Here is a 105,157-nt window from a genome sequence, read left to right as displayed (position 1 = left end):
CCCCCCCCCCCCCACCCCCGCTCAGGTTTCCGTTTTTACATTCTCGTGGACACCTTCAGTTGCTGCGGGCGCAAGCAAGAGACGCCGCAATTGATAGTTCATCGTCCTCTTCTGAACGTGGAACCACTCAAAAAGTCTATCCGCTTTCCTGCAAGCTCGTTTCTCACTGCGTGGTTGTCTCGGGCGTGTATGTACACCGCAGGCCAACGTCCGGGTGTAGCCAGCAAGAGGTGCTTCTGCTCTTGCAGGACATTTTCTACTTTCCAGTTGTCGAACAGGTACGTGTCTCGCCGCTGTTCTCCATTTCGTTTCCCTCGAGTCGGAACAGACGCGTAGATCTTCAAGTTACGCACCTTCCTGAGCTCCCGTGTTTTACGAGAGTGCCCGTTCCTCACCAGCGAATCGTACGCCCCGTCGTTGTGGTGGTGGTCGGGCGAGGTTTTCACGCGCCCCGCGGGGAAAAAATGCGTCTCTTTCTCTCTCGCTTCTGGATGGCAAACAATCAAACACGTCTGTGCGCACACGTATATTATCTCCAGCGTTTTCCTGGCGGGGAACTTGGGTTCTCTGGGTTGCCTGAAACCAGCGGGTTTCCTGTCTACCGGCCCCCGGTTGGAAGGAGGCAGAAGCATCTGTCTCGACACGTGCAGCAGAAAGCCACGCGTTTTCCGCCGGGATGGCGAGGCTCGATCGGAGCGGGGGACGGGACTGTCGTCTACTGTGTCACCCGTCTGCGTGGCGCTTTGTTTTCCTTTCGTCTGTGTAGATCCTGAGAGAAATCGAACTGCTTGAGGGACGGTCGCTGGACGAGTATGGGGACAAGGATTTCATCGCCATCGTCAATTCTCGAGGTAAGCAGAGTGCGTGCCCGACCTGCGTTCTGCCTTCTTTCCTGGGAACTGAAAAGGCGAATCGATGCTCAGGCTGTGCGCACGCGTGACAAAGCAACTGGTTCGCCTGTCAGAACCGTTGAGTGCGCCGGACAGTTTCGCGAGAGAGGAGCGAAACTTCGCAGGAGAGAATTTCCATTCGTGCGCAGAACAGCTGCGTCGGAGGGGGGGACCCAAGCGAGGGCGCCCTGAGCTGCGGCTTCGAAAGATGGCTTCCCTTTGCGTCATGACAAACGCGACCGGCACACAACGCACACCCCAGGAAACCGACACCACTGAATGAATCACCGGGGGACGAGGGTGACGCGTGGCACGCCGCCAGTTTCTGTCGGTGTCATGGCACGTACGTGTCTGCGCACCGAAACAGGACGCATGGCAGTTGTTCCCCGGCCGGAGGAAGGAGACTACCAAAGTGAACATCATGATATTCGTACAGCTTGTATACAAATGTTGGTTTTCAACCCCCCCACCCCCCCGCGCGTCCAGCGATGCATTTCCAGTGTAGCGGGAGCGCACCCGTCGACTAGAGGATTCCTTCGCCCTGGTTTCATCTGTGATCGCATGGGCACAAAGCAGCCGCTGTAGATTCAGAAGGCTGATGGCCAGCGGTGACGTCGATTCGGCTGGCGCGGTGCATGCGGTTTTTCCCCAGGGTACCATCTCCCTGAATCCTTGACGCGGGAGGCGCTCTCGAACTTCGCCTTCAGACGGGTGATCCTCTGTAAGTCTGAGTCGAAGATGTTCAAATCCTTCGCTTCATTCCTCGCTGAACAACCCGGAAAACAGCTTAATGCACAGACGGCATGCAACCGCGCAATGCATGCATTTGCCTACATATATATATATATATATATATATATGTATACGTATATGTTTGTATCGATATGTATATGTGCACATATACATATGTGTATGTACAGTTACGACCGCGACATCTATTGAACAAGTGAAGGGGGCAAAGATTCACAGGGAGAAGTGGAAGGCACACAAAGGGCGGCGCGCTCTTGAGAATGCTTCTCTTTGGGGATTGGTTCCAGCACTCTGTGGTGACTGTCCATTTCCTTGGACGTCTCCCGGCGCGTTGCCGATCGTCGAGTCTGTCACAGCGCCAATCCGCGGCTGCCCGCACCACAGTGCCGCTCACGGTCTGTTGCGTGCTTCTCTCGGTCCCTCTTTGCTCCCAGACAACCTTCTCGTCGACTTGCAGACCTGTCGACTCGTCGCGAAGAAGCGCCTCGCGGCAGGGTTGGCGTTTCCGAGCGCTGCGCTTTTCGGAGGTGTCTCTACACCCGAGGCAGCTGCGGCTGGCCAAGCCCAAGAGAGTCTGCAGGCCATCAAAACAATTTGCCGCGCCGTCGGCGTTTCTGCTGATTCCTGTTCCTCGCTTCACGAGGCCGTCAAGAAAGACGTCTTTTCACTAGCTGCCCGAAAGGTTCGCCTTTGAGTCCCTTCTTTCCGCGTTTCCATCTCCGTTTAGTGCGCCTTTGCGTTTCTTTCTTTCCGCGTTTCCATCTCCGTTTAGTGCGCCTTTGCGTTTCTTTCTTTCCGCGTTTCCATCCCCGTTTAGTGCGCCTTTGCGTTTCTTTCTTTCCGCGTTTCCATCTCCAGTACCCTGGCGCTCCGGAGGACTCGAGGCCCAGAGGACGACCGTAGGCAGGGGCGCTCGCGCAACTGGCGGAACCTTCTGGGCACCGTTCCTGCGTTCCCGCGCAATTCTGTTTCGTTAGCATGACGGCTTCCGCCTTTGTGCATGCATGCCATTTTGCCTCATGGGTTCGCAGATCACTGGGCGGCCTGCGCTCGCAAGCTCCGACGCGCTGGTCCCTCCGCTACCAGTCGACGTTCGCGGCGACAGTCCCCTTCTCACCGAACTGAAGTCGATTACAGACGTCCTCGACCAGGAGTACCGCTTGCGACGAAGAGTGATGCTGCGGCGCCTGGACGTGACAATCCAGGCGTTTCTCTGGTCCAAAAAGGCAGATGTGCGTGCCGAGGAACGCAGATACGCCGTGAAAAGAGTGCACCGGAGGCACGCGGAAGGAGAGAACACCTGCACAGATCAACTTAGCCCTGCTCAGGCGCCTCTCGTTTTGCCTCGCCTCTGCAGAGCCTCGTGGGACACTGGGAGAGGAAAAGACAAACGAGACATGTGTTCAAAAGCAGTCTAACATGAAAGTCTCTCCGACGAACGTCCACGCGAATTATCTGAGAGGTGTATCTAGATCCACAGCTGCGCCCATCCCTATATATATATATATATATATATATATATGCATACATATATATATATATATGCATACATATATATATATATACATAATACATATACATGCATATACATGCATATACATGCATACATACATACATACATGCCTACATATTTACTTGCACAATATAGATGTTATATATATATATATATATATATATATGGATGCGTGTAGGTCGCCGAATTGGATACGGGCGTTGTGCGAGGCGTCGTGTGGTTGTTGGCTGGAGGGAGAGATCGCGGGAGCGCGGCTCAGCGAGTTTTGTTCGCTCTCACGGCACACCCAACCTCGCGTGCTTCTCTTTTGTGCAGGAAAATGAAGCCGCAATCGCGGCGCTGTTACAAGGCATGATGGCGTGGCGGGAGGATCTTCTGAACAAACACGTGAACGTGTACGACGTCTTCGCAGTGGATCGGTGAGTGCTGTTTCTCCAGCCCAGGTGACGCCGCAGCGTACTCTGAGCACCGCGCATGCAGAGGCAGAAGACACGATTCACACACAGAGAGGAGTGACCAAGCGAGGCGCCTCTGCACACGCCTGAAGGGGAGCTCTCAAACGCCAGTCTGCTCGGTTGGGAGCTTCTCCAGCTGGGCTCGACGAGTCAGCCGACTTAATATACGCACCTCTTTGTTCCCGTGTGGCGTTGTGCGCTGTCTCGTACGCCGACCAACTCCATGCACATATCCGCAAAGGTTTGCCTATCCCCCCCCCTCGCCCGCGGCCAAGGACACACCTATATATATATATATATATATTTGTGCGTGTATACCTAGTTTTTCATCTGTGTAGTGTGGTGTATGTGTGTGTATTGGACTATCTCTGCGTGCAAGCGGGTTCGTGTGACGGCGTGGGGAAGTGTTTTGTGCAGCGCGTCCACTGCAGGTGCGGCCAAGAAGCCGGAAACTTCCTGGTCTGGGTGGTGTGTACGCGAGGGCTTCGAAGCTTGGTTCACCGTTTGTCAAGAGCGTGGCTGTGTCTGCGTTCAGTTCTCTGTTGACCTCACGGATGGCGCTTCCGATTTCGCGTTCTGAGCCATCGAAACCCGTTTTGTCCATCAAGACCTCGATTATTGGTCCGGTCCCCGATCGCGGCGGCATCCCCGAAGGCTACAGCATGAAGCAGATCCAGAACGACGTGCGACGCGCCAACGAATCGATGAGACAAAAAGACGGCGACCGCCGCGCGGACCACAGGTATTTCGAGGACTGTGTGCGTCTCCCTTTTCACTTCTCCGTCCTTTCCTTTTCTGAGAACGGTGCATTTCTCCCTCGAGAGAAACGTGGATGTCCATGCCCTTCTCGTGCTCGAAGACACACACATGCGGCTGCTCTCTGCTTTCGAAACGGAAACGTTTCCTATATGCATATGTTCATGTATGTATATGCAGATATATATATATGTAAATATGTATATATATGTATACATATATATATGTATATATATGTATTGTATTTGTACATGTGTATATTTCTGTGTAGGCCCACAGCTTGGACCGTCTGTGTCGTCCACGTGTGCGGCCTTTTCCTCTCGTGTGCAGGAGCTTTGAGGGCCGCGGGCGCGGGCGCGGCTGGGGGAGACACGGCGGGGACGGCCCCGCTCGGAGCGCGCCGCAGTCCTTTTCCAACGCCGCGCCTGCGGGGCCAAGCCACGCGGAGCCTTCTTTTGCCTCGCGCGGCGCGGCAGGGAGCTCGGAGCGCAGCGGCGATGTGTCTGCGAAGCGGAGCGAACAGAGACACTCGTTCCGGCCGGTGCGAAGTCAGCCCGCGGGGGGCGTCGCCCGCGGCGGCCGAGGAGACAGAGGCCGAGGAGGCGGTTTCGGAGGACGGTAGGCAAAAGGAAACTCGGGAGAGCGCGAAGTGATTCGAGAGGTTGGATCCGGACGCGTGACTCGCGGGGGTGGCGAGGCGGGCGCTTTTTCGGTGCAGAGGCCTCGCTGCCCTTTTTGTCTTCTATGGTGTGTTTTGGAGCGTGTTTTTTCTCTCTGGGTGTCTTTTAGGGCAGCCGACAGGCCAGCTACCTGGAAGTCTGCGCTGTGACTGTGTCACGACAGTCGTTCGGACCTTTTGGCGCCAAAAAGACGCCCTCGCGGCTCCAGCGACGACGCACGCCAAACCCCGACTTGAGCCTCTCTCGAGCAAGCACGCACAGAGGCCACGTTTCAACCAAAGGGACAGAGAGAAACAGAGAGAAGACATACAGATACACCTGCGCAGGCGTATATATACATATATGCGTACACGTCTCTGTGTGTGAATAGATGCATTCAGTATATATATATATATATATATATGCATGCGCATGCGTGTGTATGGGCATATGTGTGCATATTTTTGTGCACAGGTGCCTGTGCGTGGATATGTTTCGCGTGAAGGACCGGTCTTTCTCGACTGGGGAAACGCAACTGGAAAATGATTGCGGGCAGTCCAGCGCGAGTTTTTGCGGGGGGCGAGGACGGGAAAGCTCTCTTTGTCGGCAGTTTCCCGTTTTTCGTTTCTCAGAACGCCCCGGTGCACGAATGTGGCACACATCGACAGGGAAAATGGTGTCATCGGGGTATGTGTTATGGGTGTTGTTCTCGCAACCTTCACGGGATCTGCCGCTTCTCAAGTGACTCTGTAACCCCTTCTTTTGCGCGGCAGAATCGTCTTCCCTTCTCGTCGCGGCGAGAGTCCTGACGAGGCCTCGCAAGATTCGAGCTCTTTCTGTCGCGTGGGGCACTATGACAGAGGCGCAGACCGCTGGCCTCAGTCTTCTTTTTCTGCCGTGCGAGAAATATGGGTGTCGAAGAGAGAGAACGAGAAAGCATGTAGACAAGAATCTCTAGACACACTGGGAAATCCGAATGGTGTTGCCAAGAAGACCCGCGGGAAATCAAAGAGGCGAAACCCGAAGCGAAGCATAGAGTCGGCGAGCGACGGTTTCTGAACTGTCTGTTCTTCCGAGAAATGTAGAGACACTCGAGGAGTGCGACGCGCCGTAGGGCCTGTGTCGCGTGTCTCTGGTACCGAAGACGGGACAGGCATTCTGTGGAATGCACACAGAGAGCCCGGCTTCTGCCGATCGGCCTCCAGGGACGAAGCTTTTCTTCTCGACAGCCACATGCAACGTTTTCTTTCTCCTTTTCTCCGCTCTACTCACTCTCAGCCACGCGACACGAGCTGCATGCGCATGCAGTTGCCCGATTTGCGCGCTCGGAGCCCGGATGGGGCGTGAGGCCGTCGCTCCCAAACTCCGCGCGAGCCGAGGCTGCAGGGCGGTCGCGCCTCGCTGAAAATTGTCTCTTTTCGTGTCTTGGACGAAAGCGAATTCTGCGAACAGGGCGAGCCCTCGAGAACAGCTCCAGACAAGATCTAGTTCCGTTGAAACCGGATATACGCAGTTAGAACCCTGTCCTTCTCCTGTCAGTTTTGCGAGTCGCCTAGCAGGGGCGACAACCGACGGCGTCGAGGCGCGTCGAGGTTGGAGCCGGACCTGCGAGAAGAGGACAGAAGCGAAGCAAGAAATATCCTGCAAGACTTATTTAGTGGAAAAAGTCTCCGTCTCGCTGTTGAGACTTGTGTGTCTTCACATCCCGCGAGGAAAAAGGTTTTCTGTGAACACGGCGGGCGGTTGGCGACAGAGCTCGTGGCGTCGCGTGGCTCCGATACACCGCGAAAGTGCACGCGTTTCCGTTGCTTTCTTCTCTCCCGTCTTTCCCCGCGCGTGATTCATCGGATTCCTGATTAACGCCGCAACGCAGCTCGACCGCAAGTGCTGCGGTGTGTACCTACACCCGAAGCGACATGGCTTGACTCGACCAAGCGTCGAGGAAAAAACTGGTAAATTGTACACGGCAAATGCACATGATCTGAAGTGAGAGGCGCAGATGCAGAGCTCCCCACGTAGATATGATTCGGGAAATCGAGGACGCCCTCCGGATGAATGTCCAGCACTAGACATACGGGGGTAAATCCCAGCATAGGCACCTTCGCAGTCTACGGTGCTTGAAAGCGACGCTAGACTGCGAGTTTTTCTTTCTGTCTCTGGGCTCTTAACGTCCACACAAGTCGCCGACAAAAGGACACACGAGATGTGAGCAAGGGAGACGCAACCCCGCCTCTGTGCGCCAACCTCCCACTGGGAAGACCTGAACACCCGCTGGCCTTTTTGATGCTGCCTGGGTATACCATTCGCGTACATTCCTTTATATCTGGAACAGCGAAGTGTGATTACGTAGTGGAACGTGGACAGCGTCTGTTGTGCGTCAACGCTGGATACTGAAACTACCACTGTGGAGGTTCACTGCCCGACTCTCTCTCTCTGTTTCCTTCTGTCCTTCCCTGTTTCCTTCCTTCCTTCTCTGTTTCCTTCTTTCCTTCCTTCTCTGTTTCCTTCTCTCCTTCTCTCTTTCTTTCTCTAAGAAGCGAACGGGCCAAGGCTCTCACCGGGTTCCCACCAAATTTCGCCGCAAGGTCCGCAGGGGAACCCAGCCAGGCCGCGCGCCCCGCGCGTCCGTCGCGCCTGGGTGTCTCCTGTCCCCACGGCCCTAGAGCCCCAGGCGGATCGCCGCCCGCCGAAGAGGCGACAAGGCGCGCGGACGACGGCGGCGAGGCAGGCGAGAGCTCGGAAAGCCGCCGACGTCACGGGGCGGAAGAGAGGACCGCACATCGCGCGCAAAGCAGCGCAGCAAGACGGCGGGAAGCAGTAGATGCACATGTTGATCAGAACCCCTCGATTGAACGGCGAGCCTTTCGATTCAGGTACGTCCTTGCGAAAAAAGACGGCACACAAAGAGAACAAAGGAGAGATGAAAGGGAAATGACGAGGCGAGGCGAGAGAAACAGGAAGCAAGGGAAGAGATGAAAGCGTGAAGAGAGAGAAGGGAGAGAGAACAGACGGAGAGGAGAGACGAGAAAACAAGTGACTGTGAGCGAGGCGGAGACGCGAGGAGACCCCCACACTCGCAGCGGCCTTCCAGAGTTCAGAGGACGAAAAGAAAAGGCACAAAGGCACCACCAGTCACACGCGCCGTCGACCAAACGGCGGGAAGCCGCAGGGGGAGGGGGGCGACGCGCGAATTCGCAAAATCGGAATGCGAGAAAGAAGGAAGGCCGAAAAGAGCGCAATTTGAGCACACGCCGAGAGGGCTCAGAATCCAAGCAACCTCAGAGGAGAAACCGAAATGCGTGTGCATCTGTGGAAACAAACCCCGCGTGGCCGTAGCACCGGTCGCCCAGCCCAGACGGGTGCTCTTACTGGCATTAAAATGCCTCGATGCACACATCTCTACCTATATGTGGGTAGAGAAGTACATCTCGAATTAGATGTTTACAACACCAATAGATTAAAAAATAAGGAGACTTAGAGTAATCGATGTATGTAAAAACAACTGCATGTTTACATACGTGTGGAAGCATAGCCCAACGCATATATATATATATATATATATATATATATATATATATGTACGTATAAATTTGCACATGCATGTATAGCTATTAGTCTCTATGTGCTTGAAGATAGAGATGCACGCGTATCCGTGTATCGATAGACGCTCTTGTTTGTATCTGGATATATTTGCCTCTGTGTATGGACTGGTTATGTGTTTCTCCATATATCCTCTCTCTGTATGGATGCGCTCTTCACCTAGCGTAGAGCTTTCCCCGCTTTTTGTGTGAAGAGTGCATGCGGAAAACGCATGGCCTGGACGAGAGAGCCTCGACAGAGTGCAGAGCGCCTGCCAGGCTGCAGACTCACAAAAACTCCCGCGTGCATGTACCCCGGCTGGGTCGCGAAGCACAACATCGGCTGTCCCTGAGTCTGCGGTCCTGACGCTTTAAAAGTTCTGTCTCACCTTCAGGTACGATATTTTGTGCCACGCCATCGACTCCCAAGTCGTCAAGTTGGAAAGCATCAGGTAGGTGTGGTAGCAGAAGAGACAGGTGACCATGCAGGCGAGGAAGAGGCAAAACATGAGAGTGAAGAAGAGCGCGACAAAGTGGAAAGGGCTGAAGAAAGCGACAAACACCGGAGAAAAGCTGCCTTGTAAAACACGAAAGCGTCTGTGTCGACAACGGCTCCACAGACCGGAAGCTTTTTACGCAAGCATGCATGCAACGATGCATGCAGGTAGAAGAGACGGGTTTTTCGCGCCTACTTTTGAATCTCGCCCTCGGTTTGCCATACGAGCGCGCGAATGTAGAGGACGGCGACGACCAGGAGTTCGATCGCTTGCAGCAGAAGAAACCAGTAAAAGTAGACGCGGTTCTCTTCCGCGACGCACGTCCCTGGAAAACGCGAAACAACAAACACTTTGCAGGCAGACCTCCACGTTTACTCGAGAGACACTGGCCACAGGCAGCGACTCACCTACACACCGAGGCGCGCGCGGCCACAGAGATGCTCCTCCATTTCGTGAATGTTGAGAGAGATCGTTGTTTTGCATGCATGTCGACACACGACAATCGCCCACCAAAAAGTCGCATGCACCGACCGACTTACAGACATATACATATATATGTATATATATACATATATATATCCATATAAATATACATATATATATATATATATATTTTTCATCATGCGTGTGCATCGACAGATATGTATCTCTCTTGGGGCGGGTGTCTGCTCGGTGGCGCGCGGCGTTTCCATGGGAGGCGAAGGACGTTTTCCTCGCACTTTGGGTAAAAACTGCGATGGAATCCGACACGGAGACTCCGCCTGCCGCTTCTACAAGCTTCCTCGAAAAAGCCTCTCGCTGCCGGCTCAGAATTAACATGATCCTAGCCAAGAAACCAAACCAGATACTTGAGGGTAGGTGAAGAACCTGCGTCAACAAGGAATGGCTTCAGACTATCTCCGGAGCCCTCACAGCGACCAGGCTGCTGGGGATCGAACCCTCGAAAAAAGAGGGGAAGTTCTATTGCGCGCAGTGCAGCGCGTCCTCTTCTGAGGTTTGCGACGTCGAAAAAAGACACTGGAGAGAGACGGAGCGGAGCGGAAAGAGACTACAAAGAAGAGCGAGAGCGAAAAGGGAAGAAAAGAGGAGAGGAAAGAGAAAAGGGAAGCATTTTGTCTCCTACCGATCCATGGACAGTGATGGTCGTGGGTTCGAGTACACCGGCCGCACTGGCTGCAATGTTTCGTTCTCAGCGGCTGCAAACGCGAAAGCACAGAAAACTGACGCGAAGGAGCGATCGGCCCCCGACAGAGATGCATCCTTTACGAAGGGGATAGAAACGCTTTGAAAGAGGACGGGTCGAAACGGCGTGGGGAGAGAAGAAAACCGAAACAGGACGCACAGCGGCCCGTCGCTTCCGAGGCGACGGCGACAAAACGTGAAAGGTTTTCGGGGTCTGTGCTCGTTTCTCTCGCTGCAATCCCCACTGCCACCGTCGACTCCGACAGGCAAGACGCCATCCAGAGAATCCCCCCTCGTGTGCCTTTCCTGCGACTCTGCCTTCAAGCTGAATCAAGACCGGATGTCACGAGAAGCGGCGCACTCGCGGCGCCTCGCACAGACTCCTTGATCTCCCGAGAGAACGCCTCACGCCTCTCCCCTTCCCTTCGCGAACTCTCTGTGCATTCAACCCCGCCTTTCTCGCTTCAGACCCTCTCTGGAACCTGTGGCCACACCATACACTGTTTCTCCAACAACACCTACCGATCGAGGGGCCCACCATCTCCATATATATATATATATATATATATATATATGTTTTTGCATACATATTCATACACATATATATATATATATATACATATACTTATATTTGCATATGCATGTATATATGTGCATCTGTCTTTGCATTCTTTGAACAAATACGCACACGTGCACTCGTGTATAGAGATGTATACAGATTTTTATGTGGATGTCGAAGGCTGACTTGCGGGGGTGTCTGTGTACCTGGTACATGAAGCAGATCTGACAGAAGCGGAGTTTGACGGAGGCCTGGTAGAGTTGTTTTTTGTAGACGTAAAAGATGGGTCTCCCTTCCTGTCGAGGCCGCTTTCCGTCCCTCCGGTCTCGCCTTTTTCCTCGCCAAGTTCCTTCTCGGAGGCGCTGCATCGCTTCGCCTCGCCGACTCGCCGTCTCTCCCCGCTCGCTCGAAGCTGAGACAGCTGGGCCTGCCTCGCGGGGCGTCAGGACCCGAGACGCCGCGCGGATCTTCTCCACCTCCGACTCCTCGTTTCCACTGACGTCGCCCTCTTCTTTTCCACGCGAGCGCGGCGCGCGCGACACACTGCTCTGGTCTCCGGTGTCTAGACACCTCCCACGGCGTGCTGTGCGCGCCGCATCGAACGGCTTCTCGCCAGTTTCCTTTCCAAGCGCTTCTCTCACCAGCCGCGCATCGGCGTGAGTGCTGCGCCTCTCGTCCCGTGACGCGTCGCTCTCTCCTCGCCAAGGCACCGTCTCCGGCGCGGCTCCTTCCACAGGCTCACCGTTCTTCGCTCCATTCTGGGCGTTCGCATGCTGGCCTTTTCTCTCCGGTTCCCAGCCTTGCGTCTCTCTCGTCTCTGTCTTCGTCGTCAGCTCTGCGTTCTCGCTCCGCTCCTCGGGTTCCCCACCGCGCATCTCCCCGTGGTCTACAAAACCGCCGCTGCCTGCGCTCTTCTCGTCGAGCGCGAGGTTGAAGTGCTCCTCGGATGTGTTCCGGCCCTGGAGACAGACCGCTCGGTCTCTCTTCTCGTCGCTTGAAGACGTGTCCAGCGGCGAGGCACACGCCGAGACGGCGAGCCTCGTTCGCCCTTTTTCTCGCCGCGTTGCAGGAACGAAGTCACGATCTGAAAGTTGTCGCCCCAGGAGCAAAGCCGGCCTTCCTCGCCGCCGCCGACTCGCCCGCCCTCCGCTCTTCTCGCGCTCCTCCGAGGAGTCCCGCGGCATCCTTCCACTTTCTCTTCGTTCCTTTCCTTCGCGTCTTCCGTCTACCGCATCCTCGCTCTCGGCATACACGCCCCTCGGGAGCGGCAGAAAGCCGACGGAAGCGGGGTTGCCAGGGATCCTGCTGTCAAAGTGAAAGACTTGGTTGCAGGAGGCGTAGACGTCCGAGAAAGGCAAAGGACAGCCTCGCCCAATCGCAGCAGGCGCCGGCGAAAAAACCGCAGTCTGCCCCCACGCCGACCGCCCCTCTCTCTTCCTTCGTGAAGACGTTGGAGCTGAAAAGCGAGAAGGAGACTCTAGAGAAGACCGAGAGGATCGAGAAGATCGAGAAGACCGAGAGGATCGAGAAGATCGAGAAGACCGAGAGGATCGAGAAGATCGAGAAGACCGAGAGGGAGCTCTCTTCTTTGCCACGTGTCTTGTTTTCCTGTCGTTCGGAGGGGGAGTGAGGAATTGCGGAGACGAGAGGAAACCTGCTTGCGCATGTGGATTGGTGGCCCACACGGGTTTCACGGGGGAAGGCTTCGGCTGCGGATCGAAATCCTCGAGAGCGTACAGGCCGTCTTCCCAGTTTCTCGGGCCTCCTTCCTGTTCCCCCGCCTGCTGCCTCGCGCGCTCTGCTCCGGGCGATCTCGACATTCTGTCCCGCCCCTCTACTGGCCCCGCACATGCAGCGCCGACTCCCTCCGCATAAACCTTTCCTTCTCGGTCCCCACAGCCTAGTCTGGACGAAAAAGTAGGGGGAAAAGAAGATGGGGGAACACAAGAAGGGGGAAAAGAAGAAGGGGGAACAGAAGAAGAGGGAAAAGAAGAAGGGATAACAGAAGAAGGGGGAGGAGAGTCCGGAGAGGAAGGCTCGTTGTTAGGGTTGCACTGCGAGTTTGTTTGTGCAACTTGCACATGGAGTGGATTTCCCGTGTTGCCGTTGAGCGAGAAAGCGTCTCCTTTATCGAGGTCTCCTTCGCTGGAATCCGACTGGAGGAAAGCCGCTTCGACGTCCGGCAGGGACTGAAACGTCGGTATCACCCGAGGAGACAACTCTTCGTCGCGCGGCGGTGCGCGGGGAGCGTCTCCGTGTCGAGGGTTCGGCAGCGTACCCCAGCGAGGCGCCATCGACCCCGGGTCTCCGGCGTCCCGTTCGGCAAGTTGAAAGGAAGACACGCGCATCTCCCGGAGGTAGGCCGGAAGCTCCAAACCCCCTGCAGAGCTGCCGAGACGCGTCGGGCTGTCCACGTCAATCTCGCAGTCTGCTCGCGGTTCTTCGCTGCAACATAGATCTTCAAAGTCTTCCGAACTCTCTTCTTCGGAGCCCCAGGACGAACTGTCTCCGCGCTCCCTCCCCTCGTGCGCCTCCGCAGTCGCTTCGTCCGATGCCTCCCAGTCCGACGAGCCGGTCGTCCGGATGCGCCTCCACTTCTCTCGCCGCGTGTCGAAGAGCGGCATGACGCGCTCTTTTCTTCCGGATCGCGTTTTCTTCTCTCTACGGCCCAGTCGGTGGCCAGCGCCGAGGCCTCCGCCTCTCGCATCTGCGCCCGCGCGTCTTCCCAGCTCACAGCGTGCAGCGCCTCGGCTGTCTCTGCAGACTTCCCGTGCGCGGCCCGCATGCAGAGCGGCTGCGCGGTTTGGATGCAGGGGGAGCGTCTCTCTGGAGGCATCGCTCTTGTCAGAGTCGCTTAGGAAGCTGCTCTCGGACGAGGAGGCGCGGGAGTGGGACGAAAAGGTCGACAGCTCGCGCTCTCTCGCCCGCTGCGCCGAACTGTCTCTGCCTCGACAGTCGTCGAACCCGTCCGCGAAGGCAGGCGAACTCGCGACTGTGCCGCTCCCATGCATGCAGGCCTTCCCAGCAGAGTGCGGGCATCGCGTGGCGCCTCGCGGGCGCACCAGCACCGCGTGTTCTTCGCGCGCGAGCAGCGACGAGGGACAGTACTTCAGATAGCCCCTGGAGACACGCAGAGACACAGAGGCGCAGCCGAGGGTGGCGGAACGTGGACACGCGGAATTTCAAGAGCGAGGAACGAACTGACTCGGAAAGAACACATCCCAAACAGCGAACCGGAAGATGCACGGAGACAAAAGCAGAAGGAGATGCAAATGGCTGCTGATCGAGAAAGGAAAAGACGTAGTCTCGCTTGCATTCGCTCTGCTATTAATGTGCATATCTCCAGGGAGAGAAATTGCAATACCTAGAGAGAGATACAGAGACGTGCAAAATCTGTGTAGCTTCGGGTGTCTCCCTCAGTATGTTTTTGCATCTAGATGTGGGTGCGTGTGGACGCGTGACGCGCTGCTCGATGCGGGGGGACGTGGTGACGACGGCGAACCAAACTGAGCTACTGTTGGAGTCGCGCGTGTCCAGGCGGCTCACGGATCTCCGACGGCGGTGAGCAGGTAGGCGAGAACGGTGAGGAGGACGAGGGACCAGAGGCCGAAGGTTTCAGGAGACGGATTGGCGAAGACGGAGAGACGCGGGCTGCTCGAGACGAGGAGGCCGAGGAGAACACACCGTAGGACCATCACTGCAACGGGGGCGCAGTAGCGCCCAGAGGGAGCCTCATGTCTCGGGGCGTCGCGACTGCGGCACGTCCTGGAAGAGCGCGGGCGAGGCTGAAGGCCTCTCCAGTCTGACGCGCTCTCGTCCCTGCTGTCCGAGTGCGAAGTCTCGGGCGTAGACACACTGGACGCGTCCGAGGCGGCTGGTTCGCTCGGCTCGTCCTCGCGCGTGGGCGAGGCCGCACGGGCGTAGTCCCCCTCGTCTTCGGCGCCGGCGTCGAGACCTGCCTCAGAGAAAGGCGAAGGCGAGGAACGCAAGGCTGCGACGCGCCCGACTCTCGACACCGAACAGACAGAAACGAGCTCGCACGAGGGGGAAGCGGCGTCCGGAAGCGGCCGACGCGCAGTGGCCATCGTCTAGAGCAGGGACAGAGGGAGAAGAACCAGGGAAGAAAGGAAGCGAGAAAGGAAGGGAAAAAAAGAGAAACGCTCGTCCGCCGATAAGGTGTGGACGCGCAGATAGGTTTGACAGGACAGGGCAAAAGAGGGAGAGAAGAAAACAGAGCCGATCGAGAGAAAGAGAGAGCGAGAGGTCAAAGTACACGTGGAAAGAAAGAAGACGAAACTGCGAAGACGCTGTCCGCCACAGAATGAGACATACGGCGAAAGGTCGACGGAAATCTCGGGAAAAAAAAGGCTCCCCAGCCACTTCAGTATCGAACACGGTGAAGAGGGACAGAAGGACCTGGGGACGTTAGCCGCGAATCGTACGCGCAAAACATGCGTATATGTGTATATATGAGCAAGGAAACGGTGAGAGAAAGCGCGAAGGAAGGTGCGAACACTCGGCACCGGGAGAAGCAGGCATGAAGTGGAGACGGTCGAAACTTAAAGGAGACGGGAGGGAGCCGTATGAAGCAAGTCGCAGAAGCCCGTGCATCACGGCGAGAAGGTAGAAAGGAGCGCAAAGAAGCAAAACGGGCCGTTTCATTCCGCAGGCACAGAGGAGAGAGGTGGAATGAGACGACGGGACAATGAAGAGGGCAGTTCTGTATCAATCTTTTTCACCTCCCTACCATCGTTGCGGCTCTATACACAAGGCAGACACTGTCTTTCGCCGCAGCGGGAATCGCCTGCTCTCGAAGCACCCCAGACGCAGCTGTCTCCCTTGGAGTCCACGACGTAGAGGAAGTGGACACAGAGAAGAAACGAAGAGGAGGAAGAGGAGGAGAGGAACCGGGGAATGGAGGAGAGAGGTGAACTGGAAAAAGGGAGTTTGATACAATACAGGCTGGTCTCCGGCGGTGCCTCGTGCACATACACCTCATGAGGATGCCACGAGGTTCCTCGTGGGAAAGCGAGCGTTTTGCACCACAACTGAAATCTCCTCTTTCCCCCTCTTTCTTCGTGTTCACGAAAAAAAAAACGGACCCACCACGGAATGGTTGTGTTAGGATAGCGGCTCTTCTATTCCATGTCTCGGCGGAGCTAGAAGAAGCTACACCGCGGAAGCTAGGTAAAATGGGAGAAACATCTCGTGAAGTTCGGATTCGCAAGGAAATTGCTCTTTTCTCAGACCGTTTATTTTGTTCGCCGACAAACAGGCACGGTTCTCGGTTTCCTTCGCAGTGCGCGAGCATGGAGGTCAGCATCGACGCTCGCGTTCTCGCTGTTTCGCCTCTAGAAAAAGTCTCTCAGGGAGAAGGAGCCTGTTTCTGCCGTCTTCTTCGGCTGAAGCAAGACCCGAGAGAAAGAGCTCTCCCTCGACAGTTCACTGGCCACAATGGCGCCGGCAAAAAGGTCGTTTCAGCAGATTCCTTCGCTGGACACAGCGAGCCTCCCAATGCACAGAGAAAAGTCAAGCGCTGTGGAAAAACCGCATGCGAAGTCCACGCGACGCGCTGGATGTGGCGAAAAGGGAAGTTGTCTTGCTGCGAAAGATGCATTTCCAACTGGAAAACGCAATCTGGATTTGACTCCCGACGCGTGCACCGGTACGCCCCAACAAGCATCATCTGCAGGGGGAAGGCACTGATACTTGTCGTGGGAAATTGTTTCCGGTGTACATACACTCGGAGCTCCGACGCATGTGTTCTAGCCGTGCCTCGAAGCGGTCGGTTCAGAGCAAGAACTCACGAAGCACCAAATAGATTTCTGCCCAGAGAAGATTTATGTGATGGTTTAAGGGCAATGCTGCATTCCAGATCGCTAGAAAGCCTCAGACACGTGACGCGGCCACGAGAGCACCCTTCGCGGTCGCTGCACAGACGCAGTTCTGAGTTACTGGCCGGAGAGGGTTACTGCTGTTTCTCATGCCGGTGACTGGATGGACTGACCCCTTTCTTCAGACGTAGATTCGTGTGGAGAGCGAAACTTAGCCTGTCCCGTGCTCTTCATATGCGCATCTCTAGGCAGGTACATGCGTTGGACGCTGCCGCTGGGATGTCTCCCAGTACACGCTTTGGGTTCACCGCGATCGCTCCACTCGACTAGATGGAGTGTGCCTGCGGAGGTCCGGCTGCATCTGTTGTTCCCCGTCAAATGGTAACCCTGTAGCTGGAAATCGCGCGAACTGGGGAGGCACCCCTCTGCTTCTCTCCAAAACTCACCGTTGAAGAAATTCTGGGAGGCAGGCGGATTTGCTGAGAGGTGCGCCCGCTCTTCAGGTCGCTTTCGTCGTGCCTCCTAGAACGCCGAGTCGCGCGCCAGGGAGGCGTTTCTGGTTATCCGACGTTTCGCACATGGCAAACCCTTTAGAGGAGGCAAAATCAGTAGTGTATGTGTACGAGAACGCTTACCCTGTACTTTCCCCCTTGTGGCGGGGTCTTCCACCGCAAGCCGTACGCTGCTTCGGCACGCGAAAACGGGATGCTCCTGCAGGCGTGCATCTTAAGGATCGATTACCCCGCGAAGTCGAGGACTCCCCTCTCTTCCTGCACAGAGTCGCGTACCGGTTTTTCTCCTCCCTGTCCACAGGCAGATTTCGCTAGAAATGCTGAGTGGCAGCTGCTCCGTTTGGTCTTGCCGAAGCTTTGGCACGATCGCGTGCATCCTGCCGGGCGCCTGCCTCGGCAACAGCGCGACAACGAAAGCGCAAAAAAATGTCAGATTTCTACATTTTCTCCGCCTGTCACGGACACGCAAAATGCTGTAGATTTTCCACAGCAGCGGCGCATGCCGTTTCCGTCAAGAACTGTGGCAGGTATGGTATCGGACCCAAAGAGAGGACGTGACTGAAGACTGCTAGCTTTTCGGTCGTGCACGAGACGGTACAGAGTCAGAAGAACGAGGCGCCGAGGCGTGGTTGTTCTTCGCGGTTCTCCCGAAAGAACGCGTCCAACGTAGCGACGACCGGAAACACAGTTCCCCTCTTTGGTGCCGCTCATCTCTACGATTCCGTCTCGTGTGCTAGGCGGTGATCGCAACGAATACATCTGAAAGTGATCCTTTTTGAATGACGGCTCTGCGAGAAAAGCTGGTAGTTCGCTGAAATTGGACGCGTGCGTTACGGTTCCACCCGACTTCTTCAGAGGCTTCCTGACAGACCCTCCCTCGCCTTTCCCCGGTGTGGTTTCACACAGATGTGCGGCTCTGCAGGCAACCGTGGAGGTGAGCCGACCGCGTTGGGATCTCGCGACAAAGAGATACTGACGGAACGGCTGAAGGAGTCCTTACGAAGACCAAACACAGAGTCCACCCGAAAAACGTTTTCGCAAAACTCGCCTTCACTGAGGCGCTGCGGAGAGCGAGAAAGCGCCTCTGAAAAATACGCTTCCCCGGGAGTCACACCAGCCTTGCCACTCTGCTGCTGTCCTCACTGCATGCAGAAACACGGCGACAGCCTCCCTCCTGTCGCCTTCACGACGGAGGCGGCGTGACGAAGTTTCGGACGAGCGGAGCGAGACACATCCCTCTGGTGGCGTACAGACGAAAGTTGAAGCGTTCGTGGAGCCGGTCCCAGCATCTGCAGCGAGAGGCAGGAAAGAAAAACGCCTGCATGGACGCGGCACCGCGGGGCGCGCGCCCGCGTCCTGGAGACAGGAGATCCGCCGACAAGGTGTTCTCCTCCCGGTGGAGTGCATGAAACACGGAAAAAAGACAGACGTGCACGCCACCGTGAAGAGCCACTAGACTGATGGACCGAACCGTCGGCCGAGAGAGGCCACGCGTCCCTCTATTCAGTCTTTTCAACAATGTGACGATGTGTGATAGGCGTGTACGTACACCGTGACCCCTGGCCCAACACGCGGTCAGTCCAACGAACACACTTTCCACGTCCACACACACACACACACACACACGCCAAGTCACGGAGACAAAGACTGTCGATGGCAAAAAAAGTGAGGGCACTTGCCGACTCGAGAGAGGGTGCCGCCACTGCCTTCTTCCTGGCATGCCGCGTCGGGACTCCGCCACATTCCACGTTTTGCGACAGACTACTTGAAGCTCTCGTGTTTCGCAGAAACCACAGCACTCACTATGCTCCACGTTCCGAAGCAGGCGCCCCTCCACACATCCCAAAGCGCGGGTTGACGGCAGTTCAAAATCGCTCGACACGTAGATATGCACATGATCTTAGAGGGACGAGGAAGGGGACTAAGCTCAGGTGTGCGAAGGAGATTGAAGCCTTATATATATATAAATAAAAATATATATGAATATATATGAATATATATATATATATATGGATGTGAGTGCTCTGTTCGGTTTGGACCGTGTAGCGACTTTGAGTGCGAGATTCTATGCGGCATGGAGGCGTTCCATTGTTCTCGCTTTTCCTCCCCAGACGACGCGCGTTCGTTTTTGCTTTTTTCGAGACTTTCATCCGCTTCCTCGCGACTCTTACGGGGTCTTTCCTTCGGAAACGTGGATGGGTCTGAAGCCGCCTGTGCACTTGAGGCCACCGACCATGCACATGGCTGCTGCGAGGAGCACGAGGAGGACAACCTGCTCGCAGAGGTGCGCACAGAGAAGAGAGAAGGGAAGACCGCTCGGAGGGAAGAGCGGACTCTGTTTCCAGAACCTCTCACGCGGCACAGGCTTTTGAAAGAGCAGAATCTCTGCGGAGAGGCCGGCCGCCGCTCCACACCAGTGTCCGCGGCACGGACTAAAGAGTTCGTCGGCAGGGTGTGCGGGACACGACAGAGAGGCTTGCCTAAATGTTTCCCGCGGTACAGCGCAGCAAGCAGTTGGCGTGTCTGTACAGCCTAAACGCGCGGGGCCGATGCGTTCTCTGCGTCAGCTGACACTCGCAAACGAGGAACTTCCTGCCAACTTCAGCCTTCCGACTTACTTTCGCAGGCAGCGCGAAATCGTCCAGATGGCCGCCAGAGTGGCGAAGCGTGTGGCGTGCTGCACGGAAAAAAACAAACGTTCGGAACCGGCGCAAGTGGCCGAGGTGTACACGCAGGTCGACACGTGTCCTGCGAGAAAAAAAACGCGCTCGTGGCGCAGCACGGGTGAACTCGAGAAACAGGGATAAATCGGACCTGCGAAGCGGAAAAAAACACTTTCGTGGGAAACCAGAATTTGCTGTAGCGAGGTGAAGGCCTCACACGAACTCCCTCCCGCGTTCACAGGTAGGTGCGTGTGTAAATATGCATGAACGCGGGAGAGAAGCGCCGCCGAGCTGCCGTTCTGCGCAGTTCGTCTCAGCCTCAGGCTGGCGAACGCGGGCCCTGTCGCAAGGGGCGCATCTTATGCAAGGATATAGGCACTGCTGTCGCGATCGAGTTCACGATAGAAGGGAATCTGCGAGAGGACCGGACGGAGCGCGGCACGAGGAGAGGAGCTAGCGCAGATACGCCGTCCCAGCAACAGACGCTGCGCGGCAGTATCTGTCCGTGAGAAAAGAGATAGGCTTTCCGAAGATGAAAATCACCGGCAAACGAACCTTGGATGACGGAATACGCGGCTCCAACGAACAGGCTGGCGCCTACGAGGAGCAGTCCCCTGCCGAAGTTGCGCATTTTTGAGAGTCCTCCAAGGCGTGAGTTCTTTCGTAATGCAGCGGTACAGAACAAGCAAGAAAAAGTGCGACGGTCGCCGGTCTACATCAGAACCAGACGTGGAAAGAGCATCCGAGATATTTTGGACTGTCGCGCGCGAACTGATAAAGGCAGGATTGTGTAGTCGGTAAACACACGCCACGCTGAACGGAACAGGACGATGTGACGCGAGTTCAAGAGGGAATGCGAACTCAAAAGGTAGCCGAGTGCGAAAAAAGTTGAAAGATGTAGCGTGGTTCTGTTCGAAAAGGGAAATAGCGGTTTAGCCGTCCTTCATAAATACCGATTTCCATCGGGCACGCATAGCCGTGTACGGTCGCCCTAGACCGTGTGTGTCGCGGGGCTGTTGGACGCTCTGAACGCCACAAAGGCCCACCTAGGAATCGCGTTTTCTGTAGAAAACCGGTGCCCAGTTCTGGCTACGTCTTCCATCTTTTCCGCTGCTCCTCGCGGACCGGCGAACCCTCGATTTCGCGGCACACACTGCCGGCAGCCGGGTCGAGGGAAGGGACACTCTCCGAAGAGAAATCAAAAGGCAGGCACAGGGAGGGAAACCGAAAAACGCCTTTTGTAGCTGAGGCGGCAGCTTCGAAAAGAGATGGCAAAGGGACGGCGAAGACACCGGAAACGTTGTCTAGCAACTTTGTCGAACGAAACTGGGACATCGAGGAACTGCATGCGGTCAAGTGTTGCTGTTCACACGCATGCACCTGGCAGCCACGTTTCGCCGGCTCTGATTCGAGCCAAAGTTTGGAAGCGAGTGCCTCGCATCTTCAAGACTTGAACACGACGGTTGGAGTCGTTTGCTTCCTTCTAGATCTCGCAGCAACTGAGACAGACAAGCTAGGAAGAAGGCTTTCTTTCTCGTTAGTAGGTCTGGTCATGTACAAGATGTGTGCTGACATGCACCGGAATTCGTGGGATGCTGACACGGCCTGGGCATCTGTCTAGCGCACGCGTGTTGCAAATGGGAGGGAACGACAGGCTTTCAACGTTAGGAAAAGTTCTCGAAACGGCGACAAGCGCTCGCGAAAAAAGCGCTGATACGTCTCATTCATATGTGTGTAAGGCTGTGTGTAGGTGAGACAGATGCGCGGCAGGCATTCGGCCCCTTCGCCACCGGGACTTGCCTTGTTGCTGGGTTTAGACGCCGGTCGCGACAGCGAACTTCTCTGCCGGCGGGCGACAGGCTAGCCTAAATCCCTCCGCATGGTCGGAGATACCTCCGTTCCAAGCAAGGCAGGCGTGAGCACCTGAAGATTTGTCGAGCGCGTCCCGGCGAGGCTCGAAGCGTGTGTCGCGACCGGCTCCAGTAGCGTCGCTCTGGCGGCGCGGTGTACGGACAGTGGAAGCTACTGTGTTTCAAGTTTATCGACCAGCATTGGAGAGAATTGACCGATGTATGTTGCTTTGCTAGATAAGTTTCTCGAGGAGTGTTGACACGGCGAACTGCGCACGGGTTTTGCAGTCACGAGCAATCGCACGCACCGGAATAGACACTCGACGCACCTCTCGATCACCGCTCGCTCTCAGAGTGGCAAAGCACACTCCGAGCGACCGTTTCGAACGGTTCAGTTTCCAGTGCGCACTGAAGCAGCCCTTTCTCACCAGCATGAGCAATACGGGATACGGATGCCCCATGGCGCCACGCTTCCTGCTCCGTACGGAAAACAACCTGACGCGCTCGCCTGCTTAACCCAAACATACTCTGTATGTTGTACACCCCAGCCATCCTCTGTACGTTGTATATCCAAAACTGTGAAACCAGGACCACAACGTCATGCAGCACAAGTGAGCAGCGACATTCGACAATGCCACCCGGAGCTACCTGTCGAAATGAAACAGAAGATCGATTGCGAAAACTGCCTGTGATTGTCCCCATCCAACGCGCCTGTGGATCGTTCATGATGTACCTTTTTTCTGGGGACGTGCTGCATGTTTTCAACAAAGGGCCAGGCGCCACAACCGCCCTGTTCCACGGTACGAAACTCCATCGTTGGACGGAAATTGATTTGGCGGACGGGAAACCTCCGTTCTGGATCTCACTCTTGTAAGCAGAAAGCGGGCCGTCCTCATTCTCCACAAACCAGGTCGCCAGTTTCGGCGAATTTGACGCCTGCCGAGGGGCTACGTTCAGGCAAGGGCTTACGTCCGCATCCAAAGCGCACTCGAGCCAGCATCAAAATCGCCTGCCGACGGAGTCGAACCACCCGAGACTCTTTTGCGGAATGGCGCGAGGACTCCACGGGAGCGTGTGCATGTACTCGCAAACGCACGCAGTAATATATCCTGCATGTGCTCCTCGGCAGACGCAAAAAGCTAAGTGCATCGGGGTACGTGGGCGACAAACACGTGGGCCGGACGCTGCCCCACCTCAAACCCAGAAACACAAGCGCAACCCCAAACCGTCAAATCTTTTCATAACCGCCAGCCAAGCAGTGTCTGGGCACTGCTCTGTTCATTGACGGGGTGCCGAGAAAACAAGCACGACTTTTACGCAGCTGACGGCCACAAAACTCTAAAAGGAACCGAAGAAGCGGGGCGCCCACCGCGAGAGGCAGGAGCCGAGACGGGAACCGCGGAAAGCGACGTCACGCAGGCGATCCAAGTATTACATGGACGAGAGCGGAGAGACGTATCGAGAGAAAAACGAATAAAGCGAAGAGTGTAACGATTTTAAAACCTGAATTGACTGGCTCAGGCCGTGGACGATCGACAGATTGCCCCGGCTAGCCAGCGGAGGGCACAGCCTGAAATAAGCCGCAGCACGAACTTCTCGCCGCTCCAGCCTGGCCCTTACACGGACCAAGCAGGTTGGCCGAACATGCGCGGTCTATCCCGCCGCAGACGCACTCAGGACGGGAGCAACTGCCTCGCGGAAAAGGAGCCCCCGCTGCGCGGCGCCGAAGTCCTAGAAGACGCTTTTGCCTTTCCAACTCGGGCTGATCCAACGTCGCGCCTGTGGACGCACTCAGGATCCTCGGCCTCAGGCTCGTCAGACGTCTCCAGCTTCCAACCCCTCCGAAGGATCTGCCATGAACGTCAGGGGAATCTGATATTTCTTGTCCAGGGGGTACAGCTCGAAGCCGCCGCCGACGGGGGCGTGGTCACTGGCCATGAGAATATCTGCGCAGGACAACAGACGCAAAAATCGCACCACAGACAGCACGCAATGAGCCTGCAAACATCACAGAGAGGCGCGAGGAGGGGACATGAGCAAAGGCGGGAATCGCGGCTCCGTGCTGTCTCTGAACCTCGCGCTTGTGTAGCAGTTTTTGGGTGCTTCCGCCCTTCACGTTCCGTCGCAATGCACGTTTCTGCTCCTTTTCGCAGTTAGGCTCCACTGAAATGAGTGCCCAAGCCGAAACAAAGAAGGCGCTTTTCGGTTCCTGACGTCGTTTGGGATCGCTTTCTTCCCGGATATACACGGCGTGCGGGCGCACGCAGCAACCCCGTCGACACCCAACGTTGACTGCTCGACGGCCCGCGCATCTCACGAGACACGCATGTCTGAGGAACGTCGCTTCTTCCTTCCCCGTAAAAGCGATTGGCCGAAAGTGCATCGGCCTTCGAGACGTACTCGGCGATTCGGGCTGCGCAGCGAAATACTCTTCTTTGGGCGCGATGAGGTTGTACTGCAGCTCTTGCAGTGACCAGCGGAAGATGCGATCGCACCACTGCAGCCAAACATCCGACAGACCCCGACGGAAGAACTTCAGGCGTCCCGTGGCCCGAGCCCGAGAGTGCGTTTCCGCCCCTCGACGCAGAGCGGTCTGCACGCCCGCCTTTCTCACAGTTCCATTTGAAATGAGGAACATCCCCAGTCTTCCGCACATACCCTTCTTGATCGCCCACAACAAAGCTGGCAGACGTGTGTCATGCGTGCGACAACGGTTCCGGACGGAAACGCTTGACGTTTTTCTCGTGCGTGGCGTGTTCCGCTCACGGCCTGAATCCGCCAACCCGAGGCAAACCAGGACCGTCGTTGCATGCACACAAGGCGGCACAGCTCGCCCAACAGCACTTACAGACGGGGGGCGATCAACAGTCTTCGTTCCGAGCATCCCTTTCTTCTTCATCGTGACTTGGTATTCCTTGTCTACCCAGTCCGGCTGGGACATGTCCAAAGGCGGTCGGTTATCAGCTTTCTTGTAAGTCGGCAGGAAGGTGACGGGAGCCTCCATCCAACCCTGCGCAAGCAAAGACGCGTGGAGTTAGGACTCCTTTGCAGCTTTAGTTGGAAAAGTAAGTTCCTTTGTGTTAGCGCGACACGCCACGAGGCGAATTTCACAAGCGCAGACGGAGCCGAGGCTCCCGAACCGCACATCTGGCGGCTGTCTATACAGCAGCCCGTGCTTGCGCACACAGACAAATGCTAGCCTACCAGGCAGCAAATGTGCAACATGGCTAGACCCAACCGCAAAGATAAAAAGTTAACGTGATACAGGTCAGTCGACACGTTTCAGTCATTTGATATGAACAAGGACATCACCACATACATGTCAATCCCATATAACAGAGATTACACACTATATACATAGATCTATATATAAGCCTTCTGAGCGAAGTTCGGCCTGGTGGCTAAGGCTGTGTCGTTCTCTTGATCACGCAGTCTTTTTTCTCGCGAGACTATCCCTCCGCCTCCTTTATATGAGCCATGGAGTTGGAGGGGAGTGCGGAAAAGTTTCGCTTACGTGCATTTCCATGTCTTTTCCGGATTCGAGCGCCCCTTCGTCGTACGTTGCGAGTTCGCTCGTCTCGCCTGACCGCAGCAGCTCTACTGTAGACGAAAGACGCAGAACTCGAAAAAACGAAGCTGGAAAACACCTGTGCAGGCGACTGTCTGCCCAGCGAACTGTGCGCATGCAAGGGCGAGGTGAGAGCAGAGACAGGCAGTCTGGACTGCATGCCGCGAGCGCCCGCCACTCCCGAGGCCCACAGAAGCTCGGGCCAGATCCAGCGAGGAACGCCCGGCGGAAAAGTCTTGACCCGAACAAGCAACGGCTTCCCCACTCATGGTTTTTCCGAGCAGGAACTCGCAGCAAATGCAGCACGTGCTCTCGATGTTCGCATCCAGCCCTGCCAAGCAGACGCGTTACGTCTCGCGAGCAAGGCGCGAAATGGTTTTGTCCCCCCTGTCTGTGCGCCTGCAAACGCGTGTGTTTGGACAGGTTGCCATCTCGCTTTGCTGCACTTCCCTTCTCAGGACACAGCCTGCGACCCGTGGCAAGTCTGGGGCGAGGTCTCCGGCGTCACCCACGGCGTGCCCGCGTGGAAGGAAACTTACAGGCGCGCTTCGACGAGATCTGGGAGCGGAAATTGAAGTCGCCAGCCCACAAGATGTGGTGGAAAACACGGGTGAAGTCGACGTTCTTCTCGGAACTGTACATCGCCGCTATTTTTGCTCGAATGAACGCTCGCGCCTTCCCGCGCTCCTGCGTCACACACGGGGAGAGAGCACGATGCGCAGAGACACGCCGAGGCGATGAGCCCCCAGACCGCACAGGGCGGCCAGGCGCACAGCCCCTCTCTCTCGCGGGGGTTTTCTGGGCTCCTCCACGCCTGCGCTGCCTAGCGACCGGAGACTCACCTTGGTCGACGCAGGCAGATGGCACCCGACGAAACACACCAGCTGTTTGTGAACCTTCAGAGTGACCGTCACCGCGCCCTTGCTGCCGTTCAGGACAGCTGAGAGACACAAACAGAGCGGGGAAACGGCCTTGAAGAAGCCCAGGCGCGAAGTGTGTCGGTGTGCGGGAAAGCCGACGGCCCCGGCCAGCTAGCCAAACGACCGCGCACACGCGTCCGCGGTTTCTGTCGACGATCCCGTCTCGCCTTTGAAACCCGCGTCGTTTCAGGCTCTGGGGACGGGAACATCCACCACATACACCGTCGAAACGCGCTGCGCTCCACGTGCACGCATGTCTGCGTGGAGATATATGGATTCAGACACACAGCCACGATTCCTCGCCACGTACAGTTGCACAGAGAACCTCACACGTGCTGTATCTGCCGCATTTCCAGGTAGAAGCGTGGAGCGAATCGGAAATCCCACCCCCGCGCGCGGAGACCCGCGGTGTGTGCGTCACGAGTCTAAGCGAGGCAGCTGTGCTCAGGTCTTGGTCGGCTAGAGTAGGAACGATCGGGCTCCTGTTAAGGCCGAAGACGAGCAGCCTTCCCCCGGCGATCCCGTATGTCGTGGCGGCTTGGCGTTGCCACCACGAAGCAACTCACTGAAGGAAAAGGCTTTCGAGTCCACGGGCATGATGGGGCCCACTGGCCAGAGCTTGGACTCCCGAATCCAGCACGCGAGGGCTGTACAAAACCGGGGAAAGCGAAGAAGATGAGCAGGCGCAAGCGATAGGGAGACAGCAAATCGGAGACACGGAGATCTCAGCCTCGACAGCGCAGACGCGCACACAGCCCTGACCCTGACGCGCTGACACAGATATCTACATCTCCAGGAGTGCACAGGTGAAATGCAAAGGCCGAATTGACGCTCTTGCGGTCCATTCGCCCAAGAACAGTCCAGACTCACTGAGCCGTTCAACAATACAGGCACGTGCATGCGGTTGCTCTTGTATCACGACCTTCGTCCCGCTCCTCTGCCCACACAACGCGCCTAACGATGTACGCAATATACATATATATATATACATATATATATATATATATATGCATACATACCTCCATATACACAGATATATAGAGATATATATGACTCGGGGTGCGGTACAGGCAATTGGTGCCACTCTAGAAACCTAGGTGGGGGCGTTGAACCAGATTGAGTGCAGATACGCTAGGCCTAGCAGAGATGGGTACTGGGACTGCAGTGGGTTGTGGTTGATGTCTGTGACTCAAGCGCGTTCTGGGTTCGCAGAGATTCCTCGTGGCGCCCGTCTCAGTCCTTACAGGTGGACTTCATTTTCGTCCATGCGCCCTTGCCGAGGCCAGAGATCTTCCCTTCACCCATGTCGACGCGCAAGAAGGCCTCGCCGTTCTCGTTCTCGAGGTACTCCGAGATGGCCTGGAAAATGCTGTCATCTGAAGAAGCATGGCGACAAGAAGAGACACACGGAGAGAGGACGTGACAACCGCTCGGACTCCCGCGTCTTTGTTGCCTCTCGATCCCAACGAGCAGGAAAAAGCTTTCCATTCAAAAACGCCGCAAAAACGCGAGTGTCCTTCCGCGCTCGTCCACTTCCGTCTGCAGCCGCTTCGCAGCGGATGATGCAGCCCTGCACTACGTTCTCGAACCGAGGGGACAGCTGTCTTCCCGCCGTAAGTTTTGTTGCACGAGGCCGAATTGTGCGCCAAAAACACGTGTCAGATCCTCACACCGACGCAGCCCCTCCTGCTGCCTTGACCCTGCAGGCTATTCTGGAATTCCTGCGCCTGGGTACGCGACAAGAAACTCCTTCCGCGCCGGAGGGGAGAAAACGAAAAAGCCTGCGTTTTGTCTCGCTGTATAGGGACTTCCCTGGGACAAGCCCTCGTTTCGCAGATTCAGTCCACCGCGAAAGTCGTCGCTGAGCTGTCGCGTGTGCAGTGCTCCCGCGTCTCTGGGTGGGCCATGGCCAGCGACAAAAAGGAGACGAAACCGCCTTCTCCCGCCATGTCAGTGTTCACCGAGTCTTGCGAAAAAAGCGTCCGCTCACTTGTTACTTCTTGCAGTGTGACAACGTAGACGTCGTAGCCAGCCTTGATCCAGTCCCTTAGGGGGTGGCCTTCCATGTTGAATTTGAGAAGGTGTGAAGTGTTCTTTTTCTTTTCGCCTCCGTCTTCCTCCTCATCTTCCTCCTCGCCCACTGCCGTCATCACATCGTCGTTGTCGCTTTCTTCCCCGTTAATGTGAAGCGTCACGACGTCGTGGCCTTCGGAGGAAGTGTCGACGTCGTGAACCGTCGAGTGTCCAGAAAAGTAGCTTTCATCCTTGGAAATTCTGCGGGCGCCATCCTTCTTCAGTTTGCCGTCGAGGAGAGACTTGGCAGTCTTGCAGAAACGCTCTTCCGGCTTGGGGCCGTGCCGCTCGAACTCCTGGTACTCCGTGTTCCTGCAACCAGGACAGAGAACGCATCGCATGCAGTTCACAGCTGTGGCAGACAGAGGAAGGAACTAACGCGCCGCGTTCAGCGGATCTCGTGAGTCGGGCGAAAAGAGACACGAAAGAAGACTTGCAGGAATCTCGACGCCACATAGCTCGGCTGCGCGCTAAAGACCAGAGCTGCACACCCCGTAGGCCTTGAATCCTAAAAGGCGCTTGCATGTATTTAACGCCACAAAAATCAGAGAATGCGGTGCGACGGTTCATCTGATCTCGGTCAGAAAAAGTTCACGGCCAGCCGCGACAGAGCAGTGCGGCGATGGGACGACGGTTCGAAAGTTCCCGTTGTGCGGCCGGAAGACGAGAACACGAGGAGACAGGAGACAGTCGGGCTCGTGTTTGAACAAGTAAATCTCTGCGCACGAGGCGGAGTGTAGGCGCGTATACACGGGGCGCTGAAGGTTGCGTTACGAAATAAAAAAGCAGCAAGAGTGGTGTACGCCTGGAAAGCCAAGCGCACCCCTCTCCGTTCCTGGTTCACGCGTGTTTGCGTCAGATTGTGCAGAACAGAGCGGGCGACCGGTGACGGCGCTCGCGTCCCGCCCTCGGTCGTTTCGCCGCATTCGCAACGCTCCAAATCGCCCGGGACGCGCCCAGTCTCTCCCTGCGTACCAGGTGCCGACGAAAATCTTGATCGGCGTTGCATTTTTGTCGCGGTTGTCTTGGCCAGGTTTCGGCCGTACAAGTTCGATTATTTCCGGCTCTTTCTCGGTCTTTTTTGTCAATTCTTCATCTTCGTCACAGTCGCCGTTGGGTGTGTCAGGTCTGCTCTTTCGTTTTTGACTCCTCTCTGATTCTTCGTCTTCAATCATCTGACTGCCATACTGGCGGAGCGAAATCCTCTCGTAGCCGTACCCCCCGAACCCGCGCGGGGGATACTCCACCTCGCAACAGTTGAAGTACGTGAAGAGGGAGTACGGCTGTTCACAAATGACCACGCCGCAGCCTTCGGCGGAAAAACAGTCGACTGACGCTGCAATGATAGGCGTCACGACGCGACACTCCCACCTGGTCCCCACTGGTCCGCTGCGTCCTCGCGCCGAGACAGACAGGTGCTCGTTCGCGCCTGCCTCTGCTTTCTCGTTCTCTTCTGCCGAAGGCGCATCTGGGTCATCGTCCGGAAATAAGGCGTCGACAACTAAGTTCGCCAAGCCGCACTCCGGTAACTCCGCCGACTGCCGCTTGTGGTGGCTCCAGGCGTGCGGGCTGTCTAGGGTTGAACCCTCTCGAGTGCTCCCGTCTTCACAGGCCATTGTAGGAGAGGAGTGCGAAAGCAAAGTATCGGAAAAAGGGCATAGGCCACCGTGGCAACTGACGCGACCGTGTGCTGGCCGGGGGGCACATGAAAGGCACGAAGAGCGCGAGACGATTTCGCGCCGTGTCTCCCAGTCCGCGTTTCACCCGCGACTAAACGTGGCAAAGCGGTACGCCGGCGCCGGCGTTTATTCGGGAAAGGAGAGACGTGAAATACAGGAGAAGAGGGTCTCCAGAGAAGCCCTCGTCCTCAAAGGCTTTCCCGCGACAGACAGGACACGCCGGCAAAACGGGCTGCGGAGCTAGAGCTGCTCAAGGCGTTGCACGTCGTCGTCAGCACCGCTCCGCGGAATAACGCGAGAAGGGAGAGCACAAAGGATGCAGAAGGTGCTCATTTTACATTCTGCACAAATCGATTCGACAAGTCACCAAAGGCAGGCAGAGCACTCAAGAACACCGGAAGGCTCGGCAGCCGTCAAAGGCTGTCAACTGTCGTGACCGAGAGAACGGCACGGAACTCCCGGATTCTTCGGCTCCGATGGCGCCTGGTCGAGAGGTTCAGAACGCAGATATCTAGGCCACACGAAGAGCAGCAGTTGCGAAAGGGAATTTGCCGAGAGGTGAGCCAAGGACCCCTGGTTACTTTGGCTGCACACGCAGATCCTCCGCAGTCAAAGATGCGGATGTCCCACTCCCGAACGGCGAGCGAACTGCAACACACGCGCGAGTCCGTCTCTCCGGCGCGGCTCTTTGTTAATGAGCAATGTTTCGACGCGGTTCTCGACAACGAGGAGAAACAGCCGCAAATAAGCAGTCATTCGAGAAGACGAAATGCGGAAGGAAAACTTCAGAGACGAGGAACAATCGCAGAAAAGCTAGAAGCGGAGGCACTCCCCCCCTCTGTATCGACGTTGCCACGCCGCGCTGCATGAGCCGCTCGCTCGCTCACCGGGAGCGGTCCCTTTAGTTATTACACTTGTCCAAAAGGGATACTCTGACTCTTACCATCTGTTGTAACAGTTGAACAAAGCATGCCCTACTCCAGGGCGGAAGAAAAGAAACGTGTGATTCCGCAAGGGTTGTGCTCGGATACCTCGTTTTTTTCCGCAGAGAGCCAACAGCGGCACCACGCGCAGCTTAGCTCACCTAAAGAAATCTTGGCGGGGCGCTGCGGCCTTCTCTTTCGAACTGGGCAAGCTACCGTTTGGTAGTTTTAGCCCATATCTTCTGAAGCAGAAAAATCACTTCAAGTCGTTTTGCGGCAGTCGGTGCTGGATAAGTTGCCCAGAACGGGGAATCTGACGGGGGGGGGGATGAGCAGAGAAGGGGAGACAACAGCCACACTGCGAACGGTCGAAATCTGAGCGCACGTAAAACAGGGGCGCGTCCTAACGATGAGAGCAAAGCAGTTACTCTGTACGGCTTGGCACGATAGAAGGGAAACACACGGCAGCACGTAGTCCAACTAGTAGAAAAAACGAACGTGCGAAGTCAATTTGGACAGGACGGCTGGCAGACGGCGTGCACCGCCTTCACCCCAAATGGTCCATCTACGGGAATAACCAGATGCGCCTCAATCGAGTGGTAGAGAGGTTCCTCTCTACTGCCAGCCTCGTATTGGCCTCGGTACAGAGGCTCCAGGAGTGGCGGCTGACATCGGGGCCTAAGGAAACGGCGGATGTCTCGGGGGAAAGTCAGGCGTCAAGGCACAACATCATGCTGAGGGTCGTTGCATGTGCGGAGGGTCCGAAACCACCACGGACTCCGCGTCGTATCCTAACGCGGTATTTCCATAGTGGATATCCATCTCACACCGGCCGCCTTTCTTGTCTGGTTGCAGCATCGGGGCTGCCACGAACCAGCGTTCGGGTCAAGGGTCGGGTCAGATGCGACATGGCAGTCCGTGATTGCATCGACAGTCCTGGCGGCATGGTTCGTCGATCTTGTCCCTTCTTCTGCAGAGCGACGTGGAAAGCGCGAACGACGTCCTCTGTCACGTGGAACCCCTAACATGAGTCGGCCTTCGTTGGCGATTGCTCACGTTGCCTTCCTCTCTCTGTTATTCGGAGATCAATGCACACATAGTTGCTGAGATAGCTCCAAGAGATAATACAAAAAGGAAACGTGCAACAATATAGTATGTATCGTGCAGTGCAACTTCCCACCTGCAATGCCCATAACTTTGCTCCTTTTGTACCACCTAGAGTGAATGGAAGAACGAAACCAAGGGCACCCCATAGGTCTACCGTTCGTGCATTCAGCGATAAGCCAGTTTAGGGGACATCCACGCACTGCCGCAGGACAAGGAAAGACTGGCACCATGGATGCCGGTAATTTAGAGCCAGCATGTGGTGATTCGCTGGGTTCGGTAAACAAACTTCAACTTCAGTCCTGTGTGATGTTGTAGAGAGGGGAAATTCCCTGGTGTAACTGGGACATACTTGAAAACCGGTGTAGGTGGAGTTGCATCACGCGTGAAGGAAAACGCAACATGCAATCCCCGAATCATGTCAGTGGCCCTCTTCTTGACCCGTGCAATTGATACACGGCGACAGGACCGTATGACGAGAGCTCCACAGTTTGTACCGTAAGACACCGCAAGATACTGATCACCCGTACACTGCTGAACCCGGGGTCTGTGCAACGTCTTCCGCCTGCTACTATTCTCTCCCTCGTCTAGGAGAGCCGTAACTGGTAGAAAAACGAGTGTTGAAAAGTCCACAGCTGGTTGTTAATAGGTTACACGTCAATAATTTGTCAGTCAATGACCACTCCGAATCTGTTCCGGCCCTTCCTCGTTCGGGAGAGCCAGGCTCAGCATCTGCCTATGAAATCACATCAAATTCGTGCTGCACACACGTGGAACTCCTCCACGTCGTGTCATGTAAGATAAACACAACATGGGTCTTGGCTACGTATCGCCATCTCACTCAATTGCCTTGCGGCGTGTCGTCCCGCGCTGAACGGGAGGCGCCGTACGTACCCAGCCCAGGGGAGGTGTCCACAAGGCATTAACCTTCACTTTTATTACAAGCGATGCACCGGTGAGTGCCGGCCTAGAAGCCTCAGTAAGGCGCCTCTTCCCGCGAGACGTAAGCTTGTTGTTTCCCACTGGCGCTTCCTGAGGCTGGGGACAGCTGCGGCAGCCGAAGTCTCGTGTCAGCCGTTCGCGATGCTCGCCTCTTTTAATCTTTTCAGGAGAGAGATTCGCAGGTTGCTTTGAGCACAACTGCGAATTTGTCGAACTGAAACGGTTTGTTTCTGCTTGGTGGAGCGGAGGAGGATAACAAGTGTGAAGGGAGGGGGGGGGGGGTGGATTGGGCAGCGGACGGACCGAGTGCAGGGCGTTGGGGCCGTTCTATGACATGCGTCGGAAAGCTTACCAACGACAAATTGCAGCGCCGCTGCTTGTCCTTCGTCCATCACTTGTCAGCAACCGACAGACGAGAAGGGAAAAAAGCAAAGGACGTGGGAACTCCGAAGTTTTTCGTCTCAGATTTCACCGGTGGTTCAGGGGGTAACAGAGCATCCAGCGATGCTTCAGGGGACGCTCGACATCTGGAGACGAGTTCCTGCACAAAAGTTTGTTTGTTACAGGCCGCGGTGTCGCTCCTCATGAGAGTCAACTCTACAGAGACAGGAAGGTAGAATAGGAGACAACAGGGGAGCTGAAGATATTGGCCCAAACGGCATTCGCTGAAGACTGGATGACTGGAATCAGGAGCGTCGCGGTCCACGGTATGGCCACTGTAAAGTAGGAGTGTTCGTGTGTTCTAACTCACTTTGCCCCACTTCTTCCATACTAGATTTGGTTGTGTTGTCTCCTGAGCTGTTCCAAACCGTGTCGTCTCCTTTAAGGAGGTTCTGATGACGAACGGGGTGAAAAACAGATCAAACTCAAGAGGCCAAGCCCGGGACGCCGGTATTGGCAGCAGTTTTCGGAAACGCGCCGACACACCAGCGTCTCTCCTCCCGCTGCGTCAGCAACGCGGTGATTCCCAAACGGATGCACCCGCCTGAAGTTCCCATTTCGGCCCGCCCGCGAGCCACCATGCTGACGAGAAAGCGGGGCCGTTAAATTTCGTCGCGGGCACAGAAGGTACGCTTCCTTTACACATTGGTTTTTTCGCGTGGCGCTGCTTGTCATAAAAGTTGTGGCAGCATTTTCAGTGCCTCTCTACTAGGACATCCCCACAATTGGCTCGTAACTTGTCTAGTTTTCTAGTACCTTTCTGTCCTTGTCCTTTTTCGTTCGGCTTAACTGAAGATGATCACTGACATGAATCTGTCCGTTGTCACCCCACCGGAACTGCTGAATGGTGACCCCGGTGACCGGCCTGACAGCAAGATCTCGCCGAGGTGTAAGTGTGTTGGACTTTTCTCGCGTGAGAAAGTTTGTATTGCGGTTAACTTTCTGTGTGAGGTCTTGTCGAATGGAGCCGACGAGGCCTCCTCTATAGATACTATCCTATGACTCCTTCCCACGGTGATGCTCCAGCTTCTAGCCGTTTCACGCGTTGCGCTTTCCGGTGATTGTGATATACTTCGTGCCTTACTACCTTTTCTCCGGTGGGCTTTAACATTGCTTTGACAAAAGATGACGTTTGCACCGTGGCCATTCATTTTGTCTCACCGCATACATCAATTTAGGCGACTTTACACGTTATCCATTGCGTTGCTAGATTGTCCACGTGCTATCCGTTTCGTCGTTTGACCACGATATCCATTGCTGTAGCGCCGGAACCTGTTGAGTATCACCATTTCATTAATGTGTCTAAAACTATAGCGCGGCCATACTCGTCGTCGGTGTTCGTAATACTGCGAGTTCCTTTTCGGCTAGACAGTGACACACGCAACTCAAGGCCGTTCCGCCTTCCCGCAAGTATCTGTGACCTTTGCGCTAGGCAGTTATTCTAGAAAAGAATGAATGTGCATATTTCACAGAAGCCACAATCGGTATTTGATGCGCTATAGCGTGTCACTGTAGCACAGTCAAGTTACGTTGCTCTCGGCCACACGTCCGTCTAGTATTCCAGGTGGTGAAAAGTAGTTTGCAATACTGTGTGAGGTGATGCATTGGGCGTTTCTTCACAAAACAAACCTTGTTTTGCACGAATCCTGGCGATCGACGACCCTTGTCAGGTGTGGAGCAGGCTGTTGCAGCGTGGGGGTCGCAGTTAAGCCGGTTTTCGTGCGGCCCGCAGCTCATGAGGTTGTACATTGCTGGCCAGTATGCCGTCTCTCTCCCGATACATGCTGGGTTGCTTGTTTGCCTCGCTGCGCATACGCCACTAAAACCTGCTCCTGAATTGTTTGATTCCCGTGACTTCGATCGCAGGTCAATCCGAAGCGGAAGGGGTGGCGGATCCCGAGGAGATCGACGCTTTTGTTAAGCAGATCGAGACCGTGAATCGGTATCAGCCCGAGTTCCTCCAAGCTTTCCATGAAGTGTTTGACTCTGTTAAGCCAGTCCTGTGCGCAAATCCAAAATATCTGCGAGCTTTCAAGGTCATCGTCGAGCCTGAAAGATGCATCACTTTTCGGGTGCCATGGGTCGATGACCAAGGGAAACAGGTGCGGTTATAGATGAACAGCTTGCACCAACTCCCGTAATCACGGTAGCCGATTTGCAAACATTATGCACGGCTGTCGACTAGGGTGGTCAAAGGCATATGAAATTCTGAAGCACCCGAATGGGGAACAGTGACAACTGGTTTTTGGCGTTCGCGGAGAGGGTGCTCTACTGATGCCTAGGACAGTCCACATTGCAGTCGCGACTGGCCTGCTCGGCCCTATGCACTTTGTTTTTCCCGTAGCCGTAGTCTCCTCTTGTTCAACAGTCCGTTTCGAGGAGTGCGTCATCCAAGCGTCGCTAGAGAGGCGTCGTATCCTGCGCCGATATTGGTCTTCTTGTCTCTCTCAACGGCTTCTGCAGTCGTGGAAGTAGCTGTGCGTCCTCTCTGCTTCGTGTTCCACAAGCGCGTTATGCGCTCGCCAGTCCCGGTAAAACTCTTTCAACTGTGCAGTTCCTTCGCGGGGCACCACTAATAAAGTCCAGTGTGGAGCACGATTTCAGAACGATGACACATTGCATGTCGCGCCTGAATGCATTCTTTTTCCTCGCTGCAGCACGTATCACGGGGTTACCGGGTGCAATACAGCTCGGCCGCCGGGCCGTACAAGGGAGGTCTTCGCTTTCATCCATCGGTCACTTTGTCGGTGATGAAGTTTCTCGGTTTCGAGCAGATTTTCAAAAACAGTTTGACTGGTTTGTCTATCGGAGGGGCCAAAGGTGGTTCCGACTTCGACCCGAAAGGCCGCAGTGAGAACGAGGTCATGCGTTTCTGCCAGGTGAGCATCGAGGCTAGGGAACGCAGACGGCCGGTTTTTACTGCGAAAGCACAAATCATTTCGGACAGCCCGTCTCTCAGAGCGTACCACCCGCGTAGGTTTGCCCCATAAATTCGCTCTCCCGGCTGTTCTCAAAGCGAAAACTTATTTAGTGGCTGATGCTCGTGCGTGGTCCTTGGTTTTATCTCCTAGTTGCGCTGGAGGGAAGTAACCACAGTCGCAGAGGGAAGCCTTTGGGTGTGCCTCTCCGAAAAGAAGTAGGTTCTGAGGAGGCCAATTCTGTCGTGGAAATCCTGAACCACTCGACATAGTTTCGTTTTACCGACTGTGAGGTGTTTGCCGGTGATTAGTTTTAGTCCATTTGATTTTGAGGAAAATTAAGAGTCTTCGAATATAACACGCGAGAAAAAGGCGTCTTTCCCTGACATGCTGGGGGGACATATTTTCCAGGCTTTCATGACGGAACTAAGTAGGTACATCGGTCCGAACCGCGACGTGCCTGCCGGAGACATTGGAGTCGGCGCCAGAGAGATCGGCTATCTCTTCGGACAATACAAGCTATTACAAGCAGGGCAGTTTGAGGGTGCCCTGACTGGTAAAGATAAAAACTGGGGAGGCTCGGCCATGCGGCCTGAAGCTACCGGCTACGGTTGCGTGTACTTTGTCCTCGAGCTGCTCAAGGCGCAAAATGTAAGGCGGAATGAAGAAGCCCCACGTTGAAGGCATGCGAAAGGTGTAGCACTCCATAGAGTTGAGGTCTCACGTAAAACATAGTAGAGGCGATCAGTCCTGCCGGACGTGTTGTGGCAAAGCCCGTCACATGCGCCTAGAGAGGTCTCCAGTGTATATACATGCATGTGTGTTTGATGAACTCCCACGTACAAGATCGCATAGGGCTGTAGGATACGTTTCGAATCTTGCTAGCTTTCTCCCGTTGCTGTATTCATTCGGCCGTGTAAACAGCTCCATCCTTTTTTCTTTCCCCCCAAGCACAGTTTCTTCTGTGCGATATTGGTGTCGTTCCTCTTTTCAGCGCATCAACATACGAGTCAGTTATATATCTATGGGTCTATTCGGGGCACACCTTGTCTTCTACCGGTGTACTCTAAATCTGAATGCGTCTTATAACTTTGGTTTTGTCGATTTTTTTCGAGAAGCAGTGCAGTTTTGGATTTACTTTCATCCTGATGGTCGCATCAACGAAACGTTCATTATTTTTCACTTCTACCGTCTTCCACTCGGCAACGTCGGAAGCCAGATGTAGGGCGCCCATACGCTGCTAGCAGCTTAGCAACTGACCATAATATTCTCGTTCTTTCAGATGCTTTGCTGAAACGGAAATCAAGAGGCTGTTTCCTGTTTTTTCGAATGGCTATTTGTGTTCTACGGTGCAGACAGAAGGAATCAACGGCATGCGCTGCGTCATCAGCGGAAGTGGAAATGTGGCTCTGTACGCAGGGGAGAAGCTGGCGCTTCTCGGCGCGAAAGTAATGACATTCAGCGACAGTTCGGGATACATCGTCAACGAAGACGGGTTTTCTCTGGGACAGATCCAGCGACTGAAAGAAATGAAAGAAGCACGATCGAGCATGCGAGTGTCTGAATTTGCCGAGGTAAGGCTGTCTTGATTCACAGTTGTGGTGGTTGTATTCATGGATGAACAGTGTATGTGTTTGTTACTTGGCTGGTCCCCCGCACGAGACAGCCTTCAGTGTTTTAATGGATAAACACCGGGGATGTGCTGAGTACACCTCTGCAAGTTACACAACTGCATGTCGATGTCACACAACTCATGTACCAAAAGGGGGGACGAAATGGCAAGAAGCGCCGGAAACAATCAGTAACAGGAGTCCCATGCTCCTTTGTTCGACGGGACGCATTGTTTAGGGAGACTCTGTCACACGAGGCAAGTTGTTTTTTTGTTGCGGCCTCTGTTTTTGCGGTTCCCTCAGAGGTACTCGCCAGTCAAGTTTATCCCTGGAAAGCGGGCGTGGGAGGTACCCTGCGACATAGCCTTCCCGTGCGCCACGCAGAACGAAATTTCTGAGAAAGACGCCCAGCGTTTGATAGACAACGGGTGTCGGATCGTCGCAGAGGGCGCAAACATGCCAACTACAAGGGACGCGATCCGGCTATTCAAGCAGCACGGGGTGGTCCTCTGTCCTGGAAAGGCCGCCAACGCGGGTAAGTGAGAGAGGGACTCGACTTACGCCTAGACAGTGCAAACTTATGAGGCATAAACCGAGTGGGAGGTCGGGCCAGTGGCCGGTAGGTAGACGGCCTGTGTGCAGAAGAGGCACTCAAGCTCATTGCGTGATTCACATGGATCAGTCCCTGTACAATTATGGTATGGTACGGTCAATTTAATGGACTATTGTCCTCTGTATAGCGCAAATGAAAAGTGAGCACTATCCCTGATGTCGCGTGACATGCCCCAACTGGTTATACTTCCACAACGAAAAGGTGCGCAGGTGTTACGATTCATTTGTTGTGTGTGCTTCTTTTCGCCGTCACCGGCACTGAATGCACCCACACGAAATGGTTTTTCCTGGCAGTTACCCCCAGCTCCCCTCAGAAAAACCGTCTCTTTCAGAGCTTTGGATGTTACCGTATTCTGTTTTTGTAGGGGGTGTCGCTGTCAGCGGACTGGAAATGAGTCAGAATGCTATGCGCATAGAGTGGACAAGAGAAGTGGTCGACGAGAAGCTTCGGCAGATTATGGCGTCAATCTTCAGCAAATGTCGCAGCTACGCAGCCAAGTTCGGCGAGAATGAATTCGATTTAGTAACTGGAGCGAACATTGCCGGTTTTGTCAAGGTTGCGGACTGCGTGATCGATCAGGGATACATCTGAAAAACTTCCTGTTTTGTTGTCAGCACACACTAGGCTTTTTTTCGCGGCCGGTTTGCAGAGCTGTGCACTACCCTTGTCGTTTTGGCTGGTGGCCGTAAATGTGGTGTAGCCTGACCAGAGCAACTCATAGCTTGAAGCATTTCATTTTTCCAGGTGAAGTTGTGACGACTGCAAAGTGGAATGCAGCTGGGCTTCCCACGTTCCGTGCCTCGTCTACAGGAAGTGCTGCTTCATTTAATCTGCATGTGTTGTGATGGCAACGCCTCTTGTGTACTTTTCCTGGTTGCCCAACCTGGGAGCCTCGTAGGTTTGTTCTCGCTTCGTCTGCAGTTGCGATGAAATACAGTTATGTGAGTCCTGATCTTCGTCTCAGTGGTGGCGAAAGTGTCGCTACCGATGGGTCGACTCCAGGTACCGCCGTTGCGAGGGAAAGCGTGAGGGGCTGAGCGTGTATTAAAAGTGTCTCGTGTGCCTTGCCTGTGCCCTGTGCCTGCAACGATGCGGGAAACTCGCACAGCGCACATATTCGCTGGCCCAGGGGGATATCTCCAGTGACCAAATGAGGCACACGCTTTGAGCGTAACGAACCGTTCGGGACTGCTCGCAAAACAGTGCCTGAAGGAGCTGTCCTCCCGCATAAACGGAGACACCTTTCGGAGCACCGTCGTTATTTCCGTGTCTAGAGGGAACACGAGAGGATAAGATTCGATAGTGTCACCGAAACCTGTGAACCGATATCTGATCTATCGCTAGAGCAAATCTGGCGGGGTGGGTCGTGGTGCCTTCCCAGCCAGGCCTTGCTTTGAGGGAAATCAGCAACCCTTTATTTAGCGAATCAGCGACTGGCAATTAGAGGTACCAGCCGGGCCACATACACGGAAACATACAATGCCTTCGCAGGCCCTGTCTTTCGCTCAAAAACGTCGTATCAAGCCACTACCAATAGCATGTGTGCAAGGTAGACACTCTTCTACTGCTTTCGTTGATTTCTCCTTCAGTTACAAGCAAAGTGGAGGGAATTTCCACGGGTCTTGAGCCCCCGTGCGAAACATGACGGCTAGCTTATTGGTCGCGCCACGCCATTTTGACAGCATCCCTGGCAACTAAGTTAAATGGAAACGGAACCATCCTTACATCGAAGAACCGAATTTTGGTCTCACTTGGAAATTCGCAGATGTAGCATTTCTGCTTGGGTGCTCATGCTGCACCGTCCAAAAAAAGGCCACCGCACATTGTGCTTCTCTCTCTCATCCCCCATGTGTTCCCATCGATTGGGAAGAGCGTCGAGGCGGCTTAAGCTTAGGGACCGTCAATTGTTCCTGAGTTTCGGAGACACCGACGGTTCGGCGAGCCTCTGCCGTGTGGCATGTTGGTGTGGAGATATGTAATGCAGCGAGAGGCCAGGAATTCAATTGGACTACGGCTTACCACTGATTTTCCGGACGTAAGAGGCCTCGTTGGGCAGCGACAGAACGGAGACTTCCCTGCAGCCGTTTCGTAGTAGTGCCACTGCCCACGGCAGTCCTGCTACGGATACAGTTCCTGTGGTCTACGTAATCAGTACCTGCTTCTCGTGTCACTGTGCTAGATACCGAGGTGAATCTACGTAAAAGAAGTAAACGAGCATTCTTGCCCTACATCCTCCTAGGGACTGGCACTCAAAGCCATAACCAGAAAACCAGCGCCGGAGACTCGTCTGCTTCTATGAATAGTCTACCCCACACGATTGGCTGAAAGAGCAGGATTCATGGTCACTGCGTCACTGTACACCCCAACTCCTATACACAACCGAAAGATGTGGACAATATTATCCTTGTTTGTGGGAGTTTGTCATGCGACTTTGTCCGCATGGAAGATTGGTTACCACACCGGCGACACCAGGTATTGCCCTCGGCCACTGAGAAAGTTGACGTTTTCCCTTCTCTGAAGACACGCGGAGGACACACCGAGAAACTGCTCCCTTCCCTATAAAGGGTCGTTGAGTTCTTGGATGTTCACCGGCAGCGATTCGTGGGAACTGCATCGAACTTGCAAAGCCTACGGTTCCGGAGCTCGAGGGGGAACCGCTGCTGCAGGCAGTGTCTAGTGGGAACGATTTTCGACATTGCATTACAGGGTACGAGAGAATCTCTCCGTCTAAATGTGCTTTCAACTGACGCTATGCAAATACAAATGCCGAGACAAGCGAGCGTGGTACCCAAAATGAGACAGGAGAAACGCTGCACAAAACGACGAGAAGCACTCCCCCCATTGTCTGACGGAGGGTTCGCATGCTCCCGTGTCTTGGGAGGGGGAGGCTCTAGCTGACTAGGAAGACACTAGGCCTCCGAGATGCTCTCGAGCTGCTGCGTTTTCCTCTCTTCCTCACTTGCCCATTTCCTCTTCTTCTATGCGTGGTAAACTTAAAGGCACATTTGCTTTCCCTTTTCCTGCTGGACTGGACATGTCGTTCCCTTTCGACTCGATTAATGCAAACCGCAGTTCTTGGCACGGGTGATGGTCTGGGGGGTAGTATCGGTCGGCAGTCCAGGCGAGAGTCGCTGTGCCCCGTCGCATGGAAGGTCGAGACTCGCTGTTCTGCTCCATCTTGTTTTTTCTGGAGAAAGTTTTCTGATCTCACACTTTTCCACTGCCGCACGGATTTTCTCGGGCACACGCAACTGCAGCAGTTGTCCGGTTCTATTCTTGTCGCTTGCACGGCAGCTGTAAACCCAATTCCTGCGTGCTCATTTCCCAGTTCTCCGTGTGCTCTCTTCGCGTTTTCTGTCTTCTTACCAGCACGTAACAATACGCCTAAGTTTCGTTTTTTCTTATTCCGACTCAGGGAGACTTACGGACTCCTGTTTGTCTCGCCTCTCACTCTGCCGATCGGAAGGTCTGACCTCCGCGGCAGCACTCGCAGAAACAGCTGTTCAGTAACTAACCAAGCTGCCATCGAGAGAACTCAGCCCCAACACGTTTGATTCGTTTTTCCCCGCCGTTTGTACTCATGGCCGTCTTTCTTTTCTGCTGATCCCTTTTCGTTTCTCGTGCGTCCGTTTAGTTGGGTCTAAGCATGCCAAGTGCCTGTACAGGAGAGTTTCCGCAATATCCCCTCTAATACACCATGGCGGCGCGGAACCCGGCACGAGCGGGTTCGCGCAGTGCCGCCTGTCGCTCCACCCCTCCGTCGGCAACCCGTCCTTCTTCCTTTTCGTCTTTTCCGGAAAGTTCTTCTCGGGCGTCGCCGCGCAATCCCGTTCTACGCAACACTCCTCCGGGTTTAGCGGCGCTCGACGCTCACGGTCCCGGCTTTTTGGAGGGCGATGAGAGCGACGGGCTGCCGTCGCTCGAGGACTTTGCGCAACTTTTCCGGGATATCTCTTCTTCTTTTCCACGGGAAAAACTCTCGAGCTCGCGCATGGAGCGCGCCGAGGCGGAAAGAGTGTCGCCTGTGTCGCAGTCGAAATCGACGGAAGCGACACCGGAGAAAACACACAGCGTCCCGTCACTTCGGCTCGCCAAGCGACAGGAAGAACCGACCAGCGAAGCCCACACCCCACTCAACGCTTCTCTGCCAAAGATCGGGAAAAAAGAGGTTCTGGCCTGGGCCGAAGAAGTTACTGGACGCGAGAATTTGTCTTTCTCGACGCTCAAGGAAGGGGGGGTTTTGCTGGAACTCTTCGCACTAGTCTGGCCGCGTCTCTTGGAAAAACACCACGACATCTTTCGGGCCTCAAAACCGTCTTCCGCCGGATCGGCTCTCGCTTTTTTCCACCCCTTTCCCCGGGCATCCAGCGAGGAAGATCACAACTGGGCTTTGATTGAGAAAGTGCTAAAAGACGCAAACATTCCGCCGGCGTTCTTCGCGCGCGACCGAATTGCCAAGGAATGCCTCACAGGCTGCTACCAAGCCTTGGTCGTTTTATTTTTCCTTTACACGCTAGCCAAGGACCATGCATGCGAGTTCGTGATGGCCCATCCTGTGGACGAGTGCGTCACGCGCTTTATGTCCAGTGAGGAACCCCTAGCTTGTCTGATCGAGGCAGGGAGCGTGGTTCTTAGTTCGCCGTCTCCCCTCTCTTCTTCGGAGGGACACACGAAACAGTTGCACAATGATGGAAAGGGCGAACGCCGAAAACCCAGAAACTCTGCTCGTTCGCACCAATCCTCTGAAGAGGAAAGTCTCCTGTCTGAGGACGCAAGACTCGACCAACGAGAGAGAGACGAAGACGCGAGAGAAAAAGGAAGAAAGGGAAGAGACTCCCGACCAACCCCGAGGAAGTCGGGTCTGTCGACGGCGTCTCCCGCTGGGAATGCAGGCCACTGGAACGCCTTGGAAGAGGGCGAGACACGCAGGCTCGCAGGTTTGGATTCTGCGAAGCGAAGAGGAAAGAGCGAGGACGACGAGAGAAAACAAATGCACTTTCGATACATTTCAGAGGTGTCTGCCTGCAGACCAAACGCGAAAGGCTCTCTCGCGATGAATATGGAAAGACTGAGTGATTATTTAGACGAGAACAGCCGGGCGCTGCCAGATTTCTGGAACCGACAAGGAGGGAGCAGTCAAGGCCTCGCACGCGAGGAGACGCAAACTTCAGAGTCTTTCTTGCCGTCCTCTCGCAGAGCCATCCGCCGTTCTGTGTCCTTGGCAACTCCCTTTCCTGCACGTCCCTCCCGACCGCCCCTAGATGAGGAAGAGCGCGCCTCGAAGCACGAAGGACGACGGTCGCCTGCGAGAGGCGCCCGAAGATCTTCTCTGTTTGCGGAACTCCGTTCTGTAGATCTCCAGGAAGCAGAGGGGATAGCGCGAGAAGCGAAGCATCGCTTGCGGTGTCTCTCTTTGACTTCCTCGTCAGACGACGAGCAAGGAACGGAGAGAAAAGGGAGACACTTTTCTTCCGTCCACGTTCCTCCGGCGGGATTGATCTTGCGGTCGAATGGACACGCCGCTCCAACCAACGAGGACTCTTCGCTGGCGTCTCCGGCCGGCTCGTTTTCCTCTGCTGGAGCGCAGCCTCGGCATGCCCAAAGAGAGGCGGGGCGAGCGGAGAAAGAGGGCAAGAGGGAGAGACGTGAGAAACGAGGCAGGAGGACAAGAAAGAGGAGTGCAGGAGAAGGCTCCGACTCCTCGGGATCGTCCGAAGGTAGCTGCGAGCAGCGAAGAGCCCGGAAGAAACGGGACGGGAGGGCGGCCGACGACGAGTGTGGAGGCCAGGAGGAACAGAGCAAAGCTGGCAGAAGATCTGGCTTCTGTTCGCCCCACTGGAAGCCCCAGGAACGCGAGAGGAAGGACAAACGCCGGCATTTGTCGCCAGATTCGTCCCCGAGAGAAACGTCGAAATCCACAAAACCTTGCTCGTCGTGCTCGGCCTCGTGTGGCTCGTTCTTCGGCGATGAGAAGGACAGGTGGTGCGCCAAGGCGAAGCCCCAGGACTGCTCTTCGCGAGATCTGAAGTCGCCTCCCTCTCCCTGTTGCTGTCCCGTTTCTCCGCGCCTCTCGACTTCGCATGGATCGCCGGCGCCGCAGTCTGCTGCAGGCCACGCACCTTCTCAGCCGCTGTCGCCGCGTCGCTTTGCTCCGTGGGCGGAACTGTCGCTGGGGACGTGTCTCGCGCTCCCCCTCGACCGCATCGACTGGGGCGACCGGTCAGCCTCTGCGTTTCGAGTCAAAGGCGAGAAGCTGCTGCAAGCTCTGCGCTACCAAGTCTCGCTTCTCGCCTCGCAGCTGTCGCACAATGAAGAGGAGATAAAGGCCCTGAAGCGCCAAGGCGACTCGCTGCTGCAGCGCGAGAAGGAAGAGCGGGAGATGGAGGTCCAGCGACTGAAGGAGCAGCACGCCGTCGAGATTCTCGAGTTGAAGGCCGTGCATGCAGCGGCGCTCCAGAAGGAACGACGGAAAATGGAAGACCGGCTCGAACAACTCGAGGACGATGTGGCCATGGACATCAGTGTCATCTCGGCGCCCCTGACGGGCGCTGAGCTGGCGAGCAAAGAGAACCCGAGACGGCACACTCGAGCGCGGGAAGAGGCCGACTTTGTCCAACTTCGAGAGAAGACGGAGCGAGAAGACCGAGGCACGGCGGACTCGAGAGAACGCTCGCGGGCGGCCCTCGAAGCCACGAAGGACAGCACCTCCGAGGACTCCAAGAGGCGAGCGCCCAACCCGGGCTCGCCTGGCGTCGCTGCCTCTGAAGCAAAAGAGTCGGGGCACAGGACAGCTCTAGCTCTGGAGAAGGTCCAGCAACTCCAGGCGCTGATGGACGAGCGCCTGGCGTGCCGCGACCAGACCCTGAAGGAGACGCAGCTGGCGGTGCACAATCTGCAGAAAGACTGCCGCGCGCTGCGTCTCGCCTCGGACCGTCGCTGGACGTCTTGGCGCCAAGTCTCGCAGTTCCGTGAAGCGCTCCTCTTTCTTCTGTCTCCGCTGACTCGCAGCTCGGGCGGCGCGCCGCACCTAGCGGACGAAGGCCCCACGACCCAAGAAGAGACCAAAGTGCGAGGCGGGCCAGAACCCGTGCGGCTCCTCTTCCCGACAGGCAGCGCAGGCCTGAAGGCCGTGGATCAGCTGCGGTTTGCGAGCGTCGGGGACGGCGTGGCTGAGAAAATGCAGTCTCTCAACCAGTCGTTCGCCGCCGATCTCGCTCAGGCTCTCGAGTTCTCTCTCGGGTGGACCTTCCCTACACAGCCTGCCCTCAAAACTGCAGAGCAGCGTCTCGGGGACGACGCGAAGGGCTGCCCACCCTTCGCGTTTGCCTCAGCCTGCGGCCGCTGCGACGGTTCCGCGGCTGGCGGCACAGACCTCGAGAAGGCGCTGCTGGCGACTCTCGTGCAAGGCATGTCCCTTCTTCATCTCGAGCGCATGCAGCACAAACAGCGGGAATTCGCGCTGCTGAGGAAGATCCACTTGGCAGATTTAACCGAGCGCGAGGCGGGGAGGCGAAACGAGGACGCCGCGGAACTCGGCGTCTCGGAAGCTCGGGAGGCAGAGACTCCCTCGCGCCGCGACGGGTGTGACAGCAACGGGGACTTGCTCGGGGAGCTTCTCGGGGGAAACGTCGAGAAGGAACTCGCTCTGGAAGAAGAACTGAAGCGGTCCAAGTTGCAGAATGTGCGTCTTCGGCGAACGAACGAGTATTTGCGGAGGAAAGTGAACCACATTTTGCGCTGGAAAGAGCAGGGTCAGGCCTTCGAGGCCGACTGCGCCGCAGCGGAGGCGGCATGGCAGGCCTGGCGGAGCCGCGAAGGCCGCGGGGATTTGGACAAGGCGGAAAGCGAGAGCGGTAGAGAAGAGTGCAGGCAAACGCGCGGATCGGCGGCAACCACGACGACGACGGCTGCAGCGGAAGATTTCGGAGAGAGGATCGCTGGAGACGACACCCAACGGGGCCACGAGAGTGGGGAAGAGTCGCACTCTCGCGCAGGCGCCGCTCGTCTTGCGTCTTCCGCGGAGAGAGATGCCGAAGGCGCGCGCGGAGCGTCGCGCGAAGGCGCTCGAGGCGACGGTTCGGCTCCCCGCGCTTCATCTGTCTCGGAAGGAGGCGCCTTGCGCTTCTGGATTCCTGCCCTCGTTGTGGAGGAAGAAGAGACGACTCAGCGAGACGCGACGCTTCTTCACCTCCTCTCGACCCTCGGGACCGTGGAGGCGGAGAAAGACGGTCTCGAAGGCCGGACCACGACGCGCGATTCGGAAGACTTGGACGGCGAGAAGAGACTGGCAATCTCGATCGACACGAGGGACCAACTTTTGCGCCTCTTCTGGGAGATGCTCGGCGACTTCTATCGCTACCGCGTGCAACTGGCCGAGAGCCGCCGGCAACTGTTGAGGCTCCAGGACGCCGTGGCGGTGAGTGTGGACGAGAAGCGGCGAGCGGAACAGCTCGGGCGGGAAGCCCTCGAGACGATGCACACCTCGCTGAGAGCGGAGATCGACAAGGAGCGCAACAAATTCTACCGCCTCATCGGACGCCAGCGCGTCCTGCTCCAAGTGTCCGAGGACCAGCTGGCGGCGCGACACCGCGAGGAGCAGTGTCTCCAAGACGAACTCGCCGGCTTGACCTCTCTCCTTCACGAGGCTCAACACAAGAAATTTTCTGCCATCCTCGTAAGCCAAAAAGCGGAAACAGGTTCGAAAGGGACAGACGCACACAACCCGCGCAGAGAGGGGAGACACCGACACGCTGTCTAAACGGGTGTCGAGGCGTAGAGCGAAGGCCGAGTGGCTGGCGGCCCCCGTAGCGACACAAGTCGCCGTCGCATCAAGGCGAAAAAAACAGCGGGGCTGCTGTGAGACTCAAACGAGCTTCTCACGTTTTGCATGTGCACCTTTTGTGGGGGGATTTCTCGGTCGAGGGGGTTTACACGCGTACACCTCTCTTGTTGGCTTCCCAACCCGGCTGCGGCGTGCGTTTTGTCTTTGGGCGCTCAGGGTCACCTGCAAGCGCTCGACACTTCGAACAGGACGCTGCAGAGGCGCGAGCGGCTGTGGCAGGATCTCGCCAAGTTTCTGACGCTGCAGCTGCGCCGGCCGTGCACCGAGAACCAGACGGCCATTCAAGATCTTTGGGCGCAGATCTCCGGCGCGAAGACCATTCTTATCGCCCACACGTCTCGACCGGGTTCTGCACTGGCCGACTCGATCCCGCGCACGCCCAGCGGCCCGAGCTCCGCGCGGATGCCTGTCTCCACGCGCTCGGCGTCTTCTGGGCGTCCTCCGGTGCCGCGGTCTGCGCGGCGTCACCAGAGCCTCGCGGGTCCGACCGCGCGGGCGACGCGGCGCGACAGCGAAGACGATCGGGGACGAGGCGCGAGTCACCGCGCGCAGGCGTGCGCGTCTCCCTCGGCCTCGTCTGGGGCCGAGCGCGAGAAAGAGGCAGCCGAGGGAGAAGAAACGTTCGAGTCGACCTTCGGGGCGTGCCTGGACCAGATTGCGTGTGCGAAGCAAGGCGAAGAACGCATCTCCCGACCCCACGAGGAAGAAGACCTCGCCCGGGAACTAGGATGTATCGACGCACAGGCGAAAGAAGGGGACGGGACCGAGACGGCGGAGCCTGGAGAGCAGTGTGAGCGCGACAGAGACACGAGTCTCCCGAGCAACTGGGTCCAGCTGTTGAAGGCGATGACTCACGAGGCGGTGGCTCTGTACACTCAGCAGCTGCAAGACAAGCAGGAGCAGTTAGTCTCTCTGACGCGAGACGTGGACGACGCGCACGAGAAGAACAAGCGACTCCATCTCCAGCTCAGCGAGAAGGCTGCGGCGCTCAAAGTCCTCGAGGAACACAGAGACGCCCTACAGTCGCGGCACACCGTGGCTCTCGAGACGATTGAGACGCTGCACGCGGACTTGCATGCACAGAAGCAAGAGAAGCGATGGAGCGCGGAAACGTGGCGACGAGACTACCTCCACTTGGAGACGGCGTTCAAAGAGCTCCAGGCGCTGTCCCGCGTGGTTCGGGACCACCAAGAAGTCTTTCCTGCGTTTCCGGCGGTCAACTCGCAACGCCTTTACTCAGAAAAAGAGAGCTCCGCAGAGAGACAGACGGTGAGCGAAGCACGAGAAGAAGGTGTCGAGCCGAAAGAAGAACAAGGGCTCTGGGCAAAAAAAGAAGAAAACCTCGGGGCGAAAGGAGAAGAAGGCCTCGGGGCGAAAGGAGAAGAAGGCCTCGGGGCAAAAGGAGAAGAAGGCCTCGGGGCGAAAGGAGAAGAAGGTGTCGAGGCGAAGACGATCGATGGCGAGAAGGACAGGAGCAGACCTGCGAGGGAAGGAGAGGAAGACCGTGGCGCGGCGACGCAACCAGAAGAGGAGCCGGAGAAGGAAGTCGCGAGTCCTCCAGTGAGAAAGCACGCCGATCCGTGTGGAAACGGATGCGAGCCATGCAAGAAAGTCGCGGAAACTCCGCGGAAGGAGTTCGCTTCGTCCCCGGCGGTTTCAGAGTCTCAGAAAGAAGTCGCTCCGAAAGAGAACCCCACATCTTCCCCTCTGCCGCGATCGTCCCAGTCCCTCCAAGAAGCTTCATCTCCGCATTCGTCTTCTCTTTCTCCCGCGGTGACGCCTCTTCCAGCGCCAGGGAATAGCCACGCTTCCGGCGCTTCTTCTTCCTCGTCTTACCCTTTCCCCCTTCCTTCTTCCATGGCGGTCTCCTCTGCGTTTCCCACCACGCCCGCGGAGTTGGCTCCGTTCTTCTCTTCTCTCTTCCAGCGCGCGGGCGTTCCTCCCTTCTCGCCGACGCCGAACGCGCTCCAGGCCGACGCGCTGTCTCTGGAGCTTTCGCGCGTCCAGGCCCAGCAGGCGCTGCTGCAGCTGCAGGAGAGGGCTCTGGTTGAGCAGATCGCGAACTCTCTGCAGGACACGACGACGACGGAGAAGACAGACTCTCACGAGGTCGAGCGTCTGATCTTTGAAGGACCTCCGCACTTTCCGAGCGCCGAGGACCCGCCGCTTGCTCGGCCCGCTCCTTCCTTCGCCTCCCCAGCCGCGTCTGTGCCTCAACCCTCCTGCATGCATCCTTTCCCCCCCTTTTCTGCGGCAGCCGCTTCGGGGCCCGCGCTGCCTCGCCTGCCTCTGCATGTGTTGGGGATCACGGCGCGAGAGAGCGACGAGCGCGCACACCGCCACAGCCCGGCCCCGCCGACAGACGTGGAAGCTCCAGCTGTCTCGACTTCGCCTCTTGATTCCCTTCTCTCTCCGACGTCGTCGCAGGCAGAGGGACCGACGCTCACGGACCCCGGCGTCGAGGACAGTGAGACCGCGCACAGAGAAACAGCGGACCAGGCAGGTATCACAGGAGTCTCCTCGCATGCAGAGAGACGGCGGCCTTTCGAGAGGCGCGACTCTGGCCCCTCGGCGAGGTTTCCGCATCCTCCGCTGGGCTCGGACTTTCCGGTCGGTTCGGCGCCTGACGCGCTCGCCGAGGCGCACGGGGCCGCGCAACAAAGCATCGACAGTTTCTTCCTGCAGCAGCGAGAACTCATGCTGGCTTACATTAAAGAGATGCGTGAGAGGCGCGGAGGCGCAACCGGTCCACGTGGCCAAGCCAAGCAGGCTGCGGGGACCGAGAACGCCGACAAAGAAGACACGGCTGAGAACGGCGAAGAGGGTGAAGAAGATGGCGAAACTCCCAGCGAGAACAGGGGAGAGGGGCGGGAGTTTCGGGACGCGCGTGGGGGCGAATCTGAGGAGCGACAGAGCTGTTTGAGAGACATTGAGAGCGGGACACTGGACCGGCTGCATGCGCTGCAGGAAGCCCTCCAAGATCGCGAGTCCTCACTGTCTGGGGACCGATGCAGTGAGCGCGAGAGAGAGACGGAAGTGGAACAGCAGCTGATGCTTCATCGCCACCTGCTGTATCGGCTGCGGTCGCATCTCGTCGAGGAGCACCGGAAGAAGCTGGGCCTCCACTCTCTGTCTTCCTGCTCGTCGCCTTTCTCTCAAGGATCGGGAGAGGGCACTGAGCCGTCCCCACAGTCCCCATGTGCGTCGTTCCTCTCGCAAGAACACGGTTCCCCCAGCAGTCAACTGACCACGACAACCAACCCGACAACCGTCAGAACGACCGACACTGCGTCGTGTTCCGGAGAGGCCCCAGCCGCTTCGTCGTCAGCATCCGCACCCTCTCCTCCATCTTCCTCGTCTTCTTCCTCTTCCTCTTCTTCCTCGTCTTCTTCCTCTTCCTCGTCTTCCTCTCCTGGATCTTCGTTTTCCAAGCAGACCGCCGTGGAAGCGTGGGAAGCGTTTGTCGCGGCGTACAGGTCGGGAGACAAGACGGTGGGGGTCGGCCCTGAAGGCAAGGATGGACCCGAGAGGGGAAACGGGGCGCGGAGCAATGACGTCTCAGAGAGAGAGGAAGAAGAGCGAACCGGGGGGGACACGGGGGTGCACTCGCGGCTCTGCGGAGAGACAGCGACAGACACCCCAGCTGGACCGCGTGGCGCCGCGCGTCCCGACTCGCCACGCACGCAGTCTCCCGGGCGAGAAGGGAGACGCGACAGCGCGGGAGAGCGCGCGCCTGAACTGGAGCAAAGAGCAGGCGCAGGAGAGGAGAAGGAAAACCCCGCTCCCGAGAGGGAGGGGTGCGTGAGCCAGCGCGAATCTGAGCGGGAAGAGGCGACCGAGCGCAGGAGACATCTCGCCGCAGCGCTGAGAGACCGGGACGCGCGGGAGAGACACGAGACGCTCGAGCCTGCAGATGCCGCAAGGGCCGGAGGACGCCTGGATCGCAGAGAGGAAGGCGAAGAGGGGCGGGGCGCAGCGACTGGGAGTCGCTTCGTCGCGAGACGCGAGAGCGAGGCCCACCCGGATCTGGCGTCGCCTTTTCCCGGACGACCCGGCCGGTCGGCTTATATTCGGCGTTTCGAGCAGAGCGACCGTGACACCTCGCCGTTGTTGTACCCGCGCGCGCCTCCGAATCCTCGCTCGCCTCAGCAGCGGTGCGCCGCCTCTGCTCTTCGCCCGGAAGAGTCGGAGATGCCCCCGCGGGATACGACATCGACAGACAGTGGCCTCCAAGAAGTTTTGGATGTGGAGTCGGGCTTTGCAGCGGCGCGTGTGGGAAAGGCCATGTTTGTGCAGGACTGCCCTCTCGAAGACGACGAGCAGAGCTCCCTGGCCTCGCCGTTCGCCTCCCGGCTGTCTGCGTTTTTGAAGGCCGACGAAGGCTTCCCGGCTCCCGCGTGGCCGTCGCGCGCTTCGCGCTTTGAGACATCCGCGTTGGGCGCGTCTCCCTCCGAGGCAACTTCGCGTATGGCCTTGCTCCAGCAGAGACTGTTGCAGCGCGGCACTGAGCGCTGCAAACCTGTCGGCTCCACGCCGCCGCTTCCTCGCAAGAACCCGCTGCTCGACTGGGACTTGCGCAAGAGCCGACTCGGACTCGACAGCCAGGAAGCGGTCGTGGGAGGACGAGGGGCGAGCCTTGCCGGTCGCAGCTCTCACTCCGCGTTCCTCCTCTCTGGAAGTCGAGAAAGTGAAAACGCTCGCGACGTAGCGCCGCCGCTCTTCGCGCGCACCAAGGCCGAGAGACTCTCCGACTGTTTCCAGACGTCTGTCGACGATGTTTTCGTGCAGGACGACGTGAACCAAATCACGCTGAATGTGGGGACTGCGCTGAACCGCCTCGGAGCGACACTCGAAGCCGACTTGCGACTCGCCACAACGAAGAAGAAAAACCTCTGAGTTCAGAGAATGGAAAAACGTGCGGTGCCCAGGGGACACACAGACAGGGCTCTCGGTTTGTGTGGGGGTTGGAGCGTGAGGCGCGGAAATCTTTTATAGAGGTAAACGCTCCGGAACGCAGCCGCCAGTGAGGTGTAAACGGGTGATCTGTCCCATACTTCAAAGTGCTCACGCACACGCATCCCCGCGAAAACAGGTCGGGAAAGAACGCGTCTGATTTTTCGCAGGGGAATGGGAAAAAACCACGATCGTTCGGGGAACTCCCACAGACTCACGAGAAAGGGGCGGGACGGAGGCGTGAGGAAATTCAGTGAAGCGTGGCAATCGCGGTTTCCGGCACGAAACTTCGCCACACGTTCGGACCCTCTGAACGCCGTTTGCGTTTCGCTTTTTCAAGGTCCGAAGGCGCCAGGTGTGGATTTCAGGCCGGCAGGCAACCCCGTGAATGTCACTTTTCAAGATGAAGCCGACCTCTATATCTTGAAGACTTGCACGAGTATTCAAATGACATTCACACATTGGTCTCGATTCCTTCCACAGTGTATATACACCGACGAATTTTTCGCAGGGAGACCGCGACTCGCATGCGTCTGTTGAATTAGTTCAAAGACTTTTCGAAGCTTCGTTTCGGCGGAAAGTGGCCTGTGTATCTATGGATGGAGGAGAAAATGTCCACGGAAATCTATGTGAAAAGACAATCCGGCCCTCCTTGCAAACCTAGAAAACTCGGTTTCTTTTTCTCGACACATGCGTGGCTATACACATGTGTAGTTCATGTGAATGTGGATGCACGAGAGAACTTTTAGTTGTGGAACGAGAGGCTGTGCTCGCTGTATGCGTCTCTCTTTCCTTGATGTTTCCCGGGATCTCTTTATCGCATTGTGCCTCCATATTTGGAGAGTGTCGCCAGCGGCTTTCTCGTGACAAAGCGTGCATGTTTAAAGCTGAATTTCTGCCACGATGACGCGTTCCTTAGAAGCCCTGCGCCTCGAAGGTGCCTCGTTCCAGTTTTCGTTTCTCCCGAAACGACACCAGGAACTCTGGAACGCCACAAAGGCTCTTTTTCTTCGCTTCCAGCTTGCACGCAAAAGACTTTTGTCGGCCGTGACAAAACGCCTTTCCTTTTTCCGCGGGTTCCGCCGGGTGCACCACCGAAGAGAAGAAAATCGCACTGGAGAGTTGCGAGTTCTCCCCAGCCCGTGTCCACAGTTCCCAAACACTGACGATGCTTGAAGTCCACGGAAACACAAGAATCGTGTGTGCTATCAACACAGACATGTCTCCACATCTTTCACGTGCGACGCTGACGAAAACGGTTACACACGTCACATCCGAAAAACTGACAACCCACCCCAAAGTGCATGTCGGAAAAGAGATGCATTCCCGGGCACATATTCATGTAGATGTACACAAATATTTACAAAGATAGATAAATTTACACGGAGATGAGGCACGAGAGTATGGGAGACGGAGTGTGTGCAGCTTTCTGATCGGTTCGTGGTCTTTATTTATTATCGTGTCTTTGCTCAGCGAAGAAACGCGCGCGAGACGGGAGGGTAAAAACTGTTGAAAAAAGGAAAACATTTAAGCTTTTTCGCATTCAAAGCGTAATTTGAGAGGAGGCACCGCGAACGGGCGAAAACGACGGGAAGGACAGAAATCACGTACAGAAGGAAAACTGCTTCTGAGAGGACGAAAGGCGGCAACAACAGCGGACGCTGAGCAGGTTCACTCCACAGTCACCGTTTGTCGCACTCGCAGGTGTCTGTACACTGGATTGAGGCTGTCGGAGAGCCGTGAGGCGGCCACAAAAAGTCTGTGAAAGATGGATGCGCACGGAGACGTGCTTCGTCTCAGCCCCTCAGGTTTGTTGTTTCTACATTGTCTTGTCTCCATACTGGTACACACAAACACACAATGTGCGATAGGAATATTCCTGCTGGACGTGCTGCGAATTGCCGGAGAAAAAACCAGAAATCTACGGGAAGATCCAGCTACTCAATTGCATCAAAAGGGGGCAAGCATATCTCCATATAAACACAGTTACATATATATATATATATATATATATATATAAGTATAATCATGTGACACTATATATTATGCTCGCACACATTTACATGTCCCTTCATAGATGTGTGTGTATGTGTGCATTCGTGTCTAGGTTTGTTCTCTCCGTTTGCCTGTGGACGATCCTGAGAACGCGGGTTCCAGATGTGCATGCACGGACTCCGGCTCAGGGCCCTTGGAGCTGGGCGAATCGGAGAAGCGCCGTCCTTCCTCGAGGGTCTAAATCAGTGCATGCATCAATGGAGAAGAGGATAAGCGATCGTTTGGGGCCGACTAGCCTAGGGACTGTAGACTAACGGGAGTTCGACGAGGTCTTCTTCTCCGTAGTCCGCAATCAATGCCTCGCGCTTTGCGGTCTGACCATTCAGCTGAGGCTTCGAAGGCTGCAGGAGAAGACGCATGGGAGGAGGGTAGCAAAACAAACTCGGTGTCGGGACGGCCCCTCGATTGCCGCACGCCTCCCGAAGCAGTTGCCTGAAAACAAAAGGAAAAACAGCGAACGCGAATTCACCAAACCGGAAAAGGAGACAAGCGGAGACCAACACGAGGGGGAGAGAGGCGGGAGGATGCAGTACGCCGAGGGGAGACAAATGCGAAGAAAGAGGCGGGAGAACCCGCGACAGAAACCTTTGAAACCCGAGAAAAAGAATCGAGGGCGTTTTCGGCCAGAGAGAGGCTGTCGAAGAGACGCGATGTGGAAGGTGACGCAAACGCGACACCAAACGCGAAGTGTGTGGACAAAAAGCCAGTGAGACCAGCAAGAAAGACAAGAGCTGGGGGTGGGGGGGGAGACCACGCCACCGCGTAGTATTTGTCGGATTTTTCGAGAAGTCGACTTTGACGCCGAATCGTCCTCTTTGAACGAAATATAGAGTGGCGGCAGAGGTGTCGGCTAATAGACGGAGCGTGCGGGGAAAGCAGTTTCAAAACAACACGTGGAAGGGGAGTCTCGAAGCCACTTCGGCTTATATAAGGCGCACCTGCACGCGACGAGGTGCCTGACAAGGATCTCCAAGGGCGACCAGCAGGAGATTTGCAGGTGGTGACCTGAGGAAAACGCGCGAGGCGACAGAACGCGTGAAGAAGAAATGGAAAGCGGCGTAAAACCGAGATGAGAAAGGGAGAAGAAAGGCGAGAACACGGTCGGAACACTAGGGGACGTGCATACACAACGGCCGCGTGCGTTCGAGAGGGGATCCGACAGCAGACACACTGAAAAGGAAGGAGAGAAGACGGATTCTACGGAGAAGAAAGAGAACGCGCCAGAGCCGCCAGAGTGTCGACAGATGGGAGACACGGAAACGAAGACGCCGCAAGGACAGGGAAACAAAGGAAGGAGAGACCAGCAAGAGTTGGAAAGGGAGATGTGGTCCCGAAACGAAGCAAAGATTTATACAGACCGAGAGGAGAAGCGAAGGGTACATCGGAAACGGAGAGAAACAGGAAGAAGAGAGAGAAGAGAGGAGCGAAAGGCGGCGACCCACGAAGACGAAAAGGCGAGACACGTACGCAGACCCTCGGAAAGCACAACGAGTCGCAGAAAAGCAAAGACGGTAAAAACGAAGGAAGAAGTAAAAGAGAAAAGGAGAAGGTGGAGCGACAAAAGACGAAGCGCGACTCACGAAGCACGCATCGGTTGATGGCTGTTGCCACCACAGTCCGTCGGTTCACATCGAAGAAAGCCGCCAGGGAACTTTTCTCAGGTTCTGCGTAGGCGAGGAGGCCGCAGCATTCCTGCAAAAGGTTCAAATCACGCACGTTCTTTCTGCCTGCTGTCTCCTCTCTAGTCGAAAAAGAAATCCCCGCACCTTTGCCTCGCTTGCCTTGCACAAATCGACCGACCCTTGAAAAACGAGTACCACACTTCCGGCTTATCCTTCTTCTTTGTCTTCTCCTTCCTCTTCTCTTTCGTTTCGTCTTCTTCCTCTCCCTCCTCTTCCTCCTCCGTTTCTTCCTCTTCTTTCCCACAGGTCTGGGTTTCCCTTTTTCCCGTCCAGCCTCGCACCGACCTCTGACCGTCTCCCTTGCTTCGTGAAGGGCATCTGTGCGTTCTGCATCGAAACGCCGCCTTCCCCTTCTTCGGTCTGTCTCTCTGCTTCCCTGCTCTTCTCGCGGGCTTTTTATGGACCTACTGTTACGGCCTGTCGCACATGCGGAGAGGCGTCGCGCAAGAGACTGGCCAGCCTCGTTCTCATCCAGGCGAGCGCTGCCGCCACGTTTCTCTCGGGCGGCCGAAGCAAATCAATCAACTGCTGCGTGTAGAGGAGCGACAGGGCAAACGAGCTGTCCTGAAGAACCCGCAGCCGAGATCAGAACACGGCAAACACAGAGACTGAAGAGACAGGCAGACACTGAAGAGACAGGACGGTGGGGAGGAACATCAGGCGAACGTCGTGCAGAGAGATAGACGGAAAGAGGAGAAGCAAACCAATACAAGAACGTCGGAAAGGCGATAGAGGCGTCAGGAGAGGAGAGAGGAGACAGGCGGAGACTCCCCACACGTAACCACATTTGGAGACACAGAGGAGAGAATCGCGAAGAAGGGTAGGCGCAAAGCGAGGCGACCAGTCAGTCAAGAGGACCAGAGAGCGAAACGAGAAAAGAGGAGAGAAAAAAGTATGTGAAGCGAGAAGAGAGAACGAAGGGGTGTCTCGACATGGACCAGAGAGAAGACGCGAAGCACATGTGAGGCGCGGAAGACGGAGGAAGGCCGAGGCACGTGAGAGACGAAAAGAGAGAGAGAGACGGAAAAGGGAGAACAGCAAATAGACGACGAAGGGCGAATCACATGCGTAATCATACAGAGGAGGCCTAGACAAACGCGCGAAAGAGATGAACTTCATCCCTCCATACACACCGACAGTATATATATATATATATATATATGGAGTTACACGCGTTTGTGGTGACAGGATATTTAGGCTTGGTCCGACCCGTCCGTGCTGCCAGCAGACCTGGAAGTCTTCGCTTTTCGCTCTGGAGAAGACCGCAGGGAACCAGCTTTCCAAAATCTCCGCAGCGGCGCCCGACTGTCCGTCGACGATCGCTTGCTTCAGTTCTGAGAAGAGCGTGGACCGCACACTCGATGCGTGAAAAGAAAAAGAAGGAAAACGCGAGGGAAAACGTGCTAAAGAAGGAGAGAAGAAGAGGGGGGAGCAGAGGGAAAGCGAGAGGCAAAGAGAGAACACGCGGCGCAGGAGCAACTCAGAGAAGTGGATGAGGAAAAGGGGGGAACCCTTGTTGCATTCGAGGTACCTTTCCGCTTTGAAAGAGAAGCGAGAAGAATCGACGTGCTTTCGGGGGTTGTGTGAACACTCGGGCTCCGTTCGCGTCCCCGCAGAGAAGCCTGAAAAAGCAAAAAACCGAAAAGCGTGTCAATCAGCGAAGGGCGAGAAGAGAGAGAACGACAGCCGGGGGAGAAGAGAGAGAAGAACGACAGACGGGGGAGAAGAGACAGAAGAACGACAGACGGGGGAGAAGAGAGAGAAGAACGACAGACGGGGGAGAAGAGAGAGAAGAACGACAGACGGGGGAGAAGAGAGAGAAGAACGACAGACGGGGGAGAAGAGAGAGAAGAACGACAGACGGGGGAGAAGAGAGAGAAGAACGACAGACGAGGGAGAAAGAGCGCTGAAAACGGAGAAGCGTACCGGCACCAGAGAAGGCGAGAACGGAAGAAAGTTTCTTTCGAACTCACCTCGTCGTCTTGCTGGTCGCTGGAACCTTCCTCTCCCATCGAGAGATCTTCGCCGGCAAGGCCTTCTTCTCTCTCTTTTCGCCAAAAGGCCGAAGCCAGCTGGGAGGTCAGAGGCGCAGCGGAGACGGACGCGGAAGGCCGAAACGATATGCTGAAAGCTCTCCGAGTCGGAGCAGAACCTGAGGCTTGTCGGCGTCTCGACCCGCCTCGCCGCTCTGAAGACGTGGAAGAAAACATTCACTTTCATCCAGTTAAAAAAGGTGCGGGTCGAACTCACTCCGAATAGACAGAGACAGCCTAGCGTACCTAGGCTACTGAACACGACGCCAGTTGTGAGATGCAGACAAGTGAGTTCTTTTTGATTGCTGTACACCCCCCCCCCCCAACTGGAGTGCTAAAGACGAACGCGTCGACGGTGCGCCGTCGTACAGACAAAAGCATCGGACAGAGACAACACAAGACAAGTTTTTCTCCGTCGATTTCCGTGGCTCTCGAGAAAGAGGGAAAACGACGCGAGAACGTAGAGAGCGGCACACGCGGCCTCGCTGGAGCGACATGCGCAGCCGCCCCGTTTGCTGCCTCGAAAACGTCGTTCCTTGAAATATGCGAGAGTCGACGGTGGAGATGATCCCTTCCTTCTGTGTGCTTGTGTGTTGTCTGCCCCGAAGAGAGAAAACCCCACAGTTTCCTGTCATCGACGCAAATCCCTGGCGTGAAAAAGCCTCATCAACTTCTGCTCAGGTGCGCATCATCAATCCTTTCTCGTCCTCTCTCTGTGTCTCCCTGCTTCCTCGCCGAGTGCAAACCGACTGCCCCGTCGATTCTCCTTTCTCTTGTCTCCCTGCCGCGCTCCCCTCCCGTGCTTGGTTTTGCGAAACCGAGGTCTGGGACTGCCTTAACCTCCCTGGTGCTAGCCGCCTCTGTATGTCTCCGCCGTTTCGCTCTCCTTCTTTCCGCAACTCGCCGCATCCATTTCTTTGGCAAGCTCTTGCACTCACCCGCTTGCTTGGAACCACGGCCCGTGTCGACCTTTCCATAAACTCTACCCGAGGTTACCCGAGCCCCACGCGAGTGTCTCCGCACGTGCTGGCGAGCTCCACATCCCTCTCTGTCTCTCTCTCTCCCTGCAGCGCTCGCTGGCCCTGAAACGTGCATCTCCCCGCACACGCCTGGACAGCGCGTCTCCAGACACTGTGTGTGCTCCCAGTTCCCGTTTCGCCTCGCTCCCCGTCTTCGCGAAATACGCGAAATACACGAGCGAACTCAAAAGCTTACCTGCCTCGACGTCAGTTTCATCTGGAGTGGAGCTGTCCGCCTTGCCCTCGGCTTCGTCGCATGCCGCCTCTCTGCTCCTCGCGTCTTCGCCTTCTTCGACGCGCGCGACTCCCGTGTCATACTCGGAGTGTCCCCTGCCCATCGTCAATTCTTCGTCTCCTCTTTCCTCGCCGCCTCCACTGGCGACTTCAGGTGTCTCCATTAGCGCATCCGACGCTCCTGCCTCTGCGCCTCCATTCGCCTCCGCCGCTCCATTCGCCTCCGCCTCTCCATTCGCCTCCGCCTCTCCATTCGCCTCCGTCTCTCCATTCGCCTCCGTCTCTCCATTCGCCTCCGTCTCTCCATTCGCCTTGACTCTGGCGTTCTCGCTTCCCTGGTCTGTATCTCTTGGGACGCCGTCGCGACTGGCAAGAGCGCGTTCAAAGGCTGCGAGAGTCCGCGAAAAGGCTGCATGCAAAAGGTAGCTGCGAACGACTTCCGTGAGCGCCGCAGGCGAGACGAGGGCGAGGAGTGTCGCGTCTTGTTCAAGGTCCGCCTTGATTCGTTGCCGCTCTTCGAGCATGTCGCACTGGAAACAAAGGGAGAGAGAGGGAAAACAGGGGGAAAGGCAAACCCGTCCAAGAGAAAGTAACGCATGCCTCCGTGCGTCGACGCTCTCTCTGGAAACCTGCAAGACGCTCGCGCCTCAGCGCAAAACGGAAACAGAGGCACGACTCCGAGAGAAACATAAAGAGGATCACTTCTGCCGAGACAACCAATCCCCCTTTGTTCGCTCTCTCTTTCCGTGCTTCTCCTCTCCATTCTCCCCTTCGTTTCCTTATTCGCCCCTTCATTTCCTTATTCTCCCCTTCGTTTCCTTATTCTCCTCTTCGTTTCCTTATTCTCCCCTTCGTTTCCTTATTCTCCTCTTCGTTTCCTTCTCCTCGGTCTTCTTTCTCCTTCTCGTTCTCCCTGGTGACCTTCTCGCACCTGGAGCATGGCCTTTAGATCGAAGCGGAAGGGCCCTGTGAAGTTGAACTTGACTTTCTCGGCTGCTCCGTGCATGCCGGCGCTGGGGATGTAGTTCACGCGAGGATCTGCCTTTCCAGCGACTCCCAAACAGATTCCGTTCTTTGTGAAGAAAATCTTCTTGGACTGGTAGTGGATGCCGCAGCCGATCACGTCGCCCGCGCCGTAGGGCGAGCTAAACGCCTCGCCTGGCAGGACGCCGCCCCGCGAGAGCGAAGACGAAGACGCCGAGCCCAGCAACTTGCGCCCGTCCTCGGAGCGATACCCCACAGAGCTGCATGGGGCGAGAAAGACAAAAAAGTTGAAAGATTTCCGACCCGCGGCTCGCCAGCACGCAGCTGTGCCGGCAATACAGAGAGGAGTTGCACGCAGTCGGAGTGCGTGCGTCTGGTCGGAACAAACAAGGGGATCGGTGGTGAGAGAGATTGCGGACAAGAGAGAGAAAGGGAGACGAGGAATTGCCGTCTGCGTGCAAAGAAAAACGCTTTTCGGAGCCGTCGGACAAGAGAAAGACAGGGGCCAGAGGCGGAAGAAGGACGGAGGGACGGAGGCTCAGCGAGGGAACGACAGCCTCACGAAGCCACGGGAAGAGAGAGCGAAAGCGAGAAGGAGAGAGAGAAAGAGAGAGCGAAAGCGAGAAGGAGAGAGAGAAAGAGAGAGAGAAAGAGAGAGAGACAGAGAGAAAGAGAGAAAGAGAGAGAGACAGAGAGAGAGAGAAAGAGAGAGAGACAGAGAGAGAGAGAAAGAGAGAGAGACAGAGAGAGAGAAAGAGAGAGAGACAGAGAGAAAGAGAGAAAGAGAGAAAGAGAGAGAGACAGAGAGAGAGAGAAAAAGAGAGAGACAGAGAGAAAGAGAGACAGCAAGAACTGAGAGAGACAAGGTAACCCAGGACGTTTTTCGTTGCGTCAAAAGGAGCCGAGGAAAGGAGACGCGAATGTGTGTTGCCCTACTTTGGTTCGATTCCCGGTTGCTTTGTGAGTGCCGCGCTCTTTGTAGTGACGCCCACACAAATGTGGGGCGTGGAAGATGCAGCGAGGATTTTTACCTCGAAATAATAAACTGCGCACGTCGTGGCTGCCGGCTTCTCGGCCTGAACGACCTAACAGAGAAAAGAGCCAAGATCCAGGGAAAGAAGAGAAGATCAAGTAGAAGAAAGATCGGGGGAGACAGGCGGAAGAAGACCAGGGGAGCAAACCGAGTCGGAATGAAGGAAAGAGGGAAAAAGGGAAGGCGTGCGGGAGTTGTGAACAGCACAGGGCACTCGCTTCGCTTCTCCGGTGTGGCCCAGCGAGAACCGCAGAGAGAGGCACAGAAAACCCAGAAAAGGAACCACAGAAGAACGAGAAGAGACAGCAGAAGAGAGAAAATGCAGGGAGAGATGAGCCGAAGACGCGTTGTGTGTTGAATGCGTGTTTTTGCCCGTTTTTTTAGGGCCAAAAAAGAAGCGAGAACGGCGTCCGATTCTCCTTCCTTACCCCGACATCTGTGTAGTCTCCCCGCCCAGCATAGAGAGCGGTCAGTCCGTCCGGAAGAATGCGAACGTAGTGAGGAAGTTTGCGACAATTGAGGGCGAGAGGTCCACTGGAGGGGCGCCAGAAAAGGTGGCGAGACACGCCGTCGAGAACACTCGCAGCACGCAAACTCGGGTCTCTCCCGCAGAAAGACGAGAAAGAAACAGAGGAAGAGGAAGAAGAGACAGACGAAGAAGAGGAAGAAGAGGAAGAAGAGGCAGACGAAGAAGAGGAAGAGGAAGAAGAGGAAGAGGAAGAAGAGGAAGAAGAAGAGAGAACAGGGGCCGATACTGAGTCTCCCCCGCGCGAAGGCGGCGCGACTGTCATCGTTGGGAGAGAAGAGAGCGAAGGAGGCGAAGGACGGCGGGGCCCTGCCCGAGAGAGCCTTTGAAGAAGGGGCAGAAAGAAAGAAGAGCGCAAGAGCCAGCGCCTGAGAAGTGAACGGCGGAAACAGGCGGAGCGAAGGTGACTGGGTGGATTCGATTTAACTCAAACACGCAAAGGGTCGGAGAGAAAGACGAGAAAGGCGAACGCCGTCTCGGCGCTAGGCTGGTCGTGTGTACAGACAGACCCCGGTCTACAAAACCACTTCGGGCTCTAGAAGACAGGGCGAAAGACACTTGAGAAAGGGAAGCGCGAACGGGAAGAAGGGAGAAAAAGAGAGGAAAAGGCGAAACAGTCGGGTGAGGGCGAAGAGCGGTTGAGGAAAGGCGCTGTCTCTCCGTCGCTGCCTCGCAGAGTGTGACCTCGCCGAGTCTCCAGCACAACCTGCGCGTTTTGTGTCATTGAACCGGATGCGCTTTTGTTTCTTTTTCGTTGAAACACGGCGAGACGGGAGTGAAACTTTCGCGAGTTGGTCTTCCACGCGTTTTGTCGATTCACAGCCCTGCGAGAGACTCCAACCCGCCGTCGGCGAGCCGTCGGCGAGCCGTCGTCTCTCTGACCCCGCGGCGCGCAGAGTCCACCCTCAAGACACCGGCACTCTGGCTTCGTTCTTCTCTTTCTCTCTTTCTTTCTCTCTTTCTTTCTTTCTCTCTCGACTCCCGTGCGCTTGAGAATGTTCTCTCTCCTCCACTTTGGGCGTCTCTCCTCTTTCTTCAGCCTCGTCGGTGGGCTCGCACACTGCCGAGTCGACTCACGCACAAACACGGCGAGGCGTCCTGCCGTGCCGCTGAGGCGCGCGAAAGGGAAAACCCCAGGAAAGGCGAAGAGAAAAGAACGAAAAAGACAAAGAACACGGAGAAGGACGTCAACTGGGCTGCTTGACCGCGACACTGCAAAAACGCGCCTTTCAGAGATAGCGCTTGTCACGAGAGAAAACACGGAAGAGAGTCGCCGGCGCAGCCGCGCGCCGAGTCACACCACGGCCGGGAACCCGTTTCCTCAAGAAAGCGAAGAGTGTCTCGGTAAATAAAGTCCCGACGGCAAAAGACGGCAAAAGAGAAGTAGATCTTCTGGGCTTCTTCCGAATGTCTTGTGTCTGGGCATGGGGAAGAAAACGAAAGCGCGATCTCCCATTTTGACCTTCCACCCTTTTTTCTGCACATCCCTCGCTTCTCTCGCGGGACACTTGCGTGCGGCAGCGCTCGCCTGTTGGAAAAAGCGACAGGTCTGTGTGTCTTTCGCAGATGCGACTTACTTATTTTTTCCATCTTTTCCCCGAATCGCAGAGGAGAACGCGTGCCCGTGCGAGCGGAGATTCGCCCTTTTCCTCGACCTACCTAGACACCTCTCCTGTCTCCAACTTTTCCTACTCTTCACGCACTGTGTCCTCCCTCTCCTCGCAGTTTCTGTTTTTTCGTTTCCTGTCTTCCTCGGAAACCACCTGCTCATTTACGCGGAAACGCGTTTCCTGCTCTCTTTTCCCTCTCGTCGTCTTCTCCGCGCGGCAGCTTTAAGGCCTCTTGGAAGCCAGGCCACGCCTCACGCTTTGCCGCGTTTTTCTCGGAACGGTGGAAGAAATACTCGATTCGAATTCTCGACTGGAAAAAGAGATTTCGGGAGACAAGGGGGAGAGAAGAGACGCAGGCCGCCGAGTTTTTTCTCTGTCTCACCGCCATTGGGAGACGACTTCTGGGCCCCGCCACTGGCTTTTTTTTTTGTCGCGCGCGAACTCTCTTTTTCCCGCGTTTTTCGTCGAGAAGAGGGACACACACACAAACCGCCTTCCGTGTGTCCTCGGATTCACCACACTCGGTTGTGTCTTCGCTCCTACTCGGGCCTCATCTGGTTCCTCTGTCCGTCATTATTTGCCGCGCAGGCATTCTCCCCGCAGATTGTCGCCGTTCTTCTCTCTCTTTTCGCGTGGTCTTTTTCTTCTCTCTCCGTTTCTCGGACTTCTCTGGTGACTCGCCTGACCCCCTCCTGTCTTCGCTTCTCTGCTGGCGTCAAGGTCGTGGTCGTCCTCTCTCCTCAGAGCGCTGTCTGTGTCTCCAATACGCTTCGCTTCGTGAGGAAAATGTATTCTCTCTTCATCAATAACAAACACGGAAGTCTTGTCTATCAGAGGGTGAGTTTTCCGGCCTTTCCCTCCTCTTTTGGCCATCTTGCTGCGCGTCCTTCTCTCGGAGAGGTCCTCAACTCGTCTCTTTTCTCTCTTTTCTTTCTTCTCTGTCTTCTCTTACGCCACTCCTTTTCTTCTATGCCTCTTCTTTTCTCGTTATCTCGCTTCTCTACCTTGTCTTCCGCTTCTCTCTTGTGTCACATTTCTTCTCTCTCCCCTCTCTCTTTTCTGTCTTTTCTCCTCCGCTCTCTTCTCTTTCTTCTTCCCATCGTGCGTCTTTGCGACTGCTCTTCACCGTCGTTTCCCCTTCTCACCTTTTCTGCCAGGCATTTTGCCGTGAATCTCATTTGACGTTCTCGGAGTCTGGGCTCTCCCGCGTGTCTCCGCAGCCTTCTCTCGGTTTTTTCTAACCTTTTCCTCGCTTTCCCCCCACGTTCTCCCCTCTCTTCGCAGAACTTCACGACAGCCGTCCAGCTGTCCGCCAATGACGCAATTCGCCTGGCTTCGACGTTCCACGGTTTGAGTGCGATTGCAGCCCAAGTGTCTCCGGCGTCTCCAGAGAAAGGCAACCCCTTCGCGGCGCTCCACCCGAGAGGCATCAACTTGATCGAGGCGGACAACTTCCGTCTCCAGTGCCTGGAAACGCGCACAGGTGCGAAAAAGACCGGAAAGGCGCATCAAGAAGCTGAGCCGGAAACGATCGAACGCAGAAAGCAAACAAAGCCGGAAGCGTAGACAGAGAAGAGGAGAAACTGAAAGCAAAGACGGCGAGGAGAGGGAAGGCTCGCGAAGGCATTGCGGCCCTCTGCTTTTCCCCTGCACTCCCACGTTCCGCGTTTTCTCTTCTTCCGGGTCTTCCCTCTCTCTTCTGACTGTGTTTTCCTGTCGCGCAGAAGGACTGCGCGAGAGCATCTCTCGCTCGTTCCATCCGACCATCTCTCGTCGCGCTGCGTTTTCCCTTTTGCAGGTTTGAAGTTCGTCTTGGTGGCGGAACTGGGTCTCTCTCCTGCCACAGTCGAAGGCTCCCTTCGGCGTGTCTACGAGGCTTACGCGGACTACGTTTTGAAGAATCCGTTCTACGACGCCGACATGCCGATCCGCTGTCACCTCTTTGATCGCGAAATCGAAAAAATCTTCGCGGATTACATCACTGTCTAACCTCTCTCGCTTTCCCACACTCTCTTGCTTTCCCACACTCTCTTGCCTTCCCACGCTCTCTTGCTTTCCCGCACTCTCTTGCTTTCTCCCTGGCCGCATCTTCCTCTCCTTTCTCGCCGTCTCTCTCGGCCTTGCCTGTCCTTCGGGTGTCTGTGCGCCTGCGTGTGACCCATTTTTTCTTTTCAAGATGGTTTCCCGGAGGTTTCCGCTCTGGAGTTGGTGCGGGTTTTTGCTCCTCGGCTCCGGGGCGATCTTCCTCTTCTTCTTAGGTCTTTTGTTTCTGTGCGCCGCGGACACGTTTCCGCTGCCTGCCGAGACGAAGCGGACGGCGTGTGCGGCCTCGCTGGCCGCGGCGTTCGTCAACCTCGCCCTCCTCTGTCTTCTCGCCTTTCTGCTCTCGAAGCCCAAAGGCTGGATCCGCGAGCGCCTGAGCGCGCACACCGCCGGCAGGTCTCTCCTCCGTTTCTTCGACGATTTCTCTGCGCGTTTGCTGCTCCGAGGGCGAGAAGGCGGGCGCAGAAGACGCGGCGACGAGGAAGAGGAACGCGACAGGCGTGACCGGGAAGAAGAACGCGACAGCGAGCGAGGGCGACACTCCGCCTTCCACCGCGAGGCCAGCCAATACACCTTCTCGCGCCTGAATCGAAAGCGCGACTTCCTGCGCGACGAACTGGACACGGAAGTGGACAAAAGGCCAGAGGTCGAACCAGGCTTCGTGCGCGACGCCCAAGAGGCAGCTGAGGCAGACGCAAAGACCCAGACCATGCTCAGGCTCTTTGGGGCTGCACAGCTCCAGCACGCGGAACTGGGCGAGGCGGGAGACGCTAAGGCCTGCACGCGAGAAGCGTGGGAAGCGGAGCGAGGTGGAGGTGATGTTCGAAAGGGATCTCGCGGGGCAGAGACTGGGGAGAGAGGAGAGAAAGACGAGAGAAGCGTCCGCGTTGCGTCTTTCCTTGAGGGCGCACACTCGAGCGATATGGAGGATCTCGACCTGCTGGCGTGCGAAGCGCCTTCCCCGGCCGCATCGCCGACTTCGACTGCAGCCTCAAGTGAGGTGGAACCACCCCCCAAGTCTGTCGCTGTTCTCTCTTGGGACTTTCATTCGTCTGGAAAAGATGCATGCGGCAGAACGCGAGAAGACTGGAACAGCGCTACGCTCTGTTCCTCTCTCTCGCCCGTCACCACGACCTCGGCCGCAACGGCCGAACGCGATGTAGCCGTTGCACTTCCGTCCTCTCCTCTCAATTCTCTAAGTTCTTCTCTCCCCTGTTCTCTCTCTTGTTCTTCACTCTCCGTCTCGTTCGCGGGAAGCGCGGTGCCGGGAGGCGCGGCGTCGGCAGCGATCGCCCGAGACGGTTTTTCTCTCGCTTTCGACGGAGAGGCTGCGGGGTCTGAGGCTGCAGCGCGACGAAGTTTGTCCAAGCGAGAAGAGCGGAGAGTTGACTGCCCCGTCGTGATGTTGGCGTGAGAAAGGCGACAGAGGAAAGGACCGCCGAGACATCGAACGTGTAAAGCGGCACCGACACACTCTTTCGAGAGAGAACCAGCGCGAGAAAAAGCCGAGCAGAAACGCCGGTGAGAAGGCAGAGCGGAACGAAAAGGCACAGAGACTTTGCAACGGAGAACCGGATTTCCCCCTTGCTCTCACCGAGAGACATTCTTGTCAAGACGCGAGAGAAGCGAGAAGAAGGTAGCAACCCGCGCCCAGTTCGCACAGTGTGCTCCCCCCTTCACATTCTCGCGCTGTTCCTTCGTTTTTGCGTCCTGTTCCTCTATCATTTTTGCGAAACAACGACTACATGTAAACGCCAGAGCAGAGACTGTGATCTTTCCCGCGAGCAATCGTTTGTGTGGTGCCCAGTTTTCCGTCTCCAGTTTTTGCCTCTGTGGGTTTTTGGCGCTCCGCGCTCTTTTCCGGGGGGCGATGCTCGTTTCTCCCTCGTTTTTTGCCGCAGCTTCTTTTGTGTGGAAGCGCGCCCGCGACCGCGTTTGGAAACACCTGAAAGGAGACAGAGAGATCCCCTCGTGCTCAAACCGCCTCGCCTTGCTTTCCGCGTCTTTCTCTCTCGGGGGCTCTGTGCTCACGCAACACTCTACGACTCGGAAGGGACTCAGTGAATGGTGCGCGATTTGGGATAAGTCCACAGACCTCGCTTTTTTTCAGATAGCGCAATCCACCCCAGCGGCTGCCTCTCGCTACGGGTTGTGCTCGGAGAGCTAACGTAGGATACCTCGTGCCCATCGCCACAGGGTTCTCCGTGCACTTGTGGTCTTCAGCCTCGCCGTTCAAGCACACGGGTATCACCCTCTCTCCAGAGGAAGGCTAGTTTTGTTCCAGTTCGCATCGGGGTGTTTTCTGTGTCGAAGTGCAACAGAAGCGAGCGAAAACGCGGAACTGCGCTGCCACTCAACAGCAAAGCTGTGGCAACCAGCCGAAGTCGCTGGGCCTTTCCACGTCCATAAGCTTCAAGAGCTCTCAGAGTACGACGCGGCGGGGCGTGTGCACTCATCTTTTTTTTCGCGCGGTTTAAGGCGATCTGACTCTCGCTCTCTAGGTTCTATGGGGGACGCCGTTTAAAACATATAGAGGGAGGGACGGATATGTATGTGTATAAATAGGTGGATAGAACAAAATAGATATATAGCACAGGATGTATGCAGGTAGAGACATATATATATATATATATATATATATATATACATATGTTGGTAGAAAGGTGGTTGTATATATATGTATTTTTTATATGCATCTATGCTGAGAGATTCAGCGTGTAGACCACGTGGATTTTATATTTTCTGCCTGAAGCACTTCCGCCACAATCTTGGAAAAGTGGGAAATAAAAGTTGATTCTTTTGCAGTTGAGGCCTGTCTCTTTCCCCTCTCATGCCAGTATAACGGCCTGTCGATTTGACGCGAATAGGACAGAAGAACGCCCTGGACATTTAAAGCCGTCAGGATCTCTCGGAGATTTCTTTCAGTTTCTCTTTCAGATGCGTGTCGAGGCGGGGGGACAGGAAAGTGAAAGAAAAACAGTCATCGAGGTCGCTTTGGCAGACGCATTCACTTGAAAGAGAAGTCTCTGGTTTCTTGAACCAAAGCACAGCCAAAACAAGAGAGACAGCGGCTATCAGGCGCACCAGAGGTGGACGGGAACACCTGATTAGATCGACGAACACGACAGACGATGCGAAAGAAAAGAAGCCGGCGAGTCTTTGTTTTCCGCTAAACCCCGCGCAGATCAGACACCGCCGCGGCGAGCCGACATACTTGAAGAAGCTCCAGACGAAAAACAAGAATGCGCGAAAAGGGGGAGAGGTGAGGAATGACAAGAAGGTCGATACTCTCTGGAGCGGACGGCGCGAAAAAGGTAAACGCACGGTTTTCTTCAGGAAACCTCATACAGCCCGCCATCCCTCCAAATAACCAGAGCTATGTGCCTGCCTCCTGTGTTATCGGGCCAAGACAGAGTGCAGAGGAGACAGCACTGCCTGGAAGAGGAAAAGCGAAGGAAGGCAAAAAACAAAACAGGGGGTTCGACGGAAGCGAAGCCCTGCCGCTCATGTCGGCGCTCGTCCTCATTTTGTCACCCGGCTACTTTGTCGAGTTCGAGAAAAAGCAGAGAACGTCGGCGCGCACACGCGAGGCCGCCCGCGCCTCCTCGAACCACGCTGGAGTCTTCTCAAGGTGTCCAGGCTCTCCTGCGACCAGGATGAGTCTGGAGCGTCAGGCAACGTGGGAAAAGGGTGGGCGACGAAATCAGTTTTTTCCCCTTCTTGCAGTTGTTGTGCTTCTTCTCTCTCGGCGCTTCTCGAGGCGTAGGAGGCCGTTCTCTCTCTACGAGTAGCCGCCTATCGGAATTCCATCTGTGGCGACAAGCAGAGACAGTGGAGCGACAATAAGGAGCGACATGATCAGTTGTGTCTTTTGTCCCCGCCTTTCCACGTTTTCCGTTCGTCGGACCCCCACAGATGCGCGGCACATGCCTTTCTCAGGCATCTCTGGGTGTTTCCCGCAAGGGCCAAAGAAACCGCGGACTCCTGGGGTCTCCAAACGCGAGAACAACCTTCCTCGCGGGTAACGCCCGACCGTCACACGCCTCGCGCTCTTTGGCATTCTTCCGTTCAGCCGTTGTCCCGTCGGCACTTTTCCCCCCTGCGCCCGCGGCGGGTCGAAAAGCAGAGAGAAGAGACGAAGACGCTGAACGGACAGGCCGAGAAAGGTGTCCAAATGCAAAAGCTGTTGAGGGTTGACGACCTCGCAACGTGAGGAAGCGCGCAGAGCGACGGTAATAGCATGCAGACAGGGAGAAGTCGAGGCGGCGATACCGGAAAGGAAGAGACAAGCAGAGTGGATTGCGAGAGAGAGGAAGGAGAAACGCCGGAGAAAGACGACGGGGAAGAGGTCGGCGAAAACCGGGAAAACGGTGTTTCGCTTTTCTGGGAGCTCCATGTGCAGCCCATGAACGTTTCGAGAAGACCGGAGATGTGGTCGAACGACTTCGTCGCACGTCGCTCTTCGATTCCAGTTTGCGAATTCCTGTTTCCTTTTGAGGTGAAGCGACAACGTGACGCGTCCACGCCATAGGATTCCGCCTTCTCGGTCTCTCGCGAATGGAAGTCTCCAGCTCTTCTCCCTTTGCGGTCGACTTCGTGACGGGTCTTCTCGACTGAATATGTCGCCAGAGTCGCGTTTCCCCCTCTCAGCGCGTCATCTCTCCGCCCTCGGTCCGCGTCACTCTTCATTTTCCAGTCACGATCCCCGTTCGCCGAAACGCCTGTGAACTGCGCGGTCGGACTTACCTCCTCTGCGCTCTTCGCACGCTTCGCGGGTCTCTTCGCTCTTCTCTTTGCCCCTCGGCTCTCTAGAGTCTCTGCGCTTGGAGGAAGGTCGAGAGGAATTTGCGTCTTCTCCGACACGTCTTCGCTCCTCTCTCCCAGCTCTTCTTTTTCTGCTGCAGGGGGGGATTGCATTCTGTTCTTGATCGACAGCGATGCCTGTCGCGCGTGGCCTTGGCCCGTCGCTGTCCCGGGAGACTGTCTCTTTGTCCTTCTGTTCTTGCCACGCGGCCTCCGCCTCCAGTTCCTCGCTTCGCCCGTCACGCAGCGAAGGCCGAGGCTCCTCGCGATCCTCCCCCTCAGGTCTTTCGGTTGTGTCTCCTCTCGGTCGCGTCTCGCCACTCCTGCTCGATTCACTGCTTGGCGACACGGATCCCATGCGATGAAGCGCAAGGGTCGCCTCCGTTCTCCGCTCGAAACGGCGCTCCCGCGCAGCGTTTCCTCTCGCCTCTTTCGCGCAGGCTGCATCGTGCAAATTTTCTTCCTCCCCTGCGTCGGGATCTTTTTCCTCGCCGTCCACCCCGCCTGCAGGACAACGCGCCTCGGTGTGGTTCGGGCGGTGAGCCGGTGAAGCCTTTGCGAGGATGCGCTTCTTGCTGTTTGTTATAGGCGACTCGTCTCTCTTTTGTCTCCCTTCCGGAGTCGGAAGACTTCCATGGATGCTTCGATTCGCTTTTAGGTCCTCGCTTCCTTCTTTTTTCCGGTTCCGGAAATCCTCCATGTACAGCTCCACTCTGCGCTCTTCAACCCCGTTCCACACATCCCTCTCGAACGCCACATCGCCTGCAGCCTCGCGCGCCAGGTACGGCGTGGACTGCAACGGAGAAACGCGATGTGGAGTTTCGCTTTTCGTTTCTTTCTTTGGAGTCCGCGCGTCTTCAAAAGCGTCTACTGCACGCTCTCGTGACCCATGACTGCGCCCCGTCTCGAGGCTGTGCACTTCCGCGTTTCCTCTTCCGGCCGCGGGTCTTCTCGAGGCCTCCTTCAAATCTACGTCGCCCCGCCTGCGCCTCCTGGACGCTCGCGGTGTGCCAGGGACGTTCTCGTCTCTTCGTTCTCTTCCTTCGTTGTCCCTGCTGACGCCTCTTCTGCCCGGGGCTACGGCTTGACGGGCGTCGTCTTCTTCGCCACTGTCTCCGGGCGCCTTCAGTCGCATTTCTGCTTTCGTGATGTGTTTCCCTTTCTTGATTTCCGTTTTTCCTCCCGGCCCCCGTGGACTCGATCCCCTCGCTTCGTCCTGTCTCCTCGCGGCCGAAACGCTATTTCCCGCACTTTCGCTGCTCCCGGGTTTCGCCGCCTCATGGAGACAGCGCTGCTGCGCGCAGTCTTCTTCGCTTCTTCTTCTCTGTGAACGCCTGTCTTCCCATCCCTCTTCTGGTTCCACCTGCTCCGGCTTCGGGTCCCTGAGTTTCACGCACGCGGCGCCTCTGCCGTCTCTCCTGTCTTCTCTCTCGACTCCGAGCGGGTGCATCGCGCTCCTTGCCGCTCTCTCGTCCTGCCTTTCTCCCGCCTCTCCTTCCGCGTCTTTCGCTGCCTCGCCCTCTTCAGAGGCATTTCGCTTCGTCGTCTCGGTGTCTTGCGGCGCCGCGCCTTCTCCCTCTTTTTCTGCGGGCTGCTCGGCGCTGCGCTCGTGTACGTACACCCGACCCGCGTGGCTCCACATCTCCGGCACGGGAGCCTTCAGACTCCCAACTTTTCGCACTTTGCTCTCCTCGTAAACGCCTCGTCCTGTCTCTCTGTCTCTCCCGTCCCCCTTCCACTGACACATTTCCGGCAGCCTCTCTTCTGGATGTCGCGTTTCTGTGGGCTGCCTGTTTTGTTCTCTTCCTCCCTCCGCGTCTTCCTGGCCTTCTTCTCGCTCCGTCTTCCACCCTTCTGTCGCCCTCTGTCGCACAACCTCCTGTTGGCGAATTCGGGAGCTTTTTCCCATTTCCTCATTCTCGTCTTTGGCGGTCGCAAGCTGTGAAGGAGAAACTGAAGAGCATGGGGGCGCACGCGACGAGGGCGAAGCCTCGCGAGGAGACGAAAGTGGATGCCCGACACGCGTGGCTCGCGCCAGGACAGGCGGACAGGGGACCGAACCGGCGGGAGACAGAGAAGCCGGCGGCAAAAGGAGAGTTCTTTCCTTTGCACGGGCGGAAGAAGTGGACGAATCAGAAGAGGGAAGGCGGAAATCCGGCGAGGACGCGGACCGCTCGCAGAGTATACGGGCACAAGAGGCCGTTTTGGAACTGCTGTCGTTCTGTCTCGGCACAGAATCCTTCGGGGAGGCGCCAGTGTGCAGCCGAACAGCACAGGGTGCACGAGAAGACAAAGGCGAGGCGACCGAGGAAGAAGCGCACTGGAAAGGAGAGCAAGGCTGTGAGGAAGAAACAGGAGGCGCATCGGAGACAGGGAGACGCGTTGATATCTCGCTGCCAGGACAAGAGGATGCGTCTGGGAGCACGTGGCAGGCCTGAGAGTGCAGTCGCAGGCAACTGGAGGAAGCGCACGGGGACGCGGGGGCGGGAAGAGAAGAACCGGAAAGATCCGAGGGCGGCAACGGAACAAACTTTGAAGCGCAGGACTGCGAAGATGGCGGCGCAGGCTGGGGAGAAAGACAGGAGGACGCGCAGGAAAGCGAGGCGGAAGGGAGGAGAGAAGTTGAGGATTTCTGGGGAGAGAAAACACATGAGCGAGCGGAGGCAGAAAAAAGAGGAGGCGCAGGGGGAAACCCCACGAGAGGACCCGACCCGCCGGCGACGGGACGCAGCCAGCGAGCGGTTTTGTTGTTCGCAGAATTCTCCGCGTTGCAGCTGAAGGAAGCAGAGGAAGACCAAGTGGGGGCGGAGGGCGAGGCCAGAACAGAAAACCTGCGAGGCGAGGCATCCAGTGCGGTTCTCTGCCTTTTCTCGGGGACCGCCGAGCTGCCGTGCGGTTTGCGTTTGGAGGGAACGAAAGTGAGAGGAACGTGTCGGCTGAGGGGCGGTTCGTGAAACTGCGAAAGCTCTCTTGGCGTCTCGTCGCTCGTGGCGCCGCCGTTCTGCAGCTTGTCGCCCTCAGCCGTTTCTGTCGAGGTGGAAAGCCTGAGGACAGCAGAATCCGAGGCAGGCGTCTCAGCTGCCGTTGGATGCGGTTTTTCTCTTTTTCGTTTTCTCTTCTTCAACGCGCTTTGCGGAACCACTTCAGGGCCGACAGAGGCCGGGCGGCGGCCTGCCTGGAGCCCGCTTTGTCGCGAAGAGAAGGACGAGGCGAGAGAAGAGAGCGAAGAAGAACGCGACAAAGATGGCACAGAAAACGAGGAAAGCAGCTCGGAAGACGACGAAAACGAGGCAGGGGAGGAAAGGGGACAAGGAAGACTGGAACCAGGCGGAGAGGAGGCCGAGGAGGCCGAGGAGGCTGGGGAAGAAGAAGGCGCGGTGGAAGAGCCTGGAGACGGGGAAGAAGAAGGCGCGGTGGAAGAGCCTGGAGACGAGGAAGTAGAGGCGGAGGAATTTGGTTCTATGAAAGAGGAAGGAGCGCCTGCTGGCGAACACAGAGGACGGAAGCAGGAAGCAGTCGAGGGCGAAAAACAGGCAAGACGGGATGGGGATGCAGAGGACGAGGCATGAGAGCCTGGCGTGGAGAGTGAGGAAGAGGAAGAACTTCGCCCGAATGCCGAAGAGGCTGACGAATAGGGCGTCGGCGACCAGGCTGCAGGGGCAGCCCCTAGAGACGAGACAGAAGCTCTGACAGGAAACGGCAGCGAACCGGAAGAGAGATTGTGATCCGGGTAGGTTGGAGAGAGGACAGAAGAAGAGAGGCAGGAAGAAAGGCGCGAGGGGTCGTGGTCCAAAGAGCCACTGCTGTCGTCCTGTCGCATGTCGAACGCGTGGTGTTTCTGGATTTCCTTTCTCCTTCGGCCCCGCGTCGGCGCGCGCGCATGCGTCCTGGAATGCGACAACCCAGTGCCAAGCAAGTGCGAATAGCTCTCCGCAGGCAGCGGCGACGGAAAGGGAAGAAGAGAAAATGCGGGTGACGCGAACGAGGGGACGGCGCATGTGCGCGGGTGGTGCAGGCCTGGGGGGAGCGACGCGGACGGAGGAGAAGCGGGGAAGGAAGACGCAAGAGAAGGCGAGGCTGGGGGGACCACGAGAGGGTTCGACGCAGGCGCTGCAGCGGAGGCAGCTGGTGCGGCGGCAAAAGGCCGAGACGCGCGAAATGGCGGCGAGGCAGGACGGTAGGGCGAGCTCGAAAAAGGAGTAAACTTGAGGGAAGGCGAAGACAAAATCGCCGAAGAAGTCGGGTACTGTGAAACGAGTGGAGGCGTTAGAAGAGAAGGGAGCGTCGCAGGAGGCGAGGCAGAAGAGGTGAGAGGCGAAAGAAATGCCGGCAAGAAAGAGGGCTGCGCCACCGAAGAAGCAGAGATCGAGGGACTTCTCTCGGAGAGATGGAAACGCGAAAGCGGTTTCGCACTCCCCTGTAGTTCTTCGCGTCTACCCTGAAGAGCCGCGCTGACGGGCGCAGCTGCGAGCGAAGGAAAAAGAGACGACGAGAGGAGGGAAGAAGAAAGGACGGGAAGCAAGGAAGAAGAGGAGAGGGCGGGGAAAAGGGGTGAAACCAGAGTCGAATTGAGAGAAGAAACGGAAGAAGCCAGGCTGGAGGTGAGAGACGAGGAAGTCCAGGATACCCCAAGAGCAGAGAGAGAAGAAGGAAGAGAAGAAGGAAAAGAAGAAGGAGGAGAAGGGAGAGGAGAAGGGAGAGAAGAGGACGGAGGAGAGGACATAAGAGAAAGAGGAGGAGAAGAAGGGGGAGGAGAGAGAGAAGGAATGGACAAGCAGCAGCCCTGATCGTCGGGCCTTCTTGTTCGATCGTCTTCGCTTTGTTGGCGGGAGAGAAAGTCGGGGAAAAACTGGGCCCTATTCTTCTCTTGCTGCGAAAGAACCTCCCTTTGAGCCTGCTGAAGAAGAAAGAGAAGCAGAGGCTGGTAGTTTTGGAGGATCTTCTCTGGGACGTCTCCTCTGATTTCTTCTGGCCGACGATCTCTTCCTGCCTGGCTGCCCATCGGCTTTTCTTTCTCTCTGCAGCCGGCCAGTTTGGATTTTCCTTCTTCGCCGTTGTCTCCTGCAAAGTACTGAGAAGTGTTTCCCTTCTTCCTCGTCCTCAAACGTCCGTGTTCCCCTGCGTTCTCTCTCTCGCCTTGGTTCCCGTACCTGTCTCCGACCTCTCCTTCTCTCTGTGTCCCTCCTTCCCTCTTTGCGTCGCTTTCCTCGCCCGTTTTTTCGCGCCCTCCCCTCTCTGGTTCGCGGCACTCTCTCACGTCTTCCCGTGTTGCCTGCAAGCGATCACAGATTCCTCGCCCCTCCCACCTTCTGTTCGCTCTTTCGAAGTCCTCTCCCCATTCGTCGTGTCCTTCCTCCTCAGCGCGCCTGTCGCTGCGTCTCTCCCTCCGTTCACCGCGGCACGTCTCGCCTCCTGGCTTCACAGCGCTACCGGGAAGCGACCGCGTGGACGCGTTCGCCTTCTCTTCGCCGCCCTCACCAGGATCGATCGAACGGCCGTGGGCGTCTTGGAAGACGACCTTACTTTTCCCAGATGTTTCAACGCAGGGAAGTGCCGACACGCCTCCCTCCTGGCTTTCCAGCGGAGCGCAACTCGGCTGCGAGCCCAAGTCGCGTTTTCGTCGATCTTCGTTTTCCAATTCGCGCTTTCGCTTCCGCGCGCCTTCCCCCCATTGGTCGCGTTCCGGCGGGTCTTGCCGGCTTCGCCCCGTCCCGCCTTCTCCAGATGGCTGTAGAGGCACGACTGGAGGAGAGAGGGCAGAGAAGGAAGAAAGCGAGATACCACGAGGGACGAGTGGTGAGAAAGAGCTGTGAGGAGTTGCACTGGACTCCGAGGCGGCTGCGTTGTCTCCAGCGCGTTGCGCCTCGGTTTGTTGTTCAGCGGACTTGCTGTCGGCTCCAACGGCATGTATTTGGGAAGCGAGAACGTCGGGTTTCGTCTTTTGATTATTCCTTTCTGACTCCATCATCTTCTCGCCTGGTAGGCATTCTCGCGAGATGTTTTCTGAAGAGGAGGCTGTAGGAGCTGGACGGGTGCACTCTAAAGGTCGATGTGAGTCTCTTGTCCACGCGTCGCGTCTTTCCGGGAAAAGACCGCCCAATCCCACGTGCGCGTCTGTCTCGGCGAATCGGCGGCTCTCACGCAAAAGGCCTTCTTCTCCAGTCTTTGCCTCAGTCGAGGCTGTGGGTGTGGAGCTTGCCTTGTCCGACCGCCCTGAAGCAACAGGCTGGACCAGGCGAGAAAGGAGCACGCGGAGAGCGTCGGGCACGGCCTGGCTGGGAGACGCGAGGGATGCGAGAGGCCCGAGAGCGGCAGCAGGAAAGGGCGAAGTCGAACTTGTTTGGGAACCAACCGGCCCGAGACAAGGCGAAGCGAAGCAAGGCAGAGATTCTGGGCCTCGTCCGTGGCCGCTGTGTGTGGCGAGCAAAACCCTGGAGGCGTCTGCGTGGGAAGAAGGAAAAGGTGAGCCCGACTGTCTTTGCCAGTCGGTTGCGTCGCGGAGGAGGGAGTGCAGTGCAGGAGACAGCAGCCGCGCGTGTGAGTGCACTCCCGAAGCGGCAACCGAGGCAGACGCCGTCGAGAGGCAAGAGGCCGCAGGCGGCGTCGCCCCGAGCAAGGTCGGGAGATTCTCAGCGCACAACAGAGCAAAGAGAGACGTCCCCTGAGACTCCATGTGGCGGTGACCGAGCTCAGGCTTTAGCACTCGAAGGTTTTCCATCGCAGGGGAAGAGAGAGAAATCGGTGAGACGGAAGGAAAAGGCGTCAAGTGGGAAGCAAGACTTGATACAGCAGGGGGAAGCGATGAAGAGGGAACAGGGGAGTGCGGCGGAGCCGCAGGTGGAGAGAGGCTGAATCGCATCGGGTGCGACGCAGAGGAAGCATGCGAGTCTCGCTCTCTCTGCGATTCGTCTCGGCCGTCTTGGCATCTTAGCTGCTCAGCGCCTGCAGTGCGATGTTCCATGCGCTGTCCGCGCCACGGCTCGGGCTTCTCAACACCCCTATGGGGGCTACAAGGCCCCGTCGAGTGACAAGAAGAGGCAAGGCCCAAAGAGTGAGAAGGGCTCGAGGGAGAGGAGGGCGATAGAGACGCTGCGGGGCGCGGGCGAGCAGGTGAAGCGGACGCCACGCCACAGAGGCTTTCGCCCGTTTTCCGCGCCGTGGGATTGCCTTCGAAACGTGGCGAGACGGGAAGGGGCGGCGAGGGCGTTTCTCGGCCAGGTCGTGCCTCGTCTGCCTCGCCCCGAGGCAGCGAAGGAGCGTCCGTGGTTCGAAGCGAGACGAACGGAGACAGCGAGGGCGGCGACAGGACCAGTGGCAACGACGCCAGCGACGAGAAAGAGTGAGAAGCCGAGGCATGCGGAGAAGCAGAAGTCGACGCAGAACTTGTCTTTTGCGGGAGAGCATACGCCGAGCCGCGGGAGCTAGAAACTGAAGAAGCAGCCGGGGAAACGCTCGCTGTTTGTGGAAAAGAGGGAGAAGGCAAAGTTGAAGCGCCGCGAGCGTCGCTCGTCGCCAGCCATGCCTCCCCGGAAGAGGAACTGAGCGAAGCAGAGAGAGGCGCGGACGCCAAGGAATTCGAAGCGGCCGGGGTCTTCTTGGGCGTGCTCCGAATTTGAGACGCGCAGCTGCTCCACGCTTTTCCGATCTCCGGAAACGCTTTGTCACTTTGAAACGGGCACGGGCGCCTGCAAATCGAAAGATCTTCGTTGCTGTAGGCGTGTCCGTGTTCAGGGTGATGACGGGGCGGAGAAGGTAGCTGCATGCGATCTCGGGCTCCGCTCGCCTCCGGGGCCTGGACCGGTGATGACAAGGAAGCAGCAGCGGCCTGCGAGGAGGGTGGAGAAGAACTGCCGAGGGACGCCCGATCCCGGGCACCTCGGGAGCGCCCGGAAGAAGGCGGCCCTTGGGCCTTTTCCGTTCGCCTGCCTTCTCCAGTGCGGCACGAGGGAGACGAAGGCGACGGGCGCACGGAAGGGGCGACACACGCAGAGGCAGAAAGCGAACGTCTGTGTGCCCTACACGGTGGCCGTGCTTTGTGGGGAAGAGACAGTGCTGCGACGTGTTGAGCGTGATACTGGAGAGACGCCCTCGAAGGAGACGGTGCGTCGACAAAAAGGAGACAGGCGGATTCCTGTTGTCGTCGGGTCGGTGGGGGCTCGACTCCGCGGCGCCTGTGCCTCACTGGCTTCTCTTCGCTGCGTCGCGCTCTATCTTCCGTCTCGCCCTGGCGATCGCCGTCTGTGTGCTCTTCTCCCTCGTCCTTCGCGGAAGGCGAAGAAGGACAAGAGGATGAGGCAGACGTCGAAGTGGGAGAGGCCAAGAGAGGCGGGGAATACGACGAAGAACAAACGTCCCCAGAAGCACTGCTAGAAGAAAAGGCAGGAGGAAAGGCTACGGAAAAGCAGGCGGTTACGCTCGCTTTGTCGTGCGTTTCCGGGATGTGAAGACTTCCTTCCGCGGACGTAAGGAACCCTGCGATGGGTTGACTACTTGAGGGGAGAAGGTCGGCGAGAGGAATCTCGCTGTCTCGGTTCACGAGCGTCTCGTCGAAGCCGAAAGAACAAGAGGAGAGGGAAGTGGCCGACAGGGACGACAGAGCTTCCAGTGCGTATTTACACTTTGTTTCATACTTTGCGCTTGTCCTGTGACCCTCCTGGAGCGTACGGGGCAACTGCCAATACAAGGGAGATCGCGAGATCTCCCGTTCTCTCGGCGGTTCGTTGTTTGCCTGGAGCTCCTCTTCTCGCGGGTCTTCTGGCCCCTGGCACTCGCACCGGCAGGCCGATCTCTGCGGCCCAGGCATCGCTTCCGTTTTCTTGATTGATCCCATCTCGCCCTCAGCGTTTACGCCCGCTTCTTTCTCCCTACGTGCACGAGAGGAAGACACGTGTTCTTCATGTGCCACTGCTGAACCCGACGCGGCAGAAGGCGAACACGGAGATGAAGCGGAGTATTCATGTGAAACGAGGGAGGCCTTTTCTCCAGGCTTTCCTAGATCTGTGTCCTCGGTGCTTCCGTTCGTTCTCGGCGTCTCCGGCAGATGGGCGTTTGAGTTCTTGGGGAAGAAAGCAAGTGCATGCCTCTCTTCCTTTCCTTCTCCCTCTGTTGGCTCTTGCGAGGCAGACGCCTCACTCGGACAGCATCCGCGGGAGTGAAGAGGAGATGATGACAAACACGAGGATGGCGAAGAGGACGAGAGAGGTGAGAAGGCAGAAGGCGAAGATTCGAAAACATTGCCGTACTTCAAGGTTCGTGGCGAAGGCGAAGAGAAACGCGAAGAAAGACGAGAAAAGAGCGACGGAAACATTCGAGCGTGGTCAAAGCTATTGGTTTGCATCTGGTCTACTGCTTTCGTCTCTGCTTTTCCAAAGGTCGACGCTTCGCCCTCGATCTTGCGCTTCGGCCTGCGCGACGACAGAATAAGGAGAGGAGATCTTTTTCGTCTCCTGACTTCCCTGTGACTGTTTTGCCTCCACTCCATGGTTGTCGCCTCTGTCGTCAGTCTCCTTTTTGCCTGTTTTGATCCCTTACTTTCCCTCTCGAACTTTTTCGCGCCTCCAGAACACACCAGAATATCCTGGTTTTTTTCGCGCTCCGCCGCGCTTCCTAAGGGCACAACTGTCGTCTCTTCGCCGCCGAGACCCACAAACGAGAGAGAAGGTCGAGAAGAGAAAGCTGGGTTTGCATCCTCCCACTGCAGAGGCGTGAAAGACAAAGATCGCAAAAACTTTTTCTTCACTGCCGACAACGGCTGGAGTGCTTCATCCTCCTCCCCCGAAGATAGCCTCTTTCTTAAGGCGCTTGGACTTGGACAGCGGGCGAGAGAGGAAAGCGAAGGAAAAACAATCGAAGAGAAGGAATGGGGAAGGGGTGGCTCCAGCAGTTGTGTTTCGGATAGGCGAGGACATGCTTCAGGCGTTCCTTTATTTACGGGATTCAGAGGAGAAGTGTCTCTTCCATTCTTCCTGCCCCGGAGCAGGAGTCGGGTTTCGTGTGATTCATCGTTCAGCTCAAGCGAGGTGGAGGGAAAACGCAAAACCGTTCTCTCTTTGTGGCAGTTGCTACCATGTTTTACAGAAAAGAAAGAGCTTTCTTCTCGGGAAGCAGACGGCGGAGAGGAAGGCAGGGGGGACTGACAATTGCCTCGGCGATCATCGGCAGAAAGCTGAAGCAGTTTCGTGTCCGGTTTGCGTCTTTCTTGACAGATGAGCAACGAAACGGGCTCTTCTTCGCTCAGTGTGTGTTGCTGAAGGCACCATGTGGATGGCTGAGCGATACAAGCTGGGTCATAAAAAGACGTGACTGGAAATGAACCTTCTCGGAAGTAATGGCCCTCACAAATATTCTCGAGAGAAGAGAAACGTATCCTTGACCTTGTAAACTCGCACGTACAGGCGAGTTTGCAATTTGGGGAACCGTCAGACACGAGTTTTGACAAGGGCGGCGGGGTCACACCGAAGAAGGCAGCTCCACAAGGCTGTAGCACACACTGAGTCTGTCTCTGCCAGGATGGCGAAGGAAGAAATGAGCACGAGAGCGAAGAAGAGTGATGTGCCTCCCTGTCTTCGCTCCAGAAAAGGACTCTGCCGCAGCCATCCGAGGGGACGCTAATGCTTCTTCGGGAATTTCCCATTCTCGCTTTCTTGCTATGGAGCTTCACGAGACACAGCAAGAGTCCCCTCAACATGCAGACGAAAAGGTAAACTTCTTGCTTGGTAAGCCGGTGCCGTTTAAACGTGCATTTACGTGAATAAAGCGATGTTTTGATATGCGCATTATTTCACTATTCTGCTCCTATCGTATTCGCAGTAAGACGGGATAGCTAGCTCGTTCTTCTGTTTTCAAGTATGAAAGAGACGTGCTGATCACTGTCATTCCTGTGTGCTTTCTCTCCTCAGAACAAGCGAACGTCAAAAACCAAGAGATAAATGTAGTAGCCGTGCGCCTTCTCGACACCTGTCACACATCTAGCGGGTTCGTCCGTGATCTGCGAGCGTCTAGGCTAGGGAGAAAAAAATTTCGTTTGCGTTTTTTGCACATTTTCAGCCGCCGATCCGCAGCACCCTGTAAGCCTCCGCTGTACTGCCATCAGAGTAGTATCGTGAGCAATACGGAGGTGGTCCATCCCGCATTTTCTAGCTTGGGAACAAGTGTGCGAAACGGTGCCTCTGCTCCCTCGTGCGCCAAACAATGCAAGTGTTGCCTAATGTCATAAATAACTGATTTCTACTTTGGCATGAGTAAAATACAGGATAAGTCACAGTTGACTCCACCGTGAGCGGACCTGGTGCAGTGGGGCTGACTGATCGGAAAAATTCCGTTTGTGATGATTTCAGGCCGGGGCAAAGATGAACTTATCCAGCAGGTGATGAGGTCCGTAGCACCGTACAATCTGATCCATCGGCACGCTGGTCCAGCTGGAACAGGAGATCGACACCTTGACTAATGTCCAGGCTATTTGTTGTCGCCGCATATCTCGAGCAAAGAGGACGCTATAGAACAGCTGTCGGATCTTCGGTCCATTCTACTAAACAAGGATAGCCTTACCAAACGGGAATAGCAGACGAAAACAGAAAAACTACGCGTTTCGATCTTTGTTAATGGATTACGGCGAAGCCCAGCAGAAAACCTAATAGATCTCAAAGTGGCCAGAGTAGCGTCAACCCATAAAGTGGATACCGAGCAGGTTGAATCCTAACTCAACTATCGGAAGTTGCGCTTCTGCCTGGGAAAAGAGATGTGCATGCTTGACTTCGTATTCTAGGCGTGCTGTTAGTTCAGCAGCAGGGGAACTTTTGAGCAGGATCTTTGCTCAGAGAGGTTAACCGGAATTTCACTCGACTATGGGACCGCAGTACTCTTTTTTACAAGCGAGCAAGTGGAGGCGAGGGTAGAGCGGGAATGAGTCTGGTGGTGCGCGCGCAATTCTTCGCTTCCCACCGGTTTGATGGAATTTAAAAAGTTTTCATGATTAAATATGTCAAAGAAACTGACGTAGTGCATGAAACAAGGGTGCGAGGAGGTGGGAAGAAACGAATGAGTAAAGTTTTTCAGAGTGCACACGTTGGAGCCGCCCCTTTTTTGCGACAGCGTAGCGGCGTACAGTCGTGTCGCGAAACTGGGGTATCCAGATTGCCGGCATATTCTACACCTACGAAACGCTGGCTACAGAGAAAATCTTGGCCTTCGTGATACTTGTGGATGCCTTCTCTATGGCCAGTATACCCAGGAGAAAGAAGACGATTTCACTGAGACGGCCCCGTGAGTTTCCAAAAAAAGTTTATCGTCGCTGAAAAAGGTCTGGAGAGTCAGGGGAAAAGCCAGTGGTTTGGGTGTGGATCGATCTGTAGCGGGCTCAGGTGGCGACATTTCTCTTGAAAGAGTGCGATTTTCAGGCTTCCAAAGCGGATTAAATGCAAGCACACGAAAATAAGTTTGCCTCGAACCAGACAGGTGTTTCACGCCCGTGAATCTCGAGTTGCGACCGCAAAACGCAGACTCGCCACTACTGATTTAGAGCAGCATAAATCATAGAGAACGATGCTGCGCTGATGAGAGACGAGAGAAGTGCACCGTGAAAACGATGGACCAGTGTCCAGTTCACCGTGACGAGCACTAATTTTTCCGGGGAACACGTAATACCGGCTCACGAATTATGTCTGTCATCGGACTGTAGGAAGCCTTGAACCGAGACGGAAGTAGGAAGTGGCAAGCGCTTTTTCATACTCTAGTATAAAGACGATTCACTGAAATCGTTGCACTCGGCGAGCGCGCGTTTGGAATGTCTCTAAACGTCAAGGGAGATCACGCGAAATGTGGCACACATCGCTCTTAGATTGCGGGTCTTGTAACTTCTTCGCGTTGTGCTCAGCCATCTACTCCATCCCTAAGCCGTAGTGCTCCTGGAAAGATTCACACACAGTATAGCTACTATCATGCAGGAGTCGCTCACCAGCTAAAACGGATATCCATATTTCCAAAGCAGGCGAAGTTTGAGGTGTGGTGCTCCGACCATTGGCTGTTCTGCGTTCCAGCGTATATAAATTTGCCTACCGGGCATCCATTCTGAGTGGCATGGACGCTTCATGTAAGATCACATCCTTAGGGGGAGCCTGTTGCAGCACGTAGCGAGGCCGGGGCCAACCCTCTCAGTAAGACCATTCCTCATTCTGGATAACCTCGTCTTCATCGACCTGCCAGCATGCTCCTGGCGAGCAAAAGTAGTTGCCGTATGTTGTCCCACTGTGCCAGTATGGTTCTGGCTCACTCCAGAACGGAGAGCATTGGATGTTTTGATACGGTGCCATCATGGACAGCTGCTCTTGCTGCTCCGCCAGCAACTGTTGGTAGTATATATTTTCCTGCACCAGGGCGTTCACCAGAGGATCGTATCCCGTCTGCTGGACCGGTCGCGAACTAAGCAAAATTTCTGATCCGGCTAATCCCCCTGGCATGTACCGCTCCACAGCTGGAGGAACGAAGATATTGAAATGCTGTTGCGTGGCAAGCGGGGGATGCGCTGACTGAGGGTTTGCCTGGCTTGGAACGCTAGGGGCTTTCGGAGGCTGATAAAAGTGCAAGTGCATCTGGTTTCTTTCTTGCCCATTTGTGTATGGTGGGTCAGCATCGATGCTCCCAGCCTCGCAGCAATCTGTGAATCGGCGCCAGCTAGGAACGATTGCGATCCCACCATTCTGAATAGACTCGTGTCGCGTGTTAACGTCATCTTGCGGTTGTATCGATGTGGCAGCAGCTGAAAAGCTGTCTGAATGAGTATACCTCTTGCGTGTAGAAGGTGACGAGACAGGATGAATGTGAGCCGTTCGCTTGCCTACGGGGACCTGAGAATGCAGTTTGAGACTTTCCGTTTTGGAATAAGCGTGGCGAGGTGCCTGTCTCTGCTCTCCCACCAATCCAGCGAATGCGCCAGACGGCTGCGGTCTTCTGCTTGCTGATGGAGGCAGGTGTGAGCAAGAATTTGCGTGACTGCTGTGCAGAGAAGACGGATTTCTAGACGCACTGGACGGCCGGTGCCTGATTGATCCAGTGGGGGGCGTTGGAGAGAATTTGTCAACCCGATGAGTGTGTTGGTGAAACTGCCTCCTGTCACCATTCCCCTGGTGACCTCTTATAAGATGTTTAGGTGACTTGCTAGAGTGATGGGAAGAAAGATGCCTAGCACTTCCGGGTGATCGCAAGTCATTCCACTCTCTCTGTAGTAGGCAAGGTTCCGGAGACGCTCGGTACGCTTGGTGCGCCCTTGGAGGCGGCTGCTTTCCTTGGTCTCGAACCGGGGACACGGTAGTCCCTGAATAGGTACGCCCGTGGTATTCAGGTCCCCGGTGAATCGACGAGCGAGGTCTTGAACCCGACACACAGCCACGCGGATGTGAAATGTCATGGCCTCTCACATCAGATGGACGAAGTGAAGAAGAATGTGCAGAACGTGAGTGCCTGGGGCCATCGGAAGATGCTAGGCTGTCGGCCGGAATCTGGCACCCGTGAGGAGGAGGCCGGGTCGGAGGGGGTGGATGTGGCCCACCGTAGGCCGGATTGTTGCAGCAAACGCTGCCTGATCGGGCACAAACCTGGTTCGGAAAGGCCGGACCATTACTGCGTCGTTTGCGAAACAACCCCATGCTCGACTGAAGCACTACATGCCTATGAAACGTAAAAATCGTCGAGGGTTCCCTCCAAAAGTGAACGAACCACGCGTTTTAAAACTAGACTGTGGGCAGCGAACCTCAAAAAGGTCGTGCGCGTCGTTAGGCTACACGCAGGAAATAATTTGTACCAGGGCCACGGACCAGCACTGGTTTCGCAATACTGCAAATTGCACCATCCTTTGGTGAAACCGCAGGGGTATTTGGAAACAGCTGGTTCCAGAGCGAAGAATGGTCGACTTTATTACTGCACGGCCCCGAAAGCGAGGATAGAAAACTTGACGCAGCAGCGGGACCGTATGTTGGTGCCGCAGTATGCAGATAGTGAGGCAAGCCCAAAAGCAAAAGGAAGACAATCTGGCGGTGACACGTTTGACACTTCGGTATGAGCTGGATAGGCTGTAAGGCAGCGAAACGGGGGCACCACGGCAGTTCTGCGACCGCCCCACTTTCGTTTACAGTGCTGTCTGAGAATAGACTTTTTAAAGCGAAAATCTACAACTGTGAGAGGGCCGTACCACGTGACGACCACTGCACCGGAGCATTTACTACCTCTATATGGAACATCGTTCTCCATGCCACATCACTGGCAGCCCCGCACGGGGCCCGTCTCTTTTTCTATGCTCCACAGAATCCCTCACTACGCACTACTAACGTCTCTCATTTTGGTCGCCGGTCCATTCTGACCCTTGCGCCGGAAGCCCTGATCTGACTATCGAAAAGTTGTTCAATTGAAGCGAGACGCTATCTCCGTTGGTATATATCTCTGGTTCTGGAACAGTGTTTTCCCGATGGCACACACGGCGTGGGAACGTCTTTACAAGGATGTCTTGTGCACCAGAGGGTCGAAGCCCCCCGTTTCTTGGAAACCAGGTTAGTAAGAAAACGGCATTGATTTGAAGATAGCGATCATGCAGGGGGGATGCGGATCATGGTGACGCCAACACGACGACGGTGTGGGCTTTTCTCTGAAAACCTGCCGTCGGCTGCAACTGAACAGGGATGCAAAATAGTGCCGAATATGCAAAAACGTGGACTCATTACAACTTGCGATCTGTTTAGCACATTCTCTCTGATATGTTCACGCTTCGGAAACTGACTGGAATGCTTGCACAAAATATAATCCGGGCTGTTTAGGCTAGATGGCGAAAATTTCGGCAGGCCCCCTGCCCACAGTTCGACCTCCACAGGATGTGCGGAATTTGACGCCTGCTGACTTTTAAGGAAACCCTCATTGGTCGCCTTGCTACTCGCGTAATGAACTCGAACTGTGCTATTCTGATCTCAGGTGGCGCTCATCTTCCCGAAAAGCTCTTCCTGTTTGCTGGCGACTATAGCATTTCGCACATACTACAATAGACCCGATGACAGTAATCTTCCTCAGTAGCGTTTGTTTTGGCCAGCTCTGCATTCCACTCTCGTGTCACTTCGTATTTACACTGATAAAGAAACATCTGCGAACAGGCGGTCTCGGGTTAACATAGACGTCGTCATCAACGATTAAACGCTCGATCGCTGGCACGAAGCCCAGACCACTGCACTTCAGAAACGAGTCGAGCACGCCGGCAAATGTTCACAAGCATGGATGTGCTGCTCCACTCTTCCACGCCCGGTTCTCGAAGGAAAAAGAAATGTCCAAGTTGAGTCGCACACACCTGTCCAATTACACAGTCTTCTCCACAACTGCAAAGTGTAGGAAAGCCGTGCGTCACACTGGAATTTTCCCCACCGTTTCCGCTTGCACTTCGTGTTCTACAGTTGATCATCCGGTCCCAGGGCCTCGGACAGCCTTCACAAGCAAGGCGGACTGCCAGGTTAGAAAACAAGCTATCCCGTGCCTATTGGATGAAATGTGAATGTGCGTCGTGCTTACCTCGGTCATTTTCAAGGGTCACGGCACCAAGACACTCACAGGATCTCCCTTACTGCTTTCAGTGTGACAGGGTCAAGTGCCTGCGAACGATATTGTCGTACGCTGCATTCCTTGCAGAAATGGAAGGCTCAAGCGCAGACAGTTCACATGAAGGCACTGATCAGTCCCTGCGAGACCACAATTGACAAAAAGGCGGCAGAGCGTTTCGTCGCTACCCAGTTCAGCAGTGCGTCTGCCGAACAAGAGAGAATGGTGTTCCGTAGGAACTGTCTCGTGCTATTTTGCCCAGAGGCACCGTAAAATTTGGGAAAGGTGACAGCCTCAGCGCACCGCCACCTAGGCACATGAACCGTTCGGTCCCCGAAAACGAAGGTAGATTTCCACAGTAGCGGACTGTTGGATCGGGACATTAGATCATGTTCGCTACTTCAATGCAGATTTGTGGCTGGCATAGTCTTTCGCTGAACAGATGCACAAACATCGACTAGAGTGTTGACGTGTAACGAGCACTTAGTGATATGTGGATGAACGGTGGCTTCCCTAAAAGTCAAGATCAAAGACCAGACAATGCAAGCTAAGTAAGAAGAGTTGTGTTCGCCATGCTGTTCAACCTTTTCCCCGAAGATATACAGAACTTGATCAAGTGTCGCTCGGGTTTCTTCTCGCTCAGAGACAGAGGGATCCTTTGATCCTGTCCATGGCAGTGCCCGCCGGAGGGATACGAGCCCTGTGAGGACACCCAGGAGAGGGACGTGCACCCGAGAGTTCGAAAAACCCCACGGGAGTCCTGTCGTCGTGGAGCATGGACATGTTCCGGTCAAAACCAAAATAGAATGTAAGATACGGGCAAAGTTTCCCTCTTACGGAACTGGCTTCATCTACAGATCACCGTGCCACGGTGGCACACGGCCTAGGACGCAATATTGTGGCAGGCGATTTTCAGGCGACACGAAGGTGACTCAAAAAGCGGCGATGGTTGCTACAGCGGAACAGCAATGGCTCAAGAGTCTTCTTATTGCCGCGGATGAGTTAGGAAGCTAGAAACGCGACGCGAGAAAATGAGTTGGTAGAGAAAATGACCTTCATAGTCGTTGCGTGACAGTGTGATAGAAATGACACAGGCAAAGGGTATGCTTTACTTGCTCTTCTAAGTTGTGGCATCTTAGCTGTACAGTCACGTTGCCAAAGGCAAATTCCGCCCAAATTGGTACCATACTTTTTAATGGTACCTTCCTGATCCTAAAGCAACACGCGTGAGGGGATTGCCCCTGTCACTCGTGCCGGATGCAGGCTTACCTTACAACCCAGGTTATTCGCGGAACATACTCGGAGGCTATTTCACATCGTGACGTTCATGCGGTTGGCCCTTCCGAGCAGAAAAACTTCTCTCCAACCCTCATAAATGGTTCTCAGACGATTGGCTATGCGCTCGTGAACTGTACTGTAACTGCATGTCCAATATCGTCGACGGGGGGAGTCCTCAAGCAATTCTATCCTGTAGCGATTTTTGAGGGTGTGCGACACATGGCTAAACGCGCAAGCGCCCGTTTGCAATAACTCAGTGCACCGCAGCGGGTCCCTAGCTAGAAGAAAATGCAGGAATAGTTTGCACACGCACATTTGGCCGAGCAATATGCTCATAACGGCATTGTTTCCCGTCGTGCAGCTCCCAGAGATTTGTTACTCGAACCGCATCCCAGCAGGAGTGCCGCATTCGATGGGTGTCCGGGAGTCCCATCAACCACCGTAGTTAAACTTCACGATGTGCATTGTCGCAGAAAAAGATTTCCAGAGTGTCCATCAGCAAACTTGATGCTTCATGGTTGAACTAGAACCCGCCCCCCGCCCCGGTTCTGGTTCTGCCTCGAGACTGCGTGCTTTACACTCGGCCCGTTCTCGGACTCTGCACTTCCAAGGGGCAGCATTGCGTGTGAGTTCTGTCTGTATGAATCAGCGCGATAAATTTCTGAATTTCGCATTTTTTCCTGTGGCAGGATTACGTGTGCGTTTCCCTGCTCGTGAGTGACGGGAACAGAACTTATAAATCGTTTGTCTCAAAAAGAAGTTCGAATCGGTCCCCTCAAAAACGCAGTGCACTTTTGAGTAGAAAGCGAAACACAAATCACAGCGAAGATGCTTTTAAAGGGAAATGCACAAAGGAAATGGTGGAGACAAGTCTCGGAAAACGAAACCCAAAGATGAAAGGAGTGCGAAAACGCCTTCTGTCTCATTGTCATCGTTCTTCTTCCCGTCGCTCTCTTGTCACACTGTGCCGTTCCCTTGACGTTCATACGTCCAAACTGGGCGGCCGGCAACCGTCGTACTCCTCACTGGGAAAAAAGAGAGAATGCGGAAACACAAAAAACAGAAGGGGGCATGATCGACGTAAAGCCCGAACTCAAGCGCAGCGACTCAAAACGACAGTGATCCGCAAGTGCCCTAGTACGGCGTTTGCTGCCCTACTAACAAAAAAAACGTTTCTTTGAATATCAAATTGGAAGTGCCACCTAGTCCCCATTATTAACGTTGCTTGTATAAAACATTCGTATCTTCTAATCGAAACGGCTGCTCAAAAACCAAAGCCCTTCGCTTCCCTCGACCGCACGCAATTAAAAGCCTAAAACCCGTACACTTTCGCCACTCGCATGATTTATACAGACGCATGAATACACGGAGGTACACACAGTCAAGTCGATGAAAGCGTGCATGTCGACGTACGTAGTTTTAAAGCATGCTTACCACTGGATGAAGCCAAAGCATTTCACTCCACGCATGCCGGTAAATTTCAGATCCTTGAGACGGAACGAAAAATTGTTCGGAAGCTCTTCTTCATATCGCTCTCCGGCTCTGCAAATAGAAAGGGAAAAAATCAAATCAATGCGCGGTCAGAATAACCGGTGGAGCCAAGCACAAATGTTTGAGCTTATCTCTACGACAATCTACCTGCTGGTCTCGTGCCTGCGTAGCTGCGTACTTGTTGGAATATCTAACTACACATTCGGAGCTGTAAATTGCCATACAAATATACAAAAAACTGAAAAAAGCATATCCTCCCACATATTCCCCCATGCACACAAATATATCAATATATATATATATATATAGAGAGAGAGAGAGAGATAGGCCGACGGACTGCTCTATATAGGCAAGTGAATTTGCGAGTGAAAAGCGTCGATGTTCACGCCTTTGCGTTCTCTTCGTACTTTTCGGCCTCTTCCGCTGCCTTCAAAGTATCGAGTGCTCTCTGCCACATCTCCAAATTTTTTTCGCCTTGAATAACCAACTCGGAGACTTCCGGTATGAGGTCGGCGAGGGCCCGGAATTGGTCGAGGACGACAAAGGAGAGAAAGCCGATCTGGGACTGCGTTCTATAAAGAGTGCGAGCAATCAACGGCACACTGTTTTAGTCACCAGCGAAGCCAAATATCAAAACAACGAGAGACGAAAACGAAACGCCGTGCTGACCTGTGTGCATCATGAGGCGGCGGGCCCAAACGGAAAAAAGCTTCTTCTGAACGTTCCGAAACAGTCTGCGGAACTCCGGCGTCGCCCCATAAAAATACACACGTAGGCACGCATATTGATGCAGTTTTCTACAAGCAAGACTACTGGTGAATCAAATTATAATATATATATATATATATATGCAAGGAGTTCTATCTGTACCTCGATGCATTTAAATCTGCTCATTTTCATGTGTCTATCTCTCGGCAGATATACGCCTTGAGAACATTTGCCGTTTCCGTTGTTTGCTGACCTTTGCAGCTCTGTGCGGGCGTCCATGAAGACGGACACGGGGAGTCCATAACGTTTTTCCAGGTCGACTTGAGCATTGAATTCCTGAGTCACCAAGGAAGCCCACTGGATGTTTCTTCCTTCACTCATGACCGGGTTACAGATATCCGCGCAGTGGATCAGGCACGTGACCAGCAAGTTTCGATCGTCTTCTCCTTCGAGTTCTTCGCGGTCAGCTGAGCAGAAAAGACAAGAAAAGATCCCCTTTCACTCTCCACTACTTCTGAAGTATATCTAAATGCTAGAGTGATACCTGCAATTATTTGGAGTCTTTTTCTGGGGAGTATATACTACGAGTTGGACTACTGGTTTAGATCTTGAACGTCTTTGTTTACTGGATCCAAGTTCTATTGTGCTTTTCATGACCATCATGTTAAGTGCATTTTCCCGTGGCGAGACGTGCGCCTCCTGTCCCGGCAGGCATCTGTCTAGACCACCCCATACACGGCCCCACCGGGTTTCGCGATCCATCCCTCTGTCCAACTTTCCATCTGAGCGTCTTCCGGCCATTTCTTACGCGTCTTCATCTGCGCTCGCCTCTTCATAGCGTCGTGGTGCTGCCTAAACAGTTCCATGTCGGTCGAGAAAATCGCCTGAATCACGATTTTCCGCAACTCCGCGAACGAGGGCACAATGCGCCCGCCTTCAACACGCGAACCGCACGATCCAGTCTTCCCCTCGGGAGACGCAGGCGCCGCCGACCCGCCGACGGCCGGAAAGCATCGCGAGCCGGCTCCGTACATGCTCAGTTCCATCATTCTGCGACGAAGAGCGAAAAAAACCACAGCGAAGTGGGAGGAGTCTCTTAAAGACGCCGGAGTCACGTAACAAACAGTGATTTTTGATCGGTGGAGGTGGGGGGGTCGCGCCTGGCACTAAGTAACTGAGTTACAAAATGCGGGGAAACACAGAGACGCACAAGCACGCAACATTGTGCCAAGTATCGATCGTTCTGAAAAATGAATCCCTGCACGAAAGCACTGACTTTCCTCTCCCAAGCCCCATCCTCTCAGTTCCACAAAACGTGCATGAAACGAAAAGGAAAGACGACGCGGTTCTTTTGGGTGAGCTCAAGAGCGCAAATCGACATCGCAGCCATGACGTCGGCGTGGATAGGTATCAGACGTCTGTCTTCTTTGTCCCCGCTTCGATAATGATACGCGAGGGTGCACAAACAAGGCATGCGGGAAAGGTGAGGGATCCACACTCTGTGGTCCGAAAGTGGGCATTCATTGGAATTCATCTAGCGATTTCTTCAGAACAATCAATTCCATGAGACATTTAACGCTCTGTTTTTGGCTACACATCAGCCAGGGGTAGGACACTCTTACGTTCGGACGGCAAACGCGGCGTGGTGATTCTCGAGAACCGCCTTGTCGTTGTACATGATCGAGAGAGGGTGGAGACTCGCGCGAAGGAATGCATTGTTAACCCCAGGATGATCGACGTCGTGGCACAACGCTGAACAAAAGGAAAACCCAAAACACAAGCTACCGTGGTGACGCAAGCAGATGTGTTGAGATCACAAACTGATATATATATATATATATATATATATATATATATATACGCGTCGCGAGGTGTAGCAACACATGCATTGAGATTGCCTGTATATCTATATATCTATATATATATATATATACACATATACACATACAGACACGGACATTCCAGGTGTGACGGCCATATGTTTGGATGTTTACAGCAACGGAAGAGAAAGTACCTGCAAGGAGGATCCCCAGTTGTTCGACGGGGCTGAGGATATTGCGGCATCCATAGGTGGAGAGGAACATCCAGCAGACCTAAGGGAGGAAAGGAGAAGCAGTCCAGAAAACCCCAGACGGTGTTTTTGGCATCTTTTCCCCGGTTCGTTTCTACCGTTTGCATCTCGCCGTTTCGTTTTTCACCTTCGTTTCTCAGGATCAAAACGGCGATTGTACAATAACAGACTTGGACCCTTAGCCCAGGAGCCTCTGCAAATACCTGCGCAAAATTTCTCGAATTCGTGTATTTCTGCATCCGTGCGGCTTCATGTGCACGCTCCTATTCAGATATCTGTGAGGTGTCAAGAATAATGCTCATATATATATATATATATTTATAGATATTTATATATATGTAGGCATCCTGTATGAACGCGCCCGTGTACATGAACGGTAGACGAAATAAGGACAGCACCGCATGCTCATTTCACTTCGGAGGCGAAAGGCACATCAGCTCTCGCGTAGGTATCTGCCGTTTCCCCTGAGCCCGTTCGCTCTCTTTCCTTGTTCCCTCTTTTCATTTACCTGGAAAACATGGATGGCATGGTAGAAATTGTGGTACGGGTTATCTGTGTGATACCCGTCGCGAATGATCGTAAAGAAATGACGCAGCTTCTTCTCCTCTCTTCTCTCGAGCAGTCCCAAATCGTCGAGCGCGAGCAGGAAGAAGATCTCCATTTCGTTGCTGTTTCGCCGCCAAACGTCGAGATTCCATCCCCGAAACTGGGCCAAGATTAGCTGCGGAAAAAGATCAAAACATCCAAGAACTCGGGCCACGTCTCCAGTCAGGTATATCCTATAGCGCATCGATATACATAAATATATATAGGAAGAGAGAGAGATGAATGTGGAGAAGTGGGCCCCCAAGGCCGACCGGCAAACAGCCCTCTCTTTTCACAGGGAGTTGCTGAGGGGCGGCGGTCACCCAGCAGAAACCAATCATCCTCACGTTACTCGGGCACACGAGATACCGAGTCGGTTCGTGGAAAAACGCGAGGGAAGCCCCGCACAAGACCCGCGGAGAGGCGCACAAAGCGCTGGTGCTTAAAACGACGACTCAGCTGAGGAGGGGTTCCGCGTGTGTGTGTGTGAGTGAACGTAAAATGTGAACGTAAAAATCCAAGGCCTATACAGTTGGCGGATGCGCGCGCCTAGAGAGGTCCACGCACATGCACAAGTCCGCGTGCCTATATCCGGTGTACCCTTGCGTTTCACTTACGTCTCTTCGGATGGCTTTCATGTGTCTTTCGCATTTGTCAAGCGCGGCAGAAAAGACGAGACTCGGGAGGGAAGACGCGCGTGGTCTCTTCTTCAAGGCTTTCCACAGCGAAGACGAAAAGCGGTGTTCACTGGATCCAAACGTCCTCATGACGCGTCCACCTTCTTCGCCGCCCTTCCTTCGGTATGCGTGTGTCTCTCGACTTGCGCTCTTGCGGATGAGCACCTCGCCGGACGCCGCGAACGCGCCGTCCTTCGCGAGTGTCGCGTCCCTCTCTTCTCGTCCGTCGTCGTCTTTCCATTCCGAAGACGACACGGAGCAGCCGCGGAGCATCTCGTCGCTCGCTCCTCGCCCATTCAGGACGGCGCGGGATCTCTCTTCTTCCTCTCGCCACGACCAGTTAGCGCTTGAGGACACGCTGCCGTCGTCTTCCTCGCGTTCGCGGCCTGTTCGCCGTCGAAAGTCGCCCATGCTCTGCAGAGACAGCAGGCCGGGGTTTTCGCGCTTCCGGCGAATTCCCGAGACCAACAGAGGACTGTCTCCCGCCTCAGACCGATTCGCCGCGGACACCGACTCCGTCTCCACCGCGTAGGAACAAGGCAGAGAGAAGGGAGCGCCGCCTCGCGCCCCTCGAACCAAGACAGGACTCTGGCAGGAAGGTTCGCGCCGGAGGAGAGGCGTTACGGGCGAGACACGATTGGCTGTGGAGACAGGGAGAAGAGACAGAGACAGCGGCCACGCAGGCTTTCTGGGTTTCTTTAAGGAGCAGAGAGAGCTGCTAAATGCCAAAGCGAACGAAAACAGAGAAAACAGCCACACACAACGGAAGAAACGAGCCGACAAGAAGACGTCCCGACCCCGCGCCACCATCGCCTCGCCTCTGCTTTGCTCGTCTCCCTCGTTTGCGCGTTATATCTTGAGTGTGTCTGTCGCACGTTCCGTCCCGACCACACCCTGTTTTCCCTTCGGTTTTGCAAACGCCATGCTTCTCACCTCGCAAACCGCCTCTTGGCGCGTCGCGTTCTCCATCGGGGCGAGGGCCCGCGACCGTCGCCCGCCGCTGCTTTTCTTCCTCGGATTCCTTTGCTCGCTCTTCTCTCTCTCGTCGGCGCCTGTCGTTCTCCCGTTCTCGACCCCTCCTCTCCATCTCCTCTGGCCCGTAGAAAGGAGGAGACACGGGTCGTCGCCTCGAGTCTTCCGCCCCTCTCTTCCTGTCTTGCGTCTCCAGCGTCCCGGCTCTCTCGGACGCGACTCCATCGCTGCTCCGTCCGGGTCCTTCCACATCCTCGGTCCCGTCCGAACGCGCGAGAGCAGACGGCCAGGAAGGAAACGAGGCCCGACTGGAGAGCTCGTCCATGCTTGGCGCCAACGACTGACAGCGGCGAAGGCGCCGGAGGAGCTGACGCTTATCTTCCTCAACGATCGTCTGAAAACGCACACACGCGAAACGCGAAGCAACGAAAGCTTTTCAAGAGCAAGAGAAGGGAAGAGCCAAAGCGCGACGACAGGCTTTAATCGACGGCCGACATGGAGCGACACATTCTCTCCGGAAGAAGTCCCCAACGCCTCTGGCGAGAGCACACAACACGTTCTCGGAGCCGGTTCTTCCGCCTTGTCCCTATGCGTGTGCATCCACCTGATCGGCAAGAACAGCGATGGATGTGTCTCCTATCTCGCGTCTTCGCCCAAACTCAGCCGCGACCCCAGACACCGCGCCGTCTGTGTGTTCCACTCCTTATTCTCTTCCTACACCATTCCTCTTTTTGCTGAATTTGCTGGCCCTTTCTCGAGCTCCGCCCCGTCCCTCTCCCGACCTTGATCTCTGCCAGCACATGGTCCGCGCCTGTCTGAGACCGGAACATGACGCTGTTTTCCGGTTCGGCGACGACGTAGGAGACCATCGTCACCATCGGTTTCAGGAGAGTCATCCCCGCCACGCAAACGTTGGTCAGCGCCCCGCCGAGGGCGTTTTGGATCTCGCACTGAATGCAGCGCAAGAAAACTTCGTCTTCTCTGCGCACACAGCACCGGAAAAGGGTTTGCCGTTCAGTGTGAAGCACGGTTTGCGACGAGACACCCGTAAAGTCCCGGGGAAGAAAGCTGTCGGAGAGCTCGCACACACGCATTCGCTGAATATGCCCCCGTTACGAGATACAAACAACCCAGTTCTTTGAGTGCTGTACACCACCCCACACACGGAAGCAGCACTCGTCTCTGCGCGGTCAGCCAACACTGAACTTCCTTTTCGAGTGTTAGCGCCTTGCTCTCCAGGCCGGTGTTCCCCTTCCCAGCTCCTCTGCTCTGACTCCTTCTGCATCTCGCCTTTTCTCGTCTCGCACGCCCACCTCGTGAATTTCCGGTGGACTTTCAACTCATTCGCGACCGTCAGGGTTTGCAGCAACTGGTCTCCGTAGGACAGGCGGTGTCGCGCGGCGGGGCTGCACAGCGGACACGCGCCAGTCTCGCCCCTGTCTCCGGCTCTTCTGTCTCCGCGGGCTCGGCCGCGTCCTTCGCGCCCCCGCCGCTTGTCGCTTGCCTCCGCGAAGCCGAAGCCGGAGCTCTCTCTGTCGCCTAGGCGGCCTCGTACTTGTCTCGGTCGCTCGAGCCGCGAAGGAGAAGAATGAGAAGCTTGCGGCTGAGACGCCGACTCGCGCGGAGCGCCGGTGTCAGGAAGTAAGGAGGCCGAGCGAGACACGGGACGGAGGAAGAAAGGCGAGGCTGCAGGGAGGGTCGGCGCAGAGCCGGGCGTGGGGTTCGGTCGGCGCGACAGGGCGACAGGCGAGGAGACTGCGTGCCGGAGAGTCGGCCGACGAGGCGTGGCAGCGAAAGGGGTCGCGACGTCGGGTGCATAGGATCCGGACGGAAGAAAGGAAGCCGCTCCTGGGCGGCAGAGGGCGCAAGCTGGTCGATTGATCAGCAGAAGAACGCCCTTCGCAAAGCCCTGGGCGTTGAGGAGAGGGACCACCATTGCGGATCTGCGAAGAGAAAAAAGGGGAGACGGGCACTCGAAGAGTTCGCTGAAGCGCGAGGCAGTTCCGAAGAGAACGTGGATCGCGATAAAGCAGCGAAGACGCAGTGCGCGGAGACGCGCGCGGGAAGAACCGAAAAGGAAAAGGTGTCGGGCTGCGTGAAGGGCGGCCGGAAGAGACGAATTGAGAGAGACCTGCCACACAGTCATGAGGATCAGGGCCAAGACGCAGAGAAGCGAGAACGCGAAGGCAGGAAAAACTTCTAGACAGCTCCACATCAGAATGGAAGAGGGACGCAAGAGCAGCCTGGATGTCGCAGGCGTGGTGACAGGGATTCTTTCGCACCAGCGCAAGGCAAACTCGGGTTGAGAGATGCCAGCAGAAACGCACGAGAAGCCAACCTCGACAGCACAGGCAGAAAAACCTGCAGAGAGGCCTGCGAGTCGAACTGCATGCACTCTGCACCCTAGCGAGGGCCTCAAATCCTCTCCACAGAGGAGACGCTGTCTACTTTTCATGACGGTTTCTCAACTCGTTTTTTCTGGAGAACCACCCCCCCCCCCCCCCCGCGTCCGAGCAGTCGTCAGAAAAAAACAGATCCAAAAAAGGCAGAACATTCACTTACCGCGTTCGAATTCCGGCCAGATCATCGTAGTCTTTGTTCATGCCCGCGGGGACGTCGTTGCAGATGGCGATTCTTCCCCCTTGCCGCGTCGCCTCGCCGAGAAGCGGATGGGAGTGCGGGAGAGTCAGCCCGCGAGCTCTGCACAGCCAAGTGCCGCAAACTCGCCGTCGCAGACAGCCTCCACACTCTTCACACAGACTTCAGCAGGTAACTCGAGACACAGAGAGACACAACGCCACATAAAGGGATACGCGCATGTCCACAAGCATGCACATATATGTATTTACACATGCGTATAAAGACGAACATACCATATATATACATATATATATATATATATATATATATATATGTACATATGGAGCCCTGCGTAAAGGTGAGACGGACGGGTTCCATGAACACGCGTTGGGGCTGCATGTATCTGCCAAAAGCTGTGTCTGTGTTTGAATGGAAAATTAGCTTGACACTGCATTTCAGTGCAAATCGACGCCGATCGCAGATGCCCCATCACCGCCTTTTTGTCGGGGGTGCGATCTCGCTTACTGTAGCGCTCCACCGAGACAGACAAACGAGTTGTTTTGGGCATCCACAATGAAGAAGGCAACCTGCTCGACTCCGAGAGTTGTGTGGATCAGAGACAAAAACCTTTCAACCGTCTTGATGGGGTTCAGCGCCTCCTGCGCAAACACACGAGAACAAGGCCGGCAGACGGAGCAGCTGTTTCCACTCGCGTTTGACGCCCAGAACGGGCTGCACAGACAGCCGCCGCGGCAAGCACCCGTGCAGGAAGACGCGCGCGACCAGAGCGACAAAGCGGCCAAGAAACGTGTTCTACACCTATACATTAGAACGCATGTTCACACTCGCACATAAATGCTTAAATACATGTAAATATACATGAACAGACATACGTATATAGATACGTACATATATATATATATATATGTATATATATATATATATATATATATATATGTACATTGCTCCATCTCTATATGGATAGGGAACGTTTAATTGTGCGTTTGTGTCAAGAGACCGCCTTTTCTAGGTAAAGACTTCTGCGGGTGAGTGACATCCGTGGCCGCAGACGTCTCTGCGTTGCGGCACGTTTACCTGGAAGACAGATCTGTGCAATTCCAGTTGAAGCGCCTTCTTTGTTCGTTCCCTTCTCAGCCACTCGACATTGAGAACGCTGAGAAGAAGCTGTTCAACTCGGTCGGCGATTTCATCGATCAGTTCCTCTTGGCCCTCGCAGCCGCCGTCCAGAGGCTGCACGCAGACGAGGAGGCCCATGGCGAAGTTCGGGTGCGTTGCATGCGTCTCTTCGCGGAGTGCCTCGGGGCGACTGGACGCGTCTTCTCGCGATTCACCCAAGAAGGCGACGCTGGGCGACCGCGGCAGCGGAGGCGTCGCGCCCCAGCCTCCGCTTTCCGCCAGTGCCTCGGCACTGGATGCAGAAGACATCGAGGAAGACGACGGAACCTTTCGCACCGCGGTCGACCGGGCGGGGGAGTCTGAGAGGCGCGCAGAGGCTGGGTTGGCCGCGTGGGGCGCGAGTTTTCTCGGGAAAGACGAGCGCGAAGGAACGTCGCCCTTGCGACCGAAAGTCCCCTCGAGCGGCCCGCGTTTCCTTTCCGGAGGCAACGAGTAATCGATCCGGGAGTCCTCCATGAGATCCCAGAGCCGACTGCCTGCGCGATCTGTCAGCTTTCGGACGAGCAGCCGAAGCGGAGGCAGCGGGGGCCACGCGCAAATGTCTCTGTCCCCTTTGCCCAGGCCAGCCTCGCCGTCGCCACGGAGACACTGCTTTTCTCGCAAGGCGTTCACGACGATGTGCGGCAGCGCCGAAGACGCCAACGAAGAACAGGCGGGAAAGGAAGAACTCGAAGACGCAGCCTCGCTCGGCTCAACCGAGACCAGATCAGACGGAACAGGCCCAGAAGGCACAGCTGCCACCGAAGAAGTTCTCTGCGGCCCAATGATGGCGTCGGACGTAGAGTCGTACAGAAAGGATTGCTGAAACACGCCGGACAAAGGACGCACACCCGGGGTGAAAGAGACGCAGTCTTTGCCCCGGACACGAGCAGGACGCGCTAACGGCAGAGCAGACACTCAAGGCCAGCGCACGCAGCGTTTCGTGCTTCGTTCCAGCCTCCGCCGCTTGAGAAGAGAGCGACAAATGGTTATAAAAAAGACCGAGACCACACGCAAGCGCGCCCGGTTCGTCCCTCCTCCCTCCTTGCGAGCCAGGCAGTCGCCTCTCGGGTTCGCAACGCCAGAGAGATTCACACGCAAACCGCCTGGAGTCAGCGCCGCCCAGAGAGACGGAGAAGGACAGTCGAGCGGGAGCGCGGCCTCCCGTTCCGTGTCTGTCTCCATGTGGGAGAGCGCCGGGCAGTCATCCACATACCCAGGGGACTGCGTGGCCATTAAACGAATCAAACGTCATCAGGCATGCAACATCAATCATATAACTGAAGCGGGACTCCTCGTTACCGACGACGAAAATGGTGTGGGATGAGCAAGCTCGAGACACCTGCCTGTTCTGCCGCAACCGCAAACAGGAAACCTCCGCTGTACTGAACAGCAGGCCTAGACTTCCGAAGGAGAATACTCCAGTTTGGGAGGCCCCACATGTCTCTTTAGAGGATTGCTGCACACCACACCCCACTACTGGACTGCGTTGTCGGAAGTGATGTTAGGAACCGCTTCAGGGAGTTGCCTCACGTAGGCGGCAGAGATGAACGCACCGTTGTTCGCTCGTTGACGCGTTGAAACAGTTCGCCGATGCAACCGACCCGCGGGGACAGCACGAGGACTTCCCGGCCTTCTAGAACAGACTCGCCTTCTTCGCAGTCGCAGAACGTCGGGTCTCCGACGTAGCGCAAGGAGAACGGTAGCTCCTCCTCTCGTGGGCCAACGACCGGCTCGAGAGTTCCCAGGTTGGGAGCGCGGTTCAGACTTCCAGCAGAGACTGCCGAGACTCTTCTTTCTTCGGCGTTGCTGCGGAGCGCTCTCTCGGTCTCGAGCCTGTGCGCAGATCTCGCTCCTCGTCTGCCGCCACCCCACCGCGGGAAATGAAACGGAGACGGCGGGCTTTGCCGCCTCCGCTCCATCATGGCCCCAGCCAGTCCGGAGTGCAGGTGCGCAGGCAACGAGGCCGACGACTCCGAGGGAGACGAGAGGGAGCAGCTGTTTGAAAGGGGAGGGCTCTGGCGTTTCTCTGCCTTTCGAGGGGAAGGCGACCGACGCGGAGACTCCGGCGGCTCAGACGACCTCGCGAAAGACGCGGTGTCGGAGGCTCGGCGGTCGTCGACGAGGCGCCAACGAAGAAACTGGCGAAGTTGGTGACCTGGACGAAAGACAAGAACACGAAGTCAGACAGGGCGAACTTTAGAAGCGCGTCAGAGAACGAGTACACGCAGACGCGTCGGGCTTGCTTCGCCCCGGGGCTACACTGCGTGGCACCCACATCTTGTGAAGCGACAACTGCCTGTTCCGCGTTTCCTGTCACCTTTCCCGCCTTCTCGTCTTACTGAGAATCTCTTCTTCACTTTCCAGTCGTCCACAGCTGGAGATTCCGTCTCCTTCGGCTGCTAGCTCGGGCAGGCGGCGCCAGTCGGCGGGTTCTGCGTCTGCTTCCAGCTCCTCCAGGTCCACCCTGCTCATGCTGCCTCTTTGCTGGCCGTCGCCCGCGGTTTGTTCCTTCTCTGCATTTTTTGTGGACCAAACCGAGGAGTGGATGCACCGTTTCGGTGAGCCTTCGGTCGACTCAAGCTGTCTGTCTCCTGTCCCCAGCGCGCCTTCTTTCATCTCCCTCGCGGTCGCGCCGTCCTGCTCACGACGAAAAGGCCTCCCCATCTTGGCGTGTCCACGCTCTCCGAGTCTCCCCTCCTCTCTCGCCTCCGCGGCTCTGTCGTTCTCTTCCCTCAACCCCTCGCAGTCCGTCGCCTGAGAGGGCGTCCGGGGACTCGCGACAGCCAGCGAAGGCATGTCGCGCCCTGCGTCGCTTCGCTCTCTCCCCCGAGGCAATCGCGTGGAGAGAACAGCCGCGCATGCACGCACGCGTTGCTCGCGCCTTGGAGACGAGACAAAACCCATCTGCCTGGCCGACGCGCGGCGGAACTGTGCAGGCAGGCGACAGGAGGGAAGGGGAGAAGGAAGACTCGACGGAGGAGACAGCTGTGGGCACGCGCCTCCGGCGGAGAGACTGCTGGAGGAGCTCCGATCGTAGGAGCACACAGAGTCGACGTCTGTCTCCGGCGCCCGAGGCAAGTGGGAGGCAGGAGGCAAGCGAAGCGGGGAAGACACGCGAGAATAAGTTTGAAGGGAAGACGCCCGAGACATTAGAGTCTCCCCCTCACAACGCGGCGCGCCGGATGCCGCCTTCCCGTCGGCGACATCTGCGGAGCGTGCACTGGCGTCAGCTGGAGACAAATTCGCCGCAGCGAAGGGGGGGGAAGCGAGAGGGGAAAGAGGAGACGACGGACAGAGCGTCCCAAGAGGAATCGACGCAAAGCAGCAGTACAGCTCGTCTGTCTCCTTGTCGTACGCACAGACCAACACCAAGGGGCATCCGAGAGCAGCTGATACGGTGCCTGCTACTGTGCGTCCAAAAGAAATCATCGATGCCTCTTTGCTGCAAGCCGCTGAGTGACCGGAAGAAAAGGACGACACGAGGAGGGGAAAATGGGGTACGGAAAACAATCACGCGAACCCGAACCTCCATGTTCACCAAGCCTTTTGCGTGGTTGAACATATTATACTTGGACGCCACACTCGAGGGAAAAATAGCTAGCGCCTCATGTCAAAGCAAGCGAAGGGTCTTTTTGTTTTTCATTCGTGGACGGTGTCGATCATGCTCTTTCCTGTCACATTTCTCTTTCTGTCTCGGCACTCTCACTCTCAGCTTTCCGGTACAGCAACAACCACGGGGGCGGCACGGCGCGGTGTCCTGTTTGTCGAGCACTGCCTGCGTTGTGATCCCTCACTCTAGTTTATCACACTTTCTCCACGTGTTTCTCTCTGTTCTTCCTCGTCACCACCAGCCATGGCGACCGAGGCTTCTCGTCTTTCGCCAGGTTTCTCGATTTCGTTCTTCTCTGCTTTCTCCGTTGTGTCCCTCGCTGCGCGTTCCCTCGTGCCGGAGCCGTGTCTGCGTTCTCACGATGGTGGAACGCCTCAAAACACTCCTCGCTCCGCCTTCGAACTAGAGCATCATTCTCCCCTCCCCTGTCCCGCTGTTCTCTTCTGTGTCACCTTTGCACCGCGGGTGTCTCCGCAGCTGTGTCTCTTCCCTTTTTTCATGTTTGCTTCGCTCGCGCCTCGCCTACCTTCAACAGGCGCGCGCAGTGCCTCGGCCTTCTGGCGATCACACAAGACTTGGAGAGTCCTAAGCTGCTGTCCGATGCAGTCGTAGAAATGCAGGCCTACTTGCATCCCCGCTGTGCGTCTCGAGGCTCGCCGTCGCTCTTCTTCTCGCTCGTCCCTGAAGAACGGTCCAGGCGCCGCATAACGACTTTCCGAGTAGCCGGCAAGCGGGGTGGAGTAGTAGTCGCTTCCACGTTCTGCTTGTTTCCGTCCCGCCGTGTGTTGGCCTCTTTCGCCTTCTCTCTCTCGCCTGTCTCCTTCGTCTCCGTCTCTTCGTGCTCGCCCTCTCCCAAAACCGCTAACGAGCTCCGGCGGCGGCGAGGGCTCTGGCAGGCTGCGGCTCGAGCCTGGAAGAAACGAGGGCGGGAAAAAATCTCGCCGGCGAAGGCCCTCGGGAGAGACGGACGGCGACTCTGCCCCGGCCGAGGGTGCCGAGAGAGCACTGGACCCAGCTCGAGAAGAGGGGCGCGAAGCGAAGCCAGAGAGACCATAGTTTTCTTCCAGGTGGATCAGCGACGAACGTCGCCTACGAGGCGGAAGCTCTGACATTTTGGAGCGGCCAGGCCTGCGCCAAGGGGTTGGCGGAGGCTATTGCCGCGAGAGAAACACGTACCGAAACGACTGCGGAAGGAATCGCAGGCAGGGACGCGAAGGAGGAGAGAGGCACGTGGCAAGGAGAGAAAACAGAGAGAGGAAGGGGAGAGCGGAAAAACGGGCCGTAAGGATGCGAGAAGGAGGAGAGCAGGAAATGGAGAGCACGGGGAGAAGAGCTGGTCCGCTGAGGCTGTTGTCGGCAGGGGGCGAAGACACGGGAGCAAGTCTCGGGAGAGTGTGAGCCTTCAAAGAGAGAGGTGGGGAACACCGCGGGGAAAGAGCGGCAAGGGAATACACACCAAAACGGTAGCAAACCGTTCTGGAAGTCACACCTGGATGCCACAAACGTTCGAGGGGACCTATGGCTTCGCTATATCCCTTCCCTGCACAGAAAACGCGTTACCTGTTGCTTAAGTGCTCGTGAAGACCGGACAGAAGCCTGAGACGAAAGGCGCGAAAGGAAACGGGACGCGCACGGAACACAACATTTAGCGGTAGGCGCTTTTCCCGCCAGCATGCTCCAGCATCTAAGACTCAAAGCCATGGTTGCCAAGGGAAACAAAGGGGGATCGAGGTCAAGAAATGCAAAAATGGACGCGCAAAGAAGTTTCTACATACGCGAGCTTGCATTTTATGCTATCCAACCATCAAACATGGCCTGTTCACATCTGTACTGATTCTTTTCAAATGCCCGGGAAGGGGTTCGTTGGATCTCCGCCGTTCCCGGCCGCTCTCCCGCGGTCCCCGTTTCTGTGCGTCTTGCTCGACCTTTTCCGGTCTAACTCTTTTGGTGCGTTCGTTGAGTTTGGTCTCATTCCCAATTTCGTTTGCAGGACAAAGGGCAACGAGAAGGAAAGAGACATGGCAAAAGTTGAGAGCTACGTCTGTCGATGCATCTCTCCGGGAGGCGCGGGGCGCCGCGTCGTTCAACAGTGGGCGGGGAAAAGGAACAGAAAGGCAGGTATGGTGGAGGGATACCAAAAAAAGACAAGGGTTTCATGCGAGAACGGCGAAAATAGCGCAAAAGGGGAAAGAAATTAGAAGAAAGCCGCGAAACGGATGAATCGTGCCGTGTCGCTCATCGCACGGCCGTTTGACCCACCAAAAAGACGCCAGCAAAAACGGGAAAGTGAAAAACCGAGAACCTCCACGAGAGAGTGGTTTGACTAGATTCTCCCTTTTCCCTCGCTCAACTCGCTTGCAGAAAACTGCACTTCTAATCTCCTGTGTCGCTAAGCGGTCCGTCTCCCTTCTTCCCTCTCCTCTTTCAAAGCGCTCTCAGGCCAAGCGCGATGCTTGTCACAGGAGCAACAACCTGAGGAGTCCTACACAACCCTGCACATAATGACTAAGGACACCATTTTTCCCCGTCTCCTCGTGAGCAGCGTAAGACGTCGTGGCTCCACCCAAATCCTCGCAGTTCATCTGTAAAACTTTCCTCCACGCGAGCCTGTCTCCAGATATCGTGCGTAGAGTGCGTTGGTTTTCAGCGCACCTTCTCGCTGACGAGCCGTACGTACACGAGAGGAACCGTGCCGGCTTCTCACAGAGGCGGAAACGGCCGGAACGGCAAAAATGCCCTCTCCCCGTGGTAACTATTTTGTGAATCGCTGTTCAAATGCCGTGCCAGAGCCACCGTAGAGCTCTTCCCAGGAACTTGGGAAACAAAACACAAGTATCTTGATCCACAGGGGGGGGGAGAGGGGAAAGCACCGGACGCTCAAGTACGCATTGCGCGTATATCCATATCCACGGTCGAACGCGCGAGTGTCTAGTGAGGAGACTCTGTTTTCCCCTTGAATGCCCGATCTCAAGATGCCGCATGGAGGCATGTCCTGTCAACACAGATGTTTCAGCTTGACTGATGCGACAAAAACTACAAACGGGCACGGAGTGCTGCGCCCGCAGACGACAGCCGACACAAACTGGGCCCCGCTTGTGTGTGTGGCTGCGTATTAATTGTCTAGATGCTTTTGGGTG

The 105,157-nt window shown here is 55.9% G+C and overlaps 12 protein-coding genes across 12 annotated transcripts in view; 5 read left to right on the top strand and 7 right to left on the bottom strand.

Moving 5' to 3' along the window:
- Window positions 1-5,193, top strand: part of NCLIV_000170 (conserved hypothetical protein) — a gene marked incomplete at both ends in the record, with an annotated part of 6,299 nt that extends 1,106 nt beyond the window's left edge. Inside the window, 9 exons of the mRNA XM_003879505.1 lie at window positions 203-278; window positions 767-851; window positions 1,543-1,611; window positions 2,075-2,322; window positions 2,672-2,872; window positions 3,469-3,572; window positions 4,144-4,350; window positions 4,695-4,982; window positions 5,154-5,193. Of these exons, the coding sequence (XP_003879554.1) occupies window positions 203-278; window positions 767-851; window positions 1,543-1,611; window positions 2,075-2,322; window positions 2,672-2,872; window positions 3,469-3,572; window positions 4,144-4,350; window positions 4,695-4,982; window positions 5,154-5,193 (1,318 nt within the window). The remainder of the gene's footprint in view (window positions 1-202; window positions 279-766; window positions 852-1,542; window positions 1,612-2,074; window positions 2,323-2,671; window positions 2,873-3,468; window positions 3,573-4,143; window positions 4,351-4,694; window positions 4,983-5,153) is intronic.
- A 2,359-nt stretch (window positions 5,194-7,552) lies between these two features.
- On the bottom strand, window positions 7,553-14,924 carry NCLIV_000160 (putative zinc finger DHHC domain-containing protein; the record flags this gene model as incomplete). The annotated part of the gene is made up of 6 exons (XM_003879504.1): window positions 7,553-7,903; window positions 8,991-9,144; window positions 9,294-9,423; window positions 10,222-10,294; window positions 11,046-13,959; window positions 14,386-14,924. 6 exons carry the CDS (start codon window positions 14,922-14,924, stop codon window positions 7,553-7,555), a joined length of 4,161 nt encoding a protein of 1,386 aa, XP_003879553.1.
- A 4,428-nt stretch (window positions 14,925-19,352) lies between these two features.
- NCLIV_000150 (conserved hypothetical protein) lies at window positions 19,353-20,479 on the bottom strand (the record flags this gene model as incomplete). The annotated part of the gene is made up of 3 exons (XM_003879503.1): window positions 19,353-19,457; window positions 19,804-19,862; window positions 20,404-20,479. The coding sequence occupies 3 exons, from the start codon at window positions 20,477-20,479 to the stop codon at window positions 19,353-19,355; spliced, it is 240 nt and encodes a 79-aa protein (XP_003879552.1).
- Window positions 20,480-23,513: 3,034 nt separating this feature from the next.
- NCLIV_000140 (inositol-1,4,5-trisphosphate 5-phosphatase 2, related) lies at window positions 23,514-29,875 on the bottom strand (the record flags this gene model as incomplete). Its single annotated transcript, XM_003879502.1, has 10 exons — window positions 23,514-23,644; window positions 24,099-24,195; window positions 24,547-24,708; window positions 25,213-25,298; window positions 25,806-25,953; window positions 26,109-26,206; window positions 26,753-26,833; window positions 27,431-27,562; window positions 28,177-28,571; window positions 29,235-29,875. 10 exons carry the CDS (start codon window positions 29,873-29,875, stop codon window positions 23,514-23,516), a joined length of 1,971 nt encoding a protein of 656 aa, XP_003879551.1.
- A 4,268-nt stretch (window positions 29,876-34,143) lies between these two features.
- NCLIV_000130 (hypothetical protein) lies at window positions 34,144-39,080 on the top strand (the record flags this gene model as incomplete). The annotated part of the gene is made up of 8 exons (XM_003879501.1): window positions 34,144-34,237; window positions 35,215-35,450; window positions 36,006-36,227; window positions 36,678-36,917; window positions 37,261-37,275; window positions 37,622-37,840; window positions 38,180-38,411; window positions 38,854-39,080. The coding sequence occupies 8 exons, from the start codon at window positions 34,144-34,146 to the stop codon at window positions 39,078-39,080; spliced, it is 1,485 nt and encodes a 494-aa protein (XP_003879550.1).
- A 3,106-nt stretch (window positions 39,081-42,186) lies between these two features.
- Window positions 42,187-52,227, top strand: NCLIV_000120 (conserved hypothetical protein; the record flags this gene model as incomplete). The annotated part of the gene is made up of 2 exons (XM_003879500.1): window positions 42,187-47,163; window positions 47,488-52,227. The coding sequence occupies 2 exons, from the start codon at window positions 42,187-42,189 to the stop codon at window positions 52,225-52,227; spliced, it is 9,717 nt and encodes a 3,238-aa protein (XP_003879549.1).
- A 2,348-nt stretch (window positions 52,228-54,575) lies between these two features.
- On the bottom strand, window positions 54,576-62,115 carry NCLIV_000110 (arabinogalactan protein, related; the record flags this gene model as incomplete). Its single annotated transcript, XM_003879499.1, has 11 exons — window positions 54,576-54,771; window positions 55,278-55,344; window positions 55,920-56,031; window positions 56,430-56,585; window positions 57,252-57,355; window positions 57,553-57,643; window positions 57,995-58,209; window positions 59,270-59,837; window positions 60,239-60,551; window positions 61,228-61,376; window positions 61,753-62,115. 11 exons carry the CDS (start codon window positions 62,113-62,115, stop codon window positions 54,576-54,578), a joined length of 2,334 nt encoding a protein of 777 aa, XP_003879548.1.
- Window positions 62,116-64,246: 2,131 nt separating this feature from the next.
- Window positions 64,247-65,449, top strand: NCLIV_000100 (putative sybindin-like family domain-containing protein; the record flags this gene model as incomplete). The annotated part of the gene is made up of 3 exons (XM_003879498.1): window positions 64,247-64,297; window positions 64,745-64,943; window positions 65,259-65,449. The coding sequence occupies 3 exons, from the start codon at window positions 64,247-64,249 to the stop codon at window positions 65,447-65,449; spliced, it is 441 nt and encodes a 146-aa protein (XP_003879547.1).
- Window positions 65,450-65,636: 187 nt separating this feature from the next.
- Window positions 65,637-66,917, top strand: NCLIV_000090 (conserved hypothetical protein; the record flags this gene model as incomplete). The annotated part of the gene is made up of 1 exon (XM_003879497.1): window positions 65,637-66,917. The coding sequence occupies one exon, from the start codon at window positions 65,637-65,639 to the stop codon at window positions 66,915-66,917; it is 1,281 nt and encodes a 426-aa protein (XP_003879546.1).
- Window positions 66,918-70,199: 3,282 nt separating this feature from the next.
- Window positions 70,200-80,461, bottom strand: NCLIV_000080 (conserved hypothetical protein; the record flags this gene model as incomplete). Its single annotated transcript, XM_003879496.1, has 3 exons — window positions 70,200-79,213; window positions 79,838-80,000; window positions 80,444-80,461. 3 exons carry the CDS (start codon window positions 80,459-80,461, stop codon window positions 70,200-70,202), a joined length of 9,195 nt encoding a protein of 3,064 aa, XP_003879545.1.
- Window positions 80,462-83,454: 2,993 nt separating this feature from the next.
- NCLIV_000070 (conserved hypothetical protein) lies at window positions 83,455-84,945 on the bottom strand (the record flags this gene model as incomplete). Its single annotated transcript, XM_003879495.1, has 2 exons — window positions 83,455-83,735; window positions 84,849-84,945. 2 exons carry the CDS (start codon window positions 84,943-84,945, stop codon window positions 83,455-83,457), a joined length of 378 nt encoding a protein of 125 aa, XP_003879544.1.
- A 4,184-nt stretch (window positions 84,946-89,129) lies between these two features.
- On the bottom strand, window positions 89,130-103,132 carry NCLIV_000060 (putative 3', 5'-cyclic nucleotide phosphodiesterase domain-containing protein; the record flags this gene model as incomplete). The annotated part of the gene is made up of 18 exons (XM_003879494.1): window positions 89,130-89,172; window positions 89,582-89,689; window positions 90,046-90,210; window positions 90,600-90,813; window positions 91,092-91,396; window positions 91,969-92,098; window positions 92,361-92,439; window positions 92,926-93,138; window positions 93,620-94,320; window positions 94,613-95,045; window positions 95,434-95,632; window positions 95,965-96,594; window positions 97,214-97,351; window positions 97,757-97,890; window positions 98,327-99,229; window positions 99,964-100,565; window positions 100,750-101,862; window positions 102,547-103,132. 18 exons carry the CDS (start codon window positions 103,130-103,132, stop codon window positions 89,130-89,132), a joined length of 6,696 nt encoding a protein of 2,231 aa, XP_003879543.1.
- Between the last annotated feature and the right edge of the window lie 2,025 nt (window positions 103,133-105,157).

This window comes from Neospora caninum, chromosome Ia, assembly GCF_000208865.1.
Source record: "Neospora caninum Liverpool complete genome, chromosome Ia".
Taxonomy (NCBI): Eukaryota; Apicomplexa; class Conoidasida; order Eucoccidiorida; family Sarcocystidae; genus Neospora; species Neospora caninum.
The sequence above is the reverse complement of the archived record's forward strand: the minus strand, read 5'-3'. Positions and strand labels throughout refer to the sequence as shown.